This window comes from Bubalus bubalis, chromosome 15 (genome assembly GCF_019923935.1).
Source record: "Bubalus bubalis isolate 160015118507 breed Murrah chromosome 15, NDDB_SH_1, whole genome shotgun sequence".
Classification (NCBI taxonomy): Eukaryota; Metazoa; Chordata; class Mammalia; order Artiodactyla; family Bovidae; genus Bubalus; species Bubalus bubalis.
Genome location: NC_059171.1, coordinates 34,387,837 through 34,525,580, shown reverse-complemented (window position 1 = coordinate 34,525,580; position 137,744 = coordinate 34,387,837). Strand labels below are relative to the sequence as shown.

Below are 137,744 nucleotides of genomic sequence, written 5' to 3'. Positions count from 1 at the left end.
CCAATTCTAACTGTTGCTTCCTGACCTGCATATAGGTTTCTCAAGAGGCTAATAATTCTTAAATGAGGGAAGAAAGGGATCAAAGTATTTTGGATGACTGTGATTGGGCCAGTTTGCAATGGTTACCTTCCTATAAAGATGTTGAGCCTGAGTACTAAGGTCACCTGGTTCTTTAGTGTCAGAACTACCAGTGGAACCCAGGTCTCCTGACTGAAGTTCAAGTGTTCTGGCACCCCTCCACATCTCCCCCATAAGACCACTTTCTCTAAAGAGGCAAATGTCAGGGCAAAAAGTACTACCATTTTGCATTTCTTCTGGAGACCATCCTAAATGAGTCACAAGGAATGTTTCAGGAGGACTTCTCAAGAGCCTCCTTTTCCAAGAGTCAGTGTCCCTAACTAGAGTTCTCATTCTTTCCGTAACCCAAGTCATTTGACCTTGAGCAACTCCCCATAAAAGCTGTGTTCAACTTCCTCACTGTCAAATAGGTTGGCAGGACTAGATGACTTTTAAGAACCTCTTTTATGTCTATAGTCTCTAAGGTAGGAAGATTACCTACTGGGCTACTAACAGGGAGGTACAAAGCAGACCAAAAGTTTAGAAATTACTTGGTCAACTTGATTAATGAAGAGGGTGAATCTGAAAATTTTGAGTCCTGATGACTAATTGCTACATATCTACTTCAGTTCTAGGCAAAATAATTAGAGAGTGGGAGTATGGGATTTTGCATTTTTCTCTTTTGACCTGGATCTGTCCCAGATCTAGTTCTAGCTGAAGATTGAAAGAACCAACACAGAAGAATAACTTACAAAATGATAGAGATGTGTTATTTGCATTTGCGGTTTTATTTGAAGACACAGGTTTATGAAACTGGAATTGAAATTTATAATGCAAACCCTGTCTTGATTCCCAGTACAACATCATTTAAATGGCTGCATCTTTTAACCGAAAATAAATCTAGGAGTTGGAAGCCATGAAGAGTTACTGTGGGACTGGAATCACAGTTCTTGAGTAGAATTCCTCATGACCTTTCAATCTGAATACTCTCTTTATCCCTGTGTGCCAACAACCCCACTCTGACTATAATCCCACCACAGACAGAGAAAATATACTATCCCAGTCCTGCAAAACAGTTAAAACAGTTTTAAAAACAGACTCACAGATTTATCTACCATTCTGTTGGCCACATTTCACTAGTAAGAAATATGTGGTTCAGGACTAGGGTTGAGTCATATTCTTTTTTTGTATTTTTTTCAATTTAGTAAACTGTAGCAATTTTTTTCAAGGTCTATGTATGTGACAGTGCTATTTACACAACCATCCCTTATTTCACAAGCAAGAAGACAGTAGATACTGGTGATTATCAAGTTTAAAATGAAATTTTCTGTTACATCAGTGTTTCTCAAAACATGATCCTGGGACATGCAGAAAGGCTGCAAGTATGCTTGTTTAATATGCCCATTTGATTCAGAACAAGTATTGAGGGAGAAGGATACTATTCAGAGAGGAGGTGGCATTTATTACAATCTCCTGCAAGTCATTTATTATGCATATTAGTGTTCCAGAAGGACTATCTGCAGTAAAGTGTCACTGTTTGCCCAATGGGGCATTTTCATTAAGTGGTCTACTGAGTATGCTGCTGCTGCTGCTAAGTCACTTCAGTCATGTCCGCCTCTATGCGACCCCATAGGTGGCAGCCCACCAGGCTCCCCAGTCCCTGAGATTCTCCAGGCAAGAACACTGGAGTGGGTTGCCATTTCCTTCTCCAATGCATGAAAGTGAAAAGGGAAAGTGAAGTTGCTCAGTTGTGTCCGACTCCTAGCGACCCCATGGACTGCAGCCTACCAGGCTCCTCCATCCATGGGATTTTCCAGGCAAGAGTACTGGAGTGGGGTGCCATTGCCTTCTCTGGGTCTACTGAGTATGTCTTTGCCTGATACCAAATGACCTAGTATTGAAAAATCAACATTTGGCCACAACAAAGGCAGGAACCAAATATTGCCATTATTGGACAAACTATTTGGATATAAATTTGAACCTGAAATTTTACTTTGAAAATTATTATATTATTAACTTTTAAAAATAATCATTGAAAATTCTCTTGATCTTAGAGTGCAGGAACAGTAATGTCTCAGCATTGCTAGCTGCTGTTTTTTTTTCCTCCTCAGGTCACTCAAACACTGGACATTTTCCAGGCCAAATAGACATTCAGTTGCAGTAGGGGATTAATTTATTTTTCTTTATTTTTTCATAGTCTTCGTATTCTTTATTACACCTGGATCAAATATAATTTATATGTTGTTGTACACAATTGTGAAGCTCTTTCTTCATGAAATTTTGATGAAGCCAAGTTGACATAAGTATGATTTATTCTTGCAAGGTATGACTAATTCCCAAACAAGACTTTTCATGAAAGATTCATGTCCTAAATGGAATTAAATAGGTAAATATTAAATACAATTCATAAAGCTTATTTTGTTTAATTTCATAAACACTCATATTCTAATAATTCAGTAAAGATATCTGTCATGATATTATTCTTCCTTATATTCATATTTAAATATTTACAAACATTTGTTAACATCCATTAGCTCCAAAGGAATGCAATGTTCCCCTACTGTTACCCAGCTAACATATTCCTTAAATAAGTAATTTCCCAAAATAAATAATTTAAAGCAACTTAGGTAGACTGGTTTGCATTGAGAGCCTATTAGTCCTTCACTAAGATCCTCTAAACTCCATCTGGGACCTGCTTACTGTGAATTTATATATATAAAGGAAGGTGTTACAAAGGTTGGTTCTGCTGCCATATTTTAAAAAAACATTTTATGGTTTTCAAATTATAAAAATAACACAGGCCTAGTATAACAAGAGGAACAATAGAACAACACAAGACTGTCATCTCCTCTTCCTTGCCAAAATAATACATAATAATCTACTGGGTACCCTTCTGTGATTTTTTTCATATTCACATACTCATTTGCATGTACATCTGCATACATATTTAGAGATTTTTGTCACTTTGCTATTCAAAAATGAAATCATATTTTATCACTTCTGTCTATTTTAGTTTTCTCACCCAATGATCTTTGTAAAAATCCTCTCCACACATATTCTGAGTTAATTGGCATAGTACTTTTTCATTATTTTTAATGACTGCATGAAATTTCCCACAAAATCCCGCATGTAACCTAATGGATATGACACAAACTGTGAATTGACAATATCTCTTCTCTTTTCTTTAGTAGTAGAATCCTAATTTCATTCTGGACAGTAGTGCGCCCAGAAAAGAGAATCCATGTCCCAGACTCTGTGCAGTTAAGTATAGTCATTAAGTTTTAGCCAAAGATATGTTAAGTATAAATGTTACAACGGACTTCTGGGAAAGCTGCTTAAAGGAAATTGGTTTCATTTGGTGGTGGGCACTTCTGTTTGTTTTTTTTTTTTTTTTTTCCATCATCTTTCTAACCACTTCCAGGATTTGGATGTGATAAAGTGGACTTTGTAGCCTATTTTAGAGCAAGAGGTAAATGAGAGGATGGAGGCCATGTGCTAAGCTAGCAAAGTAGAAAAGAGAAAGAGCCTGGGCCATAGGTGACTATGAAACTGCCTTTCCAAATCTAGCCTTTTTACCTCTGAGCTTGTTTTACATAAGAAGAAAAGTAAACTTCTATTGTAGTTTAAAAATATTATTTTTGATTTCTTTTCATTTTTGAAACTGTATTTTTTTTTTAGAGCAGTATTAGGTTTATAGCAAAATTTAAAGGAAAATACAGAGATTCCCCATGTAGCTCTTGCCTCCACACATGCAGAGCCTCCCCCAGTATCAATACCACTCACCAGAATGGTACATTTTTTTCACCCAAGAAGAACCCTATATCGAAACATTTTTTCTTTTATATACAGCCCTACCCAAACATTGACAGACTAAGTTAAAACGTAGTTAAACCAAGTTAAACCTAGTTAAACTAAGTTAAAACTGTGTGTGTGTTCTCAGTCCCTCACTCCGAATGGACTCTTTGCCACCCCATAGACTGTAGCCCACCAAGCTCCTCTGCCCATGGGATCCTCCAGGCAAGAACACTGGAGTAGATTGCCATTTCCTTCTCCAATGCATGAAAATGAAAAGGGAAAGTGAAGCTGCTCAGTCGTTCCGACTCTTAGTGACCCCATGGACTGAAGCCTGCCAGGTTCCTCCGTCCATGGCATTTTCCAGGCAAAAGAGTGCTGGAGTGGGGTGCCATTGCCTGCTCCGGTTGTAAGGGCATGCAAGTATGCTGTTGTTTGTTGTAGCTGTTGTTTAGTCACTAAGTTGTGTTCGACTCCTACGATTCCATGGACTGTAGCCCTCCAGGCTCCTCTGTCCATGAGATATCCTAGGCAAGAATACTGGAGTGGGTTGCCATTTCCTTTTTCTGGGGATCTTCCTGACTCAGGGATCGAACTCCTGTCTCCTGCATCACAGGCTGGTTCCTTTACTGCTGAGCCATCACAGAAGCCCAAGTTAAAACTACTTGCCAGAATTAGAGAATTTTATCTTGGCAGATGTCTTTGATGAAACGTTGATGTTGGTTAGTTTTTGCCAATATAATTACCCTTTCTTTGAACAGTTTCAAAATCCTAGTTTATAAGTTTTTTTTTTTGAAATGTAAAATCACTTCAGTCCAGTTGCTAAATCATGTCTGACTTTGTGATCCAATGGACTGCAGCACACCAGGCTTCCCTGTCCATCACCAGCTCCTGGAACTAGCTCAAACTCCTGTCCATACAGTTGGTGATGCCATCCAACCATCTCATCCTCTGTCGTCCCCTTCTCCTCCTGCCTTCAAACTTTCCCAGCATCAGGGTCTTTTCTAGTGAGTCAGTTCTTCGAATCAGGTGGCCAAAGTATTGGAGTTTCAGCTTCAGCGTCAGTCCTTCCAGTGAATATTCAGGACTGATTTCCTTTAGGATGGACTGGTTGGATCTCCTCGCTGTCCAAGGTACTCTCAAGAGTCTTCTCCAACACCACAGTTCAAAAGCATCAACTCTTTGATGCTCAGCTTTCTTTATGGTCCAACTCTCACATCTGTACATCTACTGGAAAAACCATAGCTCTGACTAGATGGAACTTCGTTGGCAAAGTAATGTTTCTGCTTTTTAATAAGCTGTCTAGGTTGGTCATAACTTTTCTTCCCAGCAGCAAGCGTCTTTTAATTTCATGGCTGCAGTCACCATCTGCAGTGATTTTGGAGCCCAAGAAATAAAGTCTGCCACTGTTTCCACTGTTTCTCCATCTATTTGCCGTGAAGTGATGGGACCAGATGCCGTGATCTTAGTTTTCTGAATGTTGAGTTTTAAGCCAACTTTTTCACTCTTCTCTTTCATTTTCATTAAGAAGCTCTTTTGTTTCTCTTCACTTTCTGCCATAAGGGTGATGTCATCTACATATCTGAGGTTATTGATATTTCTCCCAGCAGTCTTGATTCCAGCTTGTGCTTCATCCAGCCTGGCATTTCGCATGATGTACTCTGCATATAAGTTAAATAAGCAGGGTGACAGTATATAGCCTTAACGTACTCCTTTCCTGATTTGGAACCAGTCTGTTGTTCCATGTCCAGTTCTAACTGTTGCTTCTTGATCTGCACACAGATTTTTCAGGAGGCAGATAAGGTGGTCTGGTATTCCCATCTCTTTCAGAATTTTCCACAGTTTGTTGTGATCCACACAGTCAGACTTCGGCGTAGTCAATAAAGCAGAAGTAGATGTAAACGTAAAATACTTTTTCAAATAAAATAAACTAAATTTTTTTACATTCTATAGAGGCTATCTTGACATTTGCTTATTTTGAAAGTATAAACAATTTGATTTGAACTAACAGTGTCAGTTGGATGTATCTCCTGCTTGGAAAAGTTAGCTAAATATGAAGACCCTTAGCTGCTTGGGCAAGAAACATCAAGGAAATGTTTGTGTCACCCAGCTGTCAATTAAAGGAAGCAAGCAAAATTTCTGTCTGTTGGCCTAGCTAGTACCATGGACTCTTCCTGAAATGACGAAGGAGAAACTGTGTCTTAGAAAAAAAATCACAAGGGATTGCTCTTTGTCAAGGATATTTCTAAACCAGACAGTGATCAGCACATAATTCACCATTGGTTATCAGATGGCTGTTGTCAGGTGGGTGTAAAATTAGACTAGCAAATTTGCTTGCTAAATAGTTTATTTGAATGAAATTATACAGAGAAAAAATACTGCCATGTGAGGTAAGTTAAAAGGAATTAAGTATTTCACAATAGGTCTGAATAATGCTCTCCACTGGAGTTTCACTAACAAAGTGTTCAGTGGTATTAATTAAAGTAGTAAAAACATACAATGGGAGAGAAAAGCAAAAAGTTGAAAAGTGGTAGCAATGTGCAAAATGTTGTACTTTGATACATGTGTAATAAATAAACCATCATTTGAAATTTAATGAAATCATAACTGAAACTGCCAGAGAAGTTCATGCTGTATGGGGTCATTTTTTTTTAACCTATCAAAGCATTTTTAGAAGATTAATGAATCCTTATAAAATTACTCTAGGTAACCAAATATTATTACTATTACCTAAAGGAGTTTAAAAATTGAGAATTATGTCAAATATGGCATTAAAGGATTTTCTAAAAACATTATTTATTTATATTAAACAAAATTTTGAAGACAACCCTTTCACTCACAGTTTAGTATATATTTTTAAGCAGCAGGGAGACTTCAGGGCAGAAACTGAATTTCTGGTGGCAAGAAATTAAACAGGCTTTAAATATTTCAGTAGAATACTATTTCAAAGTCTTGTATTTATAACTGAATTACACCAATACAAGGTATTAATTACATGATATTATACCAAATAAAAGTCACTCTTAGAATCTGTGCTAATGTTTTCAATGGGACTCATTTTCTTTTAATATTAGTTGGTAGGTCATACATCAAAATACTGGAATGAGAAGATCAAATATCATTTAAAAAACTATTATTATTTTAACAAACATATAGAAAATACCTACATGCTGATTCATAGGTAATATAATTCATAGTATTATTTTCTTTTCATTGGCTCTCTCTTTACCCTCTCTATTGTGACTTTTCATAATACTGAACAAACCATTTGGTTCTTCATAGTATAACCTCCCTTAATCTCATTCCACATAAGTATACAGAAGAAGGCATATGATTTAAATCAATCTAAGATTAAAGAGAAAGACTTTTTTCCCCATAGTTGGGGAATAGGTTTTATTTTTCTTACAAGAATTATAAAAATGAAGTGTACTGTGTTCTTTAGTACTAGCAGCTATTTTGAGGTTATAGGGGTGGCTAGCCAATTCGTGTTGTTGTTCAGTCGCTAAGTTGTGTCCAACTCTTTGAGACCCAATGGACTGCAGCATGCCAGGCTTCTCTGTCCTCTAATATCTCCTGGAGTTTGCCCAAACTCATGTCCATTGAGTTGGTGATGCCATCCAAACAAGTGATCCTCTGTCATCCCCTTCTCCTCTTGCCTTCAATCTTTCCTAGCATCAGGGTCTTTTCTAGTGAGTTGGCTCTTCCCATCAGGTGGCCAGAGTATTGGAGCTTCAGCCAGGGTGTGGACAGAACCAAAACATGACAGAAGACAGACAAGAGACTCATAAAAATGTAGAACTGGAGTCTTTATGCTGCTTCATTTGTAGTGTACATATCTCTAGACATTTAATTGTGTGGCAGAATACATTTCCTTCTTTTTTAATTAATTTATTTTTTAATTGAAGGATAATTGCTTTACAGAATTTTGTTTTCTGTCAAACATCAGCATGAACCAGCCATAGGTATACATATGTCCTTCTTGTTTAAAATAATTTAAACTGATTTTTGTTTACTTATTTATTTTTGGTTGCTCATAGCCCAAACTGATGGGCTAACCTAACCGATGGACTGTTTGTTAAATCTAGACAACAAAATCTATTTTTAAAGGAAAAATAATATTACCTGTATAATGTTTTACCTTAAAGACATTTAGGATGTTCTGTATATGTTCTTGTTTTATCCCAGATACCATCGTGAAGAGGCTGGAATGCAGAAGTGTTGCTATTAGCTGCTTTCAAGTATCTCCCAAAGGCATCTTTTCATTTCTAGTTAAATATTAAGCAAAGTGTTTAGCGTTTTAAGCCAAATGATTTTCTTCGGTCAAGCAAATATTTGTGAACTTCTAAAGAGTGTGTGAATTTAATTCACAACTTCAGTTTTGCCCCATTTGTGTGTTGTTTTTTCTGGCTTTGCTTATGTTTGAGTTTTGTTCCCCGGCCTTGTTCAATTGTGATGGCGCTATGTGTTCTTTTAGAGGGGAGGAGATGAGACAGCGCTTGCCCTTTCCTCTCATTTCCAGAGTAGCGTGTTTCTGATCCTTCCTTATAACTGAGTAGTGTTAAGTAGACTTCCTGCTTCTCTCTATACCCTCTTACTTATGACACCCTAACAATGGAGTTAGGGTTAAAAAGCAGAGATGTTACTTTGTCAACAAAAGTCCATCTAGTCAAGGCTATGGTTTTCTCAGTGGTCATGTATGGTTGTGAGAGTTGGACTACAAAGAAAGCTGAGTGCCAAAGAATTGATACTTTTGAACTGTGGTGTTGGAGAAGACTCTTGAGAGTCCCTTTGACTGTGAGGAGATCCAACCAGTCCATCCTAAAGGAGATCAGTCCTGGGTGTTCATTGGAAGGACTGATGTTGAAGCTGAAACTCCAATACTTTGGCCACCTGATGCGAGGAGCTGACTCATTTGAAAAGACCCTGATGCTGGGAAAGATTGAAGGCAGCAGGAGAAATGGACAACAGAGGATGAGATGGTTAGATGGCATCACTGACTCAATGGACATGGGTTTGGGTGGACTTGGGGAGTTGGTGATGGACAGGGAGGCCTGGTGTGCTGCGGTTCATGGGGCCGCAAAGAGTCGGACACGACTGAGCGACTGAACTGACTAATCCAATGTTTGGGGAGGACTTGTAACCATCCCGTAACAGGGGATGAAAGGCGAAAAGGAGATTTTTATGTTCCTTTCCTAGAAAATAATCTACACAGATGAGATAAAAGCATACACCCTTACAGGCTCCCACTGAAAATTTTATTAAAAATGGTGGTTTATTTGTTCCTAATGGTTACCAAAGAAGAACCATCCTTCACTTGTATGTCATGAGCATATAGTTACTTCCCAGAGGGACAGTAAATAGAAAGGTCAGAGGACTTTCTACCCTCTTCCTTCATACCGAGGCTGGAACCGAGGCTAAGTTGGCCCTATAGAGGTTGCCTAAAAGCCCCTGCTCAACTCAGACTGTCAAGATGTCCAAAGGAAACTTGCCTTCCGTAGAGGGCTGGAAAAAGCCAACAACTGAACAGGAATAAATTGACGTTCAAAAAAAAAACAAAACCCTTTGGCTCATCCTAATACTGAGTAGGAATAAACTGACATTTTAAGAAATTCTTTGCTTCAACTTTGGTGTCTATTTTATTGCATTGAAGGGTATTTACGTAAGTCTTAGCCAAGTGAGAGGAAACAGCTCTAATACTGTGAGTATTAGAAACAGCTCTAATGCTGGGTCTAAGGCATGGACTGGTCACAGTCTGACACTCACTGGGCTGTGTTTTCCAAGTGGGTTGAGTTACCATGCCACAAAAGCAGACCCAGTCAGACTGTTTATTTTTTTCATTTTTTCACTCATGTATGGCAGGCTCTCCTTTGGTTCTTGTCCCCATGTGGTAATCAACCGTGGACAGGGCCCACAGCTTGCTTTGGAAGGTCCTTGCCATCCTCTCTCTGTGCCTCTGACTAAATCTGAAATATTTCCAGCCAATATAGAACTTTGCTGAAAACTTTAGTTCCTTGGATAGAGAGAATGAAGAACATATTGTTGGGAATATAGGGTAAATTTGTCTTTTCCAGTATATGAATATCCATAGTGAAAATAATAACCACAACATCAAAACTGCCTTTTGGAGGGCTGCAAAAGTACAACTGAATGGTTGTGAGCAACCTTCTTTGGATGATCAAATATGTTTAGTGTTGTTTAATTTCTTCTGTATGTTGCAGGCTTGTTTTGGTCTTATTTTTTTAGGATCTTGAAGAGGAAGATTAGGTTATTGATTTGAGATATATCATCTTTTATAATGTATACAGTTCAGTTCAGTTCAGTTCAGTCACTCAGTCATGTCCGACTCTTTGCCACCCCATGAATCACAGCACGCCAGGCCTCCCTGTCCATCACCAACTCCCAGAGTTCACTCAGACTCACGTCTATCGAGTCAGTGATGCCATCCAGCCATCTTATCCTCTGTCATCCCCTTCTCCTCCTGCCCCCAAGCCCTCCCAGCATCAGAGTCTTCTCCAATGAGTCAACTCTTCGCATGAGGTGGCCAAAGTACTGGAGTTTCAGCTTTAGCATCAGTCCTTCCAAAGAAATCCCAGGGCTGATCTCCTTCAGAATGGACTGGTTGGATCTCCTTGCAGTCCAAGGGACTCTCAAGAGTCTTCTCCAACACCACAGTTCAAAAGCATCAATTCTTCGGTGCTCAGCTTTCTTCACAGTCCAACTCTCACATCCATGCATGACCACTGGAAAAACCATAGCCTTGACTAGACGGATCTTTGTTGGCAAAGTAATGTCTCTGCTTTTGAATATGCTATCTAGGTTGGTCATAACTTTCCTTCCAAGGAGTAAGCGTCTTTTAATTTCATGGCTGCAGTCACCATCTACAGTGATTTTGGAGCCCAGAAAAATAAAGTCTGACACTGTTTCCACTGTTTCCCCATCTATTTCCCATGAAGTGATGGGACCAGATGCCATGATCTTCGTTTTCTGAATGTTGAGCTTTAAGCCAACTTTTTCACTCTCCTCTTTCACTTTCATCAAGAGGCTCTTTAGTTCCTCTTCACTTTCTGCCATAAGGGTGGTGTCATCTGCATATCTGAGGTTATTGATATTTCTCCCGGCAATCTTGATTTCAGCCTGTGCTTCTTCCAGCCCAGCGTTTCTCATGATGTACTCTGCATATAAGTTAAATAAGCAGGGTGACAATGTACAGCCTTGACGTACTCCTTTTCCTATTTGGAACCAGTCTGTTGTTCCATGTCCAGTTCTAACTGTTGCTTCCTGACCTGCACACAGGTTTCTCAAGAGGCAGGTCGGGTGGTCTGGTATTCCCATCTCTTTCAGAATTTCCCACAGTTTATTGTGATCCACACAGTCAAAGGCTTTGGCATAGTCAATAAAGCAAAAATAGATATTTTTCTGGAACTCTCTTGCTTTTTTGATGATCCAGTGGATGTTGGCAATTTGACCTCTGGTTCCTCTGCCTTTTCTAAAACCAGCTTGAACATCTGCAAGTTCACGGTTCACGTATTGCTGAAGCCTGGCTTGGAGAATTTTGAGCATTACTTTACTAGCGTGTGAGATGAGTGCAATTGTGGGGTAGTTTGAGCATTCGTTGGCATTGCCTTTCTTTGGGATTGGAATGAAAACGGACCTTTTCCAGTCCTGTGGCCACTGCTGAGTTTTCCAAATTTGCTGGCATATTGAGTGCAGTACTTTGACAGCATCATCTTTCAGGATGTGAAATAGCTCAGTTGGAATTCTATCACCTCCACTAGACCATCCCCGTGGAAAAGAAATGCAAAAAAGCAAAATGGCTGTCTGGGGAGGCCTTACAAATAGCTGTGAAAAGAAGAGAAGCGAAAAGCAAAGGAGAAAAGGAAAGATATAAGCATCTGAATGCAGATATATCCATTTAGCTATAAACTTTCCTCTCAGTACTGTTGTAACTGTGTGCCATGAATTTTGACATTTTATATTAATATTTTCATATTCATTCAGTTTCCTCTGAATAAATTCAGTGTGCTTTAAAAGTTCCCTTAAGATTTCCTCTTTGATCCATGGGTTATTAAAAGCATGTTGTATACAATGTTATAAAGCAGTTATCCTTCAATTAAAAATAAATTTTAAAAGAAGCATTTTGTATAGTTTTCAAGTATTTGGAAATTTTTCAGTTACCTTTATATTTTGACTTCCAGTTTGAATCTGTTCTGCTTGATGAACATGCTCTGAATGATTTTTTGAATGATTTTAATTTCTTTAAATTTGTTGAGGTTGGTTCCTCACTCAGGATATGATTTCTGTGTTCCATGGGGTTCTGTGTATCTTGTTGCTATTGTGTGGAATGTTTTATAAATGTTGATTAGATCCTTTGATTGATGATTTTGCTGAATTCCTTTATATCCTTGCTGATTTCCTCTGTAGTTGTTCTATCAATTATTAAGAAAGGAGAGTTGACATCTCTAACTATGACTGTGAATGTGTCTATTCTTTGAGCTCTATGAGTTTTTTCTCAACATAGTAAGTTCAGCTTTGTTGCTAGAACATACACATTTAGAATTGCTGTGTTTTTGGTGATTGACCATTTTATCATTATATATGTTCCTCCATCTTTGCTGATTATCTTAGCTCAGAATTCTCTTTATCTGATATTAATACAGCCAGTTCTGCTTTCTTTTGATTAATGATATATTTTCCCATAATTTTACTGTCAATGTGCTTATATCATTATATAAGTTTCTTTTAGACAGCCTATCAGGTTGTTTTTATCCATTCTACCATTTTTTTAAAAACAATTTTTCTTATTTATATTTGGCTGCTCTGGGTCTTTATTGCTTTGTGAGGGCTTTCTCTAGTTGTGGCGATCAGAGGCTACTCTTCATTGTGGTGCGTGGGCTTCTCGTTGCAGTGGCTTCTTTTGTTGGGGAGCATGAGCTCTAGGGCCCACTGGCTTCAGCAGTTGTGGCGCATGGGCTTAGTTGCCCTGAGGCACATGGTATCTACCTGGACCAGGGATTGAACCCATAGCTCCGGCACTGGTAGGTGGACTCCATCCACTGCGCCACTCTATCAGTGTTTTTATCCGTTCTTCCAACTCAGTTCAGTTGCTCAGTTGGGTCTGACTATTTGTGACCCCATGAACCGCAGCATGCCAGGCCTCCCTGTCCATCACCAACTCCCGGAGTTCACCCAAACTCATGTCCATCGAGTCAGTGATGCCATCTAACCATCTCATCCTCTGTCGCCCCCTTCTCCTCCTGCCTTCAATATTCCCAACATCAGGGTCTTTTCAAATAAGTCAGCTCTTCGCATCAGGTGGCCAAAGTACTGGAGTTTCAGTTTTAGCATCATTCCTTCCAAAGAAATCCCAGGGCTGACCTCCTTTAGAATGGACTGGTTGGATCTCCTTGCAGTCCAAGGGACTCTCAAGAGTCTTCTCCAACACCACAGTTCAAAAGCATCAATTCTTCGGCACTCAGCTTTCTTCACAGTCCAACTCTCACATCCATACATGACTACTGGAAAAACCATAGCCTTAAATAGACGGACCTTTGTTGACAAAGTAATGTGTCTGCTTTTTAATATGCTGTCTAGGTTGGTCATAACTTTCCTTCCAAGGAGTGAGCACCTTTTAATTTCATGGCTTTAATCACCATCTGCAGTGATTTTTGGAGCCCAAGAAAATAAAGTCAGCCACTGTTTCCCCATCTATTTGCCAAAGCAGAGATATTACTCTGCCCAGCGTTTCTCTTGATGTACTCTGCATATAAGTTAAATAAGCAGGGTGACAATATACAGCCTTGACGTACTCCTTTTCCTGTTTGGAACCAGTCTATTGTTCCATGTCCAGTTCTAACTGTTGCTTCCTGACCTGCACACAGGTTTCTCAAGAGGCAGGTCAGGTGGTCTGGTATTCCCATCTCTTTCAGAATTTCCCACAGTTTATTGTGATCCACACAGTCAAAGGCTTTGGCACAGTCAATAAAGCAAAAATAGATGTTTTTCTGTAACACTCTTGCTTTTTTGATGATCCAGCGGATATTGGCAATTTGACCTCTGGTTCCTCTGCCTTTTCTAAAACCAGCTTGAAATTCTTCCAGTATTGTATTTTAATATAGAACATTTATATTAATCTAATTAGTGATATGTTTAGGCTTAAGACTACTATTTCATTTTAAAAAATAATTTTGTTTATTAATTTTTGGTTGTGCTGAGTCTTCACTACTGCCCGGGCTTTCTCTAGTTGCAGCGAGCAGAGACTGCTCTCCAGTTGCCCTTTGAGTGCTTCTCATTGTGGTGGGTTCTCTTATCATGGAGCATGGGCTCTCGGGCACCTGGGCTTCAGCAGTTGCAGCTCCCAGGCTCCAGAGCACAGGGTCAATAGTTGTGGCACACAGGCTTAGTTGTCCTGCAGCATGTGGGGTCTTCCCGGATCAGGGATAGAACCAGCGTCCCTTGCATTGCAAGGTGGACTCTTAACCACTGGACCACCAGGGAAGCCCTTGAATATATTTTTAACATGGAGTTTACACAAGCTTCCAATGAATCACCAGTCGAGTGTGAAGGATATAGAGGAGTCAAAGATGCCCCAAAAGCTTTGTTCTTATCAAGTAGAAGAAAAGAACTGCCATCTAATGACTGGAGAAGATTGGGGAAGAACATTTTTTTCAAGAGGGGAAGGTATCTGGAGCTCAATTTTTGAAAGGTTAAGTTGGAGCAAGTGCTTGGGGGACATTTAAGTGAAGATGTTGAATAGATAGACATGCCATTGTGGAGTTCAGTGGAGAAGTCTGAGTAAATATAAATTCAGGAATCGTCGGCATTGCAGGAGGAGTGTTAAAATACAGAGTAAAGATAAGGGAATGAAGATGTACAAGGGCTGAACACGCTCCAGTTCTTAAATTAAAAAATTTAATTAAAATTAGGCGTTCAAGTGAAGGACGTCATTCCTTCTGAAACCTTTTAGGCGCCAGGGCTCCAGAAGAGCTCGTCTCACAGTCCTTTATGTCTCAACGCAGAAAGGAATTTATCGAGAGGCAATGTGATAGATAAGAGGTGATTTATTTGAATAGGATGCTTGTAAGATTCACAAGCATGCAGGCAAATGTTGCACTGCCCTGAGTGCTCAGTGGGTTACATTTTTATAATCAGAGGAAGAAAGAGGAGGGGGAGAAGATCTTGGTTTTTCTTGAGTAGGCTTCACGTTTGGACACCAGTTCCTACCCCGGTAGGGCAGGGCAGTTTATTTGTCCCTCCCCATATGGTCAAGCCAGGACTGTCACAGCGCTTTGGAAACATATTTTTAGGTTTCAGTACATTGGTGACTTTCATTTTGAGAACTCATCTTCCCATAAATGATTTTGTGTGTGTGTGTGCAGATTCTGTTTTGGAAGTCATTAACTTGATAGCACTGGACAGATTGTAGTTATTTTCTACAATTGTTTTATTATTTGGGGGGAATGGCACAAAGAACATGTCTTAGGGGCCAAAGAACAATGTTTTGGGGGGTTATTAATTCCCTTAGCTTACTGGGCAGGATGCAGGTCTCGTGGCACCATTGTTTTATTGTTTTGGGGCATGTCTCCTGTTTTTGTTGCATGGCTTTGTTGCCAGCAGGTTAGCTTGATTTTATCGTTAAGCAAGCCATTCTGACTTTGATGCTAAGTGACTTGCTTTGCTTTATGATTCAAGTAGGCTCACATTGTTTCAGAAAGTTTCCCATTACTTTCTTGAGCGATCCTTAGTTTTACTGTGGTCTCCCAAATCCCCCTAAAGTTCCCTATCTACAATTCCCTAATGGGGTTTCTAAGCTAACTATTTGATCATCTTATTGGGCTTCCCTGGTAGGTCGGCTGGTAAAGAATCCACGTGAGATGCAGGAGACCCTGGCTCAATTCCTGGGTTGGGAAGATCTGCTGGAGAAGGGATAGGCTACCCACTATAGTATTCTTGGGGTTCCCTGGTGACTTGGCTGGTAGAGAATCCCCCTGTAGTGCGGAAGACCTGGGTTCAATCCCTGGGTTGGGAAGATCCTGGAGAAGAGAAAGGCTACCTACTCCAGTATCCCGGCCTGGAGAATTCCATGAACTATCTAGTCCATGGGTTCACAAAGAGTTGGACATGGCTGAGCGACTTTCACTTTCACATTCTGTCCCTGAGCTTCCCATGTGGCCCTAGCTATAAAGAACCCGCCTGCCAATGCAGGAGATGTAAGAGATGTGGGTTGGATCCCTGGTCAGGAAGATCCCCTGGAGGAGGGCATGGCAACCCACTCCAGTATTGTTACCTGGAGAATCTCATGGACAGAGGAGCCTGGGGGCTACAGCCCACAGGGTTGCACAGAGTTCAATAGGACTAAAGGAATTTAGAACACACGCACGCATTCTGTCCCTATCACTTCTAGGCCCTTTCTAGTTAGGGTTAGATTACAAAACCCAGTGGTAGGGACAGAATGACAGGATAAAATAGGTGATTAAATAGTTAATCCCACTAGGGATTTTCCATAAGTAGAAAAATATGGGAGACCCCTGTACGTTAATGATTACTTGAGAAAGCAGGTTTGCTACTCCTAAGTCACTTCAGTCGTGTCCGACTCTGTGTGACCCCATAGACATCAACCCACCAAGCTCTCCTGCCCCTGGGATTTTCCAGGCGAGAACACTGGAGTGGGTTGCCATTTCCTTCTCCAATGCATGAAAGTGAAAAGGGAAAGTGAAGTTGCTCAGTCGTGTCCGACTCTTAGCGACCCCATGGACTGCAGCCTACCAGGCTCCTCCGCCCATGGGATTTTCCAGGCAAGAGTACTGGAGTGGGGAAAGCAGATTTGCCTCACCACAAAACCAAGCAGGCTTGCTTAGCAACAAAACCATGCAAGAGAAGCATGGGACACACCAACAAACAATAAAACAATGGTGGCAAGAGACCCACATCCTGTCCAGTGATCCCTCCGAAATGCTCTCTGCATGCATAAAAAACAGTAATTTGTAGACCTAGCTTGACCACACAGGAACAAGAAAAACTCCCCTGCTCAGCCTGGAGGAGCTAATGATGAAAACATGATGTCTACTCAAGAAAGACAAAGGAGGTCTTCTCCTCTTTCCCCGTTTTCCTTTGATTATAAAGCTGTAGCCAACTAGTTCTTGGGGCATGGCATTTCTTGCCCACCTGCTTGTAAGCCTCACAAGTGTTCTATTCTAATAAATCACTTTTTATCTACCACTTTGCTCTTGTTGAATTCTTCTGTGCACTGAGACATAAAGGACTATAGTAATGGAGCTCTTCAGAGCCCCCCTGAAATGACACCAATCAGTTTCACATGTAGTGTGATTAACATGCATGACTGGAAAATCTTAGATATTGCCAAGGACAAAAATAGGAAAGAAATGTTAAAAAAACCCTTCATTTAGACAGTTAAAATCCAAAAGAAATTATACATATAACTAACATTCAATAAGCAAAAAAAAAAAAAAAAAAACCTTCAATATAAGCTCGCCATTAATGAACAGAATGACGTTTGGCAAATCATGTCTCAATTGCCAAATATGCTATTGAAGTAAGTACAGTTCTTCAAAGTTTGTCACATTGGGACTACCGATTAATTAAAAAAAATGAGAAGTGAAAGCAGTTTATACGAATGACACGCTACATAAATGTTAGCTATAAAGCAATTGATTCACTATCTAGTGCATACCGATTAAACATAACGGGGAAAACACTTTCAAAAATTTCTTTTTGCCTTTCTTAAAGCTTTCTAAACGAACGCACATGCGCAAGGCGTTCCACTGCCGAAGAAAGGCTGGAAAAGAGAAGGGAGCGGGGCATCCCCCGCCGGCCTTTCCTAACAGCTCCGCCCATCGAACGCCAGACTGCGCCTGACGTCAAGTAAAACTTTACTTCCGCTTCCGGCAACTCACGTTTTTCTTTTCCTGTCCGGCTGGAAAGATGGCGTCCCGCAAGGAAGGCACCGGTTCATCCGCCACCTCTTCCAGCTCTACCACCGGCGCTGCAGGCAAAGGCAAAGGCAAAGGAGGATCCGGAGATTCCGCCGTGAAGCAAGTGCAGATAGATGGCTTGGTGAGTGGGGTTCCTTTTCTCCCGGCCCACGTGGGGAGATCATTTCCCAGCCCGGTCTTGCCAGGCGTGCTCTCCGGCAGTCTCCCCTCTGGGCTTGCTGAAGCTGGGCCAAGGATTTCCTGTAAAACCTTCTGTCTTTATCTTCACTTTATGTTCGGAAGACGCGGCCACCTTCTCTGCCGTCTTATCGGGGAGTTGAGGACTCAGAAAGTGGACCTGGGCTCGGGTGTGTGTGTGTGACAGATTTCTCGGGGGCTTGTCTTTGAGATGCTTGGGACAGGGTATTTGGAGAATGACTATTCTGGGAGGCAAGTATGTGACGGAGGTGTCGAGAAGGATATAGGGCTTTTGGAAGGGAAGAGTAAACTTTGTTTCCCTGTTGGGATCTGACATCTGTAACTTTCCAAGTGGAGATTAGTTTGTAGCCACTTTTGAGCCTATGGTTCAGCTGTTACGTGAAACCGCGTTATTGGAATAAATACCTTATGTTGACTTCTTTCCCTCTTTGTGAATATTGGAGTGCCTTGGGATTTGGGTTTAGGCGTCCTTCCACCTGGTCTCTGCTTGACAAAGCAGATGAAAAGCGCAACTCTGATGTCAGACGGCTTGGCTTGAAATCCAGCGCTAAAATTAGCTGAATGACGTCGGGCATATTATTAATCTCTTTGTGCTTGGTAAGTTAAATGGTAAAAGGTGTTAACATGTACTTTTAGCTACTGCTGTTACATTTGCAACAGTTATAGTAGTAGACTTTCTTTAAGGCCCTCTTTTCAAGACTTCAAATATTATTTGTATTCTGATAACTCCTAGGTTTATGTTTCTTGTCAGACGTGGTTCTTGAATGCTACTCTTAGGCATTTTGCTGTCACTGTTAGGATATCTCATAGGAACTTCAAACTTAATGTGTCCAAAATAAAATTGTTGACCCTTGCCCTGCTTCTCTCCCACGCATCGATCTTACCTCACTCTTTCCTATCTTAGTAAATGGAACTGCTATCTACCTGTTTGAAAAGTCAAAACCTGAGCATTAAGGTATGCTTGTTCTTATTTTACCCTTGGCGTCCAGTCCCTCAGCAAATTCTGTTGGTTCTACGTCCAAAATATATCACATTTCATTTGCTTTTCTTCTAGATTCCACCAGCCACATCCACTTAAAATAAAATGTAGAATTCTTACTCAGTCTTCAAGGCCCTGCTATTGTCTCTTTCTTCAGACTCACCTCATACTTTCTTCTAGGCCTCAGTCACAGTCAGCTTTAAGTGTTTTATTTTCTCAGCCTGAAATACTGTCTGAAATATATCTTCCTACTCCGTGGCTTTTTTTTTTTTTGAGCCTTTAAGGTATTGGCTTAAGTGTCAGCATCTCAAGAGAGGTCTTGCCTAACTACCGTGTAAAACATAGCTTCATTCCCATTACTCTCCATTACATCACCTTCATTTCCTTCATAGCATTTTCCACTACTTGCAATTGTTTTGTTTGTTTTCTTGTTTTTCTCCTCCAGTAGAATGCAAGCTACTGAGGGCAGACAGGTATTATGACTTTTCATCTGTTACATTCTAAAACTGAATCAGTTAATTGAGATAGATAGGATAAATTGATGAATAAAGTATTTTAGTTTCTTTTTGTAGTACTTCCATTTCATGTTCTGATATCTTTTTCTGTAGATTATTTTCATAGCGTCTTGAATTGTTCTCTTAGCCTGCTTCAGTCCATCCTTCATACTTTTATTAAAACATGCACTTTAATGTGAAAGTTCAGACATGGTTAACTTCCCTCTTGAAATGTTTTTAGTGCCTTTGCAATGAGTTCAAGGCTGACCAAGATGTCCTTGGCTTTTGTGTTCAGGTTAACTTGCCACTATTCCCATGCTTCATAGGAATGGCTCATTCCAGCCACCCAGGACTAATTTGCTTAGTCTGATGTTTAATCACATTTGTTTCTGGCACCTTGGTGATAGTCAGGGCCAGATTTCCTTTTCTTCTTGAGCCTTTCTTTTCGAACCTTTAGTTTTGTTTCATCAGTCTTTAATTATACCTTTCTCTTAACACATGGCGATTGTCAGGCTTTTCCATATTAAAATGTCCAACCCTGTCTCTTTTTACTTAGCACTTTGCATTCATTCTTGGGCTTCCCCGATAGCTCAGTTGGTAAAGAATCCATCTGCAATGCAGGAGACCCTGGTTCAATTCCTAGGTCGGGAAGATCTGCTGGAGAACGGATAGGCTACCCACTCCAGTATTTTTGGGCTTCCCTTGTGGCTTAGCGGGTAAAGAATCCACCTGCAATGTGGAAGACCTGGGTTCGATATCTGGGTTGGGGAGTTCGCCTGGAGAAGGTAAAGTATGCCCACTCCAGTATTTTGGCCTGGAGAATTCTGTGGACTGTGGAGAATTCCATAGTCCATGGGGTTGCGAAGAGCTGGACACGACTGATCGACTTTCACTTTCACTTGTGTTCATTCTTAGTCCCCACTTCTTTCCTTTGATGTCAGTGGTTAAATAATTCATCTGTATTTGTGGTTTTCCAATCTTTCTTCAACTCAGTGCTACTAGAATCTGCCATCACCAGTTTCTTGATTTAGTTTTTAAAAAGATCATTGATAACATTAGTAAAGAACTGTAAAACAACAGGATATACATGTAAAATAATGTCTTTAATACATAATTTAAGTAATCACAGAATAAGTATCCATTTACCTGGCTTTTAACTTGAGAAATAGAATTTTTAGTCTCTTTGAAGTCCTTTCCATTTCATGCTTTTCTCCCATCCCTTTTTTGTACCTGTAATCACTCTTGTGAGCTTTGTTTCAGTAATTTCTTGGTTTTCTTTATAGCTGTACCACACAGAGTATTCCCAAACGATTTGTTTACTTTGGCGTGTTTATATTAATAAAAAGGATGAAGTGTTAGTTAAATCATATTGCATGTTCACCTATGTCTTGAATCATATATATATATGTATCTCACACCATGATCTTGAGATTATTCTGTTCTAGAGTGAGGAGCTTTCATTCATTCATTGTCATTACTACTTAGCATTTCATTGCATGAGTAGAACATAATTTTCCTCTTCTACATGTTAATGGACAGTGAGATGACTTGCTTTCCTTGTGAAGTGGTATCTCTTGGTAATGTTAACTGTCCATTCCAATCGACTTGACAGCCTGTTTTTTATGTATGTTGTGCAGTCGGTACTCAGTATATCCTTATAGAATGGACGAGTGAATTGTCATTGTAGTCAGGTGATCTCTTCATTCCTAGATAAGATCAAGCTAATTCTTCCTATTGGACTTTTCATGTAAAACCCTCTTTGATCCCCCTAAACCAGTCTGAATCTTAACCTTTCTTATGTACATTACACTTTTGATACTCCAGGTCTGGCCCAAGGACCAGCAAGACAAGCAGAATTGGCCTTGCCTGGTAGCTTGTTAGAAAGACAGAAACACAGTATCTCAGAATTTCTCTTGATCTATTGTTTCAGGTGATTTATAACATTTTAATGTTTGAGCAGTGCTGCTCTGGGCCACATCAATCTCTTCTTTTCTCTGACCTTTTTATTTTTATGGTGACAACTTGTGTTATTCATCTTGGCATGTGATCATATGCTGTTAATGAATGGTCCGTGTATATAAGGAGAGTCAGGAAGAGTACTAGTTCAGTTTAGTTGTGTCCGACTCGTTGCGACCCCGTGGACTGCATGCAGCACGCCAGGATTCCCTGTCCATCACCAACTCCTGGAGTCCACCCAAACCCATGTCCATTGAGTTGGTGATGCCATCCAACCATCTTACCCTCTGTTGTCCCCTTCTCCTCCTGCCTTCAGTCTTTCCCAGCATCAGGGTCTTTTCCTTTGAGTCAGTTCTTTGCATCAGGTGGCCAAAGTATTGGAGTTTCAGCTTCAGCATCAGTCCTTGCAATGAATATTCAGAACTGATTTCCTTTATGTACTGGTTGGATCTCGTTGTAGTCAAAGGGACTCTCAAGAGTCTTCTCCAACACCATAGTTCAAAAGCATCAATTCTTCAGTGCTCAGCTTTCTTTATAATTCAGTGCTTGCATTCATACATGACTACTGGAAGAACCATATCTTTGACTAGACTAACCTTTGTTGGCAGAGTAACGTCTCTGCTTTTTAATATGCTGTCTAGGTTGGTCATAGCTTTTCTTCCAAGTGTCTTTTAATTTCATGGCTGCAGTCACCATTTTGGAGCACCCCCCACCCCCCCCCAAATAAAGTCTGTCATTGTTTCCACTGTTTCCCCATCTATTTGCCATGAAGTGATTGGACCAGATGCCATGATCTTCGTTTTCTTAATGTTGAGTTTTAAGCCAACTTTTTCACTCTGCTCTTTCACTTTCATCAAGAGGTACTTTAGTTCTTCTTCACTTTCGCCATACGGGTGGTGTCATCTGCATACTGAGGTTATTGATATTTCTCCCGGCAGTCTTGATTCCAGCTTGTGCTTCATCCCGCCCGACAGAGTACATCTTGTGATGTACTTTGCATCTAAGTTAGATAAGCAGGGTGACAATATGCAGCCTTGATGAACTCCTTTCCTAATTTGGAACCAGTCTGTTCTTCCATATTGTTCCATGTTTCTTCTTGACCTGCATATAGATTTCTCAGGACAGATCAGGTGATCTGGTATTCCTGTCTCTTTAAGAATTTCCCACAGTTTGTTGTGATCCACACAGTCAAAGGCTTTGGCATAGTCAGTAAAGCAGAAATAAATGTTTTTCTGGAACTCTCTTGCTTTTTCGATGATCCAGCGGATGTTGGCAATTTCATCTCTGGTTCCTTTGCCTTTTCTAAATCCAGCTTGAACATCTGGAAGTTCTTGGTTCGTGTACTGTTGAAGCCTGGCTTGGAGAATTTTGAGCATTACTTTGCTAGCATGTGAGATGAGTACATTTGTGTGGTAGTTTGAGCATTCTTGGGCATGGCCTTTCTTTGGGATTGGAATGAAAACTGACCTTTTCCAGTTCTGTGGCCACTGCTGAGTTTTCCAAATTTGCTGGCATATTGAGTGCAGCACTTTCACAGCATCATCTTTCAGGATTTGAAATAGCTCAACTGGAATTCCATCACCTCCACTAGCTTTGTTCGTAGTGATGCTTCCTAAGGCCCACTTGGCTTCGCATTCCAGGATGTCTGGCTCTAGGTGAGTGATCACACCATTGTGTTTATCTTGGTTGTGAAGCTCTTTTTTGTACAGTTCTTCTGTGTATTCTTGCCTCTTCCTCTTACTATCTTCTGTTTCTGTTAGGTCCATACCATTTCTGTCCTTTATTGTGCTCATCTTTGCATGAAATGTTCCATTGGTATCTCTAATTTTCTTGAAGAGATCTCTAGTTTTTTGCATTCTATTGTTTTCCTCTATTTCTTTGCACTGATCACTGAGGAAGGCTTTCTTATCTCTTCTTGCTATTCTTTGGAACTCTGCATTCAAATGGGTATATCTTTCCTTTTTTCCTTTGCCTTTAGCTTCTCTTCTTTTCTCAGCTATTTGTAAGGCCTCGTCAGACAACCATTTTGCCTTTTTGCATTTCTTTTCCATGGGGATGGTCTTGATCCCTGCCTCCTATACAGTGTTATGAACCTCCATCCATAGTTCTTCAGGCACTCTATCAGATCTAATCCCTTGAATCTAGTTGTCATTACCACTGTATAATGGTAAGGGATTTGATGTAGGTCATATCTGAATGGTCTAGTGGTTTTCCCTACTTTCTTCAATTTAAGTCTGAATTTGGCAATAAGGAGTTCATGATCTGAGCCACAGTCAGCTTCCAGTCTTGTTTTTGCTGATTGTATAGAGCTTTTCCTTCTGGCTGCAAAGAATATAATCAATTTGTTTTTGGTATCCACCATCTGGTGATGTCCATGTGTAGTCTTCTCTTGTGTTGTTGGAAGAGGGTGTTTGCTATGACCAGTGCGTTCTCTTGGCAAAGCTATATTAGCCTTTGCCCTGCTGCATTCCATATTCCAAGGCCAAATTTGCCTGTTACTCCAGGTGTTTCTTGACTTCCTACTTTTGCATTCCAGTCCCCTATAATGAAAAGGACATCTTTTTTGGGTGTTAGTTCTAAAAGGTCTTGCAGGTCTTCATAGAACCGTTCAGCTTCAGCTTCTTCCCCGTTACTGGTTGGGCCATCGACTTGGATTACTGTGATATTGAATGGTTTGCCTGGGAAATGAACAGAGATCATTCTGTCATTTTTGAGATTATATCCAAGTACTGCATTTCGGACTCTTTTGTTGACCATGATGGCTACTCCATTTCTTCTAAGGGATTCCTGCCCACAGTAGTAGATATAATGGTCTTCTGAGTTAAATTCACCCATTCCAGTCCATTTTAGTTCGCTGATTCCTAGAATGTTGACATTCACTCTTGCCATCTCCTGTTTGACCACTTTGAATTTGCCTTGATTCATGGACCTAACATTCCAGGTTCCTGTGTGATACTGCTCTTTGCAGCATTGGACTTTACTTCCATCACCAGTCACATTCACAACTGGGTGTTGATTTTGCTTTGGCTCTGTCTCTTCATTCTTTCTGGAGTTAGTTTCCACCGATCTCCAGTAGCATATTGGGCACCTACCGACCTGGGAAGTTCATCTTTCAGTACTCGTAGGTTATCCCTAAGTGAAGTTACCTGCCACATGTAGGCAAACCTAAGTCCATCTGACTCTTTCATCTCAGGTTGCTTTCAAGACTTGGATGGCCCTGCAGACATCCTGGCCATAGTTTCTTGCCCTTAAGGTCAGAGAGCTTGTTGAAATCCATTGCCTTTTTACAAGGTTGCTTCTCTGTCTTGGCTGTTGTTAGCAGTGCTTTAGTGGATTTTTTTTTTTTTTTTTTTTTTTTTTTTGGAGTATAGTTGCTTTACACCACTATGTCAGTTTCTCCTATATTGCATAGAATCAGCCATATGTATACATACACGTGTCCCCTCTTTTTTAGATTTCTTTTCCATTTAGGTCATCATGGACTCACCCTAGTAGAGCTCCCTGTGCTATTCAGTGGATTCTCATTGATTGTCTGTTTTATATATACTAGTGTATATATGGGCTTCTCAGGTGGTGCTAGTGGTTAAGAATCCCACCTCAATCTCTGGGTTGGGAAGATCCCCTGGAAGAGGAAATGGCATGGCACTCCAGTATTCTTGCCTGGAAAATTCCTTGGTGCAGAGCAGCCTGGTGGGCTGTAGCCCATGGGATTGGACATAACTGAGGAACTAAACACAAAGCGCAAGTGTATATACGTCAGTCCCGATCTCCCAATTCATCCTATCCCCCCTTCTCCTTTGTTATTAATAAGTTCTTTCTCTACATCTGTATGTCTGTTTCTGCTTTGCAACTAAGATCATCTATACTACTATTCTAGGTTCCACTTACATGTGTTAATATATAATATTTGTTTTTTTTCTTTCTGACTCTGCTTGTATGACAGTCTCTAGGTTCATCTACTTCTTGGCAAATGACCCAGTTTCATTTCTGTTTATCACTGAATAACATTCCATTGCATTTATGTACCACATCTTCTTTATCCATTCCTCTGTTGATGGATGTTTAGGTTGCTTCTGTGTCCTGACTGTTGTAAATAGTGCTGCAATAGACAGTGGGGTGCTTGTATCTTTTTTTTCAAATAATTTTTAAAAATTAGTTTTAATTGGAGGATAATTGCTCTAAGTGTTGTGTTGGTTTTTGCCATACAACACTGTGAATCAGCCAGAAATATACATATGTCCTCTCCCTCTTGAGCCTCCCTCCCAGCACCTCCTAGCCCCCAGCCATCTGACCCCCTAGGTTGTCCCAGAGCATCAGGTTGAACTTCCTGTGTTATACAGCAATTTTTCCAATAGCTATTTGTTTTACATATTGTAATATAAAGCATTCTGTGTAACAGACTTTAGGTTCATCCACCTCAGCTCAGCTGACTCACATCCATTTTTTTTATGGCTGAGTAATATTGCATTGTATATATCTACCACAGCATCTTTATCCATCTGTCAGTGAATATCTATGTTGCTTCTGTCCTGGTTGTTGGAAATAGTGCTGCAGTGAGCATTGGGGTTTATGTGTCTTCTTTTTAAACGTCTTTTTTGAATTATGGTTTTCTCTGGGTATAATACGCCCAGTAGTGGGAATGCTGGGTTATGTGATAGTTCTGTTTTTAGTTCTCCATAGTGGCTGTATCAGTTTACATTGTCACCAACAGTGTAAGAAGGTTCACTTTGCTCCACACCCTCGATGGCATTTATTGTTTATAGAGTTTTTGATTATGGCCATTCTGATTGGAGTGAGGTGATACCTCATTATATTTTTGATTTGCATTTCACCAATGATTAGCGATATTGAGCACCTTTTCGTGTGTTTTTTGGCCATCTGTGTGTCTTTGGTGAAATCTCTCTTCAGATCTTCTAAACATTTGATTGGATTGGTTTGTTTTTTTGTGTGTGTTGAGCAGCATGAGCTGTTTGTGTATTTTGGAGATTAATCCTTTGCAATGTTTTTTCCCATTTTGAGGGGTTTCTCTTTGTCTTGTTTATGGTTTCCTTTGCTTTTAAGTGCAAAAATTTTAAGTTTAATTAGGTCCCATTTATGTATTTTTGTTTTTATTTTCATAACTAGGAGGTGGGTCAAAAAAAGATCTTGCTGTGATTTATGTCAGACAGTGTTCTGCCTATTTTATCCTTAAAGAATTTTAGAGTGTCTGGCTTTACATTTAGATCTTTAATCTATTATGAGTTTATTTTTGTGTATGGTATTAGAAATGTTCTAATTTCATTCTTTTACATGTAGCTGTCCAGTTTTCCAACCACCACTTATTGAGATTGTCTTTTCTTTGTTCTTCTATTCTTACCTCCTTTGTTATAGATTAAGTGACCATAGGTATGTAGGTTTATGGCTGAGCTTCCTAGCCTGCTCCACTGATCTTGCTCTTTTTTTTTTGTGCAAGTACCATGCTGTCATGATGACTGCAGCTTTGTAGTATAGAGAGCCTGATCCCTCCAGCTCCATTTCTTTCTCAAGATGATTTTGCTGTTTGGAGTCTTTTGTGTTTCCATAAAAATTGTAAAATTTTTTGCTCCAGTTCTGTGGAAAATACCATTGATGGTTTGATAGGGATTGCATTGAATCTGTAGATTGCTTTGGGTAGTACAATCATTTTCAGAATATGGGTTCTTCCAGTCCAAGAAGATGGTATATCTTTGTGTCATCTTTGATTTCTTTCATAAGTATCTTAATAGTTTTCTGCATAGAGATCTTTTGCCTCTTTAAATAGGTTTTTCCTAGGTATTTTGTTCTTTTTGTTGCAATGATAAATGGAATTGTTTCCTTAATTTCTGTTTCCAGTCTTTCATTGTTAGTATAGGAGTGCAAGAGATTTCTGCTTATTAATTTTGTATCCTGCAACTTGACTGAATTCATTCATTAGCTGTAGTAGTTTTGTGGTAGCATTTTTAGAATTTTCCGTGTATACTATCATGTCATCTGCAAACAGTGACGATTTTACTTCTTTTCCAATTTGGATTCCTTTGATTTCTTTTCCTTCTTTGATTGCCCTGGTTAAGACTTCCAAAACTATGTTGAATAGTAGCGAATGTGGCACCCTTGTCTTGTTCCTGATCTTAGAGAAATACTTTGTTTTTCACCATGGAGGATGATGTTTGCTCTGGGTTTGTAATATAATATATGGCCTTTATTTATGTTGAGGTAGGTTCTCTCTATGCCTATCTTGTGGAGAGTTTTTTAAATCATTAAATGGGTGTTGAATTTTGTTGAAAGCTTTGTATGCATCAGCTGAAATGAACATATAGTTTTTGTTCTTCAGTTTGTTAATATGGTCAATCACATTGATTTGTATATCTTGAAGAATCCTCACATCCCTGGGATAAATTCCACTTGATTATGGTATATGATCCTTTTAATGTGTTGTTGGATTCTGTTTTCTAGTATTTTGTTGAGGATATTAGTGTCTATGTTTGTCAGTAATATTGGCCTATAATTTTCTTTTTTTGTGATATCTTTGTCTGGTTTTGGTATCAGGGTGATGGTGGCCTCCTAGAATGAGCTTGGGAATCTTCCTCCCCCTCTGCAGTTTTTTGGAAGAGTTTGAGAAGGATGGGTGTTAGCTCTTCTCTAAATATTTGATAGACTTTGCCTGCAAAGTCTTCTGGTCCTGGACATTTGTTTGTTGGAAGATTTTAATCACAGTTTTAGTTTTACTAGTTGTGATTGATCTGCTCGTATTTTATATTTCTTCTTGATTCGGTCTTGGAAGATTGTACCTTTCTAAGAATTTGTCCATATTTTCCAGGTTGTTCACATGTATTACTCTCTTATGATCCTTTGTATTTCAGTCGTAACTTTTCCTTTTTCACTTATAATTTTATTGATTTGAGTCATCTCCCTTTTTTTCTTGATAAGTCTGACTAAAGGTTTATCAATTTTGGTCATCTTCTCAGAGAACCAGCTTTTAGTTTCATTGATCTTTGCTGTTGTCTTCTTTGTTTCTATTTCATTTATTTCTGCTCTGATCTTTATGGTTTCTCTCATTCTTCTAACTTTAAGTTTTATTTGTTATTTCTCTAGTTGCTTTAGGTGTAAGGTTAGATTGTTTATTTGAGACGTTTCTTGTTTCTTGAGGTAGAATTGTATTGCTATTACATAAACTTTCCTTTTGGAACTGCTTTAGCTGCATCCCTTAGGTTTTGGTTCATTGTGTTTTTTTTGGTCATTTGTTTCTAGGCTTTTTTACATTTCCTCTTTTGGCTTCTTCAGTGATCTCTGGGGGGCGGGGGGCGGTGTGTGTGTGTGTGTGTGTATGTTAGTCGCTTAGTCATGTCTGACTCTGCGACCCCGTGGACTGTAGCCAGCCAGGCTCTTTTGTCCATGGGATTCTCCAGACAAGAATACTGGAGTGGATTTAGTAGCATCTTGTTTAACCTCCATGTGTTTGTGTTTTTTATGGTCTTTTTTTCCCTGTAGTTGGTTTCTAATCTCATAGCAGGGTGGTCAAAAAAGATGCCCAATATGATTTCAATTTTCTTAAATTTACTGAGACTTGACTTGTGACCCAAGATGGGATCTCTCCTGGAGAATGTTCCATGTGCCCTTGAGAAGAAAGTGTATTTTGCTGGTTTCAGATGGAAACCAGATGTTCTTCTAAACATCAAGTGTTATTTGGTCTAATGTGTCTTTTAAATCTTGTGTTTCCTTATTATTTCTTCCTGAATAATCTATTCATTGTTACAAGTTCAGTTCAGTCACTCAGTCGTGTCCAACTCTTTGTGACCCCATGACTGCAGCACGCCTGGCTTCCTGGTCCATCACTAACTCCAGGAGCTTACTCAAAGTCATGTCCCTTAAGTCGATGATGCCATCTAACCATCTCATCCTCTGTCATCCCCTTCTCCCACCTTCAGTCTTTCCCAGCATCAGGGTCTTTTCTAGTGAGTCAGTTCTTCACATCAGATGGGCAAAGTATTGAAGTTTCAGCTTCAGCATCAGTCCTTCCAATGAATATTCAGGACTGATTTCCTTTAGGATTGACTGGTTGGATCTCCTTGCAGTCCCAGGGACTCTGAAGATTCTTTTCTAACACCACAGTTCAAAAGCATCAATTCTACGGCCCTCAGCTTTCTTTATAGTCTAACTCGCACATCCATACATGACTGCTGGAAAAACCATAGCTTTGACTAGACTGACCTTTGTTGGCAAAGTAATGTCTCTGCTTTTGAATATGCTGTCTAGGTTGGTCATAGCTTTTCTTCCAAGGAGCAAGCATCTTTTAATTTCAGGCTGCAGTCACCATCTGCAGTGATTTTGGAGCCCTAAAAAATAAAGTCTGTCACTGTTTCCACTGTTTCCTCATCTGTTTGCCATGAAGTGATGGGACCAGACGCCATAATCTTTGTTTTCTGAATGTTGAGCTTTTTAAGCCAACTTTTTCACTCTCCTCTTTCACTTTCATCAAGAGGCTTTTTAGTTCCTCTTCACTTTCTGCCATAAGGGTGGTGTCATCTGCATATCTGAGATTATTGATATTTCTCCTGGCAATCTTGATGCCAGCTTGTGCTTCCTCCAGTCCAGCGCTTCTCATGATGCATATAAGCTAAATAAGCAGGGTGACCATATACAGCCTTGACGTGCTTCTTTCCCAATTTGGAACCAGTGTGTTGTTCTGTGTCCAGTAGTTACTGTTGCTTCTTGACTTGCATACAGATTTCTCCGGGGACAGGTCAGGTGATCTGGTATTCCCATCTCTTTAAGAATTTCCCATCTCTTTAAGAATTTCCCCGTTTGTTGTGATCCACATAGTTAAAGGCTTTGGTGTAGTCGGTAAAGCAGAAGTAGATGTTTTTCTGGAACTCTCTTGCTTTTTCGAAGATCCAGCAGATGTTGGCAATTTGGTCTCTGGTTCCTTTGCCTTTTCTAAATCTAGCTTGAATATCTGGAGGTTCGCGGTTCACGTACTGTGAAGCCTGGCTTGGAGGATTTTGAGCATTACTTTGCTAGTGTGTGAGATGAGTGCAGTTGTATCCTTTGGTATAAGTGGAGTGTTAAAATCTCCCAGTGTTACGGTGTTACTGTTGATTTCCCCTTTTATGGCTCTTACTAGCATTTGCCTTTTGTATTGAGGTGCTCCTGTGTTGGGTACATCAATATGTATAGTTGTTTTATCTTCTAGGATTGATCTTTTGATCATTATATAGTGTCTTTCCTTGTCTCTGTAATAGTCTTTTGTTTTAAAGTCTGTTTTGTCTGACATGAGTGTTGCTGTTCCAGTGTTATTTTGATTTCCATTTACATGAATTATATTTTTCCATCCCCCTACTTTCAGTCTGTATGTGTCCTTAGGCCTGAAGTGGGTCTTGTAGACAGCATGTATATGAGTCTTGTTTTTGTATCCATTCATCCAGTCTGTGCCTTTTGTTGGAACATTTATCCATTTACACTTAAGGTAGTTATCATAATAAGGTAGTTATTGGAGAAGGAAATGGCAACCCACTCCAGTCCTCTTTGCTGGAGAATTCCAGGAACCTTGTGGACAGAGGAGCTTGGTGGGCTGCTGTCCGTAGGGTCGCACAGAGTCAGACATGACTGAATCGACTTAACATGCATGCGTGCATTGGAGAAGGAAATGGCAACCCACTCCAGTATTCTTGCCTGGAGAATCCCAGGGACAGAGGAGCCGGGTGGGCTGCGTCTATGGGGTCGTACATAGTCGGACACAACTGAAGCAACTTAGCAGCAGCAGCAGCATATTCCTATTATGATTTTATTAATTGTTTTGGGTTTGTTTTTGTAGGTCTTTTTTTTTTTTCCCCTTGTGTTCCCCACCTAGAGAAGTTCCTTTAGCATTTGTTGTAGACTAGTGGTTTCTTATCTTTTGCTCTCTTGTCACCTTTGGCTTCAACCAACTCTGTTTTCTGATCTTAATGTACAGGATTTCACAAGTTTATTCAGCTATTTTCAGCCTTGGCAACCCTTTTCTGGGAAAGAAAATGCTGGGAATGTTGGGAAGAAAAGCCTCTATAAAGTATTAGGCTTTGAAGAGGGTATTTGTCAGTTCTTATTTTTTGTAGTCAGATTCTCTTACCTTACCAAGCTTTTAGATAGTCTTTTAGATAAAAGTTTCTGATTTTGGCACTTATATGAAAACTTGGTTGCATTTGCTTTTCTCTGGGTAATTAGTTCATAATTTTGTTGTAAAATATCATATTGGCTCAGATGGTAAAAGCGTTTGCTTGCAGTGTGGGAGACCCAGGTTCCATCCCTGGATCAGGAAGATCCCCTGGAGAAGGAAATGGCAACCCACTCTAGTGCTCTTGCTTGGAAAATTCCATGGATGGAGGAACCTCGTAGGCTACAATCCACGGGGTCGCAAAGACTCGGACACGACTGAGCGACTTCACTTTCACTTATCATGTATACCTGTGGCCGATTCATGTTGATGTATGACAAAATCCATCACAATATTTTAAAGTAATTATACTCCAATTAAAATCAATGAATTAAACTGTGTAAAGTGAAAATAAAAGAGAAAAAAATAAATTGTGGTACTTGAATATTATTTCATTTGGCTCGACATGGGAAAATAGAGAATAGCTTTATTTTTTTCTCTGCAAACTACTGTTCGTACAAGATCATTCTATAAAATGATTATCTCCTATAAAGATTAGACTTGACAGCAAAGTGTAGTATAATTTACAAAGCCATCTGTTTGATGAAAACTACTTGTTTCATCAAAACTGAAAGGGCTGAAGTGATACTGGGATATACAAGCGTCATATTCTGGAGTTTGTTGATTTTGGTACCAAGCCCAAGCATACAAGAAAAAAAAATGAATTCATTGAAATAGTGGTAGCTGAGTATTAACTTAATAAAAGTATAAAGCTTTTTCACTCTTTGAGTCTGAATATTAACTGTATTTTGACATAAAATGTTAAGGATTTATTTTTCTCTCAAGTACCTAAATGCTATAGGTATTCATTGTATCCTGATGATTAATATGAAACTTTTTTTTTCTCAATACCGTTACCTTCTATCCTTGTCTCCAGCTAGTTTTCATTTGATACAAGTAGCAGATGTTTGTTGTATATATGGGATAGCAATAATTACTAACATTAGATGTTTTAGAAAACAAAAAAAACATACATTCATAAAAATCTGGAGAAAAATTAGTTTATAAGCTCGTAATTTGAGGGTTGTTGCACCGTTAAGAGTTTGTAATTTAACATTTCTCTGTTTTTCCAATGCTTTAATAAATTGGATAAAATGAAATACCTATAAAAAGATATTTAATAAATACTTATCATTGAAGTTAATGAGTTAAAGAAGGTTATGCATGTTTTTAAGCATAGTAAGCACGTTGCCAAACTGCTCTCAAATCGTTGTGTGGTTCAGTGTGCTTTCCCACTTACGGAGTATCAGGTGCTGTTGCTTGGCACCATTGCCAACTGAAAGTTATGATTTCTTAATCCTTCTTTTTAAAATTAAATATGCCTGTTAGTATGCTTGTTACAGTGTGATTCATCAGTTCAGTAAATATTTCCTGTCTGATAATGATAACACTCACATGTATGCCCAGGTCACCCAGTCTTCTGGTGTTATCTTTGTCCCTTAGAGTTTCCCTTGGATTCTCTTAAGATCACTTACTTAGTAGCAAAAGCCCTTTGGAAAAAAAACTCATTACACAAAATAAAATCAAAACTTTACTCTTTATCTTTTGTTTACAGCCTTCAAACGAGGACTTGTAGGTATACTGCTTTCAAGTTTGGTTTTAGGGTAACCTTTAAAACAAGACCAGTATCTTTTTCTTTGGGATAGAAGAAAACCCTTTTTACATTTTGTACAGAAATGCATCATCCTCAGTTTTGTTCTGTCGGACCTCTTGAGGATAAAAAGCATGAATAATCACCTCCTCCTGGGGTTATTGTGGTATACTTTTTATGCTGGAAAATTGAAGTGTTTTTAATATATTAAACCTATTTCATTAAACAGCCATTTTGCTGGGTATGCATGGTTCACAAATCAAAAGGCCAAAAAGAAGAGGTAGTGAAAAGAAATTGTCATTTTCATCTCTATCTTCAACCACCCTCTTCCTAAGGGAAATCCTATTTACTCTTTTTTAATGTTTCTTTCTGGACCTATTTTAGCAAATACTGCATCCTGTTAAGGAAGCAGAAGTAAACTATTACATAAGCACCTAAAGATCACCTTAAGGCTTGCTGATGAAGCAGTGGTTCATGCTTCTGAATATAATGAAATTAAGCTGTTAGGAAGCAGACAGCTTATAAGAACTTTGAAATTTTTTTTGTTTTGTATGAGAGGAAATTTTGTTCCATCTAAGCTTTTTACTTTAGGAAAATTATCTTTTAGCTGTATGTGGGGAAATTTGCTGATTGGTTATATATATTGAGCTGGTAAAGTAAAAGCTTAATAAGTTAAACATCCTTATCAGTTAACATTTAATTGAAATTATACATTTGTATGTTCAATTGCATCATTGTACTTTCTCATGACTCATTTTTATGATGAGAGCAGAGCTGTTCTGTTGACTTTCTTGAGGTTGCATTGTCCTTCTTCCTTCTTGCCCAACAGTTATTAGTTGATTTAACTTTAATACTGTGGGCCATCAATGAACGTAGATACAAGAGAATAATTACAAAATGTGTTTTTTCAACTGCAGTATTATAAAAATGATATTGATTAAGTGTATTGTAATGAATCCCATATGTGTCAGGAGCAAAATATCTTTTTTTTTCCTTTACTGAAGTTACTTGAATTTCTTTCACATCAAAACTTAACAGCAGTGATTTAAATCCTATTTATTATTTGACTCAGCTCTTTATGAAATAGAACCCCATCCCACTTGAGCCATAAAATGTGTAAAATTTAAGACTAATGCTGCTTTCTGCTTTTTGAATTTACATTTTGGCAGTAACTACCTTCTTTGTTCAGTGCTAGAAAAAAATGATCCAGGCTTAACCAAATAAGAAATCTGCCAAGTTCACAGATCAGTCAGTGAGAAAAGCCAGAATTAAATGAAAGTCTAGATATTGACTTTACTGAATATGCTAAGGGGAGATTCTGTGGCATTACAATTTCTCTGAGACTTAAATTCTTTTACTGTAATAGTTGTTCTTTGACGGTGATTGATGTGAGAAATTCAGGCTGTGGACCTTACCTCCCAGAATCTACACAACTGGAATAAAGCCAGCTAAGATTCATGCATCCTGTCTGACCTCTTCTGTCTGGCCAGCAACTGGAACCGTTTGGACTTTGCCTTTTTTGTTTCAAACTTTTAAGAAACTCTAGTAGTGGATCTAGTATGTATTTTTAGTGGGGATAATGATGTTTTTAAAGAAACTTAACATCTGTTCATACACATACACATAGACGCAATATTTTGAATAAATCAGTTTAATCAGACCATTGATTTTTTAAAGCAGATTAAAAAAAAATATTGTCCTGAGACCCTGTGGTATTGATTATTATAAGAGATGGTTCCAGGTACCATTGGACAGAGGAGCTTGTCAGGCGACGTCCTTGGGATCAGAAAAGAGTTGAATATGACTGAATAACAAACAACAAAGAATAAAGCTCTAGGTACAAGTGCGTTATAAGTCTTAACAGAAAATGGAAGTTTGGTGTCGGGTGGCTGATTTTTAATAAGTCATATCTGTTTCTTATAAGGCTGAAAAAGATCTCGAAGGAATAGACCAAACATTCTGAGGAGACAAGTGTAAGCATCATGAGGATATTTGTCATATTCTAGTTACTCACTAAATATTTGTGGGATAGAGGAATGGATGAATGAATGAGATTGGTTGAAATATTTATTGTAATAATAGTAGTTACAATAGTAGCTAGCATTCATTGAGCTTTAGTAGGCACACTGTTGGAGAAGGCGATGGCACCCCACTCCAGGATTCTTGCCTGGAAAATCCCATGGACGGAGGAACCTGGTAGGCTGCAGTCCATGGAGTCGCTAAGAGTCGGACATGACTGAGCGACTTCACTTTCCCTTTTTACTTTCATGCATTGGAGAAGGAAATGGCAACCCACTCCATGTTCTTGCCTGGAGAATCCCACGGTCAGGGGAGCCTGGTGGGCTGCCGTCTGTGGGGGTCGCACAGAGTCGGACATGACTGAAATGACTTAGCAGCAGCAGCAGGCACAGTATGCTAGGTATTTTGGCTGAGTGACATTTTGGTCCTCATAAGGATGCAGGGAGATCAAACCAGTCAATCCTAAAGGAAATCAACCCTAAATATTAACTGGAAGGACTGATGCTGGGGCTGAAGCGCCAGTACTTTGGTTGCCTGATGCTGGGAAAAATTTGAGTGTGGGAGGAGAAGGGGGCAACAGAGGATGAAATGATTGTATAGCATCACCAACTTAATGGACATGAGTTTGAGCAAACTCCGGGAGATAGTGAAGGACAGGAAGCCTGGCTTGCTGCAGTTCATGGGGTCTCAGAATCAGACACAACTCAGCAACTGAACAAAGGATCCTGTGAGATAGATACAGAATGCTCATCTATCTTCATAGGAGAGGTGATAAATTAAAGTGAAAGTCGCTCAGTCGTGTCCAACTTTCTGTGACCCCATACCATGTAATTCTCTAGGCTGGAATACTGGAGTGGGTAGCCTTTCCCTTCTCCAGGGGATCTTCCCGACCCAGGAATCAACCGGGGTCTCCTGCATTGCAGGCGGATTCTTTACCATCTGAGCTATCAGAAGCCCAGGTAATAATATAAATGATACAATAACCTGCCTATGGCCCCAGACCTGGCACTCAAACTTAATTTTGAATTCTAGTGCTTAGGCTGAACTATGCTGTATGATTTTCCAGTTTGTACAGACCAGAAACTCACATTTGTGTGTACTTATAAGAATTAAGTTTTAAGCTTTTACTCAAGTTTTCTCTCTCACTTGAGCATTATTTTTTTCCTGACAAAAATAAAGATTAGTTTTAGAGTTATTGTGTACTAGACAATAAGTGGAAGACAGCAGATCAAGGTTTGCACATTGGGGCTTCAGCTGGGCTTACTCAATAATAATTCACTGTCTTAACTCGGTCTTACACATCATGTGATTCAAAATGGGCTTCTGCTGCTGAAATGAGTTTTTTACCTTTCTTAAAAAATACAATGTTCGGAATAGAATTAAAACTAAGGGTAGTGGTCAGAACCCAGAGGGTGCCTGTCTGCTTCGGTAGCGAGCAAGGGTTGGGGAAAGCTATGGATTTGATAGCTACACAGTTTAGAGCTCATATCTGTTGAGGTGCTGTTATATTTTGAGAGACTTCATTATCAGTGAGGTAAATTAGGAAGTGTTTGGTTATAAACTCTGAATGTTCCACTCCTGAAGTTGGGAGAGAACTGTACCTCCTAATGTTACAGGGCCTGTAAACTAGTGCTGTTGGAAGGTGTGAGGTGTGGTCGCTGACCTGTCTGTCCCTGGTCTGCCTGAGATAAGCATGGGGTTGAGACTCGGTCTTTAGAAGCTTTGACAGCAGTTTAATATTGTTATGTAGCCAGGCTTGTGGTCCCTGGGCTTGTATTCTCTTATGTCTGTTAAATTTGTTTTCACTTTCTAGTAAATAATTTTTATTCTTTGACTGAAATTTTGGTCTGAGGTGGACTGGAGGAAAATGAATTCTTTGCCACTTGTAGTTTGAGAAGCACAGTTATAAATTAGTGACTTTTATACCTATTTTATCGGAGAAGGCAATGTCACCCCACTCCAGTACTCTTGCCTGGAAAATCCCATGGATGGAGGAGCCTGGAAGGCTGCAGTCCATGGGGTAGCTGAGGGTCGGACACGACTGAGCGACTTCACTTTCACTTTTCACTTTCATGCATTGGAGAAGGAAATGGCAACCCACTCCAGTGTTCTTGCCTGGAGAATCCCAGGGACGGGGGAGCCTGGTGGGCTGCCGTCTATGGGGTCGCACAGAGTCGGACACGACTGAAGCGACTTAGCAGCAGCAGCATACCTATTCTATATAATAGCATCTTCCTATAACCAGCATCTCGATAAAATTGTAATTGCTATATACCACTAGATTTACTTTTTATGATTTGATTTCATGGTAAACCATTTTAATGTCAGCATTTCTTGGTCTGTGAACTCTCTTAACAAGATGAACAAGTGGACTCACTGTTTACTCTAGGTGCACAACACAGGTTGCAACCTCTGAGCATTCTTTATGAGCTCAGCTTTGTAAAGGAAGATTAAAAATGATTGATGGTGTAGTTCTAACAATTTGAAACTAGTTTGGTCCCAAATCATTTAAACTGGGCTTTCAACAGATCCTTTTTATGTGTATTACAAAGACAGTGGGAAACCTACTGCTTTTCCTAGGGAAGAGTTATTGCGATAAGTTTGTGCAAAGTTTGAATTGATACTTTGCTGATATATAATTGGCTTAGGTTAGACTTCTCTTAAACAGATCTCTCTGCTTGTTGAAAACTGGTCTATATATCTAGAAGTTACCTCTTTCGCCTTGATAGCATGTACATATGGGTATTTTCTGGTAATTTGTGTATGTGTGTGCAGCGACATCTGTGAATTGAGTTGAAGAGTAACTATATCAGCAAGAGATTAGAATTTAAAGTCATCAGGTGCTCAGGCTTATAGTGTGTGGATTTTTCCTTTTTCTCCCTTTTTCAAAGCCACTTAACCATGCTTCATTCAGTTCATATATTTTTTTAATATACCCTAAAGAACATACTAAAATCAAGACATACCTTATGTCCATAGCATTCCATCAACTCAGTAGCACTGTCAAAAAAGGAAATTAAATTAGTTCTTTGTGCAACTCCATGCAGTAAACTGCAATGATTGCTATAGATTAAAATCTTTCCCCTTAATTATTTCTTTATTTGGTGTTTTCTGAATTAAAAACAAATACATGCTTAGTACTAATTAGAACTAAATAAATAATATAAAGGTTCATAAAAGTTATGTCCTTCCACACCGTGCTTGTCTTATAAACATAAATGCGTAATGGCATATATATAATACATTTTTAGTACTACTTAATTTTTAAAACTCTTTCTAAATTTTTGTGTGTCTTGGGCCTCTGGGAATCTGGCAAATGCCATGGATCTTTTTTCCAAGAACATGCCCTTAAGTACATACACACAAAATATTGCATATGACTTTAAGAGCTTCTTAGATCTCTTTTAGTTATTTGCAGCCTTCAGGTTTGAATGTTTGCTTTTAGTGTTTATGCACTTGGAGAAGTATACTTGTTAATGTAGAATTTTGGGTAGTGTAGATTTTAGACGTCTTTTTTTTTTGATGGGGCATGTGTGCGTGTTTGTAAACACTTAAACATCCAATTTGTGGTGAATTAGTTTTTCCTAAACATATTTTTTGGGTAACTGAAATTACGTATTAATTACCTAATTAATCTTATTAATTCTAAAATACTTTAAAGGAAAATGTCTAAATATTATACTTGGCTTCTAAAATAATACAGATTTATTTTGATTATTTAGACTTATTATAAACTTGAGCTTATATTTTATATGTGTATATATGTCAGAATGTAGCAGTGGTTCTTAATCTAATTTCTTGGACCTTCCTTGGGATCTTTGAACTCTGAAATTAAGAATAAAATTTGGAGTGGATACATACGAACTGTTTCTTCATCAAATAGACTTTGTAAAAGTATGTCCAGTTTTTTAAAGTTAAGGTGTTATTTATACATGATAAAACTCCCTCGTTTTAAATTAATTTTTTATGTATTTATGTATGGCTTTGCTGGGTCTTTGATGCTGTGTGCAGACTTTCTCTAGTCGTGGTGAACAGGGGCCGCTCTTGTTTGCAGTGTGCGGGCTGCTCATTGTGGTGGCTTCTCTTGGTGTGGAGCACAGGCTCTAGGTGAGCAGGCTTCACTAGTTGTGGCACGTGGGCTCATTAGTTGTGGTACATGGGCTTAGTGGCTCCCTGGTATGTGAAATCCTCCTGGACCAGGGCTTGAACCCGTGTTCCCTGCATTGGCAGTCAGATTCCTGTTCACTGTGTCACAGGGAAGTCCAAACCCACTCATTTTAAATGTAAAGTTTGATGAACTTTAGTGTTAATAGTTGTAAATAGATTGTATTATGGGCACCACAGTTATACAGTTATTAGTGCCCCTTTGCTCTGAGTATCTTCCCACTCACCTTGGCCCCAAGGGAACCACTTGTCAGCTGTGGTTTTACCTTTTCTAGAGTTCCATATAGGGAGAAGGCAATGGCACCCAACTCCAGTACTCTTGCCTGGAAAATCCCATGGATGGAGAAGCCTGGTAGGTTGCAGTCCATGGGGTCGCTGAGGGTCGGACACAACTGAGCAACTTCACTTTCACTTTTCACTTGCATGCATTGGAGAAGGAAATGGCAACCCACTCCAGTGTTCTTGCCTTGAGAATCCCAGGGACGGAGGAGCCTGGTGAGCTGCCTTCTCTGGGATCGCACAGAGTCGGACACAACTGAAGTGACTTAGCAGCAGCAGAGTTCCATATAAAGGAAGTCATATAGTATTGGGTTGGCCAAAAATTCATTTGAGTTTTTCTGTAAGATGTTAATGAACTTTTTGGCCAACCCAGTAGTAATGTTTTGTTCACTTCTTAACAATCATAATGTATTTTGAGATCACCTGTTGTATTGATCCTTTGTTCCTTTTTATTGCTGAGTAGTATTCCACTGTGGAGAAGGCAATGGCACCCCACTCCAGTACTCTTGCCTGGAAAATCCCATGGACGGAGGAGCCTGGTAGGCTGCAGACCATGGGGTCGCAAAGAGTCGGACACAACTGAAGCGACTTAGCAGCAGCAGCAGCAGCAGCAGTATTCCACTGGTGGAGAAGGCAATGGCACGCCACCCCAGTACTCTTGCCTGGAAAATCCCATGGACGGAGGAACCTGGCAGGCTGCAGTCCGTGGGGTCGCTTAGAGTCAGACACGACTGAGCGACTTCACTTTCACTTTTCACTTTCATGCATTGGAGAAGGAAATGGCAACCCACTCCAGTGTTCTTGCCTGGAGAATCCCAGGGACGGCGGAGCCTGGTGGGCTGCCGTCTATGGATCGCACAGAGTTGGACACGACTGAAGCGACTTAGCAGCAGCAGGATTCCACAGAATGGATATGCTACTGCAGTTGTTTATCCATTTGTGTTTAGTAGACCTTTGGTTTGCCCCCAGGTTTTGGCTATTACAAATAGTACTGCTGTGAACATTTGTGAGCATATCTTTGTGTGAATATTTTTTATTTTTCTTGGGTAAATTCTAGGAGTCAGAATTTGGGTTATATAGTAAGTTTATATTTAATATTAAGATACCGCAATTACTGTTTTCTCCCTTTTCACCAACAATTTTTAGGGAGCTCTAGCTTTTTGGAAAGATCTCAGTTTCCACTTTTCTGAGTCAAACAAGGCCAACACCCCATTTCCTGACCCAGGACTGAGACTGGGCTGCAACCTAGCTCCTTGCTCTCGGGGATTGTATCTAAGTGTGATGTACCTATGGATATTGCTGTATTAACTCAGAGAGTTAATGCTCTGGTTTGTGAGTTCTCTATTCTAGCTTGGTTGGCTAGTTAAGCTTTTCAGAAACGCAGTTTATTTAACATTTCTATCTGCACACAGGATAGAGAAGGTTGAGGTACTTCATAGACCTGAAAGTTCCAGAGACAGTTCTTAAATTGCTTCTTAACTCTGAACTTCAATTGCCACTTTAATTAGAGGAATCTTGGGTGGTAACTTCATAGACATATATTTACCAAGTAAAATAACCTTGACACTGCTCTTAGAAATACTGCTGATTATAAAAGTCATGGCAAACCTTTTCTGAAAGGATTTTATTAATATATTGACTCATAATTCATCAACAAAAACGATGTGAAATTATTAGTTTTGACTTACGCAGTAGTATCTGTGTCTGCCAGCAGATTGGGTTTCTTATTGGTATACCAGTGCTTCTAGCAGAAGCCTGAGAGTATGTTCCTGCCGCCCTGCTGTTCGTCCATCTTTAGGCCCTTTTGTACCCTTAAAATACAACTTGTATATTTTATGAAAAGCAAATATTAGTATTCTTTGAAACTAGTAGTTTTTTTAATCTCAGTTTTATTTATTTATTTTACTTTACAATATTGTATTGGTTTTGCTGTACATTGACGTGAATCCGCCATGGGTGTACATGTGTTCCCTATCCTGAACCCCTCTCCCACCTCTGTTCCCCCTCCCATCCCTCTGAGTCATCCCAGTGCACCAGCCCTGAGCACCCTGTATCATGCATCGAACCTGGACTGGCGATTCGTTTCACATGTGATAATTTACATGTTTCAATGCCATTCTCCCATATCATCCCGCCATCGCCTTCTCCCACAGAGTCCAAAAGATTGTTCTATACATCTGTGTCTCTTTTGCTAAACTAGTATTTAAAATCATAGTTAGCACATACTCTCTTCACTCAGGTCTTCACAGGGCTGAGTGCTTGTTCATCAGCCCTCGGCGGAGGTGTCATCTGAGAGAGGCCTTTACCAGATCGCCCCAGCTTAACAGCACATTTCTCTGTCTTTTTCTTAGTGCTTTAAACAATCTATAAGCACATTAACTTTCTTAATTTTCATTTTAAAATAGTGGTTCTTAAAGTGTGAACCCCCAGCACTCTCTGAAGTTTAAACTATTTTTGTAATAATAAGTAAACATTATTCATCTTTTTTACTCTCATTCTTTCATGAATGTCTAATGGAGGTTTTCAGACGCTCCATTATAATGTGTTATATAAGAGATTGAATGCAGAATCAGAATGAGAAATCCAGTTGTCTTTTATTAAAGTAGACATTAGTAGAATTTACAAAACTATGAACAATGTCATTCTTTTATCCTGATTAAAATTTCTTTTTGATAAGGTAAATGTTTTACAGAAGTGTGAAAATGTAATTTAAGTTAGTGTCTGATGCATTTTTTTAAGTGAATAAAGTATTTTGAACATTTTTTTGGTTTGAATTTCAGTATGAAATATCAATGTAAAAGTTCTTTGAGGTCCACAATAATTTTTGAGTGTTAAAAGGGCCCTTTGACCAAAAAATTTGAGAACTGGTGTTCTTAAAAGTCCCATGAAAGTAAAGACCTTATGTATTTGATTTGGTTTCATATTCATAGGGCCTGGCAGAGGTAAAACTGGCCTGTGGAAATCACTGAAGTATCTGGGTGAACAGATTATGAATGAATGAAAGAAAATGACAATTGTAGAATTCTGGTGATTCTCTGCAGGGCTTTCAAGTTTTTCTATAGTAACTGGTTTTTGTAGACATCATATTTGATAGAAAATTATTCCAGTTCATCAGAAAGCATAATCTTTATTTTGGCCAGGTTTAATTGTTCCCTGATATGGAACTGAAAGTTTTTGATGTGATTTTGGTTAGAGATTCTGTTAAATGTTCCTTTCTAGGAAGGATGGAAGATTTTACCCATCATGCTTATTAATTAACTCAAAGTTTAAGTTGATTGACTTCTAGTATAATTTATTTGGATATTTTAGATTGTTATTTATATTTTATCTTATAAAGTACTTTCTGTATTTTATAATAAATACAGAATACTTTATAATAAAAATATTTTCTGTTATGGAAGTTAAATCCTTTATTGCTTTTAGCCTTTGGACAAAGTTAGGTTTTCATTTTTTTTTTAATGCCAGACACTTAAATAGTATTTTGTTCATTGTAGATTACACATAGTCTGTTTTGCTTTTTCAGATTGCCCATACTGAAATAATAAATGATAGTAAGGAAAAAAAAATTTATTCCTTTCAGGTATTTTCAGCAGACAGGAAATCTGTTTACTGTCCTGCAAGTTGGAATTCTTTACTAAGATTTGCCCATTCTGAGAAGATACAAACTTCAGAAAGCTAGGAGATGGTTCTAAAGACTGCTGACCTATTCCAAGAACAACACTGATTGTGTAGGTCACATCAGGGAAGTTATTTATAAGCATTTAGACCCAGAGTATGTCAGTGTTAGGGAGGTGTAGAAGAATTTGGTAATTTCAGATTCTGCTGGTTAGTTTGTTTCTGCCCCTTAGGGCATAATTTATAGAAGACTTTTCATTTACCCACTGATAAAAAGGATAAAGTAACCTGGCTGGCACAAGTTCATAAGTAGTCGTAAATTAGGGGGTCAAGCTATAAAGAATAAGTCTTAACTCTGATAGGGCACTTGGATGCTTCTCCGTTGAACTGCTCACTTTATCTTTTCTCTCATTTCTTTACTGTGGAGATCCTTCCAATTAGGGCTTAAGTTTCTCTTTATGCTTTTGTAAATAAAAGGTTCATTCTTGGATCTGTATTTCTCAGTGTACCCAGTTTTTAGCAACACAAGGAGTCTTAAAGAAGGAGACTTGTGGTTTAATCATTTGAGTTCATTGCAGTCACCTGAGGTGTTAGAACAGAGACAAAGGCTGGTCCATGCTACCTCATTAAAAACTAGAATGAAGTAGGATGTTAGGCGGAGAAGGCAATGGCACCCCACTCCAGTACTCTTGCCTGGCAAATCCCATGGACGGGGGAGCCTGGTGGGCTGCCGTCTCTGGGGTTGCACAGAGTCGGACACAACTGAAGCGACTTAGCAGCAGCAGCAGCAGAATGTCAGAATCACCTGGAGAATATGAAAATGAAAATAGAAACCACCCCCCCCAAAAAAAGAAATCCCACATCCCCCCAAACCCTAAAATACAGGATAAGGAGCCCCAGGCCAGGTTAATTACCTCTGATTTTCAGAGATTGGGTTTCAGGCATCTGTATTTTTTAAGATACTGATGGCTGTAATATGTCACCACAGTAAAGACCTCTCTTCACTTATTAAAAAAAACTCCCCTGGTCATTTTGATAAGCTAGGAACAAATGATATAGAGCTCCTGAGCATGTGGGATCATTTGTGACACTTATAAACAAAATAGAGGAGTGTGCTTTTGTTGGGAGAGCTATTAAACTCCCCATGTATCTTGTTTTTAAGAATAGGGAGCATGACATCAATAAGCAGGGTTAATTAAAAGTCTGTCAGCACTGTTTTGTGGACAGAAGCATATGAGTGGTTAGGGGGAGAGAAAATGAAAGGCCAGTAAGCAGGACTAGAACAGGACTTGTGTGGTGGAACATTCCCATCTTGTGGCTTAGTGAGGACAGTGCCGCTGAAGTACAGAGCTGAGCCTCTCTATCTTAGTTACGGAAGAATTGACACAACCAGTGGCAGTTGTTCATGCTATTAGACTTCTCATGATTAGGGCACAAAAAATGTGAGCACCAGCACCATTCCCTCAGTCTTTTTGCTGCCTGTCCCTGTAAACCCTTCTCTGAACTTTTTACTCCATGTAGTAACCCTGTTTCTACAACTTTGTTATGGAGACTTCTTCTGGAGCTGTTGCCACCACATTCTGTTTCAGCCCTGTTACAAAAAACCTTTTTGAAGCCTCAAGTTACTCAGTTATTGTGAAGTAATTAAATATACCTTGGTGTCGGAAGTCAGATCTCACCTCCCTGCTGTAATGAATCTGTGTCAGATTATCTGTTTCCTCCTCTGTAAAATGGGACAATAATATTACTGACTCTATAGAGTGATTGTGAGGATTTAATGAGTAACTGCATTTGAGGCACTTAGTGGAGTGCTTTTGACAAAAGTGATAGACCGGTATTTACCATTCATTCCTTTAGCAAATACATTTTTAGTATCTAGAGCATGAGCAGTACATGGATTCTGTCTTACTCATAAATACCGATAATCTATGGAATGTTTTTCTAGATACAGTAAGTTCTTCATTATTTGTATAGAATAGCAGAAGCCTATGTGTCCGTGGGTTGCTTCTGTTCAGGAATTTTCTTCTGACATCTAAATGTCCTCTGAAGTTTGTAATGCAATTCCACTACTTTTTTTTGAACTAAAGAATTGAGATGTTAATGTGTATGCGGGAAATAGGAAGGCTATAAAATGTCAAAATGAAGAATGAGTTTGCTTAGTTTTGTTAAAAGTTTTTTGTTTTCTGAATGCTTTATTATATTTGACTTTATTAAATTGGCAAGATCATAAATGTTAGAATTGGAAATTATTTTAATGATCACCAGGCCTTTCCTATGGCTTTCTGTTTTGGTCACCCAGAAATGCTAGAGAGAATTCATCCTTAAAATGGACACCCTCTTTCCTGAAACTCACCTGTGGTCCTTACTTTGCTTTTCAAAGTAAGACACATCCTCTGCTGCCTCACTGTTTGGACAGTGCTCTTTGTGATTGTCCCCAGCCTGTAGAGAGAGTTAATTCATTGAACTGGCTCTCATCACAGGGTTTTAAACTTTCTCTCTTATAATTAGTCTTTTAGGGGGTACACTTATTCATGTTGATTGTCTTTAGCCAATGAAGTTAAACCACTGCTTTTTCCATTACTCAGGTGAATACTGTTACTGGTAACTTTTCTCTTGGTCATTGTAGAGAACTGGCTGTAGCAGGTCAGTGATGCAGAAAAGAGCGAGGTAATAATGTCTCTTACTTGGAGGACTGCGCTTCTGTGCATACTGTATAAATTGCACTGATTCTTGGGGCAGGCATACCAGGCTGCCGTGCTGTTCCATTACGTTGCTCCCAACCCCTTCACAGTTTACTTCGTTTAAAGTAAGACGGTGTTTCAGTATAAGCTATTTTTGAACTATGCTAATTCGTTTTTAAAGATAATAATTGTTTTTTCTCACTTCTATTTTCTTTATAAAGGGAAATAAGGTTATTTTGGTCTGGCTTTTGGTGAAACTGTGCTGGGCCCTAGTCATCAGTACTCTGTTTCCCACATGTAGGAATCAGCTGTTAGGAATCAGTTGGTGCAAAGATATACACTAAGCTCAGATATCTTCTAGCATCTCTCATTTACTTTGATTTCAGCTGTGGTTCATTAATAGGGTTCAGTATCCAGGAAACTAGGTAACCTGGGCAAGCTGATAGGTGTGTTTGTAATAACTCTTTATCAGTTTTGTTTATCCCGTCTTGGTCACCGATGTTTCTTTTATTTTTTAATTGTGAAAATGGTTGTTGGTAGAGTTAAGTTGAATGGGAATTAAACAGTTGTTTTCTTTTTATTGATAAAGTCAATAATACTGATTATTGAGCATTATTTCAGGGCAGAGCCTGTGTGAAATCTTTACTGTACATTTTTCTCATTTTTAATAGTCTTAAGTAATGCTGTGAAACGGTTCCATTTTGCAAGTCAGAAATCTAGGACTTGGGAAGATTAAATAGTTTTCCCAAGGTCACAGCTAATAAATGCTAGAGCTGGAAACCATTCTTCCTCTTCCTGCATGACCCCTAGAGCCTGTTTTTGTGCTTTTCAAGAAACGGAGAGGTCTTTTATCCAGAAATGTGTAAGGCTTATGCGCGTTCTCCACTTCACAGAGTTGAAGGTCTGCCAGTCTAGTTGGTGTCCTTCTGTGTTGAGCTCTTCCCTGCTGACTGCTTGCTGTTCTTAGAAAGTCTGGATCTTAAACTGGTGTAAAGTCTTTCTGAGTCCATTCATCACAGAGTCTTTGCTTCATGTCTGTTCCTAACTCATGGTTTTAATAATTAAGCTGCTGATATGAGAATCATCTTGTTAAAATATGCCCATAAGCTTTGGAGTTTAAATCTTGGTTCTGCCATTTCCTGGATGTGTGATCTTTAGCCATTTACTCAACTTGTCTTTGCTTCAGCTTTCTTATTTGTAAAATGAGTATAATATAGTGCTTTCTCCTAAGGTAGTTATGAGGATTACATGATTGATAATACAGGTATAATAATTAGAATACTGCCTGGTACATGATGTTCAATAATTGTAACCTGTATTATTAACTGGTTACTGATGATTTATTTCTATCAAAAATAACTTGTTTTAAATTAAACACTAATCAGTAAAACTCTAATTCCCATTTTGTTATTACACTTATTTTTCCCTCTGATAGCTTGCCATTGTATTTTAGACTGTATTGCCCTTTAGTCTCAGGCCATGTCCTTGTACTGAATAATACAGACTACTACTGTTAATAATACTATGTGCCAAGCACTGTTCAAAGCCCATTAATATATTAAGAGTCTCATGTTGTAGGAATTATTATTGATTATGACTGTTACTGTGAACTTTTAATTGCCTATTCAGTCATGCAGTGTACCTCTTCATTTTAATGGGAATACTAAAGGAGAGAGTAAATAGAAGAGCTGGCTATTCCATTAGAGGTTATTTGGTATATCCTTATTGTTGAGAAAAATTAGGTAGTGCTGGTGACTGGGCTGTCGTTATGTTCTCTGTTACCAAGCAAGTTCTTGGATACATGTTCCTGTTGTTGCTTCCTCTTGATTAATGAGATGCTCTGTCCAGGAATCGTCTTGAGGTGTTGAGAGTATGTCAGAGGGTTCTGTATTTAGATATTCAGATAATTGATATCTTTATCTCTGTGTTTTACTGATATTTTTATCTTTTGTGGCAGGATATTGCTGTTAACAAAGGTTAACGGGGTCACTTTCTCTGTAATAGTCTCAGGTTGAAGTGGTAATGTTAGATTCAACTGAAGGAATTCTTGGATGCCAGACCTTTACGCATCTTTGACTTAAAGATTGTTAGTGTTCTACATGGACTTTTTTAGAATATAATTTTATTTGCTTATTTTTAATTTATTTTTGGCTGTGCTGGGTCTTTGTTGCTGCATGGACTTTTCTCTAGTTGTGGTGAGTGGGGGTTACTCTCTAGTTGTGGTATGGGAGCTTCTCTTTGCAGTGGCTTCTTCTGTTGCAGAGTACAGGCTTTAGGGCACACAGGCTTCAGTAGTTGTGGCTCTCCAGCTTAGTTGCTCCATGGCATGTGGGCTCTTTCTGGATCAGGGATCGAACCTCGGTCTCCTGCATTGGCAGGCAGATTCTTTACCAGTGAACCACCAGGGAAGCCTACATGGACATTTTTGACACATCTTCAGATTCCAAGAGTTTCAGGTGTACTTTTAGACTATGTAAGATTTTTTTTTATGTAAGGGTAAAGGAAATGGTTTGTAAGAAATTTGGTTAGTTCTGTCATATAACTGTGGGTTCATCAGTATAGTTTTATTTTTTCTTTGAAATAAAGGAAGTGTAAACTATAAGAGTGATATTTAAACTTCTATTTTTTTTCTTTTAGGTGGTATTAAAGATTATCAAACATTACCAGGAAGAAGGACAAGGAACTGAGGTGGTTCAAGGAGTGCTTTTGGGCCTTGTTGTAGAAGATCGACTTGAGATTACCAACTGCTTTCCTTTCCCTCAGCACACTGAAGATGATGCTGACTTTGATGAAGGTAAGGGTACTCACACAAATGGTTATTGATCCAGTGTTCACCATAACCTTTCATAATTGTTACCAGGAGTTCATCAGAGTAACCTAGTTCTCAGTCTCTTGAAAAGGATTCTACAGATTCTCTGAAATGAAGTTATATTATCAAAAACTTGATTAGTTTGGCCTTTAGTTATTCGGGATTTGTGATTCTGATAATTTGGACAGGAGCTGTGCTGATTTCTCATTGTGAAAGCAGCTTACCAATTACAGTCTGAAGGACAGAAATCGTCGCTATGTCCCACACCCATCTCCTTCTGTAGTTTTTTGACTTACTGTTTAAGAAGAGATGAGTTGTCTACTTGAGAAAGAAGATACTCTTTAAGCATTTCAGAATGTTTATGCTGCAGGTGTAATTGCTTTGTTAGCAAAGGCCAATAGTAGTTAAAAAGATCCTACCAAAGGCCAAGGTCAGCATCCTAAAGGATTTTTTAAAAAAAATCTAGTTGAAAATTAGGTTGTCTGAATTCTCACATTCTTGTCAGCATTTGTTGTCTTGTTGATGATGGCCGTTCCGACCGGTGTGAGGCAGTCTTTCATTGTGGTTTTGATTTACATTTTCTTAGTATTAGTGATGTTGAGACCCTCTTCATATGCTTGTTGGCTGCTTTTATGTCTTCTTTAGAAGGTGAAATGTCTTTTCAAGTCCTTTGCTAATTTCTTGGGTTTTGTTGAAGGAGTTCTTTATATATTCTGCATATTTACTCCATATAGTTTGCAGGTATTATGTCACACTTTTGGTGTTTCTTTTGTTGCACAGAAGCTTTAATACAATTCAACTTGTCTATTTTTGGTTTTGTTTCCTATCCTTATGGTGTAATCTCCAAGCAGTCATTGCCAAGACCAGTATTTTGAAGGTTCTAGTATTACAAAGCTTCTTCCATGTGTTTTCCTCTAGGAATTGTAGGCTAGTGCTGTACTCTTTTGATAGTGTTGCTTTGTAATATGTTTTGGAATCAAGAAGTGTGAGTCTCCAAATTTGTTTTTCTTTCTCAACATTATTTTGGCTATTTAGAGTCCTTTGAGATTCCATAAGAATTTTAAATAGTTTTTTTTCCTATTTCTGCAAGAAAAAAAAAAAAGAAATGCCATTGGTATTTTGATAGGGATTGTATTGAATCTGTAGATCACATCGGGTATTATGGACAGTGTAATGGTATTAAATCTTCCAGTTCATGAATACTTGATGGATGTCTTTTCCTTTTGTTTTGTCTTTCAGCAGTGTTTTGTAATTTCCAGCATACAAGTGTTTTGCTGCATTGGTTAAGTTTGTTCCTAAGTATATTATTCTTTTTGATGCTATTGTAAATGTGATTGTTTTTAAATTCCTTTCATTCATTGATCACTTTTAACTTTGGTAAAATGGTATCTCATTTGACTTCATGTCCTCATAGTACCTTGAACGTATAGTAACACAAAGTATATTCTTAATGAGGTTGATACCTTGATATTGCAGTTTGGTCTGCTCATCTTTTTTTAATTGAAGTAGTACTTTTAGAAACTAACCAAGGCTGTTTTATTCTAGGCACTTAAGTATTTGAATTTTTAAAAAAATTTTTTTTTCATCTTAAGCCAGCCAGAGTCTCCCTGTTTCATTTGAACGGCTATAATATGCCTATTAAATGTGTGTAAAACACAAGATTATTGTTGGGATTTCTCTTCAGTCTTTTCTGGTAGTATTTGGATATCTCTCTTCCCATAGAGTCAGACACGACTGAGTGACTGAACTGAACTGAACTGATAGGCTTCTTAGTTAGGCTTCTTTAGTTTTGACAGATATTTTTAATCCTTTATTAATAGATTTCAGGAACTAAAAAGCCTCTTGATGAAAGTGAAAGAGGAGAGTGAAAAAGTTGGCTTAAAGCTCAACATTCAGAAAACTAAGATCATGGCATCTGGTCCCCTCACTTCATGGGCAATAGATGGGGAAACAGTGGAAACAGTGTCAGACTTTATTTTTCTGGGCTCCAAAATCACTGCAGATGGTGACTGCAGCCATGAAATTAAAAGACGCTTACTCCTTGGAAGGAAAGTTATGACCAACCTAGATAGCATATTCAAAAGCAGACACATTACTTTGCCAACAAAGGTCCGTCTAGTGAAGGCTATGGTTTTTCCTGTGGTCATGTATGGATGTGAGAATTGGACTGTGAAGAAAGCTGAGCGCCGAAGAATTGATGCTTTTCAACTGTGGTGTTGGAGAAGACTCTTGAGAGTCCCTTGGACTGCAAGGAGATCTAACCAGTCCATCCTAAAGGAGACCAGTCCTGGGTGTTCATTGGAAGGACTGATGCTGAGGCTGGAACTCCAATACTTTGGCCACCTGAAGCGAAGAGTTGACTCATTGGAAAAGACTCTGATGCTGGGAGGGATTGGGAACAGGAGGGGAAGGGGACGACAGAGGATGAGGTTGGCTGGATGGCATCACCGACTCAATGCACATGCGTTTGGGTGAACTCCGGGAGTTGGTGATGGACAGGGAGGCCTGGCGTGTTGTGATTCATGGGGTCGCAAAGAGTGTCGGATATGACTGAGCGACTGAACTGACTGAACTGATTCCCATATTCATCACCCTATCTAGAGATGCACAGTTACAATTCAGTAATAACTATTTTAGATTGGAAGACCATGGCTTGCTAGCATACTTTCTTTGATTTATAAGTGAGCCTAAGAGGTTCATTTGAAGTGACTTACTCAGTTTCTCTGTTAGTGACACAGTTGGGAACAGAATCCATTCCTGGATAGTTTATATTGTCTTGTGGTTTTCTCAAGTAGTTAATTTTGTTTTATAAAATCCTCAGTTTATTTGTTAATGAATTCTTCTTGGCTGCACTGGGTCTTCATTGCTGTGTGTGAGCTTTCTCTAGTTACACAGAGTGGGGGACTCTGTGGTTGTAGTGTGCAGGCTGCTCATTGTGGTGGCTTCTCTTGTTGCAGAGCATGGGTTCTAGAGCACAGGCTCAGTGGTTGTGACCTCATGGCATGTGGAATCTTACCAGACCAGGGATTGTACCTGTGTTCCCTGCATTGGCAGGCGAATTCTTAACCCCTGGACCACTAGGGAAGTCCTAAAATTCTTAATTTGGAATGTGAGCAAGAAATAAGGTTTAGTGCAATTATGGTAGATGAACCAACCAAAGATCTTGATCATTGGATGCTAACTTCTCTTATGGACTTGAGATAATTGGCCTGTGTGCCTTTTCATTAACATATGCTTTAAGAAGCTCATTTAAAAATAACACTGAGGTAACAACAGACTTCAATTTAGCATTAAATAATAAAAACTATTACAGGACATTGTTTGCTGTGTATTAAATGTGCATTTTCTATAATCATTTACTCTGCATAGTTGAAGGCTTTATTCATTCCATTTTCCAGGTGAGGAAAGCTAATTTGGAAACTAGTAGGACTTGCCATTTTTCTTACATATGTGAAAAATCTAAGACAGTGCCCAGTATTTCTTCTTGAGTTTTAGATTCTCTCATTTAATCTGTTTATTTATCTTAATGGACATTAGTATGCAGTCACCATTAGATTTTTATCAAACTTGATAAAAAGGCTAATTTTTTCCGTTACAGTTCTGCATGTTTATTATTTTAAATCATGCTAAAGGCCTATTGTTTTGCTTACTGCTTTTCTGTTGTTTTATGGTTGCTAAAACTAATATTTGTTCAGGGCAGGATCTTTTGCTCTAACTTTCACCCTAAGAAAGTAAAGCACTCACCAAACATTTAATAATTTTAATGATTACATATTTTGAATTGCGTTAAATTGTGTTGTTGTTGTTTTTTTTTTTTTTTTTTTTGGTTTGTTATTGTGCCCAGTGTAAACTAGAGATTCTGTGATCTGTGGGCCTGCTTTTTGCATATGAAATTTTTTTTGAACTTTTTATTTTGTATTTGACTATAGCCAACAGAGGATGAGAAGGCTGGATGGCATCACCGACTTGATGGACGTGAGCCTGAGTGAACTCCGGGAGTTGGTGATGGACAGGGAGGCCTGGTGTGCTGCGATTCATGGGTCGCAAAGAGTCGGACACGACTGAGCGACTGAACTGAACTGATAGCCGATTAACAATGTTGTAATAGTTTCAAGGGGACAGTAAATGGACTCATCCATACATATACATGTATGCATTCTCCCCCAGACTCCCCTGCCATCCCGGTTGTAATGTTTCTTTGGAACACTGCCGTGCCCATTCACTTGTGTATTTTCTGTGGCTGTGTTCCTGCTACAGCGGCTTAGTTGAGTAGTTGTGACAGAGATCATACAGGTACCTGGCCTGAATTTTTTTTTTTTACTGTCTGGTTCTTTAAGAAAAACTGACCATTTCTTTTTTATATATATCTTTTTCTTATTCTTTTCCCACTCATAACATTAGATAGTTCTTTTTATCATGAATTGATGGCTTTTTGTTTATTTCTTTTAGATGTTGCCCTTGACGCTGACAATCAGTCTAGACTGTTTGTGGGCACAATAATGAAAATGCTGGTATTATCGGGTATTTGTTTTGCTGGTGCACCTAGAAGTATCAGAATGGTAGTTTTGCTTTAATTTTACTGCATTTTTCCTTTTAAAAAAAAAAAACAACCCACACATTGAATTACTGATATTTGGGAGAACTGTTTGTAGATAATGGACTTCCTTGATGACTCAATGGTAAAGAATTTGCGTGCAATGCAGGACACACAGGGAACGCTGTTTTGATCCCTGCATAGGGAAGATCCCCTGGAGGAGGAAGTGGCAACCCACTTCAGTGTTCTTGCCTAAAAATCCTATGGACAGAGGAAGCTGGCGGGTTACAGTCCGTGGGGTTGCAAAGAGTCAATCACACACACTTTGACTGAGCTCACAACATGCATCTGTAGGTAGTAGGAAAGGAAGGCTTTCGCTTATGGTTGTAGATTTGTGACCAGGGATTGTGGAAAGACAGTGGTATGAGGCCAGAAAACTCAGGTGGAAATCTCAGCTCTATAGTTAGGATCTGTGTGACTCTGAATAACTCACTTCTGAACCTGTTTTTATCTGATTGATCAAGCATGTATTAATTGCTCACTTACTGAATACTCGGAACATAGCTGAAGGAGAATTTCCATATGAGGTTAACATTTTGGCTAGTGCTACAGTGGATTTATGTTACAATAAGGTGATTCAGAAAATAAGAAACTGTTGGCGTGAAGTTTCACTCTTTTTTTTTTTTTGGCATATGTGATACCTCTCATTAGAATGGTTTAAATCTTGATACACTTTTATGTTACAGAATTTACTTTCTAGAGAGATAATGTGCTCATATTAGAGAATATATGATTTTTTAAAAATTAAGTAGGAAAACTCATATTAAAATTCCCATTAGGGGGCACTATTATCAAGCTTAGGAGAACTAGAGACTAATTTGTTTTCTCAGACACGCAACCCGAGGCTTGCTGAAAGGGAAAAATATTTTCATCTGATAAGATTCAGATACTTTTTATACAATCAAATTCCTTAAATATGGTTATAAAGTGCAGTGAATTAAACACAGATCCAATAACTCACTGTCTTGTTTTTCAGTCAACTAAATCAATATAATATTGCAGGTGATAAAAGAAGCTTACTTTATTCTGAATCAGAGCCAAATCCATAATTTTCATATTTAGAATAGACAATTTTGAAAATTTTGCTCCTATTAAGTCGGTCACAAAGGATGATCCTTGGCCTTCAAATAAGTTTCTTAGAGAAATGAAGCATGAAGACTATTGTGCTACTAAAATGGAGTCAGGGGAGTGAGCTGATGCCTCGCTGAGACTGTACTGACTGTAATTACCGAAGTCATTTCACACAGTGAAGCAGTCCGTGCACACACAGAGCTCTTAACCTTTCTGTTTATTTTCAGGCACTTGAAAATTATTTTCTGTTTTGTTACTCAAGTTTAGTGTTAGAGCAAGAAACACTACTTAACACCGTGCCGTCCACTATCACTTTATCATGAAGCTTCCAAAAGAAAGGTAGTAGTGTAGCCTTCAACAGACTTTTTAAAGACTAAAGTATAGATTGGCCAAAATGTAATTAAAATGAAATGGAATCACAGTAATTTTTCATGGCATAGGTGTTATTTTGGTATCACTGGATTCGGAGAGAGTGGGTTTGTATAGTTATTTTCCATACTTTCTACCTGGCTAAGCCGCAGTTTACATTGGAGAAAGTCTCTGCTTAATTACTTGCTTCCTGAAGTCTCACCTTCTCCTTTGCTTGCGGCCCACACGGTGAGGGCAAAATGGCTTTAAACCTAGCCGGTGGTTACTGCTTCAGCTGTGTATTGCTTTTGAGTTCAGGAAAGCACTGAGTCAGAACAGAGAAAGCTTTTCATACTTTCTCAGACCGATGGGGACATTCTGTGAAAAGACATGATGTTTAGTTATTATTTTGTATTATCTTCTATCTGTATGAACAGTCAGCGATCACTGTGATCTGTTTGACAAATTTAGTTTTGCTTTATTTTTTCTCCCAAAGAACTTTTCTTGGTAGAAGTATTGAAGGTTTATGTAGACTGTATTGGAGTGTGTTTTGAAACTTATTGCAGAAGTAGGAGCAAGTTTACTTTGTGGCCTCAGATCATTAAGTGGAAGAGGTATGATAAAAATGTTTCAGATATCTTAGGAAAAAATTTCTTTTCAGCTTTTATCCAGCAAATTACATTGAGTGGGTGGTGAAAAAGATACAGATACGAAATCTAGTTACTGCTTTGAAAGATTTTAGGTGGGAGAGACAAGTGTGTAAAGAATTGTGAAATAGAAGTGATGTTAAGTTTAGAGTGAGAAAAGGAAAAAATGATGGCAACAGTCAGATATGAGCTACTCATTCCTTTTGGGCGATGACTTTACAGTTACAGGGGAGGTAAAGTTGATTATCAGTTGCATTTTAAGTAATTTTTAAGGGAGTTATGTCTTCTGAGTTTGTTTAAGTTATTCACATTTTGGTGCCCTCATATATAACACAAGCATCTCTAGAAACAAAGAACAAACTATTTAATATATATTTAATTTGGCATCTTTATTATTCAGAGCTGATTATGTCCCTTGATAGTATTTTTCAAATTTTGTTGCTGATTTTCTATCAGGTAGTGAAGTTGTCTTTGACAAAAGATGCCTGACGGTAGTTGAGTGCTTTGTTTATAGAAATTCAGGACCCTTGCTTCATTTAGCTCTATTTAAAATATTTAATAGGTATTTAAATAGAATGCTTAATAACTCTTAAATATTTAATAAACTTTCGTATATGTTTCATTTTCAATGAAATAGTGTATAGTCAGGTAACTGGAAAGACTCTGTCCTCTGACTTACACCGCAGTTCTCCAGGGTACTGATGCTTGGTGGTTATTCACGGTGGTGTTTTGAAAATGTTAAATCCTTCACACTGAGTGATTTATTGCTGAATATTCAGGGTAATGAACTTTAGATTATTGCTTACTTAAATTATTTTGATCACTCATAAAGCTATGGTTTGTGATTTGAAACTAACTTAATAACCTTAACCATATTTTATATGTTTAGTTTTTTTTGGCTTATTAAGGTGATTAGAATATGAGAAGTAAAATCCAGATATAAAGCCTCAATCCTGATGTTTGTATGCCTTTTTCGTTCTTCCAGTTTGGGTGTCTGCAGATTTTAAAATACAAGAGTAGGAGCAAAGTCTGCTTCTTTTTAAAAGCTTGAAAAATATTTTTTGTGTTTACTTCGTGTTTTAAAATTTAGGATTTTCCCCTCGCTTTTTAAGTGAATTGAGAAACTCCTGTGCATGGAAGGATATACTATTGAAAATGTGGTCAAGGTAAAGGATTTTTCTGCTTTAAGAAATTAAAGCGCTTTACACTGTACCCTCCCTTGGTCCCTGAAGCGTAAGTGCTATGGTTTGGAGAGAAGCCAAGTAAAACCTGTTCAAATTTTGTGCAGACTTAAAGTAATACTTTAAGATTTGAAAATTACAGGTGGATACAATACTTAAATAGTATTTAAAATTCCTGTTTCCCAAGTCTAAAAATGTAATCCTTAAATTACTATTCCCAGTGGTTTAAATTTTAATTAAATAAAAATAGCGTTACTTTTGAACCATAATGACATTAGGTATAGATATTTGAATTCATTATTAAACTTTAAGATAATAACCATTAAAAATGAACTGTTTGGGCACTAATTAAAATGTCACAAAGTCACAGTTTGTGTGTAACCAAAGATCCTTGCTATTTCTGTTTTACTAAAAATTGTCCTAATCATCACATTTAAAGCTAGCTTTCTGTCTTACCCAGGAGAAGTGTTACCTGGCTTCACTCCCCCAATTCAATATATTATCTGACCTGCAAGTTTTATAGATTGATAGATTAATTATAGTCAGGTTTGATGTTTTGGTGCTAATACTGTGTTTTGCACACTGCCCTTTTTATTAAGAGTGAAGTGTTCTGTTTGTTTTGTATTCGTCTCTCTAGGTGAAATTTTCATAGCTCTTTGAAACTTTTATCTGTTTGAGATTACTCTCCAAGACTTACCTATTACCAGTTTTAGATTGATCTTTTCATATCTTTATCCCTTTCAACATGAGGATTATTTGCTGCCTTTTTTTTTTAATCAGTAATTTTTACTCAGTACATTTTAGATGCTTTCTAATATTTCTGAAAACAAAGGCAATATTTATTTTGACTTAAGTAACAATATAATGGCATGAGTTTATAATGCAACCCTGCATCGCCCCTCTTTTCACCCTGTACACATTCACCCTTTGTTTTCTCTAATATTTAACCTACAGACATTTTAATATACAGACAACCTTTCTTTCCTCCTTGAATGGTGAGAGGATTACAGCTATTTCAGTGGTCTTTGTAGATATATATCTGTCTTGTTTCTGTTTTGTAGAATTGGATGGGTGAGGACATTGAGCACATAGTTTTAGGTGGCAGGCTACTAGTCCCACAGGCAGTAATAATGGTCTTAAGAGTCCGGCAGCAGAGTCCTCGTGGGGGCTCTGGGCTTGGGGCACATGTTAATGGCCCCAGCAAGCAGTAAAAGGCGGCAGCAGCAGTTCCTCCACAAATAGCATTTGTCCTCAAGCTGCTGTAGCTTCCAGGCTGCTCTGTTCTCACTTTACCTTCTCCTTTTCTTTTCTTTCTTTATCCCTTTGTTATTCACTCATCAAGTCAGTATTTCAGGGGGAACTATGTGCCAGGCATTTCCAGTGGCCATTTCTTGTCTATACCTGCTAAGGATATTTTCTGAGGTGTTCATTATTTCAAGAACCTAGCTGTTCTGAGCAATGTTTGTGACTTGAAGCATGGGGAGATTTGTTAGCACATTATTTAGTGAAATCAGATTGTTAGTATACTAAGTGAAGATTATGTTGCTATTCAGGTGCAAGTCTCTGGAAAGTTTTTGTGTAGTTGAAGAATAGCTTAGGATTATAAATATGTGTCTGTAAATCTACACATCTATGGATTTGCGATTCAGGGTAATTCCATTATTTTGTAAAATAACATGGTTCCTCAAGATTTGTAAATTACCATGTTTTTCATTTTTGTATTAGAAATATTTTATATTTATTTTTGATATCACTTGGGTGGGGTTCCCAAATCTTTAGGTAAAACTTCCTCTGTCAATAATTTAATCTGTAAACAAATATACTCAGTTTTAAAAGTCTGTGAGCAAGACTTGCTAAGGTGAATTATTTCTCCTTAATTTAGAAATTTCTTCTTTTCCTCCTCATACCACTCTTACCACCATTCCTACTTTGAAACACAGATAAAATGAAACATTGCAAAGATTCGTTATTAGAAGAGGGTGAAGGGTTATATGAAGAGTGGTGACATAACACCTTTGTGGGTTTTAGCCATTTTTTCTGACGACTGAATGAGGAATGGGATGGTATTAGACATACTGTGAACTGTTAAAATCACTGTAAGCATGTCTGGGTTACTTCCCTGCTCCTTTAGGAGATGTTTGACATGATTAACCATGAGACTAATGTATTGCTAGAATCCAGATTTGTATTTCTTTGTTTCTTGTCTCCTCATCCTACAGGCAGCTTGATAAAAAAGAAGTTGCAGCCAGTTCCACATGTGTGGAAATGGTGTGTGTATACATTTACCGTTATAGCTCTTGGTTGAGAAAAATTTTTGAATCATTTATATACAGACCTTGCAAACGTTCTGAAAGACATAAATTTAGATGGAGTTCTGGTAAAGTTCTGGTTTATTACTAATTGTAATCATGGGTCTGTAGTCTCAGTTTTCACATTTGCAGAGTGGATCCCAAGAGGAACTTTTGTGATTGTTTTTGTACACTTGGGAAGCTGAAGCCTAGAGAGGCCCAAGTTTAGAATAAGTGGCTAATCTAGAACCTGAAATTCCAACCTACTCATCTATTATGTTAATTCACCACAGTTTAGGAGGGTTTTCCATATTCCCAGTGTTGTGTTGAAATCCTTGGGAGTGAGGGATATAGATGCATGTAGTTGTGACAGGTAGGCATGATGTATTTACTTAAAGGCGACTTTTTGGTGTTATCATTACTATTAGCACAGCTGGATTGTTGAATTTAACACTAGATTCAGAAAGTTTCTTAAGTCTGTGCCTGTATACGAGGTATTAAATCAAAATGAAGGGCAATTCTAACCTTCAGGTCAACAGAAAATTAGTGATAGTTGAATATATACAGTCAGCTCAGGCACTCTTAAGCCCATTTCAATGCTAAAAGGACCTAATTGAAAGTATAAATTGATCTGGTTAGGTTAAGGGAGGAAAAATACGTTCTTATTAAATGCTGTCGAATGCGGTTACAAACAATAGGTTGAATAGATGGTTTAATTTAACTTTGGAGATCAGTCTGTGACTGATGACACAGGAAGACTTTCTGGAATACATTGCTTTGTAGATGACTTAAACAGACAATACTGATAAAGCCTGTCATGTGAATTTCCTTCTTTACTGAGTACACAGTATGCTTAAGTGGTATGCTGTGCAGTGCTTCCAATCTGCTGTGCCTGCCATCTGCGCAAGCAGAGTGAAAGAGAAGAGAGTGTGGAAAGGAAATAGATCTGTGAGTTGTAAGGAATCTGTGTGAACACTGGGTGCCACTCATGAAACACTGAGTGGTGAGTGGTTTTTCTTTGTACCCAGTACAGCCAGCTGTCTGTAAACCGGAGGCTTGAAACACATTCAGCTCTCAACTTCACCTTTTGGATATTGTGGTACCTATGCTTGAGACCAAGTAGAAAATCCAAAGACAGTAACCATGATCTTGCCACCCTGTTATATTTTTCTCAATTTTTTGGGGGGGAGGGGTATAGAATCTTTATGCTGCTTTAGGGTTTGACACCATTGTTGAGGTAGATGTAATAATGCTAGCATTTTTACTTTGCCTAAATGGAATCTTTTTGGAAAGAAATTATATTATAAAACAAGTTTCCTGAGAAACATTTAAATACTTTTTTAAAAGGTCAGTAAGACCTATAAATGGGAAAATTGCTTTAAAATCTTACAAGTTGTAACCATGTGAATGATGGTGAAGTTGTATATGGGTAAGAGGAATTGACTGGCAGAATCTAACCTATATAGCTTTGTCAGTAGGTAAATCTCTTGTTTGAATCTGAGGCTTATAACTTGTAAAGCCGTTCTTTGTGTATGCATATGGTTACCTTTTTGATGTAAACATAGGAGCCCTTATAAAACTGTGTTAATCATAAGTCATCTGGTACCTCCTTAGGAATTAACATAACCTTATATAGATGACTAATAATACAAAGCCACTGTGGTTTCTGTGGTTTTTACCAGCCATGGCTCTAGTTCTGAAACATTTAAAATGAGACTCGCTCCCTTTTTAAAAAATTTTTTTTGGACAAAGAGTTGTCTTATCAGAAAACTGCAGTAACTTAAGCAGATCCATAACTGGAGGGAATTAATAACAGAAAGTTTTTGTTGACACCAGGAAGTAGATTAAATAGTGCAATTGTGGTAATGAGTACCATATATGATAAGCTTGAGCCACCTGGGTTTTATTAGGCTGCTTGATACTTTGATCACAATATTATTTCAAGGCTTGTCTATTTAAATTGCTAAGGTTTCTTGTCGTCTTTGTGATTTAGACCATAATTTCTTTCATTGCAGAGAGATTTTTGAAAAGAAAGGCCCTGGCCAAGCTGAAATTCTGGGGAGGTGCAAGTTCAACAGCTCAGCAATCCTTAGAATGAGAAAAGCTTTTAAACAAAATTAAAAGCTTGAAAGTACAGCAGTTGAGTATCAAGTTCATCTGACTTTGCTTCTCTTTAGATTTTTACTTGGATCATAATTACACTTTTGTTTATCGTAAAGTAGTGGGGCACTATAATGCTGTTTGGCATAATTCAGTTAATTATTGTTTGATATAAATACATGCATTTAAAATATATATATTTCATGTTTTGAGAATGTGGTATTGCTATTGGTTTCCCTTCAGCTGGTATTAAGTGGTTTTGATGAGCATCTTTGAGAATTTATGGAAAGATTTTTTAACTACTTCACCCATAATGAATAAATTATACTAATCACAGAATTTGATGAATTGTCTTGCTTTTTGTCTTTGAACTTGAAAGGTTAAACTTTAGTTAGCCTGTTGATATAGATGAATGAAATTTTTAGTCATTAAAATCAACAGATATTCCTTCTACTAATTTTAGAAAAAGTCTTTCACAAGTACCTAATAGTATCTTTGTTAAGTACCATCGTTAAGCAAATGTTTTGGCCTAGGGACATAAATATTCATTTTGATTAGTAAAGAGAAGACAGGGAAGATTTAATAATTTAAGATATTATTGTCCTTAGCATATTAAAAGTGCTGTTTTGAAAATTTACATGTAAAATGCTTTATACATTTATTGATGTGCTCATTAATTTTCACTGTCTTGAGTTTTGAGTACTCTTACAACTGTTGTTAGCTTGGCTTGAAGTTTCCATGTCCCAGAATAACTTTTAAGCCTTAAGTGGTTAAAGGCACTTAAGAATATAATGGTCTTCTTTTAATATACCTGATTTGCCCTTGGTATTGAAAGAAGCATATGGAAGTGTTAATCAGTCAACAGCCTTTTTGTTTTCCATGATAAGACAAAGGAAAAACTATTAAAAATAGGAAAATATTTGATCATTGGAAAAAGTGCTGACCAAGAGCTTTGTAACATTCTTATTTTAGAAAGTAGGGTAGTGCTTTTAAGTTTTAGAGGTTTGTGACTCATTGATTGAGGAAAGGTGAACTCATAAAATGCAGAGCCATAGATTTAGAAACAAGCAGGTGATACAAGCAGGGAAAAATGAGGCCTGTCACTTAGAACAAAGACTTAGTTTGGGGGAATGGTCTGAAATAATAATAGAGTCAGATTATGGAAGACAGAATCCTTGAAAAAAAAGAGGCTTAAACTTGAAGCAGTTGTGTGTCATTCTAGGTTCCCCAGTAGGGGTGTGAGGGTATAAAATCTGTCTGTCTATTTTGGTCTAGAAGCAGGAAAAACAGAATGGATAATGGAGGTTTGAGTGAAATGTGGGCAGTAGCAATAAAAGTGAAAAGGTGATACTAGAGAGTTGGAAGAAATGGCAAAAGGTTGAGTTCAGGTTTATACACACATTTTGAGGGCTTGACCTCCTGTATCAAATAGCTTTAGTATCTGACATATTCTAGAAGAATTAAATCCTGTTTGTCATCCCTTTTCCTCTTGCATAATTTGTGAAAAGCATCTGTTTTTAGATACTGGTGTGTATCACAGAGCAGGTGGGTAAGACAAATGTGAGCTGTTGATAACCAGCAGGGCATAATACAAGCTTTACTAAAATATTAAAAATTTTTCAATTCAGAGAGCTTTGGGGGGCATTTTGAAAAGTACACGTGTTGTTTGGAAGAGTCAGTGTGATATAGCTATGGATTGATATTTTCAGGGCTGTCTTAAGAGAGGATTAAAGCTCCAAAGGACAGAACTATGATCTACTAAAAATAGAAATAAAGAGTAAAGAAGATTTACTTCAGTATTCTGACAGAACTGTCCATTCATGGGATGGAATTCTTTAGACAGTCATGTCCTTGTCTTTTACAAGTTGGTAGATGCATTCATTCATTCATTCAAAAGATATTTACTGAGTCCAGCTGTTTCAGGAACTTTGCCAGATATTTAGAGACAACCTAGTGAACACCTAGAGGAGAGAAACATAAAAAAGTTAACCAGGTGAAATAATTATACATTGTGTTAAGTAGAGTGGAAGAAATGAACAGATACTTTAGCAGTTGGCACCCCACCTTAAATGGGTCCTTTCCGAGTCCCTGGTCCTGAGATGTATTCAGCTGTTTGAGAGCCAGGACTAGAAGAAAACCAAGTGCAAAGGCCATCTCTGAGGTGGGAATGAGCTTGCCGTTGTCTAGCAACTCTCGGAAAGCTTGGCTATCTGAATAAATCCTGCTGAGTGAGGAATAAGGGGCTCTGTCATTTGGAGCCTTATAGGAATTTGGGTTTTGTTCAGTAAGTAGTAAGAAGTTACTGAACTGAAGAGTCTTAAGTTAATGTAGTTGAGTTAATGACTGTCATGTTCTTTATAATACTGTGACTTAATCTCAGAGTTTTCTTCTTGGTGGTGTATTTGAAATATTTATGAAACTTAGCTTGGTGATTGAATGCATTAGTGATAGTGTTCATTCCAAGAAAGTTTATCTGCGGCTACTGGATAACTTTTTTTTTTAAACTTTTCGTTTTGTACAGGAGTATAGCCAATTAACAATGTTGATAGTTATAGGTGAACAGGGAAGGGGCTCAGCCATACATGCATGTATCTGTTCTCCGTCAAACTCCCCTCCTATCCAGGCTGCCACATAACACTGAGCAGAGTTCCATATGCTATACAGTAGGTCCTTGTTGGTTATCTATTTTAAATATAGCATTGTGTACATGCCCATCCGCAACTCCTTAACTGTCCCTTCCCCCCAGCCCCCCACACCCCTGGCAGCCATAAGTTTGTTCCTAGATAACTTTTATAAACAAGTTTTTCTGGAGTTTTTATTTTTTTTTATTACATTTTTTATTTTGAAATAATGTTGGGTGTACTGAAAACTTGCGGAGATAGTTTAGAGAGGTTTCTATAGTCCTCAGCCAGGCTTCCTCTAATGTTATCATCTTAACATTCCTGTGGTACATAAGTCTAAGAAACCAACATTGGTACATTACTGTTAACTGAACTCCAGACTTTATCCAGATTCCACCAGTTTTTCCATCAATGTCCTTCGCTTTTCCGGGATGCAGTCCAGGATCCCACGTTACTTTTGGTCGTCGTGTCTCCCATAGTCCTCTCTGGTCTATTCCATTCCTCAGTCTTTCCTTGTTTTCCTTCATCTGGGTAGTTTTGAGGAGTACCAATTAAGTGTTTTGCAAAATGTCCCTCAGTTTAGGTCTGTCAGATGTTTTTCCATGATTAGACTAGAGTTTTGAGGAGAAAACCCAGAACGGTGAGTGCTCTTTTTACTGCATCCTGTTGGATTAGAATGTTACCACATGACATCACTGGTGATGTTAACTTTGGTCACTTGGATAAGGTGGTATCTGATACCCTTTTTGAATTATCACTCTATCTTGGAAATCTCTATAATTTACAGAAACGATAGAACATTGATATTTCAGCTGAAAAAGAGTTTCTCTCTTGGAAGAAACAACTCAGTTAACTTTGCGACTTTACTGTCTACTCCTAATGGTTTAATATCTAAGCAACATGGGCAGAGTTGTATATTATGTGCTGTAACTTTTCACATAAGTTAGATAAACTTTTTTTTTTACTTTTATGCTGTGCCATCTCAGACATACTATTGAGTATCTAAATTCATTCTGGCTGATTCAGATTCATCTCTTACAGAATATGAATTGGGTGTTGGAGAATATTCATTATAGCCCACCAGAACTTCAATATCAGGAATATTTGATGCAGGAATTAACATTTTCCCATGTGTGGTCCCACACAGTACTATTGGCAATAGTTTGTATACACTGCAAAATACCTTGTGTACAAAGGACCTCTTCAAACTTTCACATTTGGTGTCAACACAACTTTGACCATCAGCATAGCGTATACTACCACTGTGCCACTGTGAGAGCTTCACATGGAAATACAATTGGTGAAATTAAGAGATGAAGAAAAAAATGCTTGAAATAATTGAAAACCAGCCTTAAGTAGCTTGTTTTTTTCTTTGGGATGTTTGAAACATTTCAGATATTTAACTTCCCAGTTAAGAAAATAAGAAAGGATGTACGACTGTCCCTTGGTACCCAAGGGGGATTGGTGCTAGGGCCCCTGCAGTCAGTGAAGACCAGAATCCACAGATGCTCATGTTCCTTATCTTTTATATTCTTATTTTGGAACTTTCTGGAAGTTTTGTTTTCCCTTCCTTGAATGCTGTCAATCTGCAGTTGATCATATGTGAAACATGGAAGATTTGGAAGCTTGATTATTTTGAAATTTCAGGGACATCCCTTTGATTTCCCCATTCTGCAGTTCTTAAACTTCTATTTGATTGTTGACTCCAAATATCTCTTCATATCTGTTGACTGACTTTATTATGGCTCTTTGTATGGGGAAAAAAGCAATTGTACATCAAAATTTTGCTATTATTAATAAAATAGGTATTTTTCCTAGCTATTAGTAAGAACATAGCAAGAAGTTTTTGTTTTTCTCTTTTTAACTGGGAAAGATCACTAAAAAGTAAAAGTCTTGAAAACTAGCCACGGGGAGGCAGTAATCTTTGAATATTGTCATTATCATCATCATTGTCGTCATTATTATTGTATTGGTGATGATAACATTACAACCTCAGTCGTAATGGTTAACATTTTTTGAGCACTTATTGTGTTGAGCACGTGGCTACTTTATGAAGTTAAGCTCTGTACTATTCCCAGGTGGTACTTGGTTATGTACAATTGGCTGTATAGGAAGTGATTTCAGAAGAGGAAGCCACTTAAGCACTAGGTTGTAACTAGTGGGATTTGAGCTAAATCTTGAGGATACGTGGTTCCTGCTTTTCTCTCTTGCAACATTACCCTCAATTCCTGCCCCCACCCCCCCCCCCACCCCGCCTTAATGCCAGCTGTACTGAACCACTTGTTTTCTACCCAAACCAAAATCTGCCTTGTTCCTGGATAGTGGATTATTCTGTTCTCTTAATTTGAAATAATTTTAGATTTATAGAAATTGCAAAGAGTCCTTGTATAACCTTTACCTAGTTTCCCTAATTATTAATATCTTTTATAACCACGGTGCATTTGTCAAAACTAAGAATTGGCACAACACCATTAAGTAAACTACAGATTTCATCTGTATTTCTCTAGTTTTCCTACTTCCATCCTTCTTCTGTTCAAAGGTCGGTTCAGGATACCTGTTGCATTTAGCTGTCATGTTTCTTTAGTCTCCTGCAATCCACCTTTTCCCTGTTTTTCCTGACTGGCATTTTGGAAAGTACGGTCAGGCCTTTTGCCCACTGTCTGTCAGTTTGGTCTGTGTGTTGCCTTCTCATGATTAGATTGAGGTTATGGAATTGGGGGAAGAACACAGGAGAAATGCCATTCTAATCACATCATCCTGGGAAGGACATCATCTCAACATGTCTTAGTAGTGGTGATACTAACCTTGGCCACTCAGTTTAGGGGATGACAGCCAGGTTTCTCCACTGAATAGTTACTATTTGTCCCTAGAAGTAAGTTACTGCTTAAGGGGAGAGTTAAGTTCCACCTCCTGGTGGGAAAAGTAGCAAAGAATTTTTGGAGATAAATGAAAATGCTTCAGTAACTAGTAAATAATATTATGAAGACTGTCAGACTTAATCTTAATTACCTTTTTCTCTTATTCACTTTTATTAGACTGGTTGTTTACTGAGCTCAGGAGCTAAGATGTATTGTTTCCCTTGTATGTAGAATAGTGACATAGGGTAAATGCGCAATAAAATGTTTGTTGAATGGCTAGAACCAGAAAAGGGAGATTGTAAGTTACATACAAAGCTAAATTAGTTTAAGTTGATCCTTTAGGTAGTGGAATAGTATTAACAGTGTTTGAATAATGTAACAAAAAGTTTTAGTGTTTTAGTTTCCTTAGTTTTAGTTTTGTTTGTGATTAAAGAATATATTTTTCCCTGATTTGAACATATTTAGAAAAAGTATTTTTTCTTCTTAGCTCTGAAGGACAACTGATTAGAATAAAGAAATTTAACAAAATAAATTTAGACCAGAAGTCTTATTATATGATTAAAGGTAGCTGGTTGAATGTTTTGAGCATACTCTGTATTTAGAAGGGTGGATTTAACTTGGGAAAGCATGTAATTTCTAAGTAAATTAGCAGTGATAGAAAAATCCCATCCCATTTCTCAAAAAAGGTGTTTAAAAGTACCAGTGTTATGTTTAACCTAACTTTTACCTTATAAATGGACTCTCTGAACTCCAAGCATGCTAAATTTAACTTCCATATTAGATACCAGTTTTACTTATGGATGCTCTGGCTTCCCTTCAGACTGTATAAGTCTTTTTTTTTTTTTTTTTTTTTAAGAATGTTGGTTGATTCACTAAAAACAGGAACAATAAACTATACTTGCTTTTAGCTATTGATGTTTTTGCTAAGTAGTGACTAAAAAGTGAAGAGGAGTTTTCTTTAAGAAGTTGAAGGCTTAAGTAAATTGATAGTTGGTTTTAGTCTTTTGTTTGAGCTGCTGTTGCCACCATCCTACTCAGGATGAGTTTTGTTACCTTCTAGACAGTTAAGCCGGAGAAGGCAATGGCACCCCTCTCCAGTACTCTTGCTTGGAAAATCCCATGGATGGAGGAGCCTGGTAGGCTGCAGTCCATGGGGTCGCTAGGAGTCGGACACGACTGAGCGACTTCCCTTTCACTTTCATGCATTGGAGAAGGAAATGGCACCCCACTCCAGCGTTCAGCTTTTGTTTCCGCCTCTGTAAAGTGGAGACAGTTGATACCTACAACATAGGGTATATTAGTTTTGATCATTTTGTTGAAGAGTTTGACCTTTGTACCACTGACAGTGGGCAACTATATAAGGTTTTTGTATTTTAACAATGTTCAGATCTGGTTTAAGAAAAAATATTAAACTGCAAGAAGACCAGTTTGAGCATTGGTGGTGGGAATGACCAAAGGGATAGAGATGAGAATTTTTATGTCTTCTGGGAGAATTAGTGAGTGACAGCTAAGTCTAGACTTGTAGACTTACATGATGATCTAGAAAATTGCACCTTAAACTCAATTTTGAATTAAATGTGTAGGAAATGTATAGGTTTACTTTTTTGAATAATCAGCCATGTCAAATTTATTTTATATCACATCGATCAACATGTTAAAGCTACGGTAATAATAACTGCTCTTAGAATTATTTTGCATGTGAAACCATAGATACCTACTAGCCATGATCATACCTCTCTAGTATAGTGGTTCAGGGTAGGATCTTGCTACAGTCGAATGTGATCTGCCCTTGACTGTGGTGATACCATCTACCTTTAGTGTTGTTCTGGGGATTAAGTAAGAATGCATGTAAAACATTAAGACAGTACCTGATTCATAGTAAACACTTAATGAGTGGTAGATACTGTATTTTTCACAAAAGCGTAACTCTGGGTACATTTGGGGTACAATTTTGAGTTCATTATAGCTTGGAAGCATATGAAATATGTAAAGTCTATCTTCTGTGGTAGCATAATTTAACTTAATCAGTTGCGATTATGTTTATTGCATTTCAGGATCAAGCCTTGTTGAGAGGTCTAATTTGCATTGTATAATTCAGACTAATCAGGGCAAGTTGAAATTTAGGAGATTTTTAAACAGTGTGATATTTAATAGGAACAAATAAAGATTTAGGCCCTGAAGGAAGAAACATAAACCATTAGTACTAATTCAGTGTGAGGAGGATGGGCTCAGAAAGAGGTTCCTAGTAAAGGGGGTAAAAAAATGTTTGTAACCTAATGCAGAAGGAGCCCCACCTCTTTGAAGTGGTGCTGTAAGGAATAGGGAGAGTGACTTATGTATGGACAATAGAGGGCTGTGGGCTTTCTGTGTACCTGCCTGTGCTGTGTGCTCAGTCATGTCCAACTTTGTGACCCTGTGGACTGTAGCCTGCCAGGCTCCTCTGTCTATGGCATTTCCAGGCAAGAATACTGGAGTAGATTGCCATTTCCTTCTCCAGGTGATCTTCCCAGCCCCAGGGATCTAACCCATGTCTCTTGGGTCTCCTGAATTAGCAGCCGGATTCTTTACCACTGTGTCACCTAGGAACCATCCTGATTCCAGTTTAATTCATAAAGCTCACTGGTAGAGTAAAGCCCCATATTGTTCCCAGTCTGTAGCAAGGTATTTACTGGTAGTAGAACAAAGGAGGAAAGTGAGCAAATTTGCCAGCCTTTGGGTTGGTGAAGGCAGCAATAGATCTTCAGGATCCAGATGTCTTCAGTATTCAGTATCCACCAGGGCTTCCCTGGTGGCTCAGTCGGTAGAGTCTGCCTGCAATGCGGGAGACCTGGGTTCAATTCCTGGGTGAGAAAAATCCCCTGGAGAAGGAAATGGCAACTCACTCCAGTATTCTTGGCTGGAGAATTCCATGGACAAAGGAGCCTGGTGGGCTACAGGCCATGAGGTTACTAAAAGTTGGACACGACTGAGTGACTAACACACACATCCAGGTGTATATAAATAGGCATGCATTTTTTTTTTAATGCTTTTCTAAAATCTTAAAATTCTAAAATCTAAAAATCTAAAAAGGATACTTTTTAAATTCTTTCTTATAAAAAATTTTCATCCAGGTTAAGTATTTCCCTAGGGGTGATCTGGAACTCCTTGGAAAAGCCACAGTGAGACTACTGTGTCTGTGCCCTTATTGTAACACAGGGAGGCTTGGTGTCCTAGCCTTTTTTGTTTGACTGCATATGCTGCCTTAACTGTTTCTGTTTTATTTCATTTGCTTTGTTTTCTTTAAAAAGGTTTTTTTTTGTTTTTGTGCTTTTCATTCTATTTTTGGAGCAAGGGTGTTCTGCCTCACATATTTTATAGTCAGATTTACACTTCATTAATTTTACTCTTAAATTATATGGATTTTTTTTCTCAAGAAGACTAAGCAAGATACAAGGATTAAGCATGATATGTAGTAGAAATTTGGTATCATGCTAATATCACCTCAGCCCTCTCCATTTTAAGTATTCTGAAGCCCTAGTCATTGGACCCTGTATTTCAGGCAGAAATAATAAACTATTTCATAAACAATTTGTATAGTGCTTTGGGATCTCCTTCTTGATGTAGTCATTGAAATATGCTGATCTTTTATCAAGTCTTAATTATTAATTATTATATCAAGTCTTTATTATTATTATTCACGACTATTGCTTATTGGGCTTTGCTGATAGCTCAGTTGATAAAGAATCTGTCTGCAGTGCAGGAGACCCCGGTTGATTCCTGGGTCGGGAAGATCTGCTGGAGAAGGAATAGGGTACCCACACCAGTATTCTTAGGCTTGCCTTGTGGCTCAGCTGGTAAAGAATCTGCCTGCAATGCGGGAGACCTGGGTTTCATCTCTGGGTTGAGAAGATCCCCTGGAGAAGGGAAAGGCTACCCACTCCAGTATTCTGGCCTGGAGAATTCCATATGCATATACGACATGTGTATGCTATTCAATACATGAATATGAATAGGAATTTTGTGGAGAATTCCACCGACTGTATAGTCCATGGGGTTGTAAAGAGTCGGACATGGCTGAGTGACTTTCATTTTCAAAAACCAGGAAGAGTGGTGATGTCAGAGGTCATGGAATAAGAGGTACTCATTAAAGTCTCAGAGCTACTATATAAGATGTATATTCAGTGTGGGTATCAGGTAAAGGACTTTTTGAAAAACAGATAGTACTTTTCCTGAGTCTTCCTTAATTGTGGTGTGGAATCCTGTCTTGATTCTTAGTCATTTATTATACCAATACATTCTCTAAATGTTTTGCCTAAGTTCCACTTAGGTTAGATTTTAAAGCAATATTTACTTTTAGTACAAGATAATAAGTGAGGTGGTCTTTTCTATAAATCAGAAATTTAATTGGCCCTTACTGCATTGATGCCTTATATATAATTGAGGTCCTGAAAAAGTACATAGTTTGTATGTTTGCACATCTAACAGTCTTTTTGAATGCACTGAGAATTTGCCATTAAGAGGAATCTTGGGTAAGTTTTATGAAGGGAATTGTTCTTTTCTCCAGTTTCTATTAGTTTATTTCATATTATTGACATCATTGTAAACTTTTATTGGATTTTGAGAGCCTTTCAAAGTGCTTGCAAAATTATGTGTTTATCTTTCTGTGCTTTTATCCCTCTAGTCCTTTAGATTTAGTTCAGTCCAATAAGTAAAAAGGGTGGTGTCAGAGTGGGATGCTAGGAGGATTTCTTCAGTTCAGTTCAGTCACTCAGTCGTGTCCAGCTCTTTGCGACCCCATGAATTGCAGCACGCCAGGCCTCCCTGTCCATCACCAGCTCCCAGAGTTCACCCAAACTCATGTCCATCGAGTCGGTGATGCCACCCAGACATCTCATCCTCTGTCGTCCCCTTCTCCTCCTGCCCCCAATCCCTCCCAGCATCAGAGTCTTTTCCAATGAGTCAACTCTTCGCATCAGGTGGCCAAAGTATTAGAATTTCAGCTTCAGCATCAGTCCTTCCAATGAACACCCAGGACTGATCTCCTTTAGAATGGACTGGTTGGATCTCCTTGCAGTCCAAGGGACTCTCAAGAGTCTTCTCCAACACCACAGTTCAAAAGCATCAATTCTTCAGCGCTCAGCTTTCTTCACAGTCCAACTCTCACACCCATACATGACCACTGGAAAAACCATAGCCTTGACTAGACGGACCTTTGTTGGCAAAATAATGTCTCTGCTTTTCAATATGCTATCCAGGTTGGTCATAACTTTCCTTCCAAGGAGTAAGTGTCTTTTAATTTGATGGCTGCAATCACCATCTGCAGTGATTGCTGCTGCTGCTGACTCTCTGCGGCCCCATAGACGGCAGCCCACCAGGCTCCCCCATCCCTGGGATTCTCCAGGCAAGAACACGGGAGTGGGTTGCCATTTCCTTCTTCAGTGCATGAAAGTGAAAAGTGAAAGTGAAGGTGCTCAGTCGTGTCCGACTCTTAGCGATCCCATGGACTGCAGCCTACCAGGCTTCTCTGTCCATGAGATTTTCCAGGCAGGAGTACTGGAGTGGCTTGCCATTGCCTTCTCCGATTATGGAGCCCAAAAAAATAAAGTCTGACACTGTTTCCACTGTTTCTCCATCTACTTCCCATGAAGTGATGGGACCAGATGCCATGATCTTCGTTTTCTGAATGTTGAGCTTTAAGCCAACTTTTTCACTCTCCTCTTTCACGTTCATCAAGAGGCTCTTTAGCTCCTCTTCACTTTCTGCCATAAGGGCGGTGTCATCTGCATATCAGATTATTGATATTTCTCCCGGCAATCTTGATTCCAGCTTGTGCTTCTTCCAGCCCAGCGTTTCTCATGATGTACTCTGCATAGAAGTTAAATAAGCAGGGTGACAATATACAGCCTTGACGTCCTCCTTTTCCTATTTGGAACCAGTCTGTTGTTCCATGTCCAGTTCTAACTGTTGCTTCCTGACCTGCATATAGGTTTCTCAAGAGGCAGGTTTTAGAAAGCACTACTATGTACAAAGCTAGTGGAGGTGATGGAATTCAAGTTGAGCTATTTCAAATCCTGAAAGATGATGGTGTGAAAGTGCTGCACTCAATATGCCAGCAAATTTGGAAAACTCGGCAGTGGCCACAGGACTGGAAAAGGTCAGTTTTCATTCCAATCCCAAAGAAAGGCAATGCCAAAGAATGTTCAAACTACCACACAATTGAACTCATCTCACACGCTAGTAAAGTAATGCTCAAAATTCTCCAAGCCAGGCTTCAGCAATACGTGAACCGTGAACTTCCAAATGTTCAAGCTGGTTTTAGAAAAGGCAGAGGAACCAGAGATCAGATTGCCAACATCCGCTGGATCATCGAAAAAACAAGAGAGTTCCAGAAAAATATCTATTTCTGCTTTATTGACTGTGGAGGATTTCTTAGCAGGTTGTTAATTTAGAAAACAGGACCTTATCTGCCAGTGTTAAAAAGTGAGCACTGGGAAGAGGGAATTTTCTATTGGTGATTTCACTAGCTGTGAGAAACCTCTGTTCCAAGAGAAAAAATGTCAAAAGTAATTGTGTCTAATCTCCCAATGTCCAGTTCTGTTTTCTCCCTTCTATTTTTAATAGAAGGGCATTTCTTTTGTAGCCTTTAAAAAGTTTGTTTGTTTTTAATAAAAGTTCCTGGTAGTAGTGTTCTGAAGCAAAATTAAAATTTAAATAACTGAAAAGTGCATAAAGTGTGGCAGGCAAGAAATGCAAGATTATTTAGTACATGTTAAACAACCAAAAGAAAGAACACTTGAATACATTATTCGGAGTGCCCTTGGGGCTTTTTAAGCATGTGTCTCCCTTCTCCCCACTCCACCCCGCTTCCCCCACCCCCGACTGCCCATGCTGGGTTTGTAGGGAGTGGAGAGGGAGTGATGGTCAAAACCAAAAGGTGGCATTTGGTCTTGAACTGGAGTCTGCTCTGTGCACTGTTAGCAGCATTTCCTTCAAAGTGTGGTATGTATGTGTATTGTGGATGCAGTTGTTTAAAATAGAAAATGAAAGTTTTTCTTGTATCTCCTAACTTAAATGTTTGCTCTCATTAGGAGCTGCCATCAAGCTTATTATGTAATAAGTCATGCTTGCACTAAGATTGTTTATTAAATGCCTCTTGGGCATTACTTTTCCAACAAAGGTCCATCTAGTCAATGCTATGGGTTTTCCAGTGGTCATGTATGGATGTGAGAGTTGGACAATAAAGAAAGCCGAGTGCTGAAGAATTGGTGCTTTTGAACTGTGGTGTTGGAGAAGACTCTTGAGAGTCCCTTGGACTGCAAGGAGATCCAACCAGTCCATCCTAAAGGAAATCAGTCCTGGGTGTTCATTGGAAGGACTGATGCTGAAGCTGAAACTTCAATACTTGGGCCACCTGACGCGAAGAACTGACTCATTTTAAAAGACCCCGATCCTGGGAAAGATTGAGGGTGGGAGGAGAAGGGGACGACAGGGGATGAGATGGTTGGGTGGCATCACCAACTCAATGGACCCGAGTTTGAGTGAACTCCGGGAGTTGGTGATGGACAGGGAGGCCTGTCGTGCTGCAGTCCATGGGGTTGCAAAGAGTCGGACACGACTGAGCGACAGAACTGAACTGGGTCTGTGAATACTAGGAAACAGTGTTTATCTGAACAGTGAGCATTGGGGTTGAGGGTATTCTCAAAGATACAACACTGTCACTAATTTGGGTGTAAATTCCTTGCCTTAGCTATGATACTTGTTCATATCATTCTCACATTTGTCAGAGCCGTTAATATGTTGAGAATAGTGGCTTTCTTCTTAGTCACTTGCTTAATTTAGCAAATATACTTAAAGCATTTTCTACCTGTATTTTAAATTTTCTTTAATGTGAATACATGGAGCAGAACTAATCTTTGAATATTTGCTGCATCTATTATGTTAAGACATTTTTCTTTTACACACTGAGAATAATAAAAGTAGGTTATAATTAGACCCTAATGTAAGTTAACCTAGAAATGGTAGTCAGAATCAAAAGTAATGTTAACAGCAGTCGGAAGAGTTAATAATTTCAGTACACCCTTTCCTGGGCTTCAGTGTCTGCAATACTTAGCAAGCAAAGTAAGTTGCCTCTGCTCAGTTAGAACTTCTTTTCAAATTTCTTGTCCCCCGCAACCATTTTGTATTTTAAAGTGCTGTCGTGGTGGAGATGAGGGATAAAGAAAGAGATGAGCTATTTTTCTTGTTAGTTATATTGCCCTCCATCTGATTGTTTCAGGTTGCTCTATATTCAGAATATAGACAAGTGACTTCAGTAGTTAGTGATGTGTCAGAGAATTGTCAGCTCCAAGTTTCTAGGCTGACTTTTTGCTTCTAGGAAACAACAACAAAAAGTGGGGGCCAGTAAGAAGAAGGTCCTGGGCTTAGTATTTTCTAAGAACTAGTAAGACTGACTTTTAGTAGTAATTGTGAAAATAGAAATGTTTTCAACAGTTGTTAAAGTGATAGTGATTATTTTAGGTAGAAATATATTATCACATGTGGGAGGAGTAGATTCGGCATTAAGATGTCAGACCCCCCTGGATTTTCTGAGATATGTTCATGTTATGTATACTTTCCTACTGGTGTGATTCATTTTACCTGTAATAGTTTTAATTAAAATACAGAAAATCTTGCTTTTTAATGTGATTGGGCCTCTGACTGTATTTGAGTTTTTAAGAATATGTACAGTTTTAAAAGCCTGTAGAAAGGCCCTAGATTAAAGAAATCTCTCCTGGCCCTTCTAACGTAAAAAAACAATTAAGAGTCAAGTAGAAAATACTTCATAAAACTCATCAAATGGCTGGGTCAGTTTCTCTTGAATTCCTACATCTATTTGCAGGAGAAGTACATAAAACAAACACAATTTGATGAACAATTATAGAGCAAACATGCACGGAACTGCTACTTTGGTTAAGAAATATAACACAACCCCTCAAATCTCCCTGATCACAACTCCCTTGCGTTCCCCCTAGAAATACCTAGGATTTTGACTTTTCGTGAAGCTTTATCTTGTATAGTTTTATGTGTTTTTATGTATTATTAATTTGATTTTATCTATCTTTGAACTTTATAAATGTAATGACAGTTACGTTTTCTTTGTTTTGCTTCTTTTACTCAGCCTTATATTTCTGAGGTTCATCCTCTGTAGCTCATTCATTTTTTAATTGCTATATCCTATAGTGTGAATATCACATTTTATTTACTCATTCTGTCCTCAATGGGCTATTGAATTGTTTCCAATTTTTATGTAAGTTGTCTTGGTTTTTAAAAGCACTGTATATGTCAAAATGTTTTGTATGCTGAAGTTGGCCATATAGGACCTTTCCTTAAGATATGAGTACCAGAGAGATTAGACACCATTCTGTTTAGATCTAGTACTTGAGCTTATTCAGAGAAAGGCATTTCCCTACTGTCTCATTTATTTATGGTGAGTTTGATGTTGCTTCTTTCAGAATTTTTGAAACTTTTCCCTTGATATTCAAATGTTTCTTTAGTTTTTCCAAGTTATGTGACTATCATACAGATAAAAGTGAGGAAAATTATGGGTTAAATTGGGCTGACTAAATATAGTATTTATTTATTTATCTATTTATTTATTGCTTTGCATTGACAGTAACATTTTCTTGTGTTACATTTAAGCTGTGGTCAGAAGGTGTCTCTTGACTTTCTGAAGCACTATATTTTTAACTAACCTTAACTTGTGTTATCCTCGTAGCTCAGTTGTAGAGAATCTATCTGCAGTGCAGGAGACCTGGGTTCGATCCTTGGATCGGGAAGGTCTTATCCCTTGGAGAAAGAAATGGCAGCCCACTCCAGTATTCTTGCCTGGAGAATCCCACAGACAGAGGAGCCTGGCAGGCTATAATCCATGGGGTCACAAGAGTCGAACATGACTTAGTGACAAAAGAGAGAGAGAACTTGTAGTATAAGTATGTGTAGGCAGTAGTCAGACCTGATTCATGCCAGATTAGTGTCTTGGGCATTTTAGGTTTCTTACTTGAATGAATGATTGATTGTTTTTGTGACCAAGTTTTTGTTACAAGTATCTTTAAAAGGAATCATAAAGTACATAAATAACTTTGCAGTCCTCATTGTTAGAGATTTTTGTAAATTTAGGTGATTTTCAGTATATTTGAAAATCATTCCAGGAATGAAAGCAGTCATGGGAAAAGCAGTTTGGAAATGATGCTGTTTTAAAACCCTGTAAAAATGCCCCAGATTAAACAAAGTTCTCCTGGCCCTTCTCACTTAAAAGGAAAAAAAAAAAAAAAAAAAAAAAATTGAGTCAAGTAGAAAATACTTCATAAAACCCATCAAATGGCTGAAACAGTTTCTCTTGAATTTCTACATCTATTTTTCTCTAGGTAGTATAGTATAGTAACAAATAATGTAATTACAAATTATAGCAGTTATTTATTTGGAATATTTTAGGCTGCACTGTTGATTAATGTATTTTGTGATAACGGTAATTTGTGTCTTTTACTGGAATGCCAGGGTTGGAAAAGGCACAGTGTGTATTTCTAGTCCTTTTCTTGAATGTGTAAACTTTGATTCTTACTAATTAAATTGTTTTGCAGTATTACTTTAATGCAGTACACAGCCTAAAATGCCTTTTGGAATTTTGATGTTTTACTTGGTGGCTCATGTAAACTTTTTGCACAAGCCCCTTTTAAAGTCAACATGTAAAATTGTTGAGCATATTCCATTTTTCATATTAACTACTCTGTCTACATTACTACCTAACTTCGGGCTTTCATTATCATCTCTTGCTGGAATTATTGTGGTAGCCTTTTAACAGGTTTCTTGCCCAAGTCTTTCCTTTTTAGTCCATTCTTCCCTCCAGAGTGATACCTTAAAAAGAAAAAAAAAATCTTGAAGTCTCAGAGTGTCACTTTCTTACTTTAAAATCGTTGTCTGGCACCTCTGTACCCGCAGAGTAAAGCCCATGTCTCCCTGGCCTGTGACACTTTGAGATTTGGCTCAGGTGTGTGGTTTCCACCTTATTTCTTCTTCCTTTCCCTGTGCATATTATATAGTATGAGATTGTTTATAGAGCTCCTTAAAAATTTGGAGTCTTTTATACTCTATACCTTGCATGGTGGTTTCCTCAGGCTCAGCTATAGCTCTTAACTTTTTCTGCCTGGCAAGCTCTTACCCATCCTTCTAAACAGCACAGGTTTTGAACCTCTGTAAAAACTTTTCTTTGCCCGTCCCGGTATTCCCCTTTGTGTTAACTCTGCAACCCACACACCTTCAGTTTAACGTGTGGTATTGCTGATCGGATTTCCAGATGGTGCTAGGGGTAAAGAATCCCACCTGCAGTACAGGATATCTGGGTTCAGTCCCTGGGTCGGGAAGATCCCCCGGAGAAGACTTGGCAACCCACTTCAGTATTCTTGCCTGGAGAATTCCGTGGACAGAAGAGCCTGGCAGGCTGCAGTCTATGGGGTCCCAGTGAGTCGGACACGATTGAGCGACTAACACAAACATTGCTAATGTGGCTTTCTTACCTACTCTGAGCTGCTTTAAGTCAAGGACTATGTCCTGACTTAAAGCTGGCTGTCAACTTTTACCTTTGTATCTGGAAATTGAGATAGGTGCTCAAGAAATAACAGGCGGAAGTCATCTGGAACTGGAGAGCTGGGATTCACTCTGTAGTGATGTTTGAATATCTTTTCACATCCTTCTATTTTTAGTGTATTATGGATGATTTGAGCCCATTTGGTCACACATCTTTCATTTTCCAGGACCTGTAGACTTTGTTATCCTTTCTGATGAGTAGGTAGTCAAGATATTTACAGAACCATCACAATAATATGAAATTCCCTCCATAGGGCTTTATCATCGTCTTTGAACTTGGTGTAAAATCAATTCCTGATGTGATGCTAAATGTTTTATATTTTAAGTAATATGTTTTTAATTCAGAATACGGAACCCCAAACAAGCTTCATAAATAACACTTGTAAACTCTTCCCTAAGGCTTTTGTGATTCGTTGTTTAGTCCAGTAGAGAAGCGGCTGAAATGGGAAGTTTAGTATTCATTTTCTTCATTGATGACTTCCTGTGTTTAATAGTAGGATTAGTCTGTAATTGTGTTCTCTTTTCTACTGTCAGTAAAGTTTATTGTATTAAAATGCTGAGTAAAATCCATGTCCCTTTCCTGGATACTAATGGAAGTAGCTGATAGTGTGAGGTGATGGAAACATTTTATTTCTAAACACTTTTCAGTTTGCATTTGATTTCTGTTACTCGAGGGGACTGATCCTTCACAGCTGTTAGAAAATGTAAGTGGGTTCCTCTCCTGCTGTGCAGATCTTTCCTTGTTTGGGAACCTTTGATGGCACAGTAGGGGCTTTTAAAAGTGTCACAAATGTAAGGCAATTTATACTGCAGTAAGTGTAGAATTTTGTTGTTGCTGTTTATGGCAGAAAATTGAAAGTTAAAAGTAAATGGAGGAGGAAGGCTACTGAGCATGGTGTGCTCGTGAAAGCGGCTCTTTTTCGAATTAATAATGCCATCGCTCCTGGTCACCTGGACTTTCTCTCAGTTTTCCTCTTCCATTTCTTCTCTGGGTTCTCTTATTGGTGAATTGAAAAATAAGAGCAGAATAGATTGATGGATCACAGACAAGAAGTAGCACACATTTTGACTTGATTAATGCTGAGGTTAAAATATGTGGGAGAGGGATGCAATCAGCAACCCCATGGTGAAAGCAGTCTATTGAATGGTCTGTGTTTTGAACTGAAGGGTGTACTTATTACAGAAATAGTTCTCCGAGTACTCTGTGAGGCCCAGTTGTTAGCACATTGCTGAGAAAAAGAAAGCACTCTGTGGTTGAAGAAGATGCCTCTTCAGTACGTGAGGCTTTTACCACTTAGCGTGGAGATGACAGCCATCACATTGGAATACTAACCTTAGCAGCAGATGAGATCCTGAAGCATGTACACATTTCACCAGATGTTCCATTTCTCTTTAGGGCAAACTTCTGGTTAGTTTCTTATATCAGTCACTCTTTAAGAAATCAGAATTTGAAGTTCATTTTATGCAGACTGTGGATGTTTATAAATAAGAGAAGAGGCACAGGCATTTATAACCTGAAAGACTGGGTGATTTGCATAATATCAAATAAATTGTCCTACAGCCACATTTTATGCTTTTGTCATTGATACCGTCTGTGTATATTCTGCACGAAAAGGTTTGGGAAAATGCATATTTCAAGAATATACTTCTTATGAAATGAACAGTAAAGTAGTGTTCTTTGTTGGTTGTGCAACAACTATTTATGATTTACATATTCCTTCCCAAAAAGTATTTGAAGCAAATATGAGTTTCTTGCTAATTTGACAATTTAAAACATGTTATAATTGAACAAATTGTGGATATTCCTAATCATAACATCTGCAGGATGTTGATTTATAAACACTATAAAATGTTTTCATGCTATGCATACTTCCTGTAGTGTATGCTTACAGTTCAAAAGAATTATTTTCTTATCTATTTTCTTCAATCTTTGAATTTTAGCACTGGTCATAATTCTGAGTCTGGAAAAGATTTCATGATATTCCAAATTTCTGTGTTTTTCCTTCCCATCCATAATGGTTTAGCAGTTTTATGTTAATGTTAGGAGTGTTAACTTTGTAAAAGTAGTGATCATGTTGAAGAATGCATCATCTTGTTTCTTTGGAATAATATGAATATAATAGCTGCAAGGTAATTAAAAATGAGTATTAATTGAAGAAAGGGAGGAATCTGGCATCTTCTCTTTTGGAAACTTTGCTTTACTTGTGTTCATTCTACATCTTCACTTTAGTGGGGGATCCAGCAAGGACAGTTTTATAGTGCATTTAAGAAGATACACTCTGTTTCTTCCTACTTTCAATCAAATATTTTGGAAAAAGCCCGCATGTCTGCAGGACTTCCATCTGGTGAAAACTTGATCCTTTCTGCCCAGTTTCATCTTGGCTCTCTCCAGTGGTTGTAGCATAATAGCTTCTCTTTGAGATTAAAACACAGAACAAAGACAGGCTCTTTTTATTAATAGTTAAGTGAAAGGCTACAGATTTGTGAATAGTCCTTTTTCCAGATAGAGAATTATTAGAGACAGGTTTTATTTTCTTCTTTAAAACTCTACATTCAAAAGTTGTGCTACCGTAATGGACGGTTCTTAAACTTTCCTTGTCTGTAAAATGGGGATAATAATACCTACACCATAGAACTGTTAGGATGGCTACTAATAAATGTAGACTATTATTATTCATCTTGTGGCTTCGGAAAAATAAAGATGGCAAAAATTAAAAGAATTCAATGTATGTAACCTGCTTGGGTTGTATAATCATTGAGCACTGTTTTGACCAGAGCATTTACAGAACAGCATCTTTGTGATAATCAGAGATTTTATTTTTTGCTTCTGCCCAATTTTGGTATTGCTTTCCTTACAGTTCTTTTTATGAATATTAATATCAGTCTTTTTTAATAAAAATTTTTTATGATTTAAATAAACATTTTTGCATTTGTCATACATCCCTATCCACACGCACCATTTACAAATTGAGAAATTTAAATAGACCTTGTTAGGGACTGAATGTCTGTGTGCCTCCAGAGTCCATATGTTGAAACCCTAACCCCCGTTGTGATGGTACTTAGAGATGGGGCCTTGGGAGGTAATGGGTTAGATGAAACCATGAGGGTGGGACTCTGGTCTGATAGGATTAGAGTCCCTATAGGAGCTTGCTCTCCTTCTCTCTCTACCATGTGAAGGCCCAGGGAGAAGGCTGGCAAGCTAGGAAGAGAGCCCTCACCAGGAACTGAATGAGCCAACACTTTGATCTTGGATCCCCCAGCTTTCAGAACCATGAGTAAGTAAACTTCTCTGGTATTTTGTTATGGCAGCCCGAGCAGATTAGTACACAAGGAACACTCAAAATTGCAGAAGTTATGTAAGGAAGTAGGCTGATCTCTGATACTAAAGAGATAAATTCAGTATTTAGGGCATTGTGACAATGTCTGGAGTATGGCCCTATCTGTTCTTACTCCTGATAGGAGAGCAGATGTGTATTGAAATTTTTGTTTTATGACACCATCTGTAAGATGTTACTGTTTGTGGATGGTAGGTGTTCTGAGATATTTTTGACCTTCAAGAATCATGTGAGTGTAGTTGATTTTCTCTGGACAGGCACTTAGTGTACTAGTCATAATTCAGTGTCAGATGATTATCATCTAAGCAGAGGTCCTGGGAAAAGTTTGTGCATCACAACCATAGCAAACAGCATATCAACATTTCGTTTTTATATATTCTCTTGATTAGGTTGTTGAATCAAAGTAACTGGCAATTGGAAGCTAAGACTTATTTCCAAGAAATCAAACATTTCCTGCTCAAGTGGCTTCATGCCACCCTGCAGGTCTTTAATAAAACTCCATTTTAATTTTGTACAAAAGGTAAATTTATTAGATACAGACCAAGCACTTAGAATAATGTTCGCTATTTACTTATTGCAGGTAATTTAGTCAGAGTATGCATCGTCTGCCCTCTTAAATGTGACCTGTAAAGTGTTTTGTGAGGGCATTTGATCCATGGTGCTTCTGACGACAGGGATGTCTTTTTTAAAAGTTTTTTCATTTGGTTTTGAGAAATCCTGGAGAAAGGACTGTAATATTACTTGATCTATAAAACAGTAAAGTAGAAGAGAGATGCTTAGGGAGAAAGAAGTAAAGTAAAGCTTTTACTGCTTTTTTGGCAGTAAAAACAAATAAAATTAATATTTGCTAATTACTGTTGGTAACTAAGTTTTTTTATGGCCTCAAATGAGACACTTCTGACCTCTGTGCTTGGACCCCATTGCGGAGCTTCCTTTTCCCAGTGACATGCTCGAGGAAGCAGTCTTCTCGTCTTTGCACTGCTTTCCAACTCAACAGCCTTCGGCTGATTTTGAGTTTTGCTGAGAGCTTAGTGTGACTTGATCCCTTCAGTGTCATGGACAATTCTGTAGCAAATGGACCCTATTTTTATGCTCTTTGATCTGAATATAGCCTTTGACATTATGAATTTGTCTGGTGGACCCTCTGCTGAAGTTCCATAGTAGGAACATCTGGTTTACTTCTTGAAATGCTTCTGTTACTGAACTCAAAATCTTGCATCTCTTTTTTGCCTTTTCTCTTCCTATCTTATCTATATCTTTAAACTTAACTATCACTTTTGTGAGCATGCAAATTTTGTTATGAATTAGAGAACAGAATGTACTCTATTTGAACTTTCAGCCCTTGCTAAGTTTTTCTTGTTTTAAGTACACTCGTTGAATTGTAAAAAATTAATAGAACAGTATTTCAGAGAATTTGAAAAAGGGGAAAAATTATCCGTCTTATATCTTTAATACAGTGATGGTTTTGGTATATTTGGTATATTATATATAAAATTTGGTATATTTCCTTCTAAGGTTTTAAAATATGTTTAACATTTTTAATTTTAGAGTGTTTTTACCTTTTTTATCTTTCATATTATATTACATTAAATTCCTAACCCAGGGATTGAACCTAGGTCTCCTGCATCGCAGGTGGATTCTTTACCAGCTGAGCTACCAGGAAAGCCCTTTTTATCTTTCATATTATATTACATTAAATTATTGTATTATTGAATGATTTCCCTCATTGTTGTTTAAGCTGTATTGCTTTCCAAAGAATTATGTCCAAATATAATGAATGTTGTTGCTAACGATGGACAAGAGTCCCATCTATCAGAGCAGCATTCAAAGTAGCACTTCTTTTTTTTTTTTTTTTTTTTTTAAAGTAACACAAGCAGAAGTCGCACTATTGCAGAGAACCTTGTAAAAGTGACTGCAAGGTTAATGAGAAATGCTGTGTTTGGAGAGAAGGTGGAGTACCTATATCCTTCCCTTTACAAAATGACGGCTAGTTAATATTGTGTACTTTCAATTGTGTAGAATATGCAGAAGGACTTGCTGTTACATGTGCATGTTACTAGATACTCAGCTTCACTATTGATGTGCACAAAAGCATTCAGTCTTAGCATATATATTACTCTTGTATGAAGGAAAAGTGCCAGGTGATTTTATTGTTTATCATGGGAAATCCATGATTAAAGAGAAGAGAGTTTTTACTTAACTATTTTGTGAGTTATATAGGCCAGAAAAAGTATATTAGGGTACTGATAGAATACACTTGTATTTTTAACAAGAAAAGAGCATTGCTGCCACAATGCCTGCCCACACACTGCTTTATTTACAGGTAACAGGTTCATTGGCTTTGCATCTGAACTTTTATGAAATTAGGTGTCTTTTAATCCATGGTGTCTTGGAATTAAAATTGCCAACTCTCTTTCATATGCTTAGTTTTAGACTTGATAAAATAATGCTATTATGCTTTCTAGCCTTAATTTAGTATGGAAGGAAATATTGAAAATAATAAAATTAAAATTTCAGTCTTTCATTATTTATCTTTATATTCAATTAAAAATGTGGGACAGGAGATTAACTCTGACCCTGCTTTTCTAACCTGCATGTAAGGAGAAAGATGCCTGCTGGAATCTTTGCATAGATGCCTTCTCTATAACTGTAGCAAGTGCCAATAAAAACTATTTCCATTTCTTCCTTCAAATAATTTGCTAAATGGCATGTTTTAGCTAAACATACAATACCATGAGAAGCTTTACAGTATTAATTTTGAGTAAAAATATCACACTTTTAAACATTGAGATTATGATACTGGGATGAGTAAGGTGTTCCTACTTTACTGAGCTTTGATAGTTCTAGTTTATTCGAGGAAGAAATTGAAGAGATAGCTAGGCCTATTTTAAAAACTACATCTGTAGCTCTGGAACTTGGTGAAATCAAGGATTAGAATCTAGTCTGTTACATTCATTCATAAATGTAGGATCATCTGACAGTAAAAATGCTGGCTGCTTTTCCTTATGACCTACAAATCTGATTAAGGAACTGCTAATTTAGTACAAACAGAAGGAGAAAAGCAACTTCTTAGATATATAACCTGTACTCCAAGTCTTCCATCTCCAGGCTGTATATTTAAGCCCTGGAGGTAAATGCAAATCATCTCTGCCACTGATATACAGCAGTTTTGTTTGCTTTTAATTTTATTTAAACTTTTATTTATGTAATTAAAATTAGGATAACATTTTAAAAACTCAAAATCGGTGGTTTTTCTGAGTGCCAATATCCATTTAAATGTTCTACGAATGATTCAAGTGTGAGATTGTTTCAGTGCTTCTTAATATGAACTGAAATTGTGTAGGGAGGAAAATCTAATGTTTTTCGACCCTCTCCTCCTTCCTTCAGAGATCAGCCTGAGGCCTGTTTTCTTTGTGAGCAACCCACATATGCTCCGTAGTCTAGCACTCTTGTCACCTCTTAAACTGTGATTCTTGTTACTTCTCCCCTTCTTCTGACCATTCTTCTTGTTAGGGTTTAGCGATTATATTTTTAGTGAAACTAACCCCGCTCCCGTTTACCTCTGGAATGTTAGTACCCAAAGGCACATTAGAGATAATTGATTCCACTTTAAAAACCTGGAAAAGGAACACGTTAAATTTTATTCATGGAGGATTTTTAGCTGGTCCATGCCTTAACTCTTAAAATGTCAGATTTCTCACATGGGTAATCATTGCCATTTTACCACTGTTTACTGTGATCACTGTTACCATGTGATAAGCATTAATCCAAATCATTTTTTTCATTTGAGGTAAATTAAAAATTAGATGATTTTTAAACTGTATTTTTAAGGGCAGTTTGGTTATTTGGAGGTCTTCCTCTGCCTCATTTTATTGTATATAATGGCAGAGCCATTCAAGTCTGCTCTTTTCTCAGTCTGCAACTATTCTTTCGCACTGTATTATTTTGCAAGGTAAGTAGCCAGGCCTTTGATTCCCAAGCTTGATTTCCCGGTGGTTATTAACAGAGCTAGTTTGTTCATTTTAAAGGTCCAGAAAACTGTATGGGATTACCCAGTTACTCTCTTTAGGGAACATTGAGCATTTGAGTAGACCCAGGAATGCTAGCTGTCCCCTTGTGTCATATCCGCTCCTCTCTACTAGAATGTCAGCTGCGGGGTCCTGTTCTGTCTTTTTCGCCCTGTTTCTGGACAAGCATGTTATAGATTGCAGTGTGAATATATGAAGGGACGAATTTGCTATTCAAGATTTTTCTTCCCCGAAATAGAAGAAGGAAGCATCTATAAGCTGTTTGTATTGCCTTTATCTGACTATCATAGTCTTTTCTGCAAGGAATAGATACATATCCTTTGGGGATAAAAAAGGGCTTTTGTTGTTAAGGTGATACTACCTGGTTTGAAAATGCTTTGAAACATTGCAAATACTCTGATTAAACTTATTAGCTTTGTAAGTAGGTATTGTTTGATCTGCCTTTGGCACATTTTCTAAAGCCTCGGCGAAAGCTGCTGGCTCTGTATCTGGATACTGCAGTGAGGGACAGGTTTTTTTTTTTTTTTTGTGGTTTGAGTGAGTGTTGAACAATCAAGTTCAGGGAAAGTAAAACAAAGATAGCCTTTCCCTAGATAGTTATTTATGCTTCCCTAGATATTTATTTATTTATAGTTGTGCAGTTTATTTCTATCAGTGTAGCCCATAGAGGTTAATTCTATTTCAAACATCTGGCAGGATCCTGCCTGCCAATTGTGGAAGAGAATTATTTGGTCTGTTTTGTAGCCTTCCAGCATCTTTCTGTAATAAATTTTTTTTTTTTTTGCCTTTCAATGATTTTTGCTTCTCACCTGTACTCTCTATTTCATCTTCTCTCTAATCTGAGAGGCCCACCATAGAAAACCATCTTCAGGAGCCTCCGATTACATAGTGGCATATGATTAGAGCAGCCTCAGTAATGGCTTCTAGAGGTTTCCTTGTGAAAGCTGCCAAAGACAACAGGATCACTGGGTTGCTTGAGGAAGGCTTTCAGTGTGTGTGACTCTAGAACTGTATTCCAAGGGACGTTTGTTACATAGCAGAACACAGTTTGTGCTAAGTTTATTTTTAGAATGTAACATTTTTGCTAGAGACCAGCTTTCCCCAGAGTGTGTATTCATCTCAAATGAAGAAGGGTTACCTCTGTGTTGGGATCACCACTCCTTGCCTTTATTATTATTATTATTTTTCCACTCCTTACCTTGAGACCGGTCTTAGTTTACTATTAATAGCTCCGGTCATATCACCTGGTGGGTAAACGCGAGTATTTTCTCTTGTCCACCCTGGGAATTACTAATCTAAATTGCAGAGTCGTTTGGATGAAACCTCTGTCCACCTTTTCCCATGATGGACTTCCTGGTCTTGGTAGGACAGGGGTACGAGTGACCATCTGTTGCATGTCCTGCTGAAAACTGGTGTTTTCTCGGGAACTTTGGCCTGTCATTTCTCCTTTTTCTGATGGTGTGTCTTTGGTGATCTGTTTGGCTGCCCCTGAACCGAACTGATTACTACTTCTCATCTTGTCTCTCCCTGCTGCCTACCCCCCCGACCCCCCGCCCTGCCTCGCCTCATTCCCCCTCCACGGCATGCTTAGAGGAATGGAAGTTCTCTGAGAGCCAGGATCATGTTTGGCTCATTCTCCACTGTATCTCAGTGCTTGTTACTCTTTGTTGGATCTTATCCCCTTTGAGAATTTAGTGAAAGCTTTACACCCTCTCTCCACAAAAGCGTATATTCATATGGTTTTGGGAAAAGGAGATTGTAACAGGGAAGTAACAGGGCCTCATTGAAAACAAGCCACGAGAATCAAACCTCAGATTTATTGTGGTGGCTATGAGGGTTTCTGCTTGGTCATGTTCTCAGCATACACCTCATTATTCCTTACCATGTAAAAACAAGTTTGGATGAAGCTGAGCGTGTAGGGAGTTGGTGATGGACAGGGAAGCCTGGCGTGCTGCAGTCCATGGGGTTGCAAAGAGTTGCGCACAACTAAGTGCCTGAACTGAACTGACTGAGCATGTAGGCAAAGAGACAGGCAAGAAAGGGTTGGATAGAGGGTATGGTTATTTTGTTGATGTAACTAATCTGTAGAAAATTATTTCCTCTTCCTAACCTTTCCTTTTTTGTAACTCCTGTCACTTGCCATTCCTGCCAGCTTTCCCTTCTTTGGGTTGTATTTAAGGACACTCTTACAAGATTGTATCCGTCAAGCTTTAGACCCCATGGACTGTAGCCCACCAGGCTCCTCTGTCTCTGGAATTCTCCAGGCAAGAACACTGGAGTGGGTTGCCATGCATTCCTCCAGGGAATCTTCCTCACCCAGGGATCAAACCCAGGTCTTCTGTGTTGCAGGCATATTCTTTGCCATCGGAGCCACCAGGGAAGCCCCTTTCTTCTGAGAACATCTTTAATACAAATTTTCTAATCCACTTGTCCTGACCTTTGAAGGTAAAGGAGTGGATCACCCCAGTAAGCAGTAGATGGCACATTGGAAAGGTGTGTGGTGTACTGAAATTGAGTCTAGTCCCATCACTTGAGTGGGCAGTATGCCCAGTCAGTGTCTTGTGTAGGGGGCACGCTGCTGCTCAGTCTCCTTCCTGTTTCCACTCCTGTTCTCAGTGTAGTTTGTAAAGTCACCTGTTGTGGGGTGGGGGAGGAAGCTGATTTCCTTCCTTCCTTCCGAAGAGTTACAAATGGAATCAGGAGATAGAAACTTATATAGTACAATGCAATTATATTGTTATATACACAGTAATAATAGAACACCCAAGATTACCTTTTCTTGAAATCTAATTTCTGTAGCTTGTCTCTTTCTTTATTGAATCTGTTCTTTATTGTACTGAATATAATTAGCTTATAGTTTTAGTATCTAAGAAGTATTTTTTTCCTTTTGTAATCCTTTTTCATGATAGGTTGTTTTTTGATCATATTCATATTTGCACATGTGAATTCTTTTTCATGAAGTTGATGTTACAAATTCATGGACTTTCTTGTCACATATACTACCTCTGATTCTCTTCCCCAGTTTCCTGATTTCTCTGTCTTCCCAAAATGCAGATGAAAATGGGGAATTTACTCAATACTTGGGGACCAAGTTAACCAAACCCAGTTCTCAAAAACTTTTGACTCAGATAAGTTCCATAGGCTCTAGATTGTAAATAGCATTTCTGAATAATAGGTGACAGTGCAAACCTGTTGAACTCTTCTTGCGGATATTCAGTAATCCTCAGAAGGCCTTTGCTTTGTTGTGAAGGCTTTCATTTAATCCTCTTTATGACTTCATGAGGTTGATACTGATTTATTCTCATTTTACAAGAGCAGACACCTCGGCTGAGATAATTTGTCATAGGTCACACAACTAATGTGTGTTAAATTTAGACGAGGTCTTATTGGGCTTGGGCTGCCATGACAGAATACCATAGACTGGATGGTTTGAACAACAGGAATTTATTTTTCAGTTTCAGCTTTGAAAGTCCAAGATCAAGATGCTATCAGGGTTGGTGTCTAGTGAACACTGTCTCCTTGGGTTGTAGCCAGCTTCTCACTGTGTCCTCACACAGCCTCATTACTCAGTACTGCCCATGGATGGAGAGAAAGGAAAGAAGCTCTAAGGTATCTCTTCTGATAAGGGCACTTACTCCCTTCTTGTGAAGGCTTCAGTCTGATGACCTCAACTAAAACCAGTTCCTTCCCAAAGGCCCTGTCCCCACATACCATCACATTGCAGCCTTTAACCTACAAATTTGGGGTGGCCACAGTTCAGTCCATAGCAGACAGGATTCAGACCAGGCTGGCTACTTCAGATTCTGAATAATCTTGTGCCGAATTCTCTGCTCCCACAGTTTAGGAGCTTTGGTATCCAGATTATTTGGTGACTCTGTTAAATGTAATAAGTTGGCCAGCAAAAGAAAACTTATTGATACATGTGTATGTACTCCTTTAATACGGCCCAAGTGGCATAGTGGTAAAGAATCCGCCTGCCAAGCAGGAAATGTGGGTTTGACCCCTGGGTCTGGAAGATGCCCTGGAGAAGAAAATGGCAACCCACTCCAGTATTCTTGCCTGAGAAATCCCATGGACAGAGGAGCTGGTAGGGTACAGTCCATGGGATTGCAGGGAGTCAGACACGACTAAGTGACTAAACAGCAGCAGCAACTCCTTTAATATCATATGTATTTTACACTTCTTTTGCTAAAAACTAAGGAAAATAAAGGTAAGAATAAATAAGAAAACAGAAATCATCTATGATCCCACACCCTGGAGAACTGTTGCCATTACCATTTCAGCATATTTCTTTCTAGTATTTCTCTTTAGGAGGAGGGAGCAACTTTCACATGTGCTTTTTAAAATTTTTTCTTCTTGGCCTCTCATAAGCAGTTTCCCAGTTAAAATTCTAGAAAACTTCTAAGTGCTTTTTGCCTTGGAGAAAACATATTTGAGAGCTACTGAGAATGTAGAGTATTATATGAGCTGAGTATGGGAGAAGGTGGTCAAGATTGATGACTCAGGACCTCTCAGGGAGGGAGAAAACAGAATTAGTAGGTGTGTGTGGAGGGTGGGATTGATAAAAGTCAGTGCATGCTTTTACAGAGTGCATTACCTATGGAACTCCCCCTTGAAAATGCTCGTTACAAGCAAGCAGTCGTCCGGACTGGAGGTACGTTTTTAAAACTGCCATCATCAGATGGTTGGAAGTTGAAACCACTGTTTTCTAGGTGAGGAAATTAAGGTACAGAGAGATAAATGCGTTATTTAACCAACAGCTCGTATTGAAGGAGGGACTGTCTTTAAAGATCGTGTCAGCATAACTTCATCAAGCTCCTAGCACAGGTGATGCTCAGTAAGTGGTTTCAGAATGAACAGGTTTGCTCCTACACTGCAAACAATACTTCCAAAAAGGATCATTTGTTCTTTATTTAAAGCATTTAGTGCTTACTCCTGATGCACCCCAGTCTGTTTTTTTTAACAGTAGTTCAGTAGGTAGTTTGTTAGGTAGTTTCTTATAGGATGAAACTGTTAATTCATTTCAGTAGCCCTTCTTTTCTTCTTCTGCTGCTGCTTCTTCTGTTGCTAAGTTGTACAAACTGTTTTCTGTTTTATGAAAAAATAATCATGAGACAGTCTCTCCTTGTTTTATTTTAAAAACCTAGATTTATTTTTTAAAGATAAATCAGTTGTAATTGTCCTATTAGAAAAATGTTTTTGCGTCTCAAAAAGCTGCATAATAGTTTTCCTTTAAAACCCCACGTGAAAATTTTATTTTAGGGTTAAGAACTAGAGAAAATCTACTTTGAGATCTTGGTTTTTTTTCCCCTTTTGGATAATATAAATCATCATGTTTTCCGTTTTGCTTTGATTGCCAGTTGTTTGTCTAGTCACTAAGTTGTGTCTGACTCTTTGCCACCCCATGGACTGGAGTCGGTGAGGCTTCCTTGTCCATGGGATTTCTCAGGCGAAAATACTGAATCAGATTGCCATTTCCTTCTCCATTGATTACCAGTGCTCAGAGCTAAATTTGTGTGTTTTAACCAAAATATCTGTGGCTTGCTTCACTTTGTTCAGGTCTCTGCCTCACCTTTAATTTCTACCTTCTTTAATTTTACTTCCCTTAGATGTGATTTCACTGATTACATTTTAATGCAAGCTACTTCCTCTGCTTCATGAACATGCTAAGATGGAGATATATCAATTTTTATCTGTCTGCCTATCTGGGGCTTCCCTGGTGGCTCAGTGATAAAGAATCCGCTTGCCAGTGCAGCAGACTCAGGTTTGATCCGTGGGTTAGGAAGATCCCCTAGAGAAGGAAATGACAACCCACTCCTGTATTCTTGCCTGGAAAATCACATGGATGGAGGAGCCTGGCAGGTTGCAGTGCATGAGGTCACAAAAGACTCAGACACGACTTAGTAAACAGCAACATCTACCTATATATGTATAATTTTTTAATGATTGTGACCATTCCCTAGTACATTAACAACAATCACAATTTTGACATATTTCTGTTAGCACCTCACTTTGTGCCAACATTAAACAAGTACATGGTATATATATCTGTAAATATGTTGGAGTGTTATTTGTCCTCATGAAAAGAGCATGAAATATTTATTTTTCTAAATCCAGAGATTCTCATTTGGCCTTCTAACATTTGTGCTCTTCATTGTAACAATTTATATTCATAAGAGTATGAATTTGTTGTGTATATACATAGTATTTTCTGTGAAGAATCCTGTTTATTTCATAGGCGACTTCTTCTCCAGGTGGCGCTAGGGATAAAGAACCTGCCAGCTAATGCAGGAGGCATAAGAGATGCAGGTTCGATCCCTGGGTTGGGAAGATCCTCTGGAGGAGGGCATTGCAATCCACTGTACTATTCTTGCCTGAAGAACCCCTATGGACAAATATATAACTATATGAATTTGTTGCAGTATATACACAGTATTTTCTGTGAAGAATCCAGTTTGTTTCATAGGATACTTCTTGAGTTACATTAAAACCCCTTAAAAAAACCCTCTGGCTTCCAATAGTTTTCTAAGCTCTTGCTGGTTTTAAAAGGTAGAGTAGCACACACATCCCCTTCCCCTCTTTCCCAGATTGGCATACAGAAGAAGTTACATGTCAGAGTTCATAAATACTTTAAAGAAGAAATTAAACCACCCAGGACAAATGAACAGTTTAAAGGATATTTCTGGTAAGATTAAGAAAGTATTTTTGTTATTTCATTTTAAATAGAATAGATTCATGTCTAAGTAGAGTAGAATTTATATTGGACACTTTATTGTGAGAAACTGAGCTCTTACCATAATTCTTAAGCAGTCCCAGAGTGATCTTAATAACAGGTATATTAACTGAGGGGAAAACAGATGAATACATAAATGCAGACTTGGTGAAGAGAGTATGGACGTTTTAAGAAACGTGTACTCCACCCAAAGTAGCTGCTGCTGCTGCTGCTAAGTCACTTCAGTCGTGTCCAACTCTGCGCCACCCCATAGATGGCAGCCCACCAGGCTCCCGCATCCCTGGGATTCTCCAAGCAAGAACACTGGAGTGGGTTGCCATTTCCTTCTCCAATGCACAAAAGTGAAAAGTGAAAGTGAAGTCGCTCAGTCGTGTTGGACTCTTAGCGACCCCATGGACTGCAGCCCACCAGGCTCCTCCGTCCATGGGATTTTCCAGGCAAAAGAGTACTGGAGCGGGGTGCCATTACCTTCTTCTTCCCAAAGTAGACTCTTATTTAATTCTTTTTTTCAAATGCACATTCTGTTTGCTTAAATCTACATCTGCTCCTAGCTTTGAACATTGCCTGAAACGTATGTGTCACTTGGCAGGAAATTGACATGAAGGGGAAAGCACTGAGTAGTTGGGGTAGAACCTCACAGTTGATAACCCATCCGCACTCGCTGTGACCTGTGGCGCTGCTGGGAGGGAGCTTTGTGATAATTTTCTTAGACGCCGTCCTTAGGACAGCCCTAATGCCAGGACAGATAGGAAATTTTGATGTATTTTCCCTGTGATGCTTGTGGTAATCATCGATTTGTTTCAGAGTTGTGGGGTTTTGTTTGTTTGCTTGCTTTTAAAGCTGTTTGCATCTCTTGGCTGAGCTTAGTTTGTTCTTTGCTGCAAAGAGCATGTATACTACATCTGGTCTCTCTTTGTTCCTTTTCTTGATGTGTTTGTGCATCTTTGATCTGAGCCAGTGCTTGGTTACAAAGTAATCTTGGCAGAAGTTTAAAATACTAACATAGAATGCAGTGTTTTAGGAGGTTGATTATATATTTGTGATAATTCTCAACTTTGACATTTAAAAATCCTTGACGGTAGTTTTATCACTTAAAATCTTACTGGTAGTGCTAACTTATTGGTTAATTTAGTGATCAAACATGCACACACTATGGTTTCTGAAAACCTGGAAATTGTGTGTTTCTACTCTCTCTCTATTATGCTTTATTGATTCAGAAATAATTCTCTCAACTTTACTAATAAGAAGAGATGAGATCCTGTAAATGGCTGGTTGCCTGGCTTCAGAGTCAGAAAGTCTGAAGTCCAGTTGAGTCCTGCCCCTTCACATGCTGTAATACACAACTCTTTTAAAAAGATGTCAATAATCATGCTTGTCTCATTAGAGTCATCCTGAGGAATAAAGTCAAGTACCATGTGTAGACCTCTTAACAGGAAGGCTGACTTAATAAGTGCTCACTAAGTGCTAGTTTCTTTCCTGTTGCTTAGCTGTCTCCTTTTTTCTCCACACTATGTCAATACATATGCACATGTTAAAATGTGGTTTTATTGTATTTTTTAAATGATTTAGATTTATTTGCTACAATGTTAAGTAGTCAAATAATAGATCTGTTGAATTGTTTTTAGTTTTTAAAATTTAAATTAGATTATTCCTTGGTTCCTTAACTGTTGTCTAAAAAGACATCTGTAAGCTCTCCCCAGTACACTGCGTGCCCCCACCCAAATCTGCCAGACAGGTCGTTTTAGAGTATGTTTCAGTTTTCTTCTTTCAGCTCATCCCCATCTGGCCAACTGTGTTAATTCCTTGTTCCTGTTTTTTTGGTGATAAATTGCATTCATGAGGGCTCACTTAAAATAATAAAATAAAGATGATTTTTAAAATGAAGGTGGGAAATTTGAAGTGAAAAAAATACTAACTGATTATTCTGCTGAACTGAAAAGCTTCTAGGCCACCATCCTTCCCAGTGGTCTTAAGGAGAACTCAAAGTCTTATTTGGTTGTTTGCCAGTGTGAGTCCCAGCATAGCGTTTAAATAGAAGACTGTGTATTATTTTCAGTGTTTTCATATTTTGAGATAAAAACGAGGGAAAGCCCTACAAATGTGATGGATTTTTGAAAGGAATAGTTAACTATTGGGCAGCCTGCCTCAGTTAAGACAGTTTTAGCTCTAGGCAATTTAAAATTGCCTGTTTTGCAAAGAAGATATCTGGAAAAAGTGAATATGAATATACTGGTGCCAAACTGAACAGTTATTCAGTATTGTAAACCATGCTGTCCTTTGCTTGGGAGAGGCTTAACCAATTAAGATGCTTGTAGAGGTTGAAGAGATTTATAAAACTTCATTTTTATAGCCTTCCAAGTTTTGTAGCACCACCTCAGTTGCATCTAAGTGTAGTTCGTGTATTAGTAATTTGAGTTGGCTTAGCAGTAACTTCCAATTTGTCTTTGAAATTCATTTGCTATGCACTGCTTCTCCTCAGTTGAGAGGGTGTGTTTGCTTTTTAAATGAACAATGTTTAAAACATTCTTTCATAAACTTCTCACTACACAATTCTGAGCCTTTCTGTTGAGTATTATCATAAATTTTGAAGTATTTCCCTCTCCCAAAAGGTTTTTCCTTGCTATTCATCTTTGGGACGTTCTCCAGAAATATTTAGCCATTAACTCAGAAGTGAGTGTCATTGGTTGAAGTTGCTGCCTGGGCTTCTGTTAAATCCGAGAACTTGGAGAACAAAAATGAAAGTGTCTGTAACCCTGAACCAACTCAGCAAAGTTGCCAGTAAAGGCTTGTTTATTATTTCATTAATCCGCATTAACTCCACAGTAGGGAGCTGTGGCGCTTTATATCAAGGAACTTTTGGTGTTCATTTCCTTCTCCTCTGTTTCTTTTTGCTGATTCTCTTCCTTCGGAGGTGTGAGGCAGTCCCTGGCTAGGAGTGAACCTATCTCCCTGTGTAGTCACATCTTTTCTATCCCTCTTTTAAAACTCCAGCGGGGGGGTTAGGGGGTATTAAGTGAGGATGGCCGGGAACGGGAAGGAAATGGCACCAGTCCCCACTCGCCAAAGCCTGTGGGCTGGGACACCCGTCCTCACAGTCCCTTCCAGATAACATGAGCTCCTCTCATCCCAGTTCATCCAGTATCCTAGCTAAACTGGGTCTCTTGTTCATACCTCACCTACCCACCTCCAGTATCTCTCCCTTTCACCTCCAGCATAACTCCTGAGAGGGATCAGCAAAGCCACTAAAGCAGTGGCATTTGCCTGGGAGATGAGAATCTGGAATGACCATCCCTTATTTCCTATGGGAAGTTTGCTGCCGTGCCACGGTGTCACAACTCTCTTCCTTCTGTCAGAGGGATAAATGCGTGTCAGCTGGTGTGGCAGCTCAGCTACGTTGATTGGTGGGAGTGTTGGGAGCACAGTTTTGAGCGAGTTTAGCTTTTGTAGGGGTTGATTTTGTACTTTTTGAGAACCTGGGTTGGAGGAGGAAGGGAAAAACTGAGAAAGGAGCCAACAGTCTGTCATGTCTTGTGTGAACGTTAGAACAAGGACACGGACCTAAAAGGCCGCAGAGATAAAAATTCACTTGGCTGTTTTTGAGTTGTCTCTTGCTTGCATATAATAGGGTAAATATGACTTCTTTAAAATTTTTTTAAATTAAATCAAAGTAACTTCTTTAAGCTTTGCTTCTCTGGTACCTCAGTGATAAAGAATGTATCTGCCAGTGCAGGAGACACATTGGTTTGATCAAACTCAAGGTTTGATCCTTGGGTCAGGAAGATTCCTTGGAAAAGGAATGGCAACCTCCAGTATTCTTGCCTGGGAAATCCCATGAATAGAGGACCTTGGCAGGCTACAGTCCTGGGGTTGCAAAGAGTCAGACACGACTGAGTGACTGACCACCACTTCTTTACACTGTGCGTTGACTGGAGCCTCTTGTGTAGTTGCAGCAAGGACTGGGCCTCCGTGCACCACCCCAGGTTCACTTCGGAGCTCTGGCACCCCAGCCTCACCTTTTCAAGGGTCACTTGCAGTCTTTTTAGATCCTTTCTTTCCCTGTGATACCTCCAAGAAGACATTCATTTAAAAAAAAATGTGTTTTTTAATTTAAAAAATGAATGGTTTAAAGTCTATAAACCAAGATGAAAAATGACCTGCAACTTCACATATTTTTTGTGTAATAGTGAAATTTCAGTTCATTGTAGATTTTTCAAGAACAGTTTTATTAACTCCCCTCTCATTGTTCTTAACCCTTAAATTTGTTTTTTCATCATATGAAAGCTCTTGTGACTTTAAAAATAAACTTTTATTACAATGGTAAATCCATAAGGCAACAGGCTTCACTCATATCTCTTAGTCTCTTTTCTAGCTGAGAGAAATACTTCATTTACCTTCTTATCCTTATTCAGGGGGCTTTGAGGAAGGTAAGATTCTGTATGAAGAAGGAATCTGGATGTTTGCTACCAATTGTAAGATGTTTTACTTCATGCTTCCTGAAAATGCTATTATTAAATCTGTTGTATTCAGGCTGTTTGACTTATTAGTAAGATTAACTATTTCTTAAAGATTAGGCATTTTTATTTTAATTACTAATGCCTGCTAGAGGCCCGGTTTATTTCATAGAAAAATCATTACTTACAAGTAGCATATCCAGTGAGCAGTGTGGAGTCAGAGCATTTTGACTGGGATGAGCTCTCAGATCTTTTTGGAGATGGGAAAACTGAGCATCAGAGAAGGACAGCAGGATTCCCCATGAGAGAAATCCCAGCGCCAGCATGAAAACCTAGATTGCTAGATTCCAAGTCTTTTCTTTATTACTATTGCAAGTTGGTAGAATCTGATTTGTGCTTATTTTGTAACTAAATTGTACATTGACAGTTGTTTAAGACAGACCTGTTTTAAAAACAGCTCATCCTATACAGTCGTGTTTTGCACTGTCAGTTGCTTGTAATTGATCTCTATCTCCACTTTCCTGTCCGCTTAAAACACATACTAAATTTAGCTCTGGCTCCCGTTTTACTGGTAATGTTAGAATTTTTCATTCATAAATTACATTTGATTAAAATTTACTAGCCAAATCAGTGATTTGACTTTAAAAGAGTTGTGAAATTTTAAAACAGAGATCATAGTAGTGGTTCTATCCCAGGTTTATGTGGTTGATAGAAATCTCTTAACTGGCTAGGAAGGGGATCTCTTATATGCTTGAGAGTGAAAAAATTAAGAGAAGAGATATTTGATACAGGATCACCGTATTAATTTTAGACTGCTGCTTCTTGAGACCATCATGTTGTATATAAAAAGAAAAATTCAAAAAGCACTTAATTCTGAGTAGTTGATGAGTTGGCTGCCATCTTTTATCATGAGAAATACAACTTTCGTTGGAATAAGCAGATTTATAATTTCTTTACCTAGTAACAGGCGTTGAAAAGACCATGTCCATCTGAGGAAGTTTCTTTTATATTCTTTGATCCTAAATTTTGTTTGATTTGTAAAACCATAGCACTGTGACCAAGGAAATGACATTTAACCCGCTTTTGCTGAAACCTGATTAAAAATTAAAAAAATGAAATGGTTCGATTTGAGTTAAACAAGTATGTTTAAGTGCATTTATTATACAGAAATAGCTTGACTGTTATACTAAGTATAAAATTTTCTCCTGTTTTACATATTTGCTACTCATTATTGGGCTATATTGCTTTTGAAAATACATTATTTATTGTCAGTTTGCACCGATTTTCCTGGTAATACGGCTTTGAGTTAATAATGTACATTATAGTCATTAACAATAAAAGTTAATTCAACTGTTCCGTTCCATACATGGTGATTAGCATATGACTTATCTAATAAGTAATATTGATTACTTAATGTAAAGAAACTCCTAGACAAGAAAAAAATTATTTTTAAAATTTAGCACATGCAGCAGGGGGCACCAGATGAAGGCAAAAATGAATTCTTATATTTTTAATCAGCTGCAGCTTGTGTCCTATTCATACTTAAATCATGTGGTAGTTAACTGTTTCCCCATTAGTTTTCTTGATGGTTTTAACTTCTTAGTTCTAAAAGCTTTGTTGAAAACAGTGATAACTACTCTCAACTTATTCATTCAAACAAACTTCTTACAGCCAACCAATTTAGTAATTCATAAATTTCTTCTTAAAAGAGACCACATTTAATAAATAATTACTTGTTTGCAATAAAGCATTATTATTACAGTTAATATTATTACTATTATACTATATTATATTACTACTAATATACTATTATTACTATTAATATTATTAGTTTTTTAAATACTGTTTCTACAGAATGTTTTTTGGTTAATGAGAAAAGGAATGCCCTAATGATTTGAAGGCTTAATTTGTTTTCTTTATGTGTAAAGTGAGTGAATTTAAAAATCTGGAAAAATGTTCCCTTTAGATAAGAAATAGCTGTATAGAAATTTGTTTCCAGAAAGGCTTGTTTTTTCATATAGGTGATGTCATTAAACAATTGTTCTTTTGTCCCCCTCGTGCCCATCATCTAGTCCAATATCAGATGGAGATGATGCGGAGCCTGCGCCATGTAAACATCGACCACCTCCATGTGGGCTGGTACCAGTCCACATACTACGGATCGTTCGTCACCCGGGCCCTTCTGGATTCTCAGTTCAGTTACCAGCATGCCATTGAAGAGTCTGTCGTTCTCATTTACGGTTAGTAGGAGTTTCCTTTATTATTCTTTTCTTCCCTTAATATTATTGCTACTACTATTTTTGCTTTCTGTCTTTTTGCCTCTAAGAGCAGCCTGGCAGGCCTTCCCAAGTAAATACCAACCCTGTTTCTGCAGCAGCCTCAGCAGCAGCTAAGTCTAGACAGGGTTTCCTTCTTTCTGTTTATTTTTCTTGCTATCAGAGCCCTGATGTGTACATTTTGGAATGCTGGAGTAGCTGCTTCATTTTTATTCCTCCATCTCCCCTCCCTCATTTGAAGGGGCTGGTGGAACTAGACCAGATGTCTAACAAACCCCGATTGCTAGAGTGTCTGGCTCTGTACGTGACTGACCAATCATAACACAGTGTGCCAAGTTTTTTTTTTTTTTATACCTCTGACAGCAGCGTACAAAACCTGGACTGTTTCTTAGCACAAAGATTTTTTTCTTTTCGGCCGATTTAATGGTGTTTCCTCAAGCTCTCCAGACCAGATGTTCTGTGCTGTATCAGAACTGTAGGCAATTTAACAGCTTTATAGCCTTCCCCCTCCCCAAACACTCACAGTTTGCCATATCTGGCAGACTTGCATATAGTTTCCAGCTGAGAAGTAAATGTAACGTCCTGAGTATCTGTCAGAAAAAATACTAATGAATACGATCAATCTTATGAGCTGCCCCCAAATTGTTTCAGTATGTTAACAATTGGATTACAGTAAAGAACAAGTTGTTAAAGTGTACTTATATTGGCTGGAAACATTGCATCATCAGACCTTGATGAATTTTCCACTTGTTTCAATCTATTTTGGTTTTCATTTTATCACCTATTGCTAAAAGTTTCACTGTGTTAAGTTTCAGGCAACATGAATGTTAACACAGGTTTTAGGCGAATATTGGCATGCCGGAGCCGTTATCATGCAGCAAGTGCTAAGCTCCCTTACTCTTGGAGTGTTTAAGCAGTTAGTTTTGACAAAATTAGTTTCTTTAAAGCTAAAAAGACACTTGTGATTGCACCTTGACTTTAGTGGTTTTGTTTTTAGAATTTGCTTTAACTAAAAAAATGTGAACAGTGATTATTAGGATGGATAAATTGTTTGCAGGGCCATTCATTTAAATTAGGGACAAAGGAAATACACAAGTGCATCCAGTGAGTTTTCATATTTAATATTAGTATTTTGCTTTTAATTATGCAAGATATATATAAGATGTATGGAACATATGCTGTATTTAATTTTTGTCTGGTTCCAGCTGAGTAGATTTGAAAATAACTGTATTTTGTATCTTACATTTATACTTTCAGGTGGAAGTTATTCTGCCTAGTATAAGTAGGATGATAGTTTTTCACTTAGCGTTTGCTATATTGCTTTGAATCTGCTTCAGATTGTGCTCTGATCTTCATTTATTTTTATTTTATTCTTCATTTATGTTTATTTTGATCTTCATTTTGCTAAGATTGTACAATAATTAACAGAATGTGCTCAGAACCAGTGTCATTTGAGCACTGGTAGTGACAAAATTCTTAGTAATTTCTTTCTCTTTTCTTTATTTGAGATCCCATAAAAACTGCCCAAGGGTCTCTCTCACTAAAGGCTTACAGACTGACTCCTAAATTGATGGAAGTTTGTAAAGAAAAGGATTTTTCTCCCGAAGCGTAAGTGTTTGGGGGCCTATAAGGCATATGTTAAGGACTAGGTGTTTTTCTTTTAAGATACTAGTTTGCCACATGTATTGAGTCCTCAGCGGTGGTGCGGTAATGCTTCTGCCATGTGGACGGTAGAAGTGTCTGCATGGCTGAGTGCCCCTTGATCTCTCCCTTTCCATGTTTAAACTCTTCTTTATGGAATGTCTCATCTGTTGTTCTCACCATGGGTGAATGCAGTTAGAATGAGAATTAATTAGCTACTGGATTTGAAGAAATACATGATTAAATAAAAGGAAATGGGATGAGTGTTCAGCGGCTGTCAGATTGTAAGCTCTGTGTCAGAACAGTTGTGAGCCGTTTGTCTTATTTTCTGACCTCCTGTTTCATTGTGGGGGACGGGGTGTGGAAAGATACAACGTTTTAAGGGTTTAGTAAGGAGTGTGGCTTTTGGGAAATTTTATAGGTGACAGGAATGCAGAGAACTAATTATTAAAGCTGTTTTGTGATCCTGCATAATGGCACTGGGATATTTACATTAAAATTTTTTAAATTTTTGAATTCTTTCCTTTTCTGTTAATTATAGGAATATGTATTTCTTAATAAATTAAAGTTAGTGGCTTTGACTTCATTTGGGACAGACAGTTCATGACTAATTTCCCATTTGGCTTCTAAAGAAATTAACATACAAAGAATTTTAAAAGAAAAGCTAACTCATGAACATCTCCTGGGTATGGTAATTATAATTAAACTGTGAGAAGTTGTAGTCTTGCTGTGTTTTCAACCATTGTGTGTGGAATAGCCTGTGAGTGTCCTGCTCGTTGTTAATCTCTTTGAGTTCAGTTGGTTTTTAAAGTGAACTTTCCAAGAATGAGAGTATTTCTCTTTTCTAGCTGTTTGTTTTAAATATTTTAGATATAGATTATATAGCATAATTTCATATGACATTTGCATTTTTTAGTATGTGGAATTTCAAAGATACCTGATTATGAAGAAAGAATTGTTTCTTTGGGCAAGAGTCTTATTTTCTGGTCTTACAGCTCCAACTCAGATCATTTTCCGAATTGTTCAAATCACTCAACTTGTGCTTGATTCTGTAAATCTCTAGTTTCTCTCCCTTTTTTAAAGATTGCTAATGAAACAAACAAAAACCCTGAAGAGGGCCTGTAATTAGGAAAAATGTAAAATGTATGAAATAGTCATTTTAACACTTACTTCTGACCACCAGACTATAAAGTATTTTTAACATGCTTTGCAGATTGAAAAAGGGAAATATCACCTTTGAGCACATGTTTGAAGAAGTGCCGATTGTAATTAAAAATTCACATCTGATCAACGTTCTAATGTGGGAGCTAGAGAAGAAGTCAGCTGTAGCAGACAAACATGAATTGCTCAGTCTTGCTAGCAGGTAAGCAACCCTGTCTCATGAAAAGTCCCTTTTTTTTTTTTTTTAATCACTTTCTGCAAAAGATTTTTTAATTTAGACTTTACCTGTGAAACAAGGGGAAAAAAATGACTTAAGCATGTTGGGAGGTTCTTAAGACATAGTAACAGCACGTAGTACTTGTGCTGCTGCTGCTGCTAAGTCACTTCAGTCTTGTCCAACTCTGTGCGACCCCATAGATGGCAGCCCACCAGGCTCCCCTGTCCCTGGGATTCTCCAGGCAAGAACGCTGGAGTGGGTTGCCATTGCCTTCTCCAATGCATGAAAGTGAAAAGTGAAAGTGAAGTCGCTCAGTCGTGTCCGACTCTTAGCGATCCCATGGACTGCAGCCTACCAGGCTCCTCCGTCCATGGGATTCTCCAGGCAAGAATACTGGAGTGGGTTGCCATGCCCTCCTCCAGGGGTCTTCCCTACTCAGGGATTGAACCTGCAATGCCAGGTCTCTGGCATTGCAGGCATACTCTTTACTGTTTGAGCCATGAGGGAAGCCCGGAAGAGCACCATGGTTATTGGTAAAGTGAGATGAGGTTTGAATACTAATTACCTCTTGTCATTGTAGCTGACAGCTGCCTTGCCGTGTCATTTTTGCTTTGAGATGGTAAATGCCCATGGAGGAGGGGTTTTTTGATGTGGCTCAGCCTTATTTATTGTACACCAACATTAGAGGCTATGGTATTATGTCTGGATACTTAATAATGTGTAGAAGAAAACCAGAAATGCTTGTTTGTTTTACTGTGGCACTTGCCCTTGTTCAGATGTAGACTCTGTATAGCAGTAAACTTTCCACTTGAATTTTCAATCAAAATTAGAATTTTCTGAACCTGACACTGGTTTTTGCTCTCTTAGACAGTGGTGACATAATTTGCCCCATCCTGACTGCCTTAGCTATCTAGTTGCTAAGATACTATTTATTATATTGGTAAAATGCTGACTGAGGTGTGCCAAAACAGGGTATTTCCTTTATGGAATTAATGTTTCATTTCCCCTCATTTATTGCTTTTAACAAAAATATGAACAGAGTCAAGTATGCTGCTGCTAAGTCGCATCAGTCATGTCCAACTCCGTGCGACCCCATAGACGGCAGCCCACCAGGCTCCCCCATCCCTGGGATTCTCCAGGCAAGAATACTGGAGTGGGTTGCCATTTCCTTCTCCAATGCATGAAAGTGAAAAGTGAAAGTGAAGTCGCTCAGTCGTGTCCGACTCTGTGCAACCCCGTGGACTATAGCCCACCAGGCTCCTCCATCCATGGGATTTTCAAGGCAAGAGTACTGGAGTGGTTCCTCCTAAATGCTCTTTAAGCTTGATGCTAGTGATTGTTCTCTGTGGCGGGAGGAAGCTATCAGCAGGTAGCTGTAGGTAAACTATGAATATGCAGTTGCTGAATGAAAAACAGGTGTGTTTTCTTAAAGCAGCCAGCTTGGGACAGAAGCTCAGGTATTCATCAGATTTTTAGTTATCCCAGAGAGAAGCTTTACAAAAGAATATACAGGCCTTGTGCTTCCTCAGTGTAAGACAAGTGAGGATGAACCCGGAAGCACAGTGTGCCCAGTGCTCTTGTCCATGCACCAGGACAGGTGGGGCTGTGGTTGAAGAACCACCTTCCCATTGCATGAACTCATCACAGAGACCATTGGAAAGTCTTTACAGGGGAAGGAGATGGAAACTGGATGGTAAACGGAGTGCTAAGTAATACAGCCAGGTTGCAAGGCTCATTTGGCACTATAGAGTATACTGTTTGACTGCAAACATACATTCATAATAATCCTTTAATTTGTCTCTTTTAGAAGGTCATATTTTTCTTCATTGCTTTCACAAACACACTTGGCACACCTGTATTTAAAGCACTGAGCTAAAAACCTTTTTCAACATGCAAGGTTACAATTTGATGTATTAAGTATATAGTTATATAATAATTTTAAATTTACTATGTAAAAGCTTTTGCTTATATAATTTATGTCTTCACCTTTTCCCAAGCTTCCTTTACTGATCATACAAAACAAATACAGCCCTTCTCTGCTTTCCCATTACCAGTGAGCTGGTCTGCAATGTCTGTCTGTCCAAAGCAGCATTTACAATAGCCAAGAAACTGTTCCTAGTTCACCATAGCAACTAAGATCAGGACAAATATTTATTTCATTATAGTTTTTATCTTCTGTATTTTATGTGAAATAGGAAAAGGCCTTTGCTTTCCATGTGAAGCTATTTAAAAGGGTAAATTGGTATTCCTTTGGGGAGAAAAAAAAAAGAAGCAACCTTGGAGCTGTGCTTATATTAATGGACTGCTACATTGGCCCGAATTGATAATACTAATTTAAAACACTGAAATGTAACCTTCATGCCTCTCAAATTTTAATTTCTAACATTAGTAGCACGATGATGTTAATCATCATTTGCCATACAAATTTTTTCTAAGAAACTGCCTCAGAAATCATTCTGAAGTAGCTCCATAAACACTTTGCTTGGTCTTGCTTTTCACAACCCATATGTGTATATCAGTTTTTTTATTTACCTGATAAATTTGCTCTATGCTATGAATAAAACATACTACATTCCCTTTCATTTGAAAAATTCTGATTCTCAATTTTATTAGATGGAAGTTTTGGTATGGTTATTTCATAACAGCCTTTATTAATTTTTAAAACTGTGTTACACAAGCCTTCAGTTTTTCACACATGAAAAAAAATCTGTTTTTTTTTCCTCTTTAAAAAGTAAACTAAGTGTGGGCATCATACATGAAGGATAATAAGGACAAATTGACACTGCAGCCAGAGCAGGCCTTTCACTGTGTGTCCTGGTTCACATCTGTTTAAGTTATCTGTTTCCAGTTCTTTGTTTCCTGGGCAATAAAAGAAAAGACTGTATTATTGAGACTCTGAACAGTAACTCTGTTTCAGTATTCTGGTTGCACTGGTACTGAAAAGATCCCCATAAAGTTGCTCTTGGTAATGTACCTGATTCCCTGTGAACGTTATCTGTGAAACAGTTCTGTATTATTGTTAATTCCTTTTACCCTACAAGACCTGAACTGTGCAGATTTTCAAGTATTTCTTGCTGGTTAGGTTTCTGAAGAGCATTCTGGTGATAGACTGTTATGAGATGTTTACAGTCCGCATACCTGTGCTTGCGCTCTTCCACTATAACATATGCCTGTATAACACGTGATGGTAGTACTTTACATGAAAGACAGTTTTTGGTGGTGAGGGAAGGTCTGTTCTGGTAGTACCTTTCTTGTTGCTGAAATCGGTGCAGTCAGACTCCCGGATACAAGATCTGGAAACAAATACTCGATGTTTCTCTGCAGTGGCAGTAATTCTCCTCAGTGGCTTTTTCCTGTCTCTCTACCCTCTCCTCCATCACCCAGTCAAGGATTGGGGCTGACCTTTCCCTTCTCTGAATTTCTTTGCACTTCAGGATATAAATGACTTATATAACAAATAATCCTGTAGTGAATTACAGTATTTCATATTTCTTTGGGCCTCAATTCTTTCACTGGTGAACATGAGAGTTCAGGGTCTCTCTGAAGTCTCATCTGGTCTCTCTTTTTCTGCACCCTTTTCCCTGAGTATCTCCAGTTCCTCTTTGTACTGATTCTTTTCTGTTACATTTGTTGACTGGCTTTCTCCATTTAAAAAAAATAAAAAGTTTTTTTTTAAATGCTCGACTCTTGAGAAAAATTGAATGTTAAATCATACAATAAACATGCATAAACCTTTACTTGTATATCTTTGCACCCACTCTCTTTGTAGACATAAATGGATTCTTCCCTGAACCATTTGAAAGTAAATTACAGACCTGATACTTAACCCCTAAATACTTGAACGTGCATCTCCTAAGAATAAGTAAGGACATTTAAACTTGTTTAAGCTTCTCTCATCTTAAAAGACGAAGTTCCAAAAAGAACACCTTTTGACCTTGTATCAGTTTATCCATTTCTTTTCACCATTTACTTCATTTTTTCCTTTACAAACTTTTTAATAGGATTTTCTGCATGTCACTGTCTGTATTTACTCATTTCCCACTTATCCTAAACACTCAGTGTTCCATCTATTCTGTGATAGAGTTTTTGCTCAAGCCATACAAGATGACTTTATCACGATACTGCTGGATATGGTAGACTCTTAAGCATTTAATGTGCTGATAACAGATTCTTCCTGAAATATTTTGAGTCTAGGATTCTACTACTGGGTTTCTTGTCTTTCTCCACAGTCAGCCTTCCTCTGCTCATCCCTAAATATGTGTTCCTTAGGGTCTGTCTTCCTGTATGTGATTCCTGGGGTGATCTCATTTACATCCTTGTCTGTGGCTACCTTCGATCAGGGGCTCATTATTTCTTTTCCTGATTACTTTCACAGTCTCTTAATTTCCTGCTTCTGACCTTTTCCTCTTTTATTGCAGTTATCTTGCTAAAACTAAAGTGTATGATCACATTACTCCTTTGCTTAGAATTTTGGCTGAGACCCCTTTGTCCTTAGAATAGAATCCAGACTTCTAGCCCTGGCTTCCAAGAGTCTCTGCTGTGTGACTCTTTGCCTCTTCAGGTTCGTTGCTCTCTTTCCCCCTCATCTTGCCCTTCTTCTGAGCTTCTCATGTACTGAGTTAATTGTGGTTCTGCACATGTGTCACACTTTTCATGCCAGTGTCTCTGAACAGGCTTCCTACACACAGTATCTGAAGTGTCCCTCCCCGTGTTCCTTGTCTTCAGCTCCCATCTCCAACTCCTTCAAAACCTCAGAATGCAGCTGTCACATAATCTGGAGGGTCTTCATCTGATCCTATCAAACTATCTTTTATGCTTCTCTTCTGTTATAGTCTCCCACCACTGTGTTGCACTTCTCTCTTTGTGTTCCTTTCTTCTCAGTATAATGTTCTGAGTGTGACTGGGAAAGTAAGTATATACTTAGTAATGTATGTTGAAAGAATGCATGTGAGAGGACACAGTATTGTTAAATTTCAGAAGTTATTTGGAAAGCAGTGTAAATAATCAGTCGATCTGGACATTTGATTAGATATTGGGGGTAAAGTATTTTTAATCCTCATCTTGCACTATCAGCTCAAATTACAGCTGAATTAAAATCAGACTATTAAGAAATTGGAAAAAAAACAGAGTGAATACTTAATCTGATTTCCAAGGAAGAAGAAATAATCTGAAAGTTAAAGGTGATTCACACAATTATAATAAGATAAGTATGAAATAAGATTTAATTTGCAAAAAGCACTTGATTTTTAGGTTAAGTCATTAGGCCAAGCTATCAAGGTAAGGTAGGTAGTGCCAGACCTAGAATTAAAAGATTAATTTATACACACCCACAGAGACCAGATCTATGCTCTTTCTACTATTTAAGATGAAGAGGCAAAGCTTTCTTTTTTTTTAGGTTACAGATGGAATCCATATAGAATTCATGTTTTAGCTGGATCTAGTTTTACTCATTCCCAGGATTCCCATTCTGTTTCTTCCTCCGTCTCTTTTCTCTCTTAAGTGCTGTAACCAACCATTCATCTGCTCAGGCATGGAAACTGGGCATCACCCTTGATTCCTGGCTCAGTTCTGCCCATTTTCCCCCATGCTAGCTGCCACTGGGCGAGTGCATGCCACTACTACTACTGTCTAACGCCACAGTGTATTTCGTGTGTGTATGCAGTTTTAAAAGTAGAGAGAAAACTCACAGAAAATGAAGGCACCGTTTTAACCATTTTTAAGGAATACATTTTTAATATATTTGCAGTATTGTGCAGTCAGTACCAATTCTCATTCCCTGTCCCCTTGCAGTCGCTTGTTACTTTCTGTCTCTGTGGATTTGCCTCTTCTGGACATTTCATATAAATAGAGCCATATTATAAGTGGCATTTGTGTCTGGTTTCTTTCACTTAGTGTAATGCCTTTAAGTTCCATTCATGGATCAATACTTTATTCTCTTTATGATGCAGTAGTATTCCATTATATGGATGTATCACAATTTATTATCCTTTTCTTGTTCCCACTTTCTGGCTGTTTTGAATAATTCAGACATTAACATACACGTACGAGTTTTTGTACGAGCATGATTTTTCAGTTCTTTTGAGTGTGTGTGTGTATATATATATACACACACACACACCTAGGAATAGAATAGAATTGCTGGGTCATGTGATAACTTTGTGTTTAACTCTTCGAGGTACCACCAAACTGATTTCCACAGTGGCAGCATCGTTTTACATTCTCACTACAAATGTGTGAGTGTTCTAATTTTTCTTCATTCTTTCCAGCACTTCCATCAGTTCACTTCAGTCACTCAGTCCTGTCTGACTCTTCGTGACCGCATGGACTACATCCACCAGGCCTCCCTATCCATCACCAACTCCTGGAGCTTACTCAAACTCATGTCCATTGAGTCGGTGACGCCATCCAACCATCTCATCCTCTCTTGTCCCCTTCTCCCACCTTCAATCTTTCCCAGCATCAGGGTCTTTTCCAATGAGTTAGTTCTTTGCATCAGGTGGCCAAAGTATTGGAGTTTTAGCTTCAGCATCAGTCCTTCCAATGAATATTCAGGACTGATTTCCTTTAGGATGGACTGGTTGGATCTCCTTGCAGTCCAAGAGACTCTCAAGAGTCTTCTCCAACACCATAGTTCAAAAGCATCAATTCTCAGCGCTCAACTTTCTTTATAGTCCAACTCTCACATCCATACATGACTACTACAAAAACCAAAGCTTTAACTAGATGGACCTATGTTGGCAAAGTAATGTCTCTGCTTTTTAATATGCTGTGTAGGTTGGTTATAACTTTTCTTCCAAGGAGCAAGTATCTTTTAATTTCATGGCTGCAATCACCATCTGCAGTGATTTTGGAGCCCCCAAAAATAAAGTCTGTTACTGTTTCGTTTCCCCATGTATTTGCCGTGAAGTGATGGGACCAGATGCCATGATCTTAGTTTTCTGACTCTTTACCATCTTCTGGTTTCTACTCTCCACTGTATTCTTTGTATAGCAGCCAGGGTGGTCATTTTAAAATTTAAGGCAAAACATGTCACCAGGGCGGAGAAGGCAGTGGCACCCTACTCCAGTACTCTTGCCTGGAAAATCCCATGGATGGAGGAGCCTGCTGGGCCGCAGTCCATGGGGTCGCTAAGAGTCGGACAAGACTCAGCGACTTCACTTTCACTTTTCACTTTCCCGCATTGGAGAAGGCAGTGGCAACGCACTCCAGTGTTCTTGCCTGGAGAATCTCAGGGACGGGGGGAGCCTTGTGGGCTGCCTCTATGGGGTCACACAGAGTCAGACACAACTGAAGCGACTTAGCAGCAGCAGCAGCAGCATGTCACCATTCGCACTAACTATGTTCTTGGAGTGTTGCATGGACAGCCAACAGTTCCTCATATGTGCTTGTCTGACCTCCCTAACCTGTCTCTGTGTTCCTCCCATGTCAGGCCCCCATATTTTAAAATCTGTCTAGTTGTTGCCCATCTCAGGCCTTCAGCACTTGTGCTTTCTTCCACCTAGAATACTTTTTGCATGGCTGATGCCTTCTAATCTTTGCTTTCAACCTGTCATCTTTTAAAAGAAACATTCTGACCATACTGTCCATGTGTCTATCTCGTCTCTTCCCTTCTTCCTGTCAACTGTAAGCTAGTGAAGAGCAAGACTAGGAACGTCTCATTCACTGTTGTCTCCTTATCAAGAGCACTTCTGAGTAACAGCACTGAGGCTGGAACAGAATAGTCATTTAGTAAATAGTCTTTTGGAACGAATGAGTGAATCCTGTTTGTTAGCTAGTTATTTTTAGATTACATCTATCTGTAGTGGGCCTCACCATGGTAGGAGATGGTTGCAGGAGGAAATCAGTGAATATGATGGGCATTGTACAAACCGTTAGCATCACTTTATAAGAAGATTTTGGTAAGTAAGCTACAGTCAAAATTTCCGGAGAGGAAAAGATGAAAAATGACTATATTTCAGATTCTAGGAAAGGTAGAGGGAAAGGAGCCCTCTTCATTTGGCCTTGCAGAATAAATGCTGCTGTTACTCTTTCAGAACCTGCCAGGTAGAAAAATCACGTGCCAGAAGTATCAAGTCTCTTTGTCTGATTCTTCCTTTCTGTGAGTTCTAATCTGAATGTCTGGAGCACAGTCAGGGAGGGCCGTGGTGGGGATAAGGAAGTGTACTCAGGAGTACTGAGCTTAGGTTAAACTTGGTGTTCCAAAAGTACACGTTTTAGATAACCCTGCTGCTGCTACGTTTAACTGTTTACTGCTTGACGTGTGTATGCTCTGACAGTAAGAAACTGAACTATTTCAAATACTGTTGTAGTTACAGTTGTGGGTTTGATACAAAAAGTTTAATAACATGCTGACTCACATTCTTTCCTCCACCCTGGCTTTCTTGTATGTGTGTTCTTTTTTTTTTTTTTTTAAAGCAAATGGCAGATCACATTAGAGCAGTGGCAGAGCTTTAACTTTAAAAGTTCGACATGTCAGTATCTGTACTTTATATTTCAGCAATCACTTGGGGAAGACACTCCAGTTGCTGATGGACAGAGTGGATGAAATGAGTCAAGATATAGTTAAATATAACACGTACATGAGGAACACGAGTAAACAGCAGCAGCAGAAACATCAGGTTGGTATCTGGGAAAATTCAGCTAACATAGAATTCATTTCTAAGTGTGATGCTTCAAGAGTCATCTTCAAAATGACCTAAATTAATAAATCATTGACTCTTAGCTGGTAACTCTGTATCATATTTTAAAAGATTATTCTTTATATAGTATGTTCCTAATAGATTATTTGCAAGTTGTACTTAAAAATACCTGTCTTGAAGAGAGCTAGTATTTTAAGCTCAGATGGTAATGCCAAGGTTATGCAAATAAGGGCTACATTTATTGAGAAAATCAGGCAGAGAGATTCTGGAGGGTCACAGCTCATTTCTTTACTAACTATAATTGGTCTGCTAGTGGCTTATTGCAGTACAGTTATCAATCTCCAGTTCATTTTAAAAACTGAGCAATTGTGATTAAGAGCAAGCAATTTTGATAGGAAATAGTAGACCAACTGCTGTGAAATAGATAGTCTAATGCAGAAAAAGCCCTAGGATTACCTGGATGTTCTCATACGCACACCCATGCTGCTCTGGCCAATCATACTTTTCTTTGTTGGTGTTGCCTGAAGGCCATATGATTGATTCTCACAGTTGGTGGAATACTGTTTTGGACAATATGCTCCAGAATATTCTTAGCACTTGGTTCATAGATAGTTGATTCCAGGATGTACATCCATGCGAGTGTTTGACTAGTCTGTTCATTACAATGTACTTTAGGTGTTGGTAACTATAGAATTCTAAGCACAACTAAGTGGTTCTGAGAGTATTTTATTTAAAAATTAATTTCAATGTTCATATATTTACTGAAATTTAAAATATATTTTTTCAGCATACATAAAATATTAAAAAGCACATATATGTCTATAAAATACCTTTTTTTTTTTTTTTTTTTTAACTGAAAAGATGGTGATGAAGACGGTAATGGTGGATGTCTCTGGAGAAAATAAAACCATCTTGATCCTTTCTCCTACTGGCACTTCCTATAGTTCAGGCTCAACTGGAAGATCAAGTTGAGAATCTGTCACCAATGAGACAGTTGATTCTGGGAACCAATTTTAAGAGAGTTTTTTTTGAATTCTGTCATAAATTTTTACACTTGACATTTGTTCTTAGCACCATTCATAACCCTTTTTAGATTTGTCTAACTTCTGTTCTCATGCCTCATAGTAAATAGAAATCTTCTCTAAAGAAGGCAAGTTACTTCCCTTCTTTAGGAATCTAAGAACTTAAAATTTTTACTAGCCTACCCTGGTTTGCCATTCAGTTCAGTTCAGTTCAGTTGCTCAGTCGTGTCTGACTCTTTGCGACCCCATGAATCGCAGCACGCCAGGCCTCCCTGTCCCTCACCATCTCCAGGAGTCCACTCAAACTCACGTTCATCAAGTCGGTGATGCCATCCAGCCATCTCATCCTCTGTCGTCCCCTTTTCCTCTTGCCCCCAATCCTTCCCAGCATCAGAGTCTTTTCCAATGAGTCAGCTCTTCGAATGAGGTGGCCAAAGTACTGGAGTTTCAGCTTTAACATTTTTCCTTCCAAAGAACACCCAGGGCTGATCTCCTCTAGAATGGACTGGTTGGATCTGCTTGCAGTCCAAGGGACTCTCAAGAGTCTTCACCAACACCACAGTTCAAAAGCATCAATTCTTCGGTGCTCAGCTTTCTTCACAGCCCAACTCTCACATCCATACATGACCACTGGAAAAACCATAGCCTTGACTAGACGGACCTTTGTTGGCAATGTCTCTGCTTTTCAATATGCTATCTAGGTTGGTCATAACTTTTCTTCCCAGCAGCAAGCGTCTTTTAATTTCATGGCTGCAGTCACCATCTGCAGTGATTTTGGAGCCCAAAAAAAGAAAGTCTGAAACTATTTTCACTGTTTCCCCATCTATTTCCCATGAAGTGATGGGACCAGATGCCATGATCTTTGTTTTCTGAATGTTGAGCTTTAAGCCAACTTTTTCACTTTCTTCTTTCACTTTCATCAAGAGGCTTTTTAGTTCCTCTTCACTTTCTGCCATAACGGTGGTGTCATCTGCATATCTGAGGTTATTGATATTTCTCCTGGCAATCTTGATTCCAGCTTGTGCTTCTTCCAGCCCAGCGTTTCTCATGATGTACTCTGTATAGAAGTTAAATAAGCAGGGTGATAATATACAGCCTTGACGTACTCCTTTTCCTGTTTGGAACCAGTCTGTGGTTCCATGTCCAGTTCTAGCTGTTGCTTCCTGACCTGCGTACAGATTTCTCAAGAGGCAGGTCAGGTGGTCTGGTATTCCCATCTCTTTCAGAATTTTCCACAGTTTATTGTGATCCACACAGTCAAAGGCTTTGGCATAGTCAATAAAGCAGAAATAGATGTTTTTCTGGAGCTCTCTTGCTTTTTCCATGATCCAGCAGATGTTGGCAATTTGATCTCTGGTTCCTCTGCCTTTTCTAAAACCAGCTTGAACATCTGGAAGTTCACAGTTCATGTATTGCTGAAGCCTGGCTTGGAGAATTTTGAGCATTACTTTCCTAGCATGTGAGATGAGTGCAATTGTGTGGTAGTTTGAGCATTCTTTGGCATTGCCTTTCTTTGGGATTGGAATGAAAACTGACCATTTCCAGTCCTGTGGCTACTGCTGGGTTTGCCATTACCTGACCTTTTAAGGCTGTGCATGGGCTATTACTCCCTTTGCTGTTTTAAGCAGTTCACAGCTATTAGTATCTTGATTGTAATTAGAACTGTAAGTTTATAGTTGGTCTATGTCTTTATATATACTCCCACTTTTTCTGCGTTTAATCATAGAATCCAGAGTTTGAAAGTTTTTGAAGTGTTATCTGAGCTAATATTCATTCTCAGCTGTGGTGGTTTATCTGTTGTTAAGAATAATAATAGTATTTACTATTATGATAATAGTATGTTGTTACAGTGATGTTATAATAGTAACATCATCAATATTATTGTTCTTTTGGTCAATAGAGATAAGGTTGAAAAAATTCGACACTGTGGTATTTCATTACTTGGTTCTGTAAGTTAGGATGCATCATACTTGTGCTGTTATTACCCTGTTGTCATAAATGGTCAAGTTCCTCCTTTTTTGCTCACTCTTCTTGAGCTTCTTTGCCTTTGAAGCCCCCTCACATAACCAGTTTTGCTTTTCCAAATCATTAGTTAGATTAGACTCTTAGAACTCAGAATGACACTAGAGTTTATAACAAAGTTTTCTTTGATCGTCATGACTGTCACCATATTTAGCCTCTTAGAGGCAAGGATTAGGAAGGGTTGCATTTATAAAACCGAGATTGGAATTGAAAGCAGTGGGATTTCTGCTTATCGCGTAAGTGAGGGAGGTGTTATTTTTCTCCTTGGGTAGAGAATAGTAACCCAGCCGTCCCCCGTCTGAATTTTAGTATCAGCAGCGTCGCCAGCAGGAGAACATGCAGCGCCAGAGTCGAGGAGAACCCCCGCTCCCTGAGGAGGATCTGTCCAAACTCTTCAAACCGCACCAGCCCCCTGCCAGGATGGATTCTCTGCTCATTGCAGGTACTGCTGGCCATGCAGAGCATGGCTAGTTTTCTTTATTCTTTAGGAAGCAGAAGACGGTGGGAGGTTCACTAACAGTAAGATAGTGTATTTCAAATGGTTGAATGATGAACTTGAATCTGGCACCTGTAATTTCTGAAATTTAAGAGTTTGTCAGTCTTTGTTATTTCTAAGGTCCTCTCAGTGCTCCACGTGGTGTTTATCTTAACAGACACTTCTGAGGTGGGATTATATCAACTTTCTAAAATGAGAAAGTTTTTATTGTGGATCATCTAACATGGAAACCAAGAAAAAGTGTTTATTGTCTCATAATGGAAATGATCATTTAGTTGAAACCCTTTCTTTTGGTGCTCTAGCCTGATTGAGCCTGGCCTGAATGTGGGTATGTGAAATTAATTGTAGTTTTTGACTCGAAGAAGCGTCTCCTTTACTTTGACTCGTATTGTAGCAACATGAGTGTAACTCTGGATGGAGTTTCTCAGGGGATACCTAACATTTAACACTGCCTTAAGGTAGTGGAGGCCCTGTGTCCTGTGCTAGGACCTGATGTTGAATATTTAACATTCATGCTCTTACTTAGCTGTAATAACTTATTTCTGTGTAAATGTGGTTGAATACTGTTTGTTTTAGTCAGCCAGTTGTCCAAGAGATTTGTTAGTGTGAAAATCCAACTCACAGAAAAGCTGATCCTCTACAGTTTCTCATTTCTGTTGACATATTTTAGAGCAGGAGAAAATTCCAAATTCCTTAAAGCTTTCTGGTACATGTATAAATTAAATTTGGGAAACTGAGACACATTTCTTACCTAAGGTCCAGTTTAAGCAAAATTGTATTTCTTACACTTTTAAGAAATGTGTAACTGTCGCATCAGATCAGATCACTCATCTGAGGACTCGGGCAGTAATGGAGCCCTCCCCTCATGTGGACTCCCACTCTGGCTCTGTCTTGGCTCTGGAGGTGCAGCAGGAGGCTGTTAATATTTCCAGAGCATAGACTCAAAACTCCTGTAGTTGTTAACATCTGGGGCAGGGGGATCTGGTCAGTTTCTGTTCTTTGGCTGGTGTCTCCTTTCTACCTGACTGAGAAGAGCTAGTGGTGTTTTCTCACTTCTCTTAGTTACAGTGTTGGTCTGATCTACACTGTCAGTACATTTTGATTGACAACTAACATGTGCTAGTAACCGCTGATTATCTTTTAAAAAGTTGTCGTTTTTCTTCATTCTCCATGTAACCAAGAATGGAAGATAGTTTATCTTCAAAACAACCTACATTGTTTATTATCCCTTATGAGTGAATAGAATTCTTAACTCTTTTAAAACAATTTTTATTGCTGTATAGTTGCTGTACAATATTTTGTAAGTAACAGCTGTGTAATCTAGCGATTCCGTTTCTTTTACATTTATACTCCATTTGTAGTTATTATAAAATATTGGCTATATCCCTGTGTTGTGCAGCCTTTAGCTCACTTTATACCTAATAGTTTGTACCTCTTATTCCCCTACCTCTGTATTACGCCTCCCTTCTTCTCTCTCTCCACTGGTAACCCCTAGTGTGTTCTCTATATCTTTGAATCTGCTTCTTTTTTGTTATTGATTCAAAACATAAAATTCTGTATTATGCTGAGTTTATCATGTGACTAGTATTCTAGGTCATTTTGCAATCTGTGGAACATTATGACTCTTTCTCACTTTCCTGAATGCACAGGCCAGATTAACACTTACTGCCAGAACATCAAGGAGTTCACTGCCCAGAACTTAGGCAAGCTCTTCATGGCCCAGGCTCTTCAAGAATACAACAACTAAGAAGAGGAAGTTGCCAGAAAAAGAAGTTAACATAGACTCTTGAGATCACACTGGGGCAGCTCTTAGAAGAAGCACATTGGAATATTGGAAAGTCTTTCTAGCAATTAATAAAATAAAAATAAAGTAATCTTGACTGCTCGCTCATTTGGTTTTAGACAATATGTGTGTATATATATACATATTATGTTTAGCTTCTTATTTTTCTTTTGCTTATACCTGTGTATTTCTGACGATAAAGCAGGCTCGACCAAAAGTTTCACCCGTTCACACCCACAGGCTTCATCACGTTTGTTACCTTTTTGGCACCATATTTCAGCCACCCAGGCCTGTGCTGCTTGTCCCGACGCCTGACCTGGAGGCCCTGGCACCTACTCTGAATTCTCGGACGTCTTCACTCGCCAGTGAGCGCAGCTGGAGCCCAGGCTTCCTGCTCCTGCCCTGGCACCCCTTGTTCTCAGGCCTGGGATCGCTTGGTGTACTTCCTATGGCTGGCTTTTCATTTCTTCAGATGATGGTTGGCTGGTCCCCATGCTCATAGGCCATTCACTGGGCACAAGAATTTTAAAAAAAAAATAATTTTGCTAAAGGACCATGTTTTGTATGAAAATGAAATTCATTCTGTGTGTGTGTATGTGTTTGAATTGAGGACTTCATGTTTATTTTTTTATACCATGAACTGTATTAATAATTCTGCTAATAGCAAGTTTTATGAGTGGAGAAAGAGGAATTGAGAAATAAGTACTACGAGGGAAAGGACAGTTATAATAATTTTTCATTTGAAAGAAAATTTTTAAAAATCCTGCCATTTGTATAACACCAAAATCAGTGAGTCCCCAAATGGCAGAGGTATGCCTGTGAGACTCTTGCTGTGATTTTCCCTTTGAAGACATGGCCCTAGAAAGATAGTCAAAAGGAATGGGTAACAGATAAGAAGAGAAATCCTTTTTTTTTTTTTTTTTTTTTTTTTTTTTTGCAACACTATTTTGGAGGTAGCACTGGGACCCTAGGATCAATCAGCTGGGTTCCACCCTGGCTCTTTTCCCTTCTTTCCCCTTTAGTGTGCCCTTAGGCAGATGGGCCAGTTGATACGAAGAGCTGACTAATTGGAAAAGGCCCTGATGCTGGGAAAGACTGAAGGCAAAAGGAGAAGACAGTGGCAGAGGATGAGATGGTTGGGTGGCATCACCAACTCAACGGACATGAGTTTGAACAAACTCCAGGAGGCGGTGAAGGATGGGGAAGCCTGCAGTCCATGGGGTTGCAAAGAGTTGGACACTGCTTAGCAACTGAGCAACAACAACATAGACAGGTTGTGCCTGACTCTCCTTGTCCAGAGGAGAGGAGAGAAGGAGACAGGTGTATTACTTACAGAGTGGTGTGAGCACCAGCGGGCTTGTGGGGAGCCGTGGTAGGTGTGGAGCAGCCTCCGTGTGAGCTGTGACCAAGGGTGTGCTCCGGGGTCTCCATTGAGGATATTGGGTTTTTGCTCACATGTAATTTGTTTTCCTAGGATAAATTCCTAGAAGCAGACTTACTGGTCAAAGGGTATATACAGTTCTGAGGCTTTTTATTGCCATGTTACCTTCAGGAACATTATATATACTGCTTTGCAGTCCCTCCATGGTGATTCCTTATTTGAGCGAGCGTGTGTTTGAGTTTGACTCTTAGGCAGAGGGGATTATTGATAGAGCCAGTCCCTGCCTTTGTGGGTGGTAGATTGTTGGTTCATTTCCCGAATTCTTGTTGCCTAGATTTAGAATTTCCTTGTGAATAAAAACAAAGCAGCCTTGAAGTATCAGAGAGCAAACTAAAAAGAAGAAAAGTTGGTTCAAACATAGTCTTACGTAATGTTTCCTCGTGGCATATGGTTAACGGATTCATTCATTCATTATTGTATTTTTTAAAGATGGGAATCTTTCTGAAATTCTGTAGGACTATCTAGGTGCCCATAACTCAGTAATATGTGAGCATATACTTAACAGAAGATTTCAGTAGTTTTTGAGTTAGGAATTACTGTAGTGGGAAAAACTGTTTAGGAAAACATGTCAATGGAAATTAAATCTCCGCAGTATGTAGTGTTAGGGAATAGCTTCTGTTCGGCATTTGATTTGAGTGCTAAATTCTGACATTTTTCAGGAACAAATACATGTGGTTCATCTTCTATAAATATTTGCAGTTTCTTCAAGTTGAAATGAGAAAAGCTCATAAACTGAGTACCAGGTCTAATAAATCATTCACTTACCCAAGAACAAAAAGAACAGAAAAAGCTAGCATGTTAACCAATGGAAAATTAAATGTTATAAGCCAAGAAAAGCAAAGGCTGTTTGATATTAACCCCATAATCATAGATAATGTTTTATAAGGCTCTAGAAAAAGTAGAATTTTTCTTTAAAAATGCCCAAGAGAATGAATCTTTTAGCCTGCCCAAAATACCTTGTCCTTTTAAAATGGGGGTAAAACTAAAATAACTTTCTTCTTCCTTTTTTGAAGCTTGGAAATGGAGATGTGGTTATCTAATGTTAACCTCATTAATGGAGCTCACATACAGTAAATTCTCATGTGCAACATCTAAATATTTAAATTTTAGTGTCTTCTAAAATGTTACTACACTGTTCACAGTATGTTTTTACAACGTTCTTTGGAAAACCTATGTCAACTTTACTTTCAGACCATGCTGGCATTAAACTCGGGTGTGGATATGAGAATGTCATGAAGGAATTTTTTACTTAAGCTGTAAATTCCATCTTACAGTAAACATTTCTCATTCAAATTAAATATGTAATACACTATTCATCAATTTTTTCATTAGGTATCTTTTTCTACCATAATTCTATCAGAGATGGGGCTGATAATACTCAAATTGGGTCAGGATGAGGCTTCCCTGGTGGCTCAGCTGGTAAAGAATCCACCTGCAATGTGGGAGACCTGGGTTTGATCCCTGGGTTTGGAAGATCCCCTGAAGAAGAGAACGGCTACCCACTCCAGTATTCTGGCCTGGAGAATTCCATGGACTGTATAGTCCATGGGCTTCCCTGATAGCTCAGTTGGTAAAAGAATCTGCCTGCAATTAAAAAGACCCCAGTTTGATTCCTGGGTCAGGAATATCCACTGGGGAAAGGACAGGCTATTCATTCCAGTATTCCTGGGCTTCCCTTGTGGCTTAGCTGGTAAAGAATCTGCCTGCAATGTGGGAGACCTGGGTTCGATCCCTGAGTTAAGAAGATGCCCTGGAGAAGAGAAAGGTTACCCACTCCAGTATTCTGGTCTGGAGAATTCCGTGGACTAGAGTCCATGGGGTCACAAAGAGTCGGACATGGACTGTGTGACTTTTAACTTTTCAAATGCTTCAGTTCAGTTCAGTCACTCAGTCATGTCCGACTCTGTGACCCCATGAATTGCAGCACACCAGGCCTCCCTGTCCGTCACCAACTCCTGGAGTTCACCCAAACTCATGTCCATCAAGTCAGTGATGCCATCGAGCCATCTCATCCTCTGTTGTCCCCTGATCCTCCTGACCCCAATCCCTCCCAGCATCAGAGTTGTTTCCAGTGAGTCTACTCTTCGCATGAGGTGGCCAAAGTATTGGGAGTTTCAAATGCTTACTAGGGCTTATTTTAGTAAATAACTTAAGAGTCCCATCTATAGAGAGCATGACTGCGTCATCTTTGCCAGCAGAGGATTCCTTCTTTATTTGGCATGTATGGAAGGGGTGGTTAATAGGTACATAATGAAGGGGAGGCTGAAGATCTGAGTCTATCAGTATTAATAAAGGGAAAAGCAGTGAATGGTTTCTGCTTCCTGTAGCCTGAGAATGTGCTGTGGAGAAGTTCGAACCTGCTTATCTGGTAGTGACTCCCAGACGAGTGTGAGCCTCTTTGGACCCATTGGGACGGGGATTGATGTGACTCATTGAGGTAGAAAAGGAGGCCTGGGGAGCCAGAGCTGTTGGGAAATTACTGATTGTGGAAGCAAACAGCTGTGGCCTAATAGCCGTTGCCTTGAGCTTTCTTGCTACATAGATGCACACTCCCTGTGTGTGTGTATGCTAAGTCACTTCAGTTGTGTCTGACTCTTTGTGACCGTATGGACTGTTGCCTGCCAGGCTCCTCTGTCCATGGGATTCTCCCGGCAAGAATACAGGAGTGGTTGCCATGACCTCCTCCAGGGGATCTTCCCAACCCAGGGATCAAACCCATGTCTCTTAAGTCTCCTGCATTAGCAGGCGGGTTCTTTACCACTAGCGCCACCTGGGAAGTCCCCAGATGCACCTGAAGCCTGCTTGGCTCTGCAGTGTAACCCACAATGGCTATACTGAAACCTCAGTCATGATTTTAGGAATACAGTCCCTGTATGTGGAATGGTTTCAAAGAGCCTCCACCCCCAACTTGCAGAGTTTGGGCCTTTCTATGGGGATTTGGTCTGTCCCAGATAATTCTTTAAATACCTACATCCTCCTTGTTCTCAGAGGCTGTTAAGCTGTCACATGAACTCATGTGATCAGTTTAATAGAATCACAATGTGATTTGGTGGGCTTGATTTTGAAGTCAATTGCCTTTTATTTTTTTTTTTTTTTTACAACTATGAGGTAGGCAGCCCATTTTCAATCTTTTCATTAAATCAATGGCCAGCAGACTGCCAAAGACTGGGTGCAGCCTCAGAACCTCACTAACTTAAGTATTGCAAGGAACCTTTGTGAGATGAGGGGATGGCAGTGGGATGCTGAATCCATGCTTACTGTAGAACTTGTACTCAGTCAGTTCAGTCGCTCAGTTGTGTCCAGCTCTTTGGGAACCCATGGACTTGTTGAACTAAATGCAACCTATGAACAGATAAAGTTTCTTTCCATGTGCCTTCTCCCCTACCAACCCCTCTAATTCCTCTGTATAAAGAAATTGTAATACATGGATGCTGTACTGTTAAGAAACGTAAAAATGATTTTTTTCCTGTTTTAATCCAAAATTGCTGTTTTTACATTTGGACAAAAGCAAAGGACCACTTCATCAGACCCTTAACAATGCAGGGTGTCCGATTTCCAAGAGGCCTTCTTTACAGTTGATTGCAGTAGGAAAATATTCTTACTGCTTCTAGCATTTGTGTCAACCTCAAGGCATAAACCCAGATGTCACTTTTATTTCCTTCAGTAATATTTTTTTTCATTGACCCTTTTCCAGGGCACAGCCATTTCTGGCATCTTCCATCTTCCTTTGTAGACCTGAAGGCAAAGGATTTGTTTAACTTTCAGCAGTGTTTACTGCTCCTGACGGTAAATGGTCCTTGCCTTTTCTTCTTGGGCCGGAGTCGTCTTCTTGCCAACGTTTTACTTTGTATGTATTGGAAACTGTTCTTATTTTGTCAGATCCCCTGGGTAATCTTTCCCCACCTTTGTTTATCTTGTCATTTGGCTTTCATTTCCTTAACCCATTCCTGGACTCAATCTGCTTGTGATTCTTTGGTTTTGATTTTTGCCCTTCTCTGTTTTGAGGCTTTTAAAACTGCACTTCATTCTTAAAGATTTAAATTTTTTTTTTTTTTTCCCTGATGGAATCATGCATCTCTGAATGTCATAATTCTCCAGTCAGGCAAGTGTCCCAGTAACCTCATCTCCTGGATCAAAATGGTGAGGGTCTATTTTTCTCATTGATGCGTACAGCCACCATTACTGCTAATGAAAGGTCTTCATGTGCATTAAGGGGAAAGTAGGCCTCTAATGAGATACAGAGAGGAATTACAGCTGGTGATTCCCACTTCTTGCCCACTGTGCTATAACACAAATGCACTCTCAGGAGGCAGTGGGCGTAAGAAATACGAAAATGCATGTGCTACTACACAAGATACCTAGTCTGGTCTTAATCGTTGAGTGGTGGTGTTTTGGCTTCCAGTCCCTCTGATTTTCTGTGCCTGCCTGTCTGGAGGCGAAAGCCCCAGACATGTGGAAAAGAAAGTGAATAGACTGATGACATTGCATTTGAAACAGCTTTTAAAACAATGTCTTACATTAATAAATTGTTTTACAGTTTGCAAAGTACGTGTTCGTGTGTTTTCTTGTTTGGGATAGGAAAGGTGTACAAACGTGTTATGAAGCCAGTGTATCTGGCACTTGGTAGTTTTTGCTCAGGGATGATGAAATCAAGCTTGAAAAAGGTGTGATTAGTTAAAGCTCACATACTCCTAGGTGGCAGGACCAGGACTGGAGCTCAGGTCTTAAGTTCTCTCTTGAGTACCTGGCACAACCTCTTTGCTCAGCACAACACTAAGAAAATTGTTCTCAACTCACACAGCTTCAGGCTTGTATGATATCGTCACTTCTGCTGTGGTAAGCCATTCTCTCCCCATCTTCCACCAATTTTGGGGAACTGTTTCCCCCTAATTTAGCCCACCCCCTAAATTCGTAGGATCCTAGTGGTGAACCCCCAACATCCTTATAATTAGACCAGGCTGGACACCTCACCCAATTAGTGAGGCTTTTCTGGTAAATAGTAATTGAGATGAAAGGATTCTAATGTCCATTTGGGCTCGTTTCTTCACAAGGGACTATCTAACCTCTTGTTAAACATTTTGTAGTATAGGTTACAAAATGGTGAGTAGCAGAGAGGAGCTTGGGGGGAAGAAGCAGAAAGGTACAAAGGTGGGAAAGAGCTTCCAAGTTCCTAACACTTGGATTTTCTATTTCCAGTCCTTTTCTGAAGCCTGTTTGTATTCCTGCCCTTGGGTCTTAGAAAAACACTTTTGAATCTTCTTAATAACAGTGCCTTTTTTCCCCCTTCAAATTTGAGTTGGTTTCTGTTGCTTTTAACCTCAAAATACCTAATCCAACTCGTGTATATACCAAGGCTTATTTGCTATTAGGCCTTAGTGGGTTTGAGAATGCCTTGCAAGGTAATAGAGGAATCAAAGTTCCTTTGCAGATACATTAATAATATTCTAGAACAGGAGGGAACCCAGCCTGAGCTGTTGGCCACCTCACACACTCTTATTTACCCATGAGGAAACAGGCTCCAAGAACTTTAAATATTGTTTCCAAAATAGCCTAGATCATTCACTCTTCTCTTGTATTATTCTGTGTCTCGACATTTTTAAAAGAGCTTGAGTGTTAAGTGTTGTCCCTGCATGTTCCCACCTTTCTGTTTGTGAGATGCTCTCTGCTGCCCCGTGGAGTTCAGGTGTGTCCTCCTGAGCATTTGGAGCATTATGGTCCCACATTCTCGAGAAAGAGCAAGATGTTAGGGGCTAATTCAAAACCTTTGATAACTATCTCTCTGCCACCCTGACTGTTCCAGCTCAGAAAAGGATGGCAGAGGTGAGCTTTTGCCACTTTGCTGGAGATGAGCGGTGTAAACAGGTGGCTGGGGATTCTAAATTTGGTCTGAAATGAAAAACACTTCAAGCAAACAAAATTAAGTTAGATTCTTTTGACAGTGAAATATTTCTTTAGAGATGCAGATGTCAGTCTTATTAAAAGTACAAATCAGCAATAGAAAAGGATACTTGACAGGGCGTGTGTGTGTGTGTGTGTGTGTGTGTGTGTGTGTCTGTGTGTTTTAAACACGCAGACATGTTGGAACGCCACAACTTAACTTTGCTTTGCCTTCAGATCTTAGGGTGAAATGGCCTGAGGAGACCCCTCCCTCTTCTTCCCATACTTAGGGGAGAGCAGGGAACTGGAGCAATTTGTTAGAAACAAAGACATTTGCATTTGTGATGTTCATGTCATTCTGCTGCTGCTTCTGTGAATTCACAAATGTACAGAAATTCAGAAATCATCTGGGGTAAGAGAAGGAGAAAGGGAAGGTGTTGATTTTGCATTTTGACAAAGCCCTTATGTGATGCATCTCAGATGACAGTCTCCCATCTTGTGCGCACGGACTGTGGCAATTGTGGGCTGCTCTGCTAAAAGGGGTCAGAGGCTGGCCATGCAAATCCTCCATAGCTTCCAAATATATTTAGTGTCAGCAGTAAGTAAATCACTGTTCGCAATTTAACCACGCTCAGACAAAATGATTTTTTTCTCCTGATGCTCTTATGTCCTGGATGCCTGCTTCATTACCTTTTGGAAGAAAAGTCAACCAGACAACCAATTAAGAATGGCATTTTCCTTTAAAAGAATTGAGTGCTGCTTACTCCATCAGTTCAGCTCTTCTGCATCCCTCTTTGTGTCTAACTTTGTTGTTGTTCAGTTGCTCAGTCATGTCTGCAAAACGCCAGGCTTCCCTGTCCTTAACTATCTCCTGGAGTTTGCTCAAACTCATGTCCATTACAGAGAAGGCAACGGCACCCCACTCCAGTACTCTTGCCTGGAAAATCCCATGGACAGAGGAGCCTGGTGGGCTGCAGTCCATGGGGTCACAAAGAGTTGGACACGACTGAGCGACTTCACTTTTGACTTTTCACTTTCATGCATTGGAGAAGGAAATGGCAACCCACTCCAGTGTTCTTGCCTGGAGAATCCCAGGGACGGTGGAGCCTGGTGGGCTGCCGTCTATGGGGTCACACAGAGTCAGACACGACTGAAGTGACTTAGCAGCAGCAGCATGCCCATTGAGTCAGTGATGCCACCCAGCCATCTCATCATCTGTCATCCCCTTCTCCTGCCTTCAGTCTTTCCCAGCATCAGGGTCTTTTCCAATGAGTTGGCTCTTCACATCAGTTGGCCAAAGTATTGGGGCTTTAGCTTCAACGTCAGTCCTTCCAATAAACATTCAGGGTTGATTTCCTTTACGATTGACTGGTTTGATCTCCTTGCTGTCTAAGGGACTCTCAAGAGTCTTTCCCAGCAGCACAGGCAAGTAGGTTTCAGCGTTGTCAATGGAGCATCACTGTGTGATGAAAGTGGAATCACAAACTTGCACTTTCCACACAGTGACTGTTGTGTGTTTCCTCCGTACTGTACATATTAACGTTGGAGCACTTTCTGGTGGTCATTCAGCTGACAGAGGTATAGTACTTGGTGCTCAACTCTGGGGCTGGAATTGCAGGCAGTCCTGACCCTAAGGGACTTAGCCATGGGCAATAGTTCTCTAAAGTGTAGTCCCTGGAGGAGCATCACCTGTGAGCTTGTCAGAAATGCCAATTTGCAGGCCTCCTGCCAGATTTAGGAATTGGGAGTTCTGAGGGTGGAGCTGAACTGGTGTTTTAACAAGCATCTAGGGGCTTCAGAGCCTTGTGAAAGATTCCTCTGGAACAGTGGCAGCTGAATCTGGCTGTGTCATTATCGCCTGGGGAGTTTAAATTCAGGTCTGAAATAGGCCTGGGGAACTTTTTTTAAGATGATTTTGGGAAGAAATAATGCAATAAATTTAGAGTAGCCACCTTTTTTAGAGGTTAAGAGTAATAGTCGTGTCAGGTCCTGGAGAAGGATTCTGAACAGAGCAGAGAGAAGCCAAGGCTGCAGGCATGCTTGGCCAGAACCAGCAGAGGAGAAGGTGGGAGAGAAGGGGAAGGAGGTGGTGGGGGTAAAGGAGGAAGAGGGATGGGGAAAAGCAGGAAGAGGGATGGAGAAGGCAAAGACAGGTGAGATGCACAGGGAGCTCAGAGGGTGGCAATAGCAGGGCTTGTTTACCTGACTCTCCATGGCAGCAGCCACCTAGAGGCAGTGGTATTAACACTTCAGAGAAACGAAACAAGCCTGTGCCACCTAACGTCCTGAAACTGAGTGAAGGCTGGGTGACTGAATTCTGTTTTTAATCCCAGCAGCAGGAAGCAAAAGAATCGTGATAATCTGTTATTCTACCTTCATCCCCAACTCCCCCTAATTAGGGTCAAGGAGTCAGATTTTTTTTTTTTAAATGTGACTCAAATATATTTTTCTAGCAAAAATATAATCACTGAACAGTGACCCCATAGTTGATGATGAAAAGCATATTGATGTTGGGGGAGAAAACAACCACCTTGTGTACTCTCTCCACGGTCAGTTGAAATCATGCATATTCTATTTGAGCTGATAGCTCCGAAATATGACCTATTATATCTTTTGAGAGTTGATGATATAATAGGTCATATTTAAGTGTTACACCAGAGTATGAGAAAAATTCAGCGTTTGGTGATGGGATTTCTTCTTCAGTACCTTTATAAAATTAGCCGGCAGAATGCATTTTTAGCAACTGCAAATTGTAGGGTGCAAAGAATCTTTTCTGGATGGAGACTGCATGGCCAGCGTGGGGAAGGCGCATCTACATGCCTTGGGGCCATCGAAGCAACTCGTTGGAGACATTGAAAGTAGATTTCTCATCTTGCTTGCTGCCAATATCCCTTTCTTCCTCTCTATTTCAGCTTTTTTTAATTTTTGCAGTGTTTTCTGAAATTGTGTTTTTTTTTTGTTAGAAAAGCGTATAGAAATTTAATTTGTCACAGCTTGCATTTAAAACTCGGGAAAAATGAGAAGTAACTGGAAGATAACAGTAGCATCTGCCTAACCAGTTGTTTCAAAACATGGCAATAAAATATTACACTCGAGCCTTGCTATTTTTGTGCCCTGATGCCTGTCATTGGTTTTGATAGATTTCTAACCTCCTCACCAAATTAATATTTTAAGAGGGGGCAGGGGAGGAACGCATGTCATAATTATGGACTTATATTATTCCTGAAGAAAATTTGTAATAAATGAGGCCCTGACTGTAAACTTTATACTATCCATTATTTTCTTTTAAAAAGCAGAAAGAAAAACTCCACTGAGCATATATACAATACCACATTGTTTGATTGACCTGGACTAAAAGGCAGCCTCAGATTTTGGATTCTGCCTTTGGAAAAAAGCCTGCAACTGATTCGGCACATAAATCCTATAAAGAATTTGGATTTAGAGGGAGAGCAAGCAGTTTTAATGGAAGATGCAGTTTATTTGCATTACAAATAGGAGGTATGGGATGATGAAAATGTATTAAATGAACATCCAAAGTCACCCAAGGATGGAGCTTCACTGTTCCTGCAAATGGAATTAGCAGCAACAGCAAGAACTATTCAGATTATTTTAGTGAAAATGAAGTTCCATTTGCCTGTGGTGCAAGGTACAGTGTGTCTTAAATTGGGCATGCCCGGAGCAGTTGTGTGGGCATTCTGGAAAGGCAGGAGGTAGCTACAGCCAGAAGACTGAGGAGGGCAACGCCTGTGAGGTGTTGCAGGCTCTTGATGAGGATGGAAGGAGTGGAGGTGTTTCCTAAAATGTGTTTTGCCAAGAAAGACTAGTTTTGTGGGATGTTTATAGGTGCTACTTGGTGGCAGGGGGCAAGGGGTAAGATCCCAGAGCTTTTCTGGTCAAATAATCTGAAAAAGCTTTGCTTAAACAGCCTTAGACTAATTCTCTACTTCAGTATTAGCACAGCCTTTGGTACACAGAGTGTAGTTTTAAGAAGAAGCAGTATAGCCAGTGGCTGCCCTAGCCAAAGAGCTGGTGAGTATCTGAACACTTACCCGAGTGCCAATGGGCCCGCTGCGCCTGTGTTCTCATTTTTAAAATGGAGAGTGTTAGCTTTATGGACCTACATGAAATTGCCAACATTTGACCTACAAAAAATGAGCAGTTTCATTTTGCTCAGTCCAGTGGTATTAGCATCATATGTTTTTATATAACTATGCATATGGCGCCAGTGGTAAAGAACCTGCCTGCCATTGCAGGAGACAGAAGAGACACAAGTTCAGTCCCAGGGTTGGGAAGATCCCCTGGAAGGGGTCCTGGCAACCCACCCCAGTATTCTTGTCTGGAGAATCCCGTGGACAGAGGAGCCTGGTGGGCTACCTACAGTCCACAGGGTCACACAGAGTTGGACATGACTGAAGTGACTTAGCATGCATGCATGCATACCTCATAGCAGTTGGGAGAATTAAATAAGATAATGTGTAAAAATACATAAATAGAACCCTCAGAGTCAGGAGGTCAGAAGAGGGGCGGTCACATCCAAGGATCATGGTCAAGCCTTCTCATAGAGCAACAGGAAGAAGAAGAACTTCCTGTTCTTGCCTGGCAAGAGTTCAGCCAATAAGACTGTCAAAACTCAGCCAGTGAAAAGCCACTATACTTTGAACTTTAACTTGCTCCAGTGGCTCTGTTCACTACAGCCCTTCCAACTTCCTTTCCCCCTCTGTAAAAGAGTTTTCTCCTTGTTCTGTGGAGACTTGCGTACAGCTTTCTATGGTTGCAGAATTGCAATTCTTTGTTGATCCCAAATAAACCTATTTTTGCTGGACAAATAACCCTATTTTTGCTGGACAAATAACTGGTCGTCTGTTTGTTTTAAATCAACGTGAGTAAAGCTTCTTGCACTCCTGGGAGCAAGCATTCCTGAAGGGTGGATTGACTGTGTGGGCTGTGTGACTGGAATCATGTGACCCCAGAGGCCTTGTCTCTACCAGTAACTCCATGTTGATCAGCCGCTCAGTTGTGTCCAACTCTGACTCCATGGACTGCAGCACAACAGACTTCCCTGTTCTTCACCATCTCCTGGAGTTTGTTCAAATCATGTCTGTTGAATTGGTGATGCCATCCAACCATCTCATCCTCTGTTGCCCTCTTCTTCTGCCTTCAATTTTCCCCAGCATCAGGGTCTTTTCCAATGAGTCAGTTCTTCGCATCAGGTGACCAAAGTATTGGAGCTTCAGCTTCAGCATCAGTCCGTCCACTGAATATTCAGGGTTGATTTCCTTCAGGATTGACTGGTTTGATCTCCTTGTTGTCCAAGGGGTTCTCAAGAATCTTCTCCAGTGCCACAGTTTAAAAGCATCAATTCTTTGGCACTCAGCCTTCTTTATACTCCAACTCTCACACCCATACATGACTACTGGAAAAACCATAGCTTTGACTATCCAGACTTTCATTGGCAAAGTGATGTCTCTGCTTTTTAATATGCTGTCTAGCAGCAGCTGTCTCCTAGCACCTTGAGGACTGATGAACTTCCAGGCAAAGGTCATTAGAGAGCAGAGGTCAGCAAATTTTTGTCTGTAAAGGGCTAGATAGCAGATATTTTAGGCTTTGTGGGCCATGTGGTCTCTGTAGTGGGAAAACAGCCTTAGACCATATGTAAAGGAATGGGTGTGGCTGTGCCCCAATAAAACTTTATTTACAAAAAAATCAGGCAATGGCCTGGATTTGGCTCCAGGGCTATAGTTTTCTGACCATTACTTTAGACAAAGGAAAGCAATGAGTTGTAAAGGCAAGAATTGGGTATTTGGAGACCTGATCTGCCACTGGCTGTGTCTAGTTGACTTTGTTGAGCCTTCACTGGTTTATCAAGTATTTTCTGCCCTAACAAGTAATAAACTGAAGACAGCGTGGAAGGAGAAGTTATAAAAGTGAAAGTGTTAGTTGCTCAGTCTTGTCCAACTCTTTGTGACCCCATGGAGTGTAGCCCATCAGGTTCCTCTGTCCATGGAATTCTTCAGGCAAGAATACTGAAGTGGGTTGCCATTTCCCTTTCTAGGGGATCTTCCCAAAACAGAAATCGAACCGATGTCTCTTATGTCTCCTGCATTGTCAGGTGAGTTCTTTACCACTAGCACCACCTGGGAATTCCAGTCCAATTCCTATGCAAACATATATAGTATTCGTTTTCTAGGGCTATTATCTATGCATTTATTTGTTCAAATAGTCCTTTTTTTTATCCTCTGTGAATCAATACTCTGCAGATTTCATGGTGAATAAGACAGATATTGTCCATGTCCTTATGGAACACACATTCTCCTGGGGGTTTTTATTTCTGGAATATCGTTATATGACGTTATATGATTTAAATGGAGAGTGGTGCAGTAAGTATGACTGGTTCCTCTATTTTTTACAGAAAACCCTTTGTCCTGAGTCTAAGAGAGGGAGCTAAATGAGAAGGTGAGTTCTTCAAATATAACCTAGTCCAGAGAAGAGATTGACTTTTCCCAAGAGGCTCACTAAATAGGACTAAGGATGAAGTCAGGCTTAGTTGGTATTTGAGCTTTAGCTCCAGTTCTGTGTATAAGAATACTATATTCTGTTTATACAGCAGACTCCGCTTTCAGCCACAGATGTTTCCGGCACCTGGTTAATTTATCCAGGAAGGGCCAATGCTCATTAAGACTCCCAAGTCCCAGAGCTGCATTTTATGAGTGGGGAAACTGAGGTACTGAAACTGGTTATGGGATTGGCTCACCTCACTGGTCATAGGATCCTGGCCAACACAACTGGCGAATCCTAGGAATGGGACCAAGGTCTCCCTCCCTGGGACTACCTGACTCTCCACCGCGGCTGAGACGTCTCAGACCCCCAACTCCAATTAGGCTTAAGAAGCATTAGAAGGACCTGAGACCCTGCTGGGAGAGAAACCCGTTCTGACAAAGGAGAAACTTGAATCAGGAAACCAGATGTGGCTTCAGGGCGAAAGAAGTCTGGCAGCCTCAGAGCTCTGAGTCGGAAGGCTGCAGTCTGTCAAAGACCAGCAGAACAATGTGGGAACAGGGTCTCTTTTCTTTCATTCGTGAGCTGGTTTCTGCCATCTCTTGAGTGGCTCGTATTGAGGTTGTCTCGCAGGGGCAAAATAAGCCTGGAACCAAATGGATTCCCACTAGTGCGTGTGGGTGCTAAGGCGCTTCAGTCGTGTCCAGCTCTTTGCACCCCTCATGGACTGAAGCCCGCCAGGCTCCTCTGTCCATGGGATTTTCCAGGCAAGAAGACGAGTAGGTTGCCATTTCCTACTGCAAGGGATCTTCCCAACCCAGAGATGGAACCTGCATCTCTTGTCTCCTGCACTGGCAGGCAGGTTCTTTACCACTGATGTCACGTGGGAATTCCCATCTGGAGGGCTGTGGTATCACTTGTCACTGGCAGTTTTACAAAGGAGTGGGAACCAACTGGGTGGACACAGCGGGATTTCCAGGAGTATCCACAGAGGGGTTTGAGAAGTGGGAGTGTTAGATTTTGTTTGAATACACTTTAATATTATGGTTTAGTTTTGTTTTGGGGGAAATTAAAAAAAAGGGAATCTGTTGGTTTTTAACTTGCCCATCTTGATATTTGCTGAAAGGGAAGCTCAACCAAATTTTCTTGGTCACTTGTGATAACTAGTCAGTCTAAAAATTGTCAGGAGATAGAGAGATTTTCACGTTTATAAGTTTTAAAAGAAAAGGAAGGCTGAAATAAAAATAGACTCTTTCCTAGTTGCCTGGCTAAAACAATAAGCTCAGAGTAAGGGGATTCTGAATGCAGTCACAGAGATAATGTGAAGACTAAAAATAATAAAATGCCTCATCTTAGAAAGGGCTGATGCCAGCTTTCATCAGGGACAGGAAAGGTTAGCAAGTGGGCTTTATACTGTGGGAAAGACAACTGAGTTAGTTTTCCTGAAACTGGTAAGAACTGGAGTGTCTGTGTAAGAGCATGTCTGTTGCTATGACCTTGGGTCCCTGAAGCCCAGCTTCATCAAGTAAGTCGTGAGTATTCCTGGTTGATGCGAGGTCCAAGCTAAGTAGCAACTCAGATGCAGAAGTCAGACTCAGCACCTGACACTGAGTTTTATCAGCTCCTTTGAAAGCTAGAAGAAGGCATGGGGTGTCAGGAATAGAACTTGTATTTACATACAATAATTTTAAGCCAAAAATAGTTTTTGACTTTTTTTTTAAACCATATCCTGATTTACTAAGCCTCAGTTTTCTTATCTGTAAAATGGGAGTAACGTACCACTATCGTGAGAATTCAGTAAATCTGTGCTTATAAATTGTGTGGTCAATGCCTAACACACATGAGATGCTCAGTGAAATGTAATTATGTTGGTGCTGATGCAGTATTAAGAACAGCTTTTTTCCTCTAGCCATTGATACGGTCATTCTCAATACAAAGGCTCTGAGGAAAGCGTGATGATTGGAGCTTGCATGGCTTGTGATGAACGGCTCTGAGGAATAATGGGGCTCTAGTATCAATTCTTTAGGGCGTATCCCTGGTGTCGTTTTCCCAGAGAATGAGTTCAATCCATGCTGATTCATCCACACTCTTTTGGCTGATCTTCACCAGGTCTAAGAGCATGTATTCATTTTACACATATTAATTGAGCGCCTGTTGTACACCAGACCTTGTTCCAGGCCTTGAGGAAAAAGCAGACATTACTGCCGGTGTCAGTGTGAGTCCTCCAGGTCCTTAGGAAGAGAGAGGAAAGAGAAGGGGAGGAAAAGAGAGAAAAAAGGGTGGGGAGAGCCTTCCGATGAGCGTATGAAAGAGAGAGGGAAGGAAGGAGTCTGGGTAGCAAGAGTCTCGGACTGCAGCCTGTTTCTGAGAAAGTTTTGGCCAAGTGAACAGGGAACCCTTGAAGTCGCCTGTCGGAGGAGTCCCACACCTGGCAGGAATGGCCTGCATTCTGAGCTGACCTTGGTCAGTGACTGGAAACAGCCCACGGGAAGGAAGGAGGTCTTATCCTAACGCCATGGTGGATGCAGATGAGCGTGGCTGCTGGGGCCTGCGGTCTCTCACCTTTCCTGCAGCAGGAGACCTGAGGGGCCGTCACTGCCTTCCTGGGGTTAACAGTCTGGAGGGGGAGACAGGTTTGTTAAGCATAGTCACAAAAGCAATCGGTGACTTGCAGTTGTGATGAGAGCCGTGGAGGAGAAGGATAGTAGGTCGCAGGGCGACATTGCAAGAGCCTGTTGCTGTGAAAGTCAGGAAGGCTCACTGAGGGAAGGGATTTCCTGGGGCTCAGGCTGGAAAGACAAGCAGTAGTTACCAGGGAAAAAGGGGCTAGAAGAGTATTTGAGAGAGAGAGAGTGAGAGTCTGGGGCTATGGGCCTTCCAGAGAGGGAGAGGGGTGGTGGAAGTCCGACAAAGTCATAGAAATTCTAGGGGTTTAAAAAAGAATTATTCCTGTTCATTCCTCATGTTCTGTCCTTTGGGAATGAAATGTTTCTATCCTTTTTTCCAGGAAAAAGACCCCCACTCCTATCCCAGGCATACATTCTAAGGAGACCCAACTGAAACGAATTGGCTAAAAAATTCAAGTTTTCCATAGATAGTCTAGAAAACCTGAATGAACATTTGGCCAACACAATGTGAAGTGAAGTGAAAGTCACTCAGTCGTGTCCGGCTTTTTGCAATTCCATGGACTGTAGTCCATGGAATTCTTCAGACCAGAATACTGGAGTGGATTAGCCTTTCCCTTCTCCAGGGGATCTTCCCAACCCAGGGATCGAACCTAAGTCTCCCACATTGCAGGTGGATTCTTTACCAGCTGAGGCACCAGGGAAGCCCAACTCAATATATAAAGTATCAAAGAAGCCTGGGTCTGTCTGCTCCTTAGGGGGAGCATTGGGACTTGCAGGTCCTATTGATGAGATTGTATCAAGTCCTTGATATCAAGGGCCTCTCAGTATTGGGAGAGGTCCCAGTCACCTCTCCTGTATTAAAAATAATGAAATGCCAAAACAGGTTATGAAGTTAGTCCTGTGAGTGTGTCTCAGGGACACTCTGTGACACTCTAATATTTGGAAACTGACAGCAGGAGTCCCAGCATTAGACCAGTGATGTCTTATCCACCCAAGCCTGCTGCCTCCCAGCCACGGGCCCTGCTGAGTGACCCTGTGTAGACAGTGGAGGATGCCTCTTGTGCTCTGACAACCAGATTTGTGAGATCAGTGTTGAGTGAGAGGGACCAGGAGATTTTCCAGATTTCCTTTGAACCTCTTCCTGAAATCCATGGCTTTTCTTAAACTCTACAAAACTTAGCTGATTTCTAAAATAGGCCAGTGTCCTTGAAACCTGTTTCCCTTCACCTATTCACCCCAGCTGGACCCTCTGACCTTGATAATCAAGGACATCTGTCATTAGAGCTTCTCGGATGATTCCTGGCCTCTGGGGACCGGAGGCCCCACCTTGAGCTCCGACACTGTCTGTTTCCATTTAGTTCCCATGCCCTGTTGGAGGCTGTTGTCTTGTCCTCTTCTGCCTCAAATATATTAGCAATGCGTAGCAATCTCAGCAGCTTTCTCTTGGAGGAAAATAATGTTTCTAATATTATAAGAAATCAGTTTTGCCTGATGAAGCGTTCAGTTCCGTTGTCTGCCTGTCCGCGTACCTGAAGAATGAGTCTTACTAGATTAGAATGTGTTTGGGGGCTGGATAAGCATCTAGTGTTTTATCTGCTCTTTCTCCCAAGGAGGACTCCCTCCCACGCACCCCCCGTGGCTCATCTCCAAGTCGGTACATCTCATTGTGCATCTGATGTTGCTTTCCCCAGGCCTGAGTAGCTGCTGACAGTGATTGGCAGAGAAGTGTTTCCAAGAATATTCAAAAACAAACAAACAAACAAAAAGAGTAAGGAAGAAAGAGTTGAGGGAAGAGAGGGAGAAAAGCTGGAGAACTTTTGCTGAAGGATGACAGAGAACAACTAGGCCTCTGCTTGCTTCGTATGATTGATTGTTCAGATCAAGATGTTGGCCCTTGAGTTACAGCTACCAGCTGGTATGTGCTATATCACCCATATGACCCCCTTACTTGGAATCGATAAATCCTATATTCAAACTGCTGACTGGGGAGTTTCTGACTTGCATGTCTCAGCCCCTACTGTTCTTGGCTTTTAAGCACAAGGATTTGGGGTTTGCAAAGCAAAGAAGGGTGTACAGGGGGACACAAGAGTTTCCACAGCATGGCCTACTGTGTCAGCTGTGGTTCAGGAAAGATTTAGGAGTTAGACACAATTTACGAGTCAGATGCCTAGTCCAGAGCCAGTGGGAGGGCCAGCTCTTACCTTCTGAACAATATGTTGTCTCTTTTCTCCTTCTCACTGTCATTCCTTTTGGAAGAGAAATCTTAGGTGGTGTCTATGCAGTGTTAGAGAAACCATGTGAAACATGTAAGTCCCAGAGAATAATTCTCCAGGTGCTGGAGTAGATGCCTTTTGTAACGTGATCTTTCTAAAATGGAGCCCTGAAAATGGCCCTCCTCTTCCTGCAAATGATTCTGTGTTGGCTCCCACTGCTCCCTGGATACGTCCCACCTTGATCTCTGACACTGCCCCCTGCAATTTGATGGTCAAGGGGTGAGCTGGCCCCCACGTGCTCTCTAACATCCTCTGGGCTGCTTCCTTCTATGCCATAAGAGATGCCAAGCAGGGTCCCACCAGGGAGATAGGGAACCTTGTGCATTCTTAAACAGAGGGGACTCAATGCAGGGAACTGATCAGACAGGTAAAGAAGAGCTGAGAAGTCAACACCGATGATGTGGCCACCCAGAGGTTAGCAGAGAGTCATAGGTGTAGGGACCACAGATGGGACCTCGGTCACCTGGCAGATGCAGGGGCCATGTGGGCCTGTCCAGTTGGAACCACTGATGAGACAAAGCTGCCTGGGTCAGGGAAGGAGGGAGAGAAATGCCCTGGCTTTTTCTTTCTCTTTCCCTCCTGTCTTAGTCAGCTCAGGCTGCCATAATGGAAATGCCACAGCCTGGGTGGCTTAAACCACAGACATTTATTTTCATGGTCCTGGAGGCTAAAAGTCTAAGATCAAGGTGCTGTCAAGATTAGTTCCTAGTGAGGCCTCTCTTTCTGGCTTGCCAACTGCTGCCTTCTTGCAGTGTCTTCACGTGGTCTTTCCTCTGTGTGTGCAGAGAGAGGGCTTGCATCTGGTATCTCTTCCTTTCTTATAAGGACCCCAGTCCTATCAAATTAGGTCCCCTACCCTTTTGATTTCATTTCACCATAATTACCTCCTGCAAGGCCCCACCTCTAAATACAGCCACTCTGGGAGTAAGGGCTTTAACATACAAATTTTGAAGGGACATAATTTAACCCATTACACTTCCTGTCTCCTACCAGCACCTCCATGGGTCAAGTCAATGGCTGATGTGGAACCTGGGAAATGCAGCTCCGTGGGGCCAGGGGCTGTGTGACCGAGAACAAAGCATCACGTCAGTGTGTATGGGGTGTGTGTACGTGAGTAGTGGGTTATGCTCAAAACTGGGGTTCCATTTGAAGGGAAATGGAGCAATGGATTATTAGTTGGGTAGCCATCGTGTCCAGCTTCCCAGGTGGTGCTAGTTGTAAGGAATCTGCCTGCCAGTGCAGGAGATGCAAGAGACCCTGGTTCTATCCCTGGGTCAGGAAGATCCCCTGGGTGGGAAATGGCAACCCACTCCAGTATTCTCCCCTGGAAAATTCCATGGACAGAGGAATCTGATGGACTACAGTCTATGGGGTGGCGAAGAGTCAGACATGACTGAGCGACTGAGCACAACAGTGTCCACTTCAGGGTGATGTTTCTGGAGTTAACCGAGCGTCTTGCCTTGTTCATGTTTTCTTACCCCTGGCTTCTCTTTACTACCCCTTTGTCTGGCTGACTTCTCATTATCAATGTTATCTCTTCTGTAGGTTACTGTCTTTCATTTATTTGACATATTGAGTACCAGGTACTGTTCTAGGCTCTGGTGACATCAGGGTCAGCAAGGTTCCTGCCTTCATGCAGCTTATATTTTAGGGTGATGGTGGGGATGGGGAACAATAAATAATAAATGAGTAAAGACATAGTATTTCAGCTGGGGAGAAATAAAGGGGAAAAGCCAATTAGGGTAAAGAAGATAGGGAATGCCATAGGTACAGGTAGTATGTCTATCTGATGCTGGATTGGCCAAGAAATCCTCAAAAGTAAGTGGTGTCTAAGCAGAGAATTTAAGAACAGGAGTCATGAGGGTTGCAAAAGACTGAATAACGGCCTCACAATTATGTCCACACCCCGTTCCCCAGAACCGGGACTGTGCTGCCTTAGCTGGTGGAACAGACTCTGCAAACATGGTTAAAGATTTGAGATGGGGAGATTATCTTGAGGCTGTTATTTTTGGGTTTTTTCCCAGTGGATTCAAGATCATCACAAGGATTTTTATAAAGGGAAGCAAAAAAGTCAGAGTCAGCTGTAGGAGATATGATGACCAAAGTAAGATGCTGGAAAGATGTGCAGAGGGGCCAGGAATCCAGATAAAGGTAAGGAGGCAGGTTCTCTTCTGAAGCTTCCAGAAGGAATGCAACCTTGATGGTTCCTTGATTTTTAAAAGGTATTTACTTTTAAACTTTTTTTTTTTTTTCATTTTTTAGGCTGTGTTGGTCTTTGTTGTGGTTTGTGGGCTTCTCGTTGCAGTGGGTTCTCTCACTGTGGAGCACAGACTCTAGAGCATGGGCTCAGTAGTTGTGGCACGCAAGCTTAATTGCCCCACGGCATGTGGGATCTTCCCAGACCAGGGATGGAATCTGTGTTCCCTGCATTGACAGGCAGATTCTTAACCACTGGACCAGTGGTTAAGAAGTCCCTGATCCCTTGATTTTAGATTTCCAGCCTCCAGAACGGTAATAGAATGTGTTTATATTGTGTTAAGCTGCTAAGTCTATAGAAGTTTGTTACAGCAGCAACAGGAAGCTCATACGCTAGTCACTGGGGGAAGTGTATTCCCAGCAGAGGAACAGAAGTTACAAATGCTCTGTCCTAGGGAGGTACCTGGTGCTCTGTTGCAGTTGTTGATTATTTCCACAGTTAAAAAATTCATTTACATTAAATCTTTTTTTGAGCACTTGTCACAAGACAAGCACTTTTCCTCATTTCCCCACTCCCTACTCTTGCTGGTCCTACCTCACTGTTAAAATTGCTTGTTTCAATTTCTTCTCCTTGGACCATAAACTCCTTGAGTGCAGGGGCTTTGAGTTTTTCATTGCTTTGTCCCCAGGGCTGACAAAGAGTAAATACTCTAAAAACTGCATTTTAAAAGACGAAGACTCTTCAGGAAACTTCCCTCCATGTAGATAAATCTATGCAACTACATGATGGCTGGTAGAGTAATATATTAATAATTCTTGGATATTATCTATCCATTGTGGTCTGAAAATTTGAAGATTAGGCCAAGAATGGTATACTAGGGGATTTCCCTGGTGGTCCAGTGGTTAAGAATCCACCTGCCAATGATGCAAGGAAGCTAAGCTCGTGCACCAAAGCCCAT

The 137,744-nt window shown here is 39.3% G+C and overlaps 1 protein-coding gene and 1 long non-coding RNA gene across 2 annotated transcripts; both read left to right on the top strand.

Moving 5' to 3' along the window:
* The first annotated feature begins 17,754 nt into the window (after nucleotides 1-17,754).
* Nucleotides 17,755-115,967, top strand: EIF3H (eukaryotic translation initiation factor 3 subunit H). Its single transcript, XM_006061043.3, has 8 exons — nucleotides 17,755-17,919; nucleotides 48,595-48,751; nucleotides 98,692-98,859; nucleotides 100,404-100,503; nucleotides 101,750-101,899; nucleotides 110,412-110,532; nucleotides 113,907-114,039; nucleotides 115,743-115,967. Exons 1-8 carry the CDS (start codon nucleotides 17,788-17,790, stop codon nucleotides 115,838-115,840), a joined length of 1,059 nt encoding a protein of 352 aa, XP_006061105.1. The 5' UTR covers nucleotides 17,755-17,787; the 3' UTR covers nucleotides 115,841-115,967.
* Nucleotides 52,752-61,894, top strand: LOC123329460. Its single transcript, XR_006544911.2, has 2 exons — nucleotides 52,752-53,059; nucleotides 60,911-61,894. It is a non-coding gene; the product is annotated as an uncharacterized LOC123329460 (long non-coding RNA).
* Nucleotides 115,968-137,744: the final 21,777 nt, after the last annotated feature.

Bases quoted from the DNA above. Each gene is read 5' to 3' on its own strand.
- EIF3H (XM_006061043.3), top strand. From the start codon at position 17,788: ATGGCGTCCCGCAAGGAAGGCACCGGTTCATCCGCCACCTCTTCCAGC. The intron at 48,752-98,691 runs GTAAGGGTACTC...CCCATCATCTAG, and splicing joins TGATGCTGACTTTGATGAAG to TCCAATATCAGATGGAGATG. The intron at 114,040-115,742 runs GTACTGCTGGCC...CTGAATGCACAG, and splicing joins GGATTCTCTGCTCATTGCAG to GCCAGATTAACACTTACTGC.